Source organism: Eschrichtius robustus, chromosome 13, assembly GCF_028021215.1.
Source record: "Eschrichtius robustus isolate mEscRob2 chromosome 13, mEscRob2.pri, whole genome shotgun sequence".
Taxonomy (NCBI): Eukaryota; Metazoa; Chordata; class Mammalia; order Artiodactyla; family Eschrichtiidae; genus Eschrichtius; species Eschrichtius robustus.
Window position 1 is genome coordinate 26,351,073 of NC_090836.1, and position 144,179 is coordinate 26,495,251.

General features: G+C 36.9%; 2 protein-coding genes and 1 pseudogene across 15 annotated transcripts; 1 reads left to right on the forward strand and 2 right to left on the reverse strand.

The window, feature by feature from the left end:
- Positions 1-23,200: 23,200 nt before the first annotated feature.
- On the reverse strand, positions 23,201-91,989 carry IPO8 (importin 8). Of its 3 annotated transcripts, none has more exons than XM_068562099.1 (25): positions 91,716-91,988; positions 86,531-86,612; positions 81,533-81,689; positions 78,815-78,973; positions 77,668-77,824; positions 72,819-72,908; positions 71,201-71,295; positions 70,673-70,757; positions 68,264-68,398; positions 66,503-66,602; positions 64,148-64,224; positions 63,739-63,855; positions 62,483-62,572; positions 61,006-61,171; positions 59,798-59,958; positions 58,844-58,969; positions 56,836-56,902; positions 53,505-53,630; positions 52,807-52,904; positions 47,536-47,631; positions 37,602-37,822; positions 35,106-35,311; positions 28,663-28,866; positions 26,297-26,413; positions 23,201-25,204 (listed from the first exon to the last, which is right to left on the reverse strand). In XM_068562099.1, the coding sequence occupies exons 1-25, from the start codon at positions 91,797-91,799 to the stop codon at positions 25,107-25,109; spliced, it is 3,114 nt and encodes a 1,037-aa protein (XP_068418200.1). In that variant the 5' UTR covers positions 91,800-91,988; the 3' UTR covers positions 23,201-25,106. The 3 variants fall into 3 exon arrangements, with proteins under 3 accessions (XP_068418200.1, XP_068418201.1, XP_068418203.1); XM_068562100.1 differs by having other exon boundaries at positions 86,531-86,583; positions 91,716-91,818; XM_068562102.1 differs by lacking the exon at positions 78,815-78,973 and having other exon boundaries at positions 91,716-91,989.
- Positions 91,990-100,997: 9,008 nt separating this feature from the next.
- CAPRIN2 (caprin family member 2) lies at positions 100,998-142,264 on the reverse strand. Of its 12 annotated transcripts, XM_068562089.1 has the most exons (20): positions 142,074-142,264; positions 140,680-140,945; positions 138,640-138,702; positions 131,298-131,384; positions 128,770-128,844; positions 127,246-127,484; positions 125,912-125,994; positions 123,703-123,870; positions 122,744-122,787; positions 121,156-121,833; positions 118,539-118,661; positions 116,663-116,744; positions 115,567-115,622; positions 112,666-112,770; positions 111,214-111,360; positions 107,322-107,490; positions 105,775-105,954; positions 104,967-105,067; positions 103,053-103,116; positions 100,998-101,912 (listed from the first exon to the last, which is right to left on the reverse strand). In XM_068562089.1, the coding sequence occupies exons 2-20, from the start codon at positions 140,929-140,931 to the stop codon at positions 101,344-101,346; spliced, it is 3,285 nt and encodes a 1,094-aa protein (XP_068418190.1). In that variant the 5' UTR covers positions 140,932-140,945; positions 142,074-142,264; the 3' UTR covers positions 100,998-101,343. The 12 variants fall into 12 exon arrangements, with proteins under 12 accessions (XP_068418190.1, XP_068418193.1, XP_068418191.1 ...); XM_068562092.1 differs by lacking the exon at positions 128,770-128,844 and having other exon boundaries at positions 105,775-105,897; XM_068562090.1 differs by lacking the exon at positions 128,770-128,844.
- LOC137776048 (U6 spliceosomal RNA) lies at positions 114,462-114,574 on the forward strand (annotated as a pseudogene).
- Positions 142,265-144,179: the final 1,915 nt, after the last annotated feature.

Consider the following 144,179-nt stretch of genomic DNA (forward strand, 5'->3'; position numbering starts at 1 on the left):
TGATTCACAATAGCCAAGGTTCACAAATAACCTAAATTTCCAACTACAGATGAATGGATAAAGAAAGTGTGGTATATACATACAGTGGACAATTATCCAGTCTTAAAATGGAATGAATTCTGACACATGCTACAACATGGAAGAACCTTGAAAACATCACGCTAAGTGAAATAAGCCAGATACAAAAAGACAAATATTGCACGATCTCCCTTTTATGAGGTACCTAGAAGAGGCAAATTCATAGAGGCAGAGAGGAGACTATGGGTTACCAGGGCTTGGCGGGGAGGTGATGAGAATGTCGAGTTGGTGTTTTGAGTGTCAGCTGGGGAAGATGAAGAGGCTCTGGAGATGGGTGGTGGGGATGGCTGCTCAACATTGTGAATGGAGTTAATGCCATTGAACTGTATACTTAAAAAAATCACCAAAATGGTAAGTTTTATGTCATATGTATTTTACCACAATAAAAACATTTTTCAAAATTGTTCCAAGTTTCTCTCTAACAATTTCTGCCTCACTATAGTCTTTCATTTGACAAGTCAGGCAACGTGGGTAATTTTTTTTTTAAGTAAAAGAAGAGATGCGATCTCCTTTTATCGATGCCTACTGTGGACAAGGTGGTGCCTTCCAGACCCTGCCTTCCTTGGCATTTTGAGATAGAAGTCAACAAATGAACACCAATAACAGCGAGGACTCTATAAAAGGACCCCGAACTTGCAGATGAAACATCGCAGCTTCGTGAAACAAAACAGGGGCTCCATCGAGTCCTCGCAGCTTGGCGGCCCTGAGCACAGCCGGTGGATCCCGGGCAGCAGCAGGGAGTAACCGGTGGATCGAGACAGCGCAGACGCACACGTGGGGGGACCACGGGGGCCTTAGGGGAGGAGGGGACGACAGGAGGCCAGCAGTTGGCTGGATCCAGATCCTGACGGGGTCTTATGGCCTCAGGGGTGGGCAGGAGGAGCCACTGAAGACTCCAAAGGGGGACAGCACAGCAAAGCCACAGATGCCTGCAGGTGGGGAAGGGGAGTGGGCGGAGCGTCCGGCTCCTGGTTGGGGAAAAGCAGAAGCAGAAGGAAGGATGGAGATGCCGTCTATTGGGAGCTCTAGTCTGAAATGAGCTTATGTTGGGATAAAGAATTTCAGGCTAATTTCTAAGCATAAGGAAAGTCTCATCTGTACACTCCAACATCTGCCTGGGGAGGGATACCAAGCGGGAATTTTTATGTTAAGGCTGTGATTATGGAAAAACTCCTTAAAGCAGACAATTATATCAACGTATTTTTCTAGTTTGTATTTTAAATTGTGCAAGTGTTCCCAGAGGCCTTGTGACAGACACAGCTTTTATAAATATAAAAAAGTCAGTCTGGGGCTTCCCTGGTGACGCAGTGGTTGAGAATCTGCCTGCCAATGCAGGGGACACGGGTTCGAGCCCTGGTCTGGGAAGATCCCACATGCCGCGGAGCGACTAGGCCCGTGAGCCACAATTACTGAGCCTGCGCGTCTGGAGCCTGTGCTCCGCAACAAGAGAGGCCACGATAGTGAGAGGCCCGCACACCGTGATGAGGAGTGGCCCCCACTTGCCGCAACTAGAGAAAGCCCTCGCACAGAAACGAAGACCCAACACAACCATAAATAAATAAATAAATAAATAAATAATTCTTTTTTAAAAAGTCAGTCTGCCTGCAACTGCCAGTCTGCTAAAGATTCCCACCCCCTTCCAGGTTTAACCCGTCAGATTTGTTAAAGACCATTGCGTTTTGAAATATTAAACACGCAGCTAATCAGTCTAAGGGAAATGAGAGTTTACTCCAATAACACTGCAAAGGAGGATTTCCCCCAACTCTTGTTTCCTCAGCGTTAAAACCCTTTCCTTGACATCAGTGTTGGCAAAGCTGTTCACATCACCAAGGCTGTGGAGGAAAACACAGCACACAGGCAGGTGCAAGCAGGCACGGTGCACAGTAATGAAGGGAGTGCGGGGTCTCCAGAGAGGCCCAGGTTCAAGGCCCAGTCTTTTCCCTTCTAAGAGGCATGCCCTTGGCCAAGTTACTTAACCTGCGTCCCACGCAGCAGCTGAGTGTGGCAGGTGGACTTTCCTAGGCTCAAATCCTCCTGTGCCACCTCCTTGCTGGGACTCCTGGCAGTGGGACAGTGATGGCACTGGTGATGGTAATAATGCCATCACCTCATGGCACTATTATGAGGTTATAAATGAGTTAGCTTATGTGAAATACTTGAGAGTACCTGTCATGTAGAGAACGGTATATAAATGCTTGCTATTTTATTATCAGTTTTTTTGAAAAAGCATATACTCTCTCACAGGGCACTTGTGACAATTAGCTGAGATGGGGAGTAGGGCAATATAAGTGGATTCAAATCCTAAAATCCTAGCTCTACCACTTATCAGCTGTACGTCCTAAGACAATTTCCTCTATCTTCCTGTACTTCAATTTTGAGATTGAAAGAGACAATGCACTTACAGAATTTAGCATAAGATCTTGCACATAGTGAGTGGACGGACAGTAGTTGTGGGCTGCTGTCAGGTCATATCCACAACAAGTGTTACCTTCTGCTGTCTTGATCATTCTTATTACAAGATTTTTTTCTCCTGAGAGGAAAAGATCCTCTGGTCTGTTGAAGTGAACAGGGTAGTCTCCAGATGAGGGTTGTTATGGGCTGTATTGTGTCCCCCCAAATTCATGTGTTGAAGTCCTAACCCCCACTACCTCAGATTGTAACCATATTTGGAGATAAATATTTTAAAGAGGTAATTCAGTTAAAATGAGGCCATTAGGGTGGGCCCTAATCCAATATGACTGGTGTCCTTATAGAAAGAATAGATTTGGACACAGAGAGACACCAGACACTTGCATATACAGTGGAAAGACCATGTGAGGACACAGCAAAAAGGCGGCCATCTGCAAGCCAAGGAGAGCGGCCTCAGAAGAAAACCTGCTAACACCTTAATCTTGGACTTCTAGCCTCCAAAACTGAGAAAATTAATTTTTGTTGTTTAAGCCACCCAGTCTGTGGTATTTTGTTATGGCAGCCCTAGTGGATTAATACGAGGGTTTAAATCTATTCTGCATACTTTTAAGAAAAAGATATTCCATTTTCCAAAGTTCAAAGTGGGTGTCAATTTATTCAGCAAACACTTCTTGACCACCTGATATGGACAAGGCACTGTTCTAGTGCTGGAGGTGCCACAGTGAAGCGCTGTGTGTCCTCACGGAGCTCACGGTCCAGTGCCACCCTGGACGTGTGGCCTCCAAAGCTGTCACAGCAGGAAAAGAGGAAAAAAGGAGGCAAGTCACAGGCCTCGCATCAATGCCACTCCCAGTAGATTATTGCATGGTCCCAACCTAATCTCAAGAAAGGCTGTAAAACATCAGATAGTGTGTAGAAAAATTGGTGAGTAACTGCCTCAAGTAGATAACTCTATTATATCTCCATTCTGTTAGTGAGGTTAAAGGCATTGCCCAAGGCCACACCACTAATAAGCAGAGGAGCCAGGTATCTTTTCCAATTGCCTGGTTCTAAAACCCACATCTTGGCCACTGCACTGTACTGCACTGATTCTGATTATGAAGAGCTTTTTATTGTAGAGCTTTTTTTTTTTTTTTCCAAATAAAGTCCTTCAATCCGTTCTTTAGTTATTTATTTACTTATGGCTGTGTTGGGTCTTCGTTTCTGTGCGAGGGCTTTCTCTAGTTGCGGCAAGTGGGGGCCACTCTTCATCGCGGTGCGCGGGCCTTACACTATCGCGGCCTCTCTTCTTGCGGAGAACAGGCTCCAGACACGCAGGCTCGGTAATTGTGGCTCACGGGTCCAGTTGCTCTGTGGCATGTGGGATCTTCCCAGACCAGGGCTCGAACCCGTGTCCCCTGCATTAGCAGGCAGATTCTCAACCACTGCGCCACCAGGGAAGCCCTTGTAGAGCTTTTTATTGGCATCATCCTGTAGAAAATGGGGGCTACTGAAGAGTTTTAAGCAGAAGAATGGCATAATCAGATTTTCCTTTTAGGTAGATCACATTCACTGTGGTTTGGATGTTGAATTTGAGAAAGCAAGACTGGAAGAAAGGACACCACTTAGGAAGCTATTGCAATTGCTCAGACAAGAGCTGATGAGGGTCTCAAGGGGGACAATGACAGAAGGAATAGAGTGGAGGGACACAGTGGAGAAGTTTGGGGACAAGGAGAAAATTAGACAGGCTTATTTAGTGTGGGGGTGAGGAAGAGGAACTATTAAAGAAAAACACCTTTTTGTTTGAATGGTGGCCTGGTAGGATGGTATCACCAATGAAAGCAAATTACAGAAGGAAGGGCAGGTTTGCTGGAGAAAATGATGATTTCCATTTTGGAAATGCTGAGTTTGAGGAACTTGGAGAAAACAAGTAGCAATGCGTGTTCAACTGTTTGTGGAACAATTATTCCAAAGCTTGGGGAAGAAGTTGGGGTAGGGAGTCACGAATATGCAGGAGATAGTTGAACAAGAAAGGGAGAGTTGGAATCTTGTGGAAAACAATCGTCAGAAGACCAAGTTCACAAGTGATGATAAAATCATATGCAGTAGAGTCCAGTATAAACAATATCAGTTGGGTTTTGTCATTAAAAGTCATTGATGACCATAGTGGTAAGAGCGTCCATGGAGTGGGAAAGGGTGGGGCAGAAGGCAGATCGCCACACTCCAGAGTGAAAAATGAACGTGAAATGCTACCACTTTTAACCCTCTCAATAAGACAGGTATGATCGTCCCTACTTTATAATGAAACTCCAAGTAGATACCTTGCAATACTGCATAGTGTCTAGAAACTCAGACTCTGGAATGCAGCTATCTCTGGTTGGGTTCCTTGAATTAGACTCTGAGCTAGGTATTTGTATGCAGGCTTGTTAGGGAGCATTTTAAAAACCAACACCTGTAAGTAAATGAGGGAAGCAGGATTGGGCAGAGATGATGAAGTAGTTTCAAAGGACTAGTCTGATCTTGCAGAGAGCTCCTGAGTTGGAAGGGACTTCAAGTTGTCCCTAATGTAGACAAAAAAGTTTTGACCAGGCTTTTGGCCACATATTGACCAGACATTGGATGTGCTCTCCCCAAGAAAGGATGTAACTTGAGTGAGGCAGCTCCCTTTGGTCAAGGACAGCTCCCAGAGAGGGACTCAGCTGAGAACTATCAGGTGCCAACTCTCCCAGCATCTGGGAAAACGAGTGCCTCAGTTGTGACCAGGCGCCTGGGTGGCACACGACAGCATCCATTACACTGCCTGTCAAGGTGCCAATCTCAGTCCAGCCGCTTACTAGCTGTGAGACCTCAGGTGGCTTCTTAATCTCTCTGTGCCTCAGTTTCCTCATCTCTAAGGCAGGAATATCAATAAATGTACCTCATAAGGTTGTTATGAGGATTAAATGAGTTAATAAGACTGCTAGAAAAATGCCTGGCACCTGGTGAGCATTTCATAAGATCAGCTACTATCATTAAAGGTAGAAAAACCACTGCAACCAGGGTCTTCTGATTTCCAGTCCTGTGCTGGTTCTTCAGACCATTCAGCCTCCATTCTTATTATTTCTAGTCTATGCAGTACATAAGCACAGTGGGCTACATGGTGCTACCTATAACCATTTTGCGCTTTACAAAAGTATGTATTAATGTAGTATTACCCAAACAAAGATACTTAACAAATAACCTGGAAACTTCAGTGGCTTGTAGCAGCATGCTGCCGCCTCACACATCTGTGGGCTTGGCTAGGGTGGGCTGGCTTAGCTGGGCCTGACTCCCAGCTGGAGGCCGGGTCCAGGTCGGCTCCATATCTCTCATCCTCCTTAGATGAGCAGTGTCCACATCATGTCCCTCTCATGGTGAAAGTCAAGAGTTTGAGAGAGCAAACCCACATGTGCCAGCACATTTCAAGCCTTTGCTCACATCTGTTGACATCCCATTGCCTAAAGCAATTCAGGTGGCCGAGTCCAGAGTCAAGCACAGCAGGGTGGGAAGGGTAGGCGCAGCACCCACGGAGGTTGGGGAAAGAGAGGGATTGGAAGTTTGTGTAGCAATAATCTTCCATACATCCTGATGAGCCAAGATTTTGTAATAGTAAAGAAGATACTTGTGACCAGAATAATACTTAAAAAAAAAAACCTTTAATTGAAAACCTTGGCTAGATATCACTGGTATATCTGAATATGTCCTTCTAGCCTGTCTCTAAGTTAGTCTCCTCATTTGTAAAACATGATTATAATATCCCCTTCTATTTAACTCACAGAAATGAGATATCATCATCCTCATCCATGTATCATGTGCTTTTTTTGAATGCTGCAGCACTTCTTTTTATAATAAATTGGCATCTTCTGCCATCTAGCACTCTTCTAATTCTTTACTGAGGGTCCCTACATGGGCACTGATGCCCCAAGACTACCTTAAAAAGCCAAGAGAATGTAGGAGTGGTGTCCTTAATAAACACAGTGGCTGGAATCCAGTGCACTGAATATTTCTGAAGCACTGGGTCTTCAACTCATAGGTTTCTACTTATCCTGACAATGCTGAGTATACTGTGAGCCGTCCATAATTTCTAGTTGAATTTCTTGAATTCCCTATGTTTATAAGAAGATAGATTAAATAGAGGTTGGTAACCAAACACTGCTGAGACCTGAGACACAATTCAGCGAGTGGCCTCTGCGAAAAATCTAACACAAGCTCATTGCCTATCTTAGCTACTAAATATCCCACTTAGCACTTTGCTCCTTAATTCCAAAACCTTGGATTTGGTCACTACCTATGAAGAAGCAATGAATTTCCTCAGAATGGAACAAAAGAATGATGGCTTGGCAAACTGCAGCTTCTGGTCCAAAATATATATATTTCCAATTCATTAAATTATAGTGAAACAACTTTTATGACTTCTTAGTTCAGTGAAATTCGTTTTCACAAAGATGAAATCTTCTTCTCTCTGCTTGCCAAAACCAAGGCAGAGTTTCTTTATTCCTGTAAAAACTTTTTTGCTACAAGCATCATCCAGCTCCTTAAACTTGTTCTGAAATCATTCTGAACTCAGGAACTCTCTCATATCTCTGCCAGATTAATCTTACAAAAGTGCTACAGGACCTCTAGGAAAAAAGTAGGAGAAAATCTTAGTGACTATATTAGTTTGCTAGGACTGCTGTAACAAAGTACCACAAACTGAATAGCTGAAACAACAGAAATTTATTATCTCACAACTCTAGAGGTTGATAGTCCAAGGTCAAGGTGTCAGCAAGACTAGTTACTTCTGAGGGCTGCGAGGAAGAATCTGTTCAATGCCTTTCTCTTCTTCTAGTGCTTTGTTAGCATCTTTGGCATCCTTTGGTTTATGGATGCATCAGCCCAATCTCTGGCTTATGGTCACAGGGCATTCTCCCTATGTGTGTGCGTGTGTCTGTGTGTGTGTGTGTGTCTGTCTGTCTGTCCATCTCCAAATTTCCTCTTTTCCTTATAGGACACCAGTCATATTGGATAGGACCCACCCTAATAACCTCATTTTAACTTGATTACCTCTACAGAGACCCTATCGCCATATAAGTTTACATTCCGAGGTAGTCGGGGTTAAGACTTCAACATATTAATTTGGGGCTGGGGGGGGGGTGGGTGAGGGGCGGATGAAATTCAGCCAATAACAGTGACCTTGTGTTAGTTAGGCAAAGATTTCTCACAAACTATAAAAGAAGAAAATTGATAAGCTGGATGCCATCAAAATTAAATACTTCTGCTCTTTAAAAACCACTATTAAGAAAGTGAAAAGACAAATGAGCCATAGAGTGGGTGAAAATATTTGCAAAACATACATTCAATAAAGCACTTGTGTCTAGAATACATACAGAAATTTTACTCAATAAGAAGAATAGGAAAAATACAACTCATAATAAGAAGACAACCCAATTAGAAATGGGCTAAAGATTTGGACAGATATATCATCAAAGAAGATACATAAATGGCCAATAAGCATGTGAAAAGATGCCCAAAGTCACTAATGATCAGGGAAATGAAAATTAAATCCACAAAATACCTCTGCATACCAATACAATGACCACAATCAAAATAATTGACAGTATCAAGTGTCAGCAAGAATGTGGAGCAACTGAAACCCTCATGCAGTCACTTTGGAAACCAGCAGGGCAGTTTCTTGTAAAAGTAATCATACACCTACCATGTAACACATCAATCAAAATCCTAAGTATTTACACACGAGATACAAAAATCTATGTTCACACAGAGGCCCCTATATGAATGTTCATAACAGCTTTATTCATGGTAGCCAAAACCTGGAAACACACAAATGCCCATCAACTGGAGAATGGATAAACAAATTTGATATATATGTACAATGGGATACTACTCAGCAATAAAAAGAAGGAATTATTAATACATGTATAAAAAGACTACATACTCTATCTATATTTCCATTTACATAGCATTCTAGAAAAAGCAGTATTGTAGGGAGAGAAAAATCAACCAGTGGTTGACAGGAGCTGGGGGTAGTGGAAGGCAATTGGCTGAAAAGGAACACAGTGGAACTTCTGGGGGTAATGGCTTTTCTGTATCTTGACTGTGATGATGGTTAGATGACTATACATTTGCCAAAAACTCATTGAACTAGACACTTAAGAAAGTGGACTTATTTTATGTAAATTATGCTTGAATATTTTTTGAGTGCTGCAGAATTTTTCACTTTCTCAAGCATCCATAAAGTTTTCTGGAGAAACACCCCTCCCATTCTCCCGCACCCAGTCATCAATGACTAGGGAGTGTAGCTTTCTCCTTTTGGCTCATCCCTGGAGCCAGCTTCCTAGCAGGAACGTAATAGATACTTGCTGACTTTGTTATTCTCCATCTATGGAATGGGATAAAAACGGTGTTTCCAATCCTTCTTCCTGCCAAATAAATTAGGTTCTGATTCCATCTGCTGCTTAGTTCCTTCCCCCGTCTTCCCCTGAGCAGGATTAAGCAAGATTTGGGTTCTTGGAGGCAGAATTAGGAAAAGGAGTTGAGAATGAAAGGTCTATTCTAGTGAAAACAGGAGCGACAGTAAAAAGGAGCAGCACTTCCCAGGGGAGTCTCACATGTGGAGGTGTGGAGGGCCCAGGGCAATGCTGGGAGGGGTGGGCTAGGGGTGGGTTAGAGAGAGTACTGGGTGGGTCAAGGAGGGTGAGGGAGAGGGTCCTTCTGTGGGGGAACAGTGACGGGCCTGGTAGTTGCAAAGTGCTAGAGAACAGGAGGGAAAGGGGATTTTAGTAAGAGCTGCCTTAGAGTTCTGCATTTGATTTGAGAGTGATTTGAATTCCTGTTTGTTCTGTTCTTTGAACATGGTTCCAGTCCTGAATGAACCACAAGGGTCAGCATTTTAGGATGGTCATACATGCAACAAGCATTTATTAAACACCTTCTGGGGATCCCACATCTTACTGTGGAGCCCAGGGGAGGTGAAATATATAAAAGGAAATATTGAGGATATTTGATGAGCTAAGAGATGAAATATAATCAATAAGATTTTACAACCATTTACAACGTTCAAAAATCTTCATATGTTTGATATGTTATGACTTTATTTAACCCTTGTAAGAACTCTATGTGGTGAAAAAGACAGACCGTATTTGGATTATCTGAACTAAATGATCTGACGGTGGCTGATATTCAGCTCAGTGGCAAGAATCTGAACCCAGGGACTCCAAAGCATGTCCTCTTTGTTCTTTCTGCAACCTCTTGCTCTCTCTGGTCTGGGGAGAAACATGGAATACAGATAGAGACCCTAAAGCAGAAACTTAGTTTCTGGCTTTTCAGGATTACAAGAGACATGCCTGGCCACCTTCAGTGACAAGGGTCTCTCACAAAGATTCAGGAGCATGTTAGGTCTCACAGGTCATCATCTTCTTCTTGGCTGTTCAATCACTCTTGATCCCAAAGACTTGGCTAAACAGCAGGCCCCATGGAGCACCAACCCACATCTCAGCAAACATTGGGACACAGTTTCCGTTTCTGCATGTCTTGTGGAATCCATATTTATCATAAAGAAAGGATCAAATTGATCTGTTTGTCACCATCCCCTATGGAGTTCCTCTATAGAATATGGTTTTGCCCAAAACCCCACAGAGGCATCTGGGCTCCCTCATTTTCATCAGAAAAGGACTATGGGTGTGGTGGGGAAATGAGGGGGAGAGGCTGTGACTTCAAGGCCGATGATACAAGTAACCCTGCTATCATGCTATATTTCCTGAAGTAATAAGTATACAGGCTTGTGTTTTGTGTTGGGGAGGGGTCGGGGGGTGGGGTGGGAGGGGACGGTGTGGCACAGTGTAAACCTACTCCTCCTGTGCTCTCACATTTTTGTTTTAAATCCTTTCAGGCATCACAGGACTTCAGAGCACTTATATTAATTACCCCTGTTTCTCACCCACTCACTATTTCTCCACTATGTTCTCTCAGCTTTGCCACTCAGAGTGTGTTGATCCAGAATTTAGCCAGTGAGGGAAGAGAAACACCCATACTATTTTTTTTTAAATGACTCTGAGCCCATTTCAAGAGCAGCACGCATATGTAGGCATCATTTATCACTAAGGGATTATAAAAGTCCTTGAAATAATCATTTTTAATACTGATACAAATCATCAGTGGATTATATTATTTATTATATTTTAAAGTTTCATAAAAAGTCATGAAATAATCTTGTCTGTAACTCAAAGTTTGAGTGTTTTCAAAATAAAAATTAAATGATTTTTAAATATGAATATATTTTAATATAGTACAGACAAATGAAGAGTCATGCCTGTTGTATTCAGAGTAACTTAATATCATTCCACTCTATTACACTGTCATAAAGAAGGGTTATCAGCTCAGCAGCTGCACTGTAAGTATATCAGTTGCTGTTGTTGGAATTCAGGGGTCTACAAACTAGTCCATCATATTTAACTGAAACAAAGCATATACACAGCAGTTGTTGAATCAATATAGGATTAAGAAAGGATTGTTGACATTACATCACTTTAATCATAGATCTTAATCCCTATAATAAAGTCAACCATTGCAATGTTTGCAAAAAAAAGAATGAGATCGTAGGACCGAACTTTTTACCTGAGATGAAAGAATCCATCTGGAGAGATCACATTACAGCAGCAGCCCTTGCTGCCGCCCTCTTGTATCCCATCCCAGCATTTCACAGTAGGGCCTCCCCATCTTGTCTGGGTGCGTTTATCAGGAGTTATTAGGACTAGCCTCAGCAGCCAAGAATTAGTAAACAACCTGTGATTTGGAGGCTTATGAAAAGGATCCCCTTCCACAAACAGATCTCCTCTACCTTCTATTAGGATATCTGAAACCAAGCTCTTGAAGACTTCCTGATATTTTTGTTGCTAAATAGGTTTGTTTGTTCTTTCTCCAAAGCACAAGACTTGCAGAGTTGACCCTGTCATCTGGTGGATGGTGATGCATACAGCACTAGAAATGCCATGAGTTTGGAATGGATAACTGACACATGATGAGGTTCATAATCCAGTCACTTATGTCTTTTCTGTTAAAATGTGTATTAGCTAAATACACAGTATAACATATATAACAAGACTTAGAATTACATGATACCGCTTTATCAATTGAAACTTGACTTGCTCTTGGTTTACAAACTTAAAATGAAAATTTTCTGAGAATATCACAAGGCTCTCAAACTATGTTTTACAACAAAAACCCATCTGTCCACTTTTATGTGATTGCTTATCTAATCAGAGAAAGAAATCATTTTTTTTTCTATCCTACTCATTAGTCCAAAGCATCATCTCCACTTGCATCTTCTATTGTGTTTGCAAAATTCCATTGCCTTCTCTCTTTCTTTGCATCTCGTTTTTTTCCCAAGATTAATTGAAGAAAACCACCAAGAAACTATAATACTTTCATGTTTGATGTAGGTCCTATTAAGGGGTTTTCCCAAACCTGCTCAAAATTCAACTTAGACATGTAACCAACCTCCTGTAACATCACACTGATCCCCAACCCCCTTGAATGTTGTGCACTGAAGTGAACAAAACAATAGACATAACATCTGACTGAAACTCTGGGCCAACTTTTTTTTTGTCTTGTCTTTCTTCTGAACACTGTAAATAGATTTTGAAAATATGCTTAAAAAATTTTTAACATACTTGGAGGCTATTTGGTATAAATATGGTGGTCGTTTAATGAATCTTCCCATGACTTGTCTTGAAAACCACAGGAAAAAAACACAGAGTTTTTAAAGCCACAAACTCAGTTTTCATGAAACTGGGAAACATAGAAAACCCACTAAGTCTAAATTGAAATGGAAGTGTTTTAAAAAGCAGCTGAGCAGAAGGCAGAAATGAGAGAGCACAGGAGAGCACAGAGGGATGTAGCAGCAATAGACCTCAGAAATCACCAGTGAAAGTATTCTCCCAGAAGGGGAGGACCTCACCTGAATGAGACCTGCTGTGGACAGGACTGACTTTGAATAGTTTTCAAGTGCTGGGTAAGAGAGAGAGAGAAAGATGGAAGGTGCCCAGAGGTATCAAGAGTAGCAAATATCAAAAGCAGCAGCCAAAATGAAGGGATCACCTTCTCAGGTAGGTACAGCATTGGGTGAAGCAACCAGGGGAGCATAAAAACAGGCTGAAGACACCATACTGAACCAGGTGAAGTTCAGAGGGGCATACACAGAGGTGCCGTTTTTAAAGAGAAAAAGGCAGGGGGAGGGGGGCAGAAAAAAAGATTTGAAATAGAAATGACTGATAATTTCCCACATTAGATGAAAAACATTAATCTACAGAGCCAAGAAGCTCAACAAACCCTAAGTAGGATAAATTCAAACAGATCCATACCTAAACACATCATAATCAAACTGTCTAAGGACATAAAGAAATTTTTCAACATAGCAAGAGAAAAGCAATCCACCACAAAGGATCCTCAATAAGATTAACAGCTGACTTCATCAGAAACAATGGAGGCCAGAAGAGAGTGGGATGATAAAGTGCTCAAAGAAAAAGTCAACTAAAAAGTATATATCCAGCAAAACTATCCAAAAATGAAGGTGAAATAAAGACATACCCAGATTTTTAAAAGACTGAGAAAAATTGTTGCTAGCAGATCTGCCCCTACAATAAATTCTAAAAGAAATCCTTCTAGCGGAAAAAAAAAAAAAAAAATGAAACTAGACCTTGAATTCACATGAAGAAATAAAGAACACGGTAAAGATAATTACATAGTGGGTTAGTTTCCTATGGCTGCAGTAACAGATTACCAAAGACTTAGTGGCCTAAAACAAGGCATATATACTATCTCATGAAGTTTAGAAGTGCAAAACATATCTCACTGGGCTAAAATCAAGGTGTCAGCAGGTCTGCATTCTTTTCTGGTAGTTCTAGGGGAAAATCCACTGAATTCCCTCTTTCAGCTTCTATAATGTACCTGCATTCCTTGACTTGTAGTCCTCTTCCTACATCTTCAAAGTCAGAAATGGTGGGTTGAGTCCTTCCCCTATCACTCTGATCTTCTCTCCTGCTTCCCTTTTCCACTTTTAAAAACATTGTGATTACATTGTGTCCCCCTGGCTAATCCAAGATAGCCTCCCCTGTCTTAAAGTCAGCTGCTGAGGAGTCTTAATTCTATCTGGAACCTTAATTCTCCTTTGTCATGTAAACATAATCACAGGACATGAACATCTTTGGGGAAACATTATTCTGTCTACCACACATAGGTAAATGTATAACACAACATAAATGTATTTTTTACTTATTTCTTCTCTTAACTGATTTAAAAGACAACTGTATAAAATAATAATGATACTGCTATATTGACGTACTTCTAACTAGTAAAGATGTAATCACTATGACAATAGTAAAATTATACACAATTAATAATAATGCAAGGGAGGAGGGAGCAAAGGGAGCTATGTTGAAGCAAAATGTATATATGTATGTATGTGTGTATATATATATATATATATATATATATATATATATATATATATATATATATATATATATACCATTGGAATTAAGTTAGTATTATTCTAAATGGTACACCAGAATATCTATTTAACATAAGAGAAGGTGATAAAGGAGGACTGAAAAAAGACATGAGACATGGAGAAAAGAGTCTTTCACTATACCAACAAAGGAGATAACCCTTGTGCCTACTTACCTACACTTCCCTAATCACCCGCCAGAAGCTAGTTCAGGAAAATATAAACTATAAAAATTCTGTACAATAAGAAAATGTGGGAAAGCACAGCAAAACTTTCCTATAAATAAGAAAATCCACCAGAAAGACTTGTCACAGACCAGATAAGAACTGTATTCAAATAAAATCACAATTATGAAGGAAGACAGCAAAGCAGAAATAAAAGAACTAAGAGAAGAAAGGAAGAGGCAATAGATGTTGATGGCATGATCAATAACAGGAAGAAGAGAAAGAGGAGCTGTCAGGACTCAGGAAAGGAAACCAAAATCAAATATAAAGAATAAATTATTAAAAAGCACAAGGGAAAATAGATATTATGGAAAGCACAGTAAGAGATAGGCAGGAAAGAAGTGGAGAAAGCAAGCAAAATTAAACCAAAATAGAGAAAGAAATCAAAGGGATTAGAGACAAAATCATAGATATAGAAGACAAGTAAATTATATCCCACACATGCAGAGAGTCCAAAAGAAGAAAGTCAAAACAGTGGCATAGAATATGTATTTGAAAATATAATTATAGAAAATAGTCCTGAAATACATGATCTAAGCCTACCTATTGAAAAGGCACACTGTATATCAGGGAAATTTGATCCAGCTCCAACAAAACAGACATGTCTTAGTAAAGCCATTGTCTTTAAACAGGCAGAAAATCATTTGGAAATCCAAGCAAAAAGATTATATCATTTGAAAAAGAAAAAAGAAATCAGGATGATGGCAGATGTCTGATTACTCAAAAGCAACATTCAATGCCAGAAGATAGTTTCAACACTTATACTCAAGGACAGTATGAACCAGCCAAGTTTTACTTCTAATATAAAGTTTCAACCTAAGGTGTATAAAATTAGTCAGAATTCTTGGTTCATGACATATCTGCATTCTTAGTCCATACATGTCCTCATTTATGTATCAGTATTATAATGTATATATATTTGATTTATTATAATTTTGTTAATTATTGATTATTAATATAAGCCATTATGTTAAGTAATAACATAAATACCCATGAAACCAACATGAGAACTCAAATAGTAACTTTCATCTACCTTTCCTATCCCATCCATTTAACTTCCCCCACCAGAAGGAATCACCGCCCTGACATTTTTTTATTATTCCCTTGAACATATATAGTATTGTCACATATATGTGTTCATAAATAAAAACTGCTTAGTTTTAGTTGTTTCAGCCTTACACAAAGGGCATCATATTTATGTAATCTTCTGACACTTCATTTTGTCACATGTTATTACCATATGTCATTGAATATAAGGCCCCATCAAATGTAAGATCCAGCATTATTTTATGTAATAAAATAAGAAAAAATAATATCTTCTAATTAAATGATGACATGCCATCAATTGTAAGATATATCACAATTTTACAAGTATTAAAATGACAAAGATGAGAATTAGTAAAATACGGCACATTGCTAAGATTTTGTCTATACTATCGAGTGTAACTATAGATTATTAATTTTGACTGGTGTATAAAGTTTAATTTGAGGCATATACCTTGATTTACTTATCTATCTGTTTTTTGGTAGTCATTCAGTTTTTACTATTATAAACAGTGCTGTTATGAACAGCCCTCTATGTGACTCCTCGTATACCTGTGCATGAGTTGGCCCTGAATAGACATGAAATTTCTGAGTCCTAGAGTAGTGAATGTTTATGAGTTGTGGCAAACCTGCTTTCCAGTGGTTGTACCAATTTATACTCTTGCCAGAAACAGAGCTTTTAGTCACATTCCTTCCAACAGTTAATACTACCAAATTGCTTTGAACATTCCAGAATTCAGGGAATAATGTTTGTGTGAGCTCTTCTCAAGGAAACTACTAGAGGAGAAACTGTAACCCGTCAAGGGATGACTGAGGAAGCCTCAGTAAAAAGACTTCTCATGGGCGGCAAATATATCTACCCATAGATATACGATCAAAAAAAGAGAAAAATAAGGGTGACAGAATAGAATACATGCGGTATGTGATCTGACAACTTAAAAAAGATAAACTAAAAAAATGGAAAGATAAGAGGGAAAGTGGAAAAAAGAATAAGCTCACTGACTGCTTCATCTATAATACCGAGAAACCAAGAGACATTTTAAGTTGAACAATTAAGTTTTAGAAGTAAAACATACTTGACAGTACAAAAGTCAACACTAAGAAAGATGACATTATTTACCAAAATTGTGGGATGGAGGGGAAGGGATGAAGGGGAAGAAGAGAATACAAGCAATTTTAATGCTGCTTATATTAGGAAAATTCTAGATATTATTCTAAAGAAAAAAGAGAATAAAGGTATTAAAGATATAATTATGTAGTCACTATCAGAAAGAAAGAGACTACATAGAAGAGACTTTAAAAATGTTACACAGGGACTTCCCTGGTGGTCCAGTGGCTAAGACTCTGTGCTCCCAATGCCAGGGGCCCAGGTTCGATCCCTGGTCAGGGAACTAGATCCCACATGCCACAACTAAAGATCCCGCATGCAGCAGTGAAGATCCCACATGCCACAAAAAAGACCCGGCTCAGCCAAATAAATAAATAAATATAAAAAATAAAAAAGGAGGAGCTGTGCATTTAAAAACAATAATAAAATGTTACACATATCATAGATCTAAAATTAACCAATAAATGTAGGTTTAATTTACCTAATAAAAGAAAAAGATTGATTTTCAGATTGACTCACAAATCTAGGTCACAAACCCAATTCCTAGGCTATATATAAGAGTAACACTGAAAACAAAATTATTCAGAAAAGTTAAAAAAAAAAAGATGAACAAAGACATACCAGGAGAAAGCAAAACAAAAAGAAAGTGGCTGTTGTAATAAAATATTAGAGAAGGTAGAAATCAGGCCAAAAAGCAATAATAAAGGCACTTTATAGTGTCAAAGCATACAAACCAAAATGAAGATGTAACAGCTCTGAATACCTCTGTACTAAACAATGTAGCAACAATATTGATAAAAGCAGAAATTATAGGAGGCACAAGGAGAAACAGGTGGAAACAGTAGTGGAAGACTTTACTTCATTTCTCTCAGTCAAGGTCAGACCAAATGGACAAAAAAAAAAAAAGGTATATTTCTGCTTCTGGATATGATGGAATTCATGGCATGAAAATGCTCCCACTGAGAACTACAAAATCCAGATAAACTTTTTAAATCGTGTTTACTAAGGTATCAGAGAGCTGCAAAAGCAAACTACTAGAGGGACTAAAATTCCAGAGACTGAGAGACAGAACATTCGTAAAGTTGCTGAGAATTGGCAGTTGACTATTCCAAGAGGTATTTGCCGGTTCTGAGCATGGGCTGAAGACTGAGGATCTGAGCGAGGTCCAGACAGAAGGTCTCTGCTGGGCAGACAGAGAAACAGAGCTCTGGGTGGGCATTCAGGACTAGAATGCCAAAGTTGGAGACCTGAGATCTGGTCTCCCCCATCAAGGCATTCAGCTAATTCTAAAGATGTGCATGGTGGGAGATGAGAGAGCCAAGCTGAAAACCACTGAAAAGCAGGGCAGAAATTCCCATAGTTCTTGGCACTAAGGAGACCCAGACCTACTGATCTCTTAACTGAAACTCTGAAGAGCCAAGCCCTAGGTACAGGGCAAACAGGCAGTAGACTGCATCTTACCCAAACTGCAATCTAACCTCAACCCAGACCAGTCTCTGATTGTATTACAATGAGTTCCTCCTTCTTCCACTCTGTTATCTTAAAGAAAATTTTGAACTTTCTCCATTGAAAGGCATCATCATATGGAGGCTCTTTTTTTTTTCTTTTTCCTTTTTTTTTTTTTTTGGCCTTGCGGGATCTTAGTTCCCTGACCAGGGATCAAACCGTGCCCCTTGCAGTGGAAGCATGGAGTCTTAACCACTGGACCGCCAGGGAATTCCCGGGCCTCTATTTTTTTTTTTTTTTTTACACAATTTCCAGTATTAAATAAGAATTACTCAGCATGCAAAGATAAGAACCATATGACTAATTATCAGGAGAAACAAACAAATACATAGAGGGGCTAGGTAAGGAAAAGATCTATACAGAGTTTTCCCTAAGTGCATCTTAGAACTAGGAGCAGAGGAAACAACCAGGCTCCCCCATCCCAACCTCCCAGCTGCCATCCTGCAACCATATGAATTTCCCGGAGTTCTGGCAACTTTTAGCTTCCCCCCTCTCTCAGGGGCAAGGACCACTTGCCCTTCAAAATTCCTTTCTCTCTTCATAGCCTAGCAGAAGGGGGGAAAAATTATATTCACAACAAGAGGTGATAGAGGTTTAGGAACATAAAAACCTAATCAAAAATCACAGTAATGGCCACCTCCACCCCCAGAACCAGTCAGCAGCTTCTCAGTTAACTACTTTCAAAATTTCAACTTGTTTTTGCTCCTTAAAGAGGCATCTACTAAGTGTCTTGTCTTTTAGCTCCTCTATGATTGTAGTTTCCTGAAATGTTTATAGCGTGATATGAGACACAGCTGTACTATTTTTCAAGAACCATATTACCTTTGAAGAATATAGCATTTTTGCAAATAGAAAACAACATAACTTGGTTTTAAAAATGAAGTATAAAATAATTTCTGCATAATTCCCTCTTTTTTCTTTGTTTCTCATTCTGAATTACAAGGTAAAAAAAAATTTTTTTTAACTAAGAATAGAGACAATTCTCCTTTTATAAAATATCAGACTCATGTTATGAGGACAAAATTCCCCAAGGCAGCCAGGCCTCCCTCTACCCTGTTCTACAGATAAAGAAACTCCTAACAGGCCAGTGTGAAAATCAGGAGCTAAATGCAGAGACTCAGATTTTCTAAACTTACGTTGTGTAAAAAATTATCCTTCTCCTGCCTGAGCAACTTTGGCTATCAATTAATTAGTAATATCTAATAATAATAATAATACTTACAACAATAAATATTCTGTAAAACAAATTATTTTGTTAATAGCTAAGTCCATTAACAAATGGGGAATGTGAAACTGTTCTTTGATGAGATATTACTATGACACTTTGGCATAATTTCTAAAACCAAAAATATAGTCATTTACTGTTCCTCCTTTTACTTTGATTTTCATAAAAATCAAAACAGAAATTGGCAGTCTTCTGAGAGTCCCAGGCCACAAAGTTCATCTGCAATTTTGGAAACAAAAATAAAGATAACCAAATGATTGGTATTTCCAAGTTGTTCTTGAACTGCTATCAAGCTTTCAGCTTCCAAAGGAAGAAACACTTCTAATACTTTTGTTCCCTAAAATATTAAAAATTTTAAAATCCAAGTCATCCTGCAGCAGTTCTTCTAGCAGGCTCATTTCATGAGTTTGGTAGAGCTGACCCACTGAGTCAGTGTAACTCAAGATAATGCCTGAATATGTCAAAAATTAATTCAGCCATGGTTTCAAGTGGTGCTTTATGACAATTAAAATATAGCCTATAAATTACACCATGCCTTTTCATTTATAGAAAGTTTTGCATGTTAAAAAATAAGGCTGACTAAAAATTAAGATAAATGGTAATACTTGAGAACAAATGCCTAACATCTATAAACACGATGTAAACTGAATCTGAGCTACAGATTTTGTCATATCTGTTTTTAGATATAGCTTAGTTTGAAAGTAGAAAATCTAGACTATTTTAGGGAAATTTGGGTATCATAGGCAGTCTTCAGTTTCAACCTATTGTAGAATCTTGGGGTGGGGAGAAATCTTGGAGATTACCTAGTTCTGCCTCGTATCAGATGTCAGCATTCTATTTCCTGGCAATCCAGGGTATATTATTTATTCATAGTACAAAGTATAGGAGAGTTTTTGTAAATAGTGTGTTAGTTATCTACAGCACCATAACAAATTGTCACCAGACTTAGCAGCTAAAAACAACAACTGTTTATTGTCTCACAGTTTCTGAGAGTCAGGAATCCAGGAGTGGCTTACTTGGATGATTATGATTTAGGGTCCCTCATGAGGTTATAGTCAAGCTGCCAGCTAGGCCTGTGGCCTCGGAAGACTTGACAAATTTGAAGCATCTGCTTCCTAATTTACGCATGTGTCTCCTGGCAGGAGGCTTCAGTTCCTCACCATGTGGTCCTCACCATTGGGCTGCTCATGACATGGTTCCCACCAGAGCACATGGAGAGAGGAGGAGGGAGAGAGAAAACACACCCAAGATGTAAGTCACAGATTTTCATAACCTAATCTTGGAAGTGACATACCATAACTCCTACATGCTATTGCTCTCACAGTCTAACCATGGGACAGTGTGAGAAGGAACAACCCAAGGGATATCAAAGTTCATTGGGGGTCATCACGCAGGCTGGCTACCACAAGCAAAGAAGAAGAATCCAACTGGAGTCACACAACTCTAGATCCAAAGTTTAGGCTGTACCATGTTCTTCAAATCTTGGTTGAAAAGAGAGGTTGAAGGCCTGTCAGATGCAGGCACAATGAGAGAGTAAACAATCTGCTTATTTAAGTTGTCTCTGCCTTCAGAGAATCTCTGGCGATAGTGCCCAACCACAACCCCACGAAGGGGCTGGCCAGAGGGAGTGGCCTGGAGCACCCGCTGTAAGGAGGGCTGAAACCTCACTGGGACACACGGGAAACATGGTGCCAGGCAATGAACCTTTCCATACAACTCCTCCTTTAACTATGAAATGAACACTAGTCTCGTTCCCACCAAAGTAGACAACACCCTCATTAAAAAAATAAATACTTCTTGCTGGCATCTACCAATGTCGAACATTCTAATTTATGTGAAAAAGCCCCCAATCCTGGCACCACCTAGCTGAGGGTTGTCCGACATCAGCAGCTGCGGGGAGCTAAAAATTAGGAAATTGAATTTGTAGTTTTGGTTATTGGGAATGACCAATATTGGGCTATCTGGCTTGGAAAACTGTAATAAATGCATAAAGTTTCTTATTTTGAAAACAGAAGTATACGATTTTTATTAATAAAAAATCGGTTTCTCCCCAACTCCACCAAATAAATAGAGCAAATACTTAACAAAGTATTTAAATAAAGTACTTAAATACTTAAAGGGGAGATCAAATTATTGGCCTCCTTTAAATATTTGTTTGACTGTAGCCAGGCAAGTAACTAATTAGATTTTAGGTGGGATATATTGAGTCCTCCTGAGTTCTCCAATGTAGCTATTACCAGAGTCTTCTTTGGGGGGACCTGGTACCAATGATAAACCCACTGCAAGCAAAACACTGTGCTCGGTGCTGGGGTTTCAGTAGTGAGGAGGACACAGCCTTGGCTCAGACAGCTTATATTGTACATTATTTGATTATAAGTGGGAGACATGATTCAAAGTTGACTTAGGGGCCCTTGGAGCAGAAAGGCTTCTATAAGGAAGTAATATTTATGTTCCAAAGTGAAGATGAAGAGGAATTTATCAGGTAAAGGACAGAGGGGAAGAGAAGAAAAGAGCATCAGTGAGCCTGGAGGGAGAAGAACCCAGTGAATTGGAGGCAGAAGGCAGCGAGAAAAGGATGAGAGAGTTGAGGTAGGGCCAATCACTCAGGGGCTTTGGGGCCACGTTAATGATTTTATCTGCATCCTAAAAGCCGCTGAGAGGTCTTCATCTCTCAGGTTAGTGATACAACCAAGATTTGCATTTTGAAAAATCATTCTGCCTATCTTGTGACTAGGTAAGGCAGTGAGGTGGGCGTAAGAGTGGAGGTAAGGGATGAGGGTCAAGCTGCAGCAGGAGACAATGACTGCAAAGGGGGAGAAGTGAGGGGACTGTCCTCACTCACTAGGCAGTGAGAATTGTGTGTCACTCCTAACTAAGAGCTCTGTGGGGGACACAGGTGCCCAGGAGGTCTTGCTGGGTAGTTCTCATCCTCCCCAGGTTTTCCCTTCATGCCCAAGTAAGTCTTTTGGAAAAAAGTCTCCATAAGGTCACTCCTGCCTGACTTGCTCTCAGCTCCAGGCATATTCCAAACACTCTGGGAAGCCGCCAACTCCTAGCTCTTGGGAGGCCCCCGTGTACTTGTGAAATCTTTTTTTCAAATTAGGTGACCTCCAAGGTGAACTTCCTCTCAGATACCCTGCAGGGAGCATGTGCATTCGCTCACCTCCCCACTTGATGTCAGAGCCTTGTACACCTCTCCTCCCTCTGCCAGCACTGCTGTCTGCCCCAGACTCTCCTACTGCCCAGCCACTCAAAGTTCTGTTGCATACACACCTCTACAGGATCAGCCACAGTTGCGCCGTTTATGCTTCTTCCTAAAAACATAGTCCAACCTCTTTTTCATTGATTGTGTGGTCTTACTCACTCGTGGACTGTCTGAGAAGTTTCCAACCCACTAGTACACTGATCTCGATGGAGAGAGTGAAACGGGGACAGGAAGGGTTACCATTTAAGGCTTATCTGAAATGATTTTTTTTATAGATAAAACACGTGCCTACACACATGTATACATACATACAAATGCTGGTGGTCTCTGATCACATGGCCAAGTTCTCCTTGATTTCCTCCATAAATTTATTACAATTTTCAGTCTCCCCTGCTGAATAGAAAACTGGACTATAATTCACTATATTAAATAAATGACATAATTTCATTGTTTTCTTTCTTTAGAATTTTCACTGATTTAACAATTTACCGGTTCAGTGTGGTCTTAACATAAATTAGAGGTGGGGAGGAGGAGCTTATTGTCATGCTAGGTAAACATTTGAGAATCAAAAGGCCAGCACTTACCATTCCACTCCTAATTTGATGGCAGCCCATCAGAAAATGGCTCCACCTCAGGCATTTTCTCCTTTCCTTCAAGGTCCTGATGTGGTTGAATGACCTTGCTTTTTCAGAGCTTCTGCAGCTCTTATTTGGATAACTTGGTTTATGAGACGGGCTCTAGCCCCCAACCACTCCCCAGTCTTTAGCTGTTCCTGATGAGCCCTTGTTACCCTCCCAGACCTTGCTCCAGGTCCCCAGGAGTCAGGAAAACACACACTGATGGGTTTTTATCACCTGCATAAAGCACCTCCACATTTCAGAAAACATTTCACACAGAGGAGTTCAGGATCCTGGGAATCAGTCCGCATTTTATTTTACAGTACATTCATATGAGTTCCTGCCTTTCCAAGGTAATCATATCACATTCAGGTTAGCACTGCTGGTAACAAAACTGTACAACTACCCTGGCTTCAAAAACAAGATAGGATGATACACATTAACACTTTTTTCCCTTTAATACTGCAGAAGACAATACATCACAAAAAAAAAATCACATGCCTTTTACAGTCCAGTGTGAAGGCATGTTACTTATGTTAAAATTAAACCATTTGGGACATGAGGAGAAAAAGAAGAGCTTCAAAGCTTAAGATGTCTACAATCTCCCCCACGCCATCTTTCTCTTCTAACCGCCAGCTGGCACATTCAGCATCAATGCCTTGGGAAGAGGGGGCAGAAGAAAGCAGAGGATCATTTAACTCTGAAACTCATGGCTTCTTGGGCTACTTCTGTAAAAAACTACTTAAATAACCTAAAATTCTAAAAAGAGTTCATATTAACAAGGGATGGTAATATAGAAAGCACCTGGAGAAAATTCCTCCAGTGACTTATGGAAAATATAAGCTGCAAACATTTCACAAAAACGGACAACTGTTATCATATCCGGAAATATATTAAATTCTGAAAATCCACTTTCACTTTACTGAATGAAAACACTGTGACCCATGTTCTGGTGTTGAATCAGTTCAGAAAAACAGCTGTAACCTCCATCTGCAATATTTATCATGGGCTATCTTGCATCATTACCATGTCAGAGTGCAGCTGACTGATATCCCCAGCCCTTGAAAAATATAAGAAGCCAAAATGAGCTATAATAAAAACTAGGACAGATTAGATAGGAGAAAATTCAGATGTGTGAGAAAGCAAGAAGTTAGATTTACTTGGGTCTTTTTCCTAGATAAAAAATATTGTTACAAAATGTTTTGGACCCGGGTCCAACACAGCTGGAATGATAAGTTACTGAAAATGCAAGCCCCCATCCAGAAAGACAGTGTGCTTATGTAGCACCTTTCTCATAGAAGTCCACTGTGCTTTAGTATAACTGTCAATTAATTGCATAATTAAGTACATGATTCAGAATATACTTGGACTGATTGTTAATTCCAGTGACGAAAGAGTCCCTGCCATTTGCTGCCAAGAAATTTTTGAGTCCTGAACTTATTAGGTTATGAATGAAATCGATATTCATATAGGCTGACTCAAAAGAAGTACCACCCCTTTCAGGGCTGAAAAATATGATGGAAGAGAGAATAAGACACTTCTTAGGAAAGCCACATCTTTAGGAAAAAACACCTTATGAAAAACCAGAGCCAGTGCATATTGTACAACCCCTGAAGAAAGCCCCCAGCAGCAGTGGGGAGCAAGGGGAGCAGTGATGATTTTGAAACCAGAGTGACTTGTAGCTAACTTCCTAACAGTAAATTCACATAGTGAAATGCAGAATAAGTCAACATATAGCCAAGGTTTACATTTATCTAGAAATATGTTTTATGCCTTAAAAAAAATTGCAATGCACTCCAAAAAAATTTTTTCAGATAATTCATGTACAACAGAAGGCACTGTTATTCGCATAAATCCATTGATTCTGCATGGCAAAACCTGAGACGTGCAATTCCATCCAATCCTCTAAAACCACCTTGGTCATTCATCCTTTGGAGCATATGCTTTGTCCTTTGCAGTCCAATGATTTTGTTGTTCTTTAATTTCATACATTACAGTAGCTGCTTAAAATATATATTTCAGGGTGAGAAAGGTCAAAGGGGATGCAGGGGTGGAGAAAGGTGCTGCCGGACGCCAGGCAGTAACTGGCACAGCAGGTGGCACAAAAAGCAGCCCCGGCTCCCCTTGACCCTCTCCTTCCGGCTGACGTACCATGTAGCGATGACATTTGGTCGGTTGATCTTCCTTCTTTCAGTTGTTGGTGGGCATAGTCCCAAAGTTAAATGCAGAGAGGACTCCTTTGTTTTCAAAGGTGAAGCCTCCCTGTTGTTCAATCTTCTTCTTTGCCTCTAGCATTTGCCAAGAGAAAGGGGTGAAAAGAGAAGAGTATTTAAGGTGACAAAGTTGGAAATAACCTCAAAGGAGCCAGATTCTTTAGAGTTAGTACTGTGAAGGAATGCGAATCGTGGTATTAATTATTCTGCCCAACTGAACATTAGCCTTTAATAAACCCGTGTCAGTAAGTACCATCGTCTTGGTGTCTGGGGATGCGGAACCAGCAGATATGGAACACACGGATACAGAGGGCCCACTGCACCACACCATTTTAACAGGGGACACGAGCATCCTCAGATTTTGGTATCCAAGGCAGGTCAGGGAAACAATCCCCCCCCACAGATACCGAAGGAAGACTGTAGTTATATTTTCTATCTTGGAAAGACTATTTGCTAAAACTGAGCAAAATAAAAACAAGGCTCAAAGCTAGTGTCTATTGCTGAAAGGGCACACTGACTTCTCACATCAGGAGGGCCGATACAGAATCTGTACAGGACTTAAAGCCTAAATCCAAGCAGAAGAACATGGGTTCTAAACTCTAGATTCCTACTCCATGATGTTCCCCACTAAAATACTTTTGTAATTACAAAATCTTCCATTAATTTTCTAGGAGTGACCATAATAACGTCTGTGTAAAATAATTTCTCCAGCTCAAAAACTGAAAATCAATGAGAATCACCAACACATAAAGCCCAACAAATAGAAATGGAGAGTATTTCATTTCTAGGAATACAAGCTCCCTGCAAGAACTCATAAAATGCTTTTGACCCATCTGTTGTTTAGATGTTTAGGTCGGTGACCCAACTGATCATCTCTCCCTCAGCAAGATTCATCCCAACCTTTACATCTTACCTTTGGCTCCGAAATAGGATAAGGGTGTGAATAAGAACACCACTAAAGACACATTAACACATGGTGTTTCACAGAGCTAAGATATCACGAATGATTAAAAAGATCATACAATAATGATAATTCCTTATTATCTTGAAAGGTTGGCCTCTAACAATTTTTAGAACAGTATTTAGGTGCCACCAGGCTCGTAAAACAAAAGCTGACTACTGGCACTCTGACACATGCACTCCGATCTAGAAATCATGCTGGCTGACCTGCTACCGTCCTTCGGTGCTCGGCCAGTGTGTACACCTCCTGTAGCGCCCTCCTCTGATCCTCACTGAGCGGTGCCATCAGCAGTTGGTACCAGGCAGCATCCCGATTCTGCACAGCTGTTGTATTTTGGGGGTGTGTTGAGGGAGAAGGAAAAATAAAGGAGTCCAATGACAATTATTATTTCAGAGAATAACTAATAACACAATCAAATTACAATGCAATGATCACAGACAATAGGTGATAAAACTTATTCCAACAAAGGATTACTCCTGAGTACTCACTTTAGTACTCGACCTACGTGGGGCTATAAAGGAAGGTTGGGACATCACAAATCTCTGCTTTGCCTAGTTCTCTGCCTCCCTCCCCATATCCTCTTCTTCCTGGGTTTTTATGAACTATGAATGCTGCCTAAAATCCAGATCTTGGGAAACACCTTACTCACTTGTTACCATTATCCTCAGGAATTCTCATGCTACATGCTCCTTCAGCATCACTTCTATACCAAAAACTCAAATTTGTACCTTTAGGCAAAATTGTTCCCTAAGCCTCCTGGACTTTTACTTTGGATAGCTCACCTCAAACTCAGTACAACTGTAACCAAATTTAACATTTTACCTCCCAAACCCTCCTTATCTCCCCATTTCCATCACTAGTTCTATCAGTCTCCTAGTCAACCACTGCAAATGCCTAACATCTTTAATCATGCTCTCTCCACATCCAATTCTGTGCTGCTTTCTTGATGTCTTTCACTGATACGCTTTTTCCCATCAAATGTCATCCTCCCACTCCAGGGCCCTATTACTCCTAAATCAATAAAGTAATTTCCTAACACTTGGTTCCCGAGTCTAGCCCCCTTTAGTTCTTTTTGGACATCATCATCAGATAATACCCCTGAAGGAAACTACCATATCCCCAAGGTCACCTCTTTATAGAAAAACATTCAAAAACACTCTAATGGGCAATGGGATAAAGACAATCTCAGTCCAGAATTCAAGACTGGGGGACTTCCCTGGCGGTCCAGTGGTTAAGACCCCTGCTTCCATTGCAGGGGGCATAGGTTCGATCCCTGGTCAGGGAACTAAGATCCCGCATGCTGCACGGCCAAAAAGAAAAAGGAAAAAAAAACCCACCAGATTTCAAGGCTGGTACAATTTTACTACTTCACAGAGACTTTAAGCAGTGGTGCCTATATGCTGACTGAGCCAAAGCTGGCTGCCTATCTCTTGAGGAGCATTTTCAAAATACATATCCTGAGATCCCACCCAAGACCTAAGAGCTTCTTTGTTGCCTATGATGCACACCCAGGTCTGGAAGTAACTGCCTTAGAGCGTACCCTCCGCATTCCAGTCTCCACATTTATACTCTTCTCTTCCTCAAGCTTTGGAATATCATTCCCTGTACTCTCTACCTCTTGCTCCTGCTGAATTTCAGTAAATCATAGAGGTGGTTCATTAATGGTATTTGTAACAACCAATACATTGGCATACTAAATAATGCCAATATATTACACTACCATTGCCTTGTTAGTAACAATATTTTATACACAAGGATGTTCAATTTAATATTGCTTGTAAAAAAAAAAAAACCCTGGGAATATCTTATATGTCCATCAGTGGAAATAAGCCAGATTATGGTACTACCATAGAAATATGATGTAACTATAACCTACAACCTATTTAGGGGAATTTTTTCATTATAATTTGTTTATAATAATTTTCTAAATGCTTTCATTTGCTTATTATTTATTTTTAATTCTATAAGTTTTCCATTTATATCTTTCATTCTTCTACTGGGTTATTGGTCTTATTCATTTATAGAAGGCCTTTGTAATCTGTGGGTCTTAAGCCTATGACATGTACATGACAAATATTTCCTCCCAATCTTTGAGTACTTTAACTGTATTTCTAGTGTCCTTTGCTGTACAAAATTGGTAAATTGCTTATGTAGTAAAAATCTACTCTCTAATGGACTCTGTTCGTTCACATGGGGATTGTGAATTGCTAATAAGTTTATGGCCACAATTTTTAAGCAACATATGTGAGATACTTCATTCTGCAAAAATCCTTATCCATTTATACCTAGAGGATGAACAATATACGCAGATACTCTTGCCTGTAATTACTTTTGTGAGGATACCCTGCAGCCTCACCCTGCCACTTTACAGTGATTATGGTTGCTGGGATTGGATGATGGATGTTTCATTATGCTATTTGCTCTCATTTTGTGTATGTTCGGGGATTTCTGTAATTAAAAATAAATTAAAAATTTAAAGGGAATCTAAACCAATTTGGGGGACGATCCCAAAACAACTTCTAATAGATGGAAATGAAAAATATATCTGAAGACTCAGGGAGTAACAACATACTCAGCAGGGCTTGTGTAAAAAATTGATATTCATCCACACTATTGTCAAGGTCCAGTGGAGTGCTGAATCCCTCAAGGGCAGTTTCTTCCAATACTTCTTCATCCCAGTCATCATCATCTTCCTCCTCATCTTCACCTCTTCCATTATTTGACTGCATTGCTTGAGCAGTTACATTCGTCTCCTCTTCATCACTTGAAATCTCTTCTGTGAATCCATTATTTATTTAAAAGGAATCAAACCACATAAGGACAAAATATAAATTCCATAACGAAAATAAAAATTATAAATGACATTCTAGAAATGGAAAAACTACCAAATAATTTTACGTAAAATTATAAAAATAAACCTTATCTTTACTGTAGTTGACTCTTTTTACTTTACTAAACTGAAAATGACTCTATCCTCCTCACTCAAAACAATTTCTAACTATCTCTAAAGACGAACATTATTACTGTTTTACTATGGCTGTTTCACATCCATTAATATAAAATATACTATTTAGCCACAGGTTCCCAAATTAACTTTTTTGTCAAAAAAGACATAAAATGATTACGTATTCAGTGCATGTGTTTTAAATAACAATAACCTCCCACTGAGAATTTGAGTCTCTTAGCAATTAACTAAGTTGATTATGAACTGCTCGGAAATGCTCAAATGAAGAGGTCATTTCTGCTAATAGAAACAGAAAAATATAGAAATACAGAGGAAAAATAATTAGCTATATGTGGGTTAAAAAAATTGAAAGCTGAATTGTATATCCCCATAGATTCAGTTTCTATTTTCAGGGCTGGTCTGTTCCAAGCAGTTAGTCCAGTATTATAAATAACCGGAAGACAGTAAATGCAGAACGAAATCAACCTAAGAGGAGAAACCTGGAGTAAACCCAAACCAGGCAATATTAATCTAAACCTAGTTCTATAAAATGCACCATACTGAAGCAACTGGATTCAACTGCAAGGTAGTTTTAGGGATAATGCAAGAAACCATAGTTTTTTGACCACATACCTGGAAAAAAAAAAAAAAAAAAAAAAAAATATATATATATATATATATATATATATATATGTATAATAAGAAAGACAGCAAGAGAAACCTTCACTGGTTAATCATCCTACACCTCAGTAGGAAATTCAACAAGAAAGTCTGGGAAATTACTAGAAAATTTCCCTCGAGTCATAATAATTATAACCCATTAGAGAGCAAAGCAAGAAATTATAAAGAATGCAATGTACTGAAAAAAAGAATTCTGTGATTGTCTGCATATATTTAGCAAAATAAACAATTACAAGAGACTCACTTCAGAGCTAAAGACATACACAGATTGAAAGTGAGGGGATGGAAAAATATATTTCATGCAATGGAAACAACAAGAAAGAAGGGGTAGCAATACGCATATCAGATAAAGTAGACTTTAAAACAAAGGCTATAACAAAAGACAAAATAGGGCATTATATAATGATAAAAGGATCAATACAAGAAGAGAATATAACATTTGTTAACATATACACATCTAAATATATAAAACAAATATTAACAGACTAAAAGGGAGAAATTGACAATAATACAATAATAGGAGGAAACTTTAACAACCCACTTACATCACTGGACAGACCATCCAGACAGAAAATCAGTAAGGAAATAGTAGTCTTAAATGACACATTAGACCAGTTGGACTTAATAGGTATCTACAGGACATTACATCCCAAAATGGCAGAATACACATTCTTTTCAAGTGCACATGGAACATTCTCCAGGAGACAACACATGCTAGGCCACAAAACAAGTCTCAACAAATTTAAGGGGACAGAAATTATATTAAGCATTTTTTCCAACCACAGCAGTATGAAACTAGAAATCAATTATAGGTAGAAAAATGGGAAAAACATAAACATATGGAGACTAAACAACATGCTACTAAAACACCAATGGATGAATGAAGAAATCAAAGAGGAAATCAGAAAATACCTTGAGACAAACGAAAATAAAAACAGAACTTTCTGAAATCTACAGGACACAGCAAAAGCAGTTCTAATAGGGAAGTTTATAGCAATTCAGGCCTACCTCAAGAAACAAGAGAATCAAAAAAACAAACAACCCAGTCCAAAAATAGGCAGAAGACCTAAACAGACATTTCTCCAAAGAAGATATACAGATTGCCAACAAACACATGAAAGAATGCTCAACATCATTAATCATTAGAGAAATGTAAATCAAAACTACAATGAGGTATCATCTCACACCAGTCAGAATGGCCATCATCAAAAAATCTACAAACAATAAATGCTGGAGAGGGTGTGGAGAAAAGGGATCCCTCTTGCACTGTTGGTGGGAATGTAAATTGATACAGCCACTATGGAGAACAGTATGCAGGTTCCTTAAAAAACTAAAAATAGAACTACCATATGACCCAGCAATCCCACTACTGGGCATATACGCTGAGAAAACCATAATTCAAAAAGAGTCATGTACCAAAATGTTCATTGCAGCTCTATTTACAATAGCCAGGACATGGAAGCAACCTAAGTGTCCATCGACAGATGAATGGATAAAGAAGATGTGGCACATATATACAGTGGAATATTACTCAGCCATAAAACGGAACGAAACTGAGTTATTTGTAATGAGGTGGATGGACCTAGAGACTGTCATTCAGAGTGAAGCAAGTCAAAAAGAGAAAAACAAATACCGTATGCTAACACATATATATGGAATCTAAAAAAAAAAAAAAAGGTCATGAAGAACCTAGGGGCAAGACAGAAATAAAGATGCAGACCTACTAGAGAATGGACTTGAGGATACGGGGAGGGGGAAGGGTAAGCTGGGACAAAGTGAGAGAGTGGCATGGACATACATACAGTACCAAACGTAAAATAGATCGCTAGTGGGAAGCAGCCGCATAGCACAGGGAGATCAGCTCGGTGCTCTGTGACCACGTAGAGGGGTGGGATAGGGAGGGTGGGAGGGAGGGAGACGCAAGAGGGAAGAGATATGGGGACATATGTATATGTATAACTGATTCACTTTGTTATAAAGCAGAAACTAACACACCATTGTTAAGCAATTATACTCCAATAAAGATGTTAAAAAAAATGCAAAAAAAAAAAAAAAAGAAACAAGAGAAATCTCAAATAAACAACCTAACCTACCACCTAAAGGAATTTAAAAAATAAGAACAAAGCCCAAAGTCAGAAGAAGGAAGGAAATTATAAACTTCAGAGAGGGAACAAATAAAATAGAGACCGAAAAAAAGTAGAAAAGATCAAGAGCTATTTTTTTTGAAAAATAAACAAAATTAATAAGCTGTTAGCCAGGCTCATTAAGAAAAAAAGAGAGAGGGCCCAAATAAATAAAACAAGTAATGAAAGAGGAGAAATTACAACTGATATCACAGAGATACCAAAAAATCATAAGTGAATACTACAAATATTTATATGCCAACAAATTAGACAACCTAGAAGGAATGGAAACATTTCTAGAAACATACAATATTCCAAGACCGAATCAGGAAGATATAGACAATCTGAATAAAGAGATCACTAGTAGTGAAACTGAATTCATAATAAAAAGACTCCCAGCAAACAGAAGTCCAGGACTGGATGGTTTAACATGCGAACTCTGCAAAATGTATAAAGAAAAGCTAATACCTATTCTTCTCAAACTATTCCAAAAAACTGAAGAGAACACTCCCAAATTCATTCTATGAGGCCACCAAAAGAAGACAAAGACACTACAAAAAAAGAAAGTTACAGGCCAATATCTCTGATGAATATAGATGCAAAAATCCTGAACAGAATATTAGCAAACCAAACTCAACAATTTATAAAAAGGATCATACACCACGATCCAGTGAGATTTATTCCAGGGATGCAAAGATGATTCAATACCCACAAATCAATCAATGTGATACACCACATTAATAAAAAAAGAAAGAAAGGATAAAAATCACATGATCATCACAAGAGCTACAGAAAAAGCATTTGACAAAATTCAACATCCACTCATGACAAAAACTCTCATCAGAGTGGTTATAGAGGGAACATATCTCAACATAATAAAGGCCATTTATGACAAACCCACAGCTAACATCATACATGACAGTGAAAGCTAAAAGATTTTCCTCTAAAGATAAGGATATGCACTCTCGCCACTTCTATTTAACATACTATTGGAAATTCCAGCCACAGCCATCAGACAAGAAAAAGAAATCAAAGGCACCCAAGTTGGAAGGGAAGTAAAACTGTCACTATTTTCAGATGACAAAATACTATATACAGAAAACCCTAAAGTCTCCACTGAAAAGCTTTTAGAACTAATAAATGAATTCAGTAAAGTTGCAGAAAGAGAAAGCAAGAAAACAATCCTGTTTAAAATTGCATCAAAAAGAATTAAAAACCTAGGAATAAACTTAACCAAGGAGGTGAAAGACCTCTACTCTGAAAATTATAAAACAATGATGAAGGAAATGAAAGATGATACAAAGAAATGGAAAGATATCCCATGTTCATGGATTGGAAGAATTAATATCATTAAAAAAATCCATACTACACAAAGCAATCCATAGATTTAATGCCTATCAAAATACCCATGATATCTTTCACAGAACTAGAACAAATCATCCTAAAATTTATTTGGAACCACAAAAGACCCTGAATTACCAAAGCAATCTTGACAAAAGAGAACAGAGCTGGAGTATCATGCTCCTTGATTTCAGACTATGCTACAAAGCTACAGTAATCAAAACAGTATAGTACTGGCACAAAAACAGACACATAGATCAATGAAACAGAATAGACAGCCCAGAAATAAACTCCTGCGTTTAGGGTTGATTCATCTCTGACAAAGGAGGCAAGACTATACAATGGGGAATATCACTTTCTTCAATAATCAGTGGTGCTGGCAAAACTGGACAGCTACATGCAAAAGAATGAGATTAGAACATTTTCTCACGCCATGTACAAAAATAAACTCAAAATGGATTAAAGACCTAAATGTATAACCAGAAACCATAAAACTCCTAGAAGAAAAAGAGAACACTCTTTGACATAAATTGTAGCAGTATTTTTGGGGGTCTGTCTCCTAAGGCAAAGGACACTAAAGCAAAAATAAACAAATGGGACCTAATTAAATTTAAAAGCTTTTGCACAGCAAAGGAAACCATCAACAAAATGAAAAGACAACCTATAAATGGGAGAAAATATTTGCAAATGATATGCTACAATAAGGGGTTAATATCCAAAATATATAAACAGTTCATACAACTCAATGTCAAAAAACTAAATGACCCAATTAAAAAATGGGCAGAAGACCTGAATAGCCATTTTTCCAAAGAAGACATACAGATGGCCAACAGGCACATGAAAGACGTTCAACATTGCTAATCATTAGAGATATGCAAATCAAAACCACAATGAGATATCATCTCACCCCTCTTAGTAAGAATGGCTATCAACAAATAAATGTTGGCAAGAATATGGAGAAAAGGGAACCCTTGCACACTGTTGGTGGGGATGTAAATTGGTGCAGCCACTATGGAAAACAACATGAAGATTTCTCAAAAAACTAAAAGTATGATCCAGCAATTTCACTGCTAGATATATATCCAAAGAAAACAAAAACACTAATTCAAAATGATACACACATGCCAAAGTTCACAGCAGCATTATTTACAACAACCAAGGTAAGGAAGCAACCCAAATGTTCATCAACAAATGAATGGATAATGAAGATGTGGTGAGATATGTGATGGACTATTACTCAGCCATAAAAAAGAATGAAATTTTGCCATTTGCAACAACATGGATAGACCTGGAGGATATTATGCTTAATGAAGTATGTCAGAGAAAGACAAATACTGTATGTTACACTTATATGTGGAACATAAAAAATAAAAGAAACAAATGAATATAACAAAACAGAAACAGACTCACAGATACAGAGAAAAAACTAGTAGTTACCACTGGGGAGAGGTAAGTGGGGAGGGGCAAAATAGAGTAGAATATTAAGAGGTACAAACTCCTAAGTATAAAATAAATAAGCACAAGGATATATTGTACAGCACACAGAATACAGCCAACATTTTATAATAACTTTAAACACAGTATAATCTATAAAAACAGTGAATCACTATGTATGTTGTACACCTGAAACTAATATAATATTGCAAATCAACTATACTTCAATAATAAATAGATAAATAAAGTTATGAATTGTTTATTCCTAGAATTTCCCATTTAATATTTTTAGACAACTGAAAGCATGAAACCAAAATTGTGGTAAGAAGGGACTACTATAATTAAGTCAACCAAACCCAAAATAGTTGTTAAACGTGTAACAGGCCAAGAAATGTACACCTGTTTAATGTTTCCAAATAGACTAACACTCAAAGAAAACACATACTCAAATCACAACCAATTCTAGCATTCACTGCAATTAGAACACTTTACCATTTTCTTCCATATCAGCTTTCTCTGCTTTTGAGCGATCTTCCCGGTTTACCAGTTGTTTGGTAGCACAGACCTGCTTTAGGCCAAGGAAAAGGAAAAGAATTGAGGGCACAATCTGTCCCACCACAGCATCTACTCCAGGAGGTCGATTTTGCAATTCCAAAAGAATACTCAGTCCTATTATACACATCTTCCGGTCATGATGCCTACAAATTATAAAGGCGAAAAAAAATGTGCACATGAGAAATGAGAACAAATTCTGAAGAAATTACAAAAAGAAATGTCCAAAGGTGTACTCTAAGGTTCATTCACTGGAGTTACACAGAGGTATCTCCATTTTGTACTATATGAAATCCTAAGTAAATCAAGTTTTGTAAACCAATTATCATCATCAAAGACCTATGGGAGTCTGCAATTAATATGGTGAGTCTTGTGTAATATCAATTTATGATAATACAAATGCTGTATCTGGGTCTTAGCATAACAACTTTTATTAAAACAAGAATACCTGTATATGACAGCATAAAATTCCTATCCAATGGAAAAAATGAGGAGTCCCTTAGACTTTGCCTTCATTGGATTGGTGTACAAGGTATCTTGGCACATACACTGTACACTAACCCCAGGTGCCAAAAGCACCTCCAAAATCTCAGCATCTAATAAGCTGAATGTAATAGCTGTAAGTAAATCTATTAAATGTCCTGTTCTATAAAACAGGATAAGGAAAATTTAATTCTGAAGGAAAAATGTTTGACCAATATACGTTACACACATTTTTGTATGAATGTTTCTTCTAAATTGTTTAAAAGTAAAAATATTAAGAATTAAAAGATTTACTATATTAGTATAACACTTAAAATTACAGGCATGAACAAAAAATTCACTGGCAGTGATTCAAAATGAGAGTAATATACAACAAACCCAATGACAAATATATTACTAGCTTCTATTATTCTTCATTATTTCCATTGCTTGATTGACTCAAGTTACTAATGCCAAAGTACAGTATACTGTAACAGGAACTGTGCTTGACCTGATGACTTTCTCATCCACGTAGCCTCTAACTAGTAGTGTACACCAGGTGTCAAATGGATCATAGTACAAAAGATGATTATCGAGTGGGGCTCTGAAGAATCCAAGGGAGCACAATCCAAGCATGCCCAATCTATACAATAGCTGAGATGGATTTTCTACTTTTGGAAAATTACTTACAGATGCTACTAACTACAACTGTGAATGACTAAATCTCTACTCTCTAAATCTTTGTCAGAGATAACTTTAAGCACAATTTCTTTTTAAAGTATGCTCTTCCTTTCAAAACTTTAATAAGAAATCTAAATCAGGGACAAATTCCAGTCTCCTACAAGTAGAAAAATTAGAATACACATAGCAACTTATAAATATGCTCCCCCATTCCTTTTCTACCATCCTAATTCAAGCCCCTCCATCATCTCCCCACCACTTGGCAATGTCCTAACTACTCCTGTTGAAATTATTTTCCCCTCAGTAAATTTTTCTAAATGATATCTTACAAAACTTAAAAAGAACACTAGTTATTTCTAATGTTTTGAACAAATTAATCAGCAACTTAGCTCAAATTCTAGCACAACAGGGTCACTTACATGTGTTGGGTCACTTGAGGTGGGCCTATAACTACTACTTAGGATCTCACTTTTCCTATGTTGGGAAGCTAGGAGAGTGCTTCACACAAAGCGAAACTCTCCTACCAGGGTAGGACCTGGAATACAACTAACAATCTTCTGACCTCACATTTGAAAACGGGCTCCCTTGAAATCTTTATATATTTACCAGACCAGTACTTTCCTTAGAAACACGACTCTATTTAGAATGTTGTTACCCATAGACACTTAATAGTCATGGAACCCAAGTGGACACTTAATTCTTGTTGCCTAGAGATATAACAATACACATAAGTCAAAAACAAGCGGGGAATGGCTATACCTAATTTTCAGAGCCTGTGTTCTTTCCACTAGATTATACTGCTGAAACACATTCTTAATTCTCCAAGAATTTAATATTATGTTAACAATACACTAAAAATAATTCTTAAAGGGCTTCCCTGGTGGCCCAGTGGTTGGGAATCTGCCTGCCAGTGCAGGGGACGCAGGTTCGAGCCCTGGTCCAGGAGGATCCCACGTGCCGCAGAGCAGCTGGACCCGTGCGCCACAACTACTGAGCCTGTGCTCTGGAGCCCACGAGCCATGACTGGTGAGGCCCGCGAGCCTGGAGCCCATGCTCTGCAACGAGAGAGGCCACTGCAACGAGAAGCCTGTGTACTGCCACGAAGAGTAGCCCCCACTTGCCGCAACTAGAGAAAGCCTGCATGCAGCAACGAAGCAGCCAAAAATAAACAAAAAATAATACTAATTCTTAAGATATAAAAATTATCTCTTTATATGCTATTATATGTACATATTAAAAAGTCAACTTTCCAGAATAGAAATGCAGTGTAAAATCGAAAAGACACATACGTACCCAAGAAAACAATCTGTATCATTCATCCACTGATTTATAAACTGTACAGTTACAGGTCCAGGGTTGTGAGGCAACTGAATTCGTTCTAAAGTATGTAGCAGCAAATCAGGGTTGTAGTACAAGGCAGCAATTGCAACCTGAAGACACATAGTACGAAGCTCACTAGTTTTGACCCCTCGGGTTAATCTCTCCAAAACAAGTTGAACAAAGAGCGGAATGCACTAGAGGAAAAAAGAAAAAGAGAAATCAAGTAACTTTTATAGAAAGCTGAATGTTGGTAAAGTGTTATCAATAAATCAGATACTCTTAACGACAGTGAAACTTTTGCTTGTTTAAATCATTTTTAGAATTATTAAACCCAGAGAGCTTAAATGGCCAAAAAGAGGTCCTACCGCAGTGCCAAAACGTCTCCTTCCCTTTTACGCGAAGATTACATTTAGCTGAAGATTGTTCTACAAGAGTCCACACTCAAATGATGGCAATAATCCAAATGTAGACTTAGTCACTTCCATGTTTGAGTTAAAATGACTAGGGTGGAATTTTTCTTTGATAAATCAAATTGGAAATACAGTTGACCCTTGAACAACGCAGGTTTGAACTATATGGATCCACTTAAATGCAGGTTTTTTTCAATAGTGAATACTACAGTACTACACTATCCACAGTTGGTTGAATCCGCGGATAGGGAGAAAATGTGTATACACAGGGCCAACTGTAAGTTATACATGGATTTCTGATTGTGCAGAGGGTCAATGCCTCTAACTCCTGCATTGTTCAAGGGTCAAGTGTAAAAAAAAAAAAAGAGACTAAAAATAAGCATGATGTGATCAGAATTTCTCTTGAGAAAAAAAATTCCTAAAAAAGTCACAGGGATGTAATGAACGACATGGTGACTAAACTTAAGAATACTGTATTGTACATTTGAAAGTTACTAAGAAAGAGTAGACATTAAAAGCTCTCATCACAAGAAAAAAAATTTTTTTAACTATGTATGGTGATGGATGTTAACTAGACTTATTGTCATGATCATTTCACTGTATATAGAAATACTGAATCATGTTGTATACCTGAAATTAAGATAATTTTATATGTCAAATATATCTCAATAAAATTTTTGAAAAAGAAAATTCCTGTTGATATAAGTAAAAGACTGAAGAAAAATGGTGGATTTCATACATTAAAATCCTATGACTCCAATTCTAAAGTGCAATATTGTTTAATTTTATTAGAAATATTTCCTAACAGTTACTTTCAATTAAAAGGGATGGGCTAACTGTGGAAAACAGATGGAGATTTCTCCAAAAACTAAAAATACTACTACCATATGACCCAGCAATTCCACACTTGGGTATATATCCAAAAAAACAAAAACAAAAACACTAATTCCAAAAGATACATGCACCCCAATATTCACAGCAGCATTATTTACAATTGCCAAGATATGAAATCAACCTACGTGTCCATCAACATGATGAATGGATAAAGAAGATGTGGTATATATACACAATGAAATACTACTCAGCCATAATAAAGAATGAAATTTTGCCATTTGCAGCAACATGGATGGACTTGGAGGGCATTATGCTAAGTGAAATCAGTCAGACAGAGAAAGATAAAAACTGTATGATATCACTTATATGTGGAACCTAAAAAATACAACAAACTAGTGAATATAACAAAAAAGAGGTAGACTCACAGATATAGAGAACAAACTAGGGGTTACCAGCAGGGAGAGGGAAGGGGGAGGTGCAATATAGGGGCAGAGGAGTAGGAGGTACAAATTATTAGGTATAAAATAAGCTACAAGGATATATTGTACAACATGGGAAATATAACCAATATTTTATAATAACTACAAATGGAGTATAACCTTTAAAAATTGTGAATCGCTATATTGCACACCTGTGACTTATACAATATTGTACAGCAACTACAGTTCAATTTTTAGAAAGGGATGGGCTAAAATGATTTGTGTAAAATAAAATTCTGAGGTCTTAATATAAGTTCATTTTTAAATTAAACTTTAAAAAATCAAAGTTTCAGGGGAGAATGGGATGAATAGGTGGAATACAGAGGGTTTTTAGGGCAGTGTAGTGAAACTAGTCTGCATGATACTATAATGGTAGACACATGTCATTATACATTTGTCCAAACCTATAAAGTGTGCACACCAAGAGTACACCCTAGTGTAAACTGCGGTCTCTGGGTGATAATGATGTGTCAGTAGGTTCATCAGTTATAACCAATGTACCACCCTGGCAGAGATGTTGATAATGGGGAAGGCTATGCATGTGTGGGGTAAGGGGTACAGGAGAAACCTCTGTATCTTCTGCTCAATTTCTCTGAGAGCCTATAACTACTCTGAAAAATAAAATCTATTAAAAAATAATCAGGGCTTCCCTGGTGGCGCAGTGGTTGAGAATCTGCCTGCCAATGCAGGGGACACGGGTTCGAGCCCTGGTCTGGGAGGATCCCACATGTCGCGGAGCAACTGGGCCCGTGAGCCACAACTACTGAGCCTCAGCGTCTGGAGCCTCTGCTCCGCAACAGGAGAGGCCGCGATAGTGAGAGGCCCGCACACCGCGATGAAGAGTGGCCCCCACTCGCCGCAACTGGAGAAAGCCCTCGCACAGAAACGAAGACCCAACACAGTCAAAAATAAACATAATAAATAAATAATAAATAAAAATTAATAATAATAATAATAATCAGAGTTTCATGTAAAAATTTAAGACAAATTCAATATGTTTCCTTTAGTAAGCCAAACTGTAAGTACATTAGTATCAGAAGAATACTAGACTTGTTTAGGATGATATATAATATCAAAACACATGACTACATGTGGTACTTTTAAGATTGAGATTTTTATAAAGAAATGACTAGTCTGATTAACTCTATTGATTTTGTCTCATATTCTGATATAGAGCATATATAGGACATAGGCTCTATTAAAACTTATTACTACAGTTAAATAATTATTGTGAATCAATGAAGCCAAAAGATAATGTAAACTAAGTTTGAAAAACTCTTTTTGATATGTTTTAATAACAAAGCTTCATTTTAACAAATATCTACTATTACATGCAACGCCATTAAGAATACAAAGAGGGCTTCCCTGGTGGTGCAGTGGTTGAGAGTCTGCCTGCTAATGCAGAGGACACGGGTTCGAGCCCTGGTCTGGGAGGATCCCGCATGCCGCGGAGCAACTGGGCCCGTGGGCCACAACTACTGAGCCTGCGCGTCTGGAGCCTGTGCTCCGCAACAAGAGAGGCCGCGATAGTGAGAGGCCCGCGCACCACGATGAGGGGTGGCCCCCGCTTGCCTTAACTAGAGAAAGCCCTCGCACAGAAATGAAGACCCAACACAGCCAAAAATAAATAAATTAATTAATTAATTTTAAAAAAAAAAGAATACAAAGAAACTGTGAGGTTTCAAAATTAGTAAAACTAAAATGATCCGTTTATATTAAAATAAAGTCAATTATGGGGATTGATTATGCAAAATACCTCCATATACTACTATGGAGTGATCTGCAAGATATATTATTAAGTGAAGAAGGCAAGATGGAAAAAAAATTTGTTTAGTATGCTACCGTTTAAGAAGGTGAGGAGAGAACGATGTAACTATTTGCTTATTTTTTAAAATGAAAGGATGAACTAAAAACTGGGGGGTGGGGGGAGGGTAGAAATGGGGAAAGAAAGTAATGGTAGAGGGGACAGGAATGGAAGCTAGATTTCCCTGAATATACCTTGTTTTGTAAATTAGACTTTAGACTATGCATATGTTTTATTTATTCACAAAAAATTTAAGCAATCCCTAAAAGTTAAAATAAAATGAAATAAATAATCAAACAAACAGGGATTATGTTAAATTACTTTAAAACTTATGATTTGACTTGTTTGGCTATAAATATCCCTAGCATATGAATATACCCTTGAGATAGAAAGAGCTACTAAAAAATCTTAAACTGTTAATAGTAATCATATGTTGGTGATAATATATACATATTAGTGGGGTAAAGTAAGTGAGTAATTATGATGAGAACCAGGATTTTGGGTGTGGGAGATACTGATTAGGATCAATTAGGTTAAGTAAAAATAATGTAGTCCTAAATTTGAACTGGAAATATCTGTGTCTACTAATGATGCATTAATCTTAAAATAATATAATATGTATTTCCTGGTTCTCTTTTGTGGAAATGAAGACCAACTCAATAGCAAGGAATATCTCTTGTGCAGTCTTGGAATACCATTTCCCAGGGTAGGGCAGGAAATGTACAAGATGAACCTGGAACATCTAATCACACCAGATAGCAGAAAACTTCCAAACACTATGAGAGTCAGGTCAAGAGCACTCATATGGCAAACTCAGGAGGCTCCCACTGGCCTAAGTTTAAAGAACTTTGTATACCTGAAATACACTGAATATATTTGATGTGTATCAAATAAATTTGAATCTATAAGTTCAAATAATACTAAAAAGCCAAAAAAAAAAAAAAAAACCATAAAAAACACCTCACTGGTCATCTTTGGAGGGTGCTCCAAAGATGGAGCATAAGGAAACAAACTTATTGTCTCAATCATGACAAATAAAGGCAAATACTCAAACTATTCCTCAGAGTAATCTAGTAATTGATGAGAAAACACTTCTCTTCATAGAAGTATTTCCACTCATAAATGAAGAAGGAATGACAGAATTAGAATATCATCACCAACAGCACTAAGATCATAAGACGAGAGACAACCATTCTGTCCCTAGTAGAAATACACAACACCACCTATGAAGTACTCTTGCCAAAAAGTCACAACTGAATCCAACCAAATCTCTAGATCTAACTACCAATTTACAGGAAATATTGAGGAATTTAATTCTAAGGCATTACAATCCTTCAGCACAGTAATGGTAACCTCACTAACATTAGACAGTGAGTTAACTCACTTAACTTTCTGACATAGAAATGCTCGGGTACCAACTTTCCAATCCCTCTAAAAACCCAGTTTTAGGAGTAGAAACCCACTGTACATACATTACATATGAAATTCTTACTTACTAACTTCAAATGAGTCTATCCAGCTAAAAGCAATTCTTTTATTCAACTCTTCTTTACTACTTACTAGACTCCTCCAAACTGAAATTTCAACTTTTTTCATTTTCTACAACTCTTCCTATTTAACTGCGAAAATAAAGCCATTGGACTTAAGCTTCCACATCCCTTATTTCTACCTCAAGACAGATCCTATATCAGCATTATCTAAACGGCACTCTCACAACAGTTAATAGATGTTCCTTGGGTTTGGAAAACAAAAAGATTCCACTGTTAAATTAATTGGGAAAATACAGAATACTAATCACTCCCTTAGGCACATTTCCAGATAAAGGCACTAAGAATTCAAGCAATAATGAAATGAATTTTGTTTTATCCAGTTTTTCCCAGACCATTGAATACACTTTTTTATGAACACCTACTGACACCATTAGATGGTCACCATTTGAGTAATATCACTCTATTCCCATCTCCTGGTATCTACACTTTCTGTTTCTGTGAAAAAGATCATCTATTTTCCAAGGTAAACCTGTGCTCACAGGTTTCTCCCTGCCCTCCTCATCTTATGTCTTGTTTTTTCTGGTGTTTTCCATGCAATGTCTGCAATGACTCTCACTATGAATCTTGTTCTAATCTTCTACTCCCAATGCTACTTGCTTAGAACAGAACTAATACCTTCAGACCTCAACCTCACTGAAGATGAAATAAAGACATTCTCAGAAAAAAAAAAAAAAAAACAGAATTAATTGCTAGCAGACCTATCCTACAAGAAATACTAAAGGAAGTTCTTCAGGCTGAAAGCAAGTGACCTAGAGGGTAATTCAAAGACAAAGAAAGACACACACACGCTCCAGTAAAGGTAATTATGTAATTATAAAAAATAGTAAAAATAGTATTTCTTTCACTTTCTAAACTGTTTTAAAAAGCAATCACATAAAATAACATGTTATAATTATACTGTTGAAACTATAAAATGTAACATATTCAACATTAACAATACAAAGGATGTAGAAGCAAGATTCTACTGGAATAAGGAAATGACACCAGATGGTAACTTCAACCCACAGCAAACAAATAGAGAGAACTGAGAAATGGTAAATAAGAAGGCTAATATAACAAACTCTGTAGATATATACTTGGTTGCCTTTTCTCTTAGCTTCTTTGAAATAAAATAAAATTACAAATAGAAATAATTACAAACAGTGTATTGTTGGGTTTATAACATATATAGATGCAATATATATGACAGGAGCAGTACAAAAAGGGGGAAGAGGGAATAGAGCTATATAAGAGTAATGCATCTATATCTCACTAAAAATTAGGTTAATCTCAATCTGAAGTATATTCTGATAAGGTAAGATATATGGTAAGCCCTAGAGCAACCACTAAGAAAAATGTTTAAAATAGTGGAAAAAAAATTAAAGGAATTAAAATGTGACATTAGAAAATATGTACTTAATTCAAAAGAAAGCAGTAAAGAAAGAATAGGGGAACAACAACAACAAAACATGAGACATATAAATAAAAAATAAAATGACAGATTGAATCTATGTGTAACAGTAACAACAGTAAATGTGAATGGGTCAATTCAAAGATACAAATAGGTTGAAAGTAAAAGAATGGAAAAAGATATATCATGCAAACAGCAACCATAAGAAAGCTGAAATGGATATACTAATATTAGACAAAAACAACATCAAAACAAACCAAAAGGGACTTCCCTGGTGGCGCAGTGGTTGAGAATCTGCCTGCCGATGCAGGGGACACAGGTTTGAGCCCTGGTCCGGGAAGATCCCACATGCCACGGAGCAACTAGGCCCGTGAGCCACAACTACTGAGCCTGCGCGTCTGGAGCCTGTGCTCCTCAACAAGAGAGGCCGCGATAGTGAGAGGCCCGTGCACCGCAATGAAGAGTGGCCCACGCACCGCGATGGAGAGTGGCCCCCACTTGCTGCAACTAGAGAAAGCCCTCGCACAGAAACGAAGACCCAACACAGCCAAAAATAAATAAATTAATTAATTTTAAAAAAACAAAACAGAAGTGTTACTAGAGATAAAGAGAGACAATTTTAATGATAAAAGGGTCAATTCATCAGGAAGATAAAACCATTATAAACATACATACACCTAACAGACCCCCAAAATACATGAAACAACAACTAACAGAAACAAAGGGAGAACTAGATAATTCAACAACAGTTGGAGAATTTAATACTTCACTTTTGATAACAAATAGAACAATTAGGTAGAAGATCAGCAAAAAATAAAAGACTTAATCAACATTATAAACCAACTAGATCTAACAAACACCTATAGAACACTCAGCCCAATAACAGCAAAGTACATATTATTCTCAAGTGCACATGGAACAATCTCCAGTACAGACTATATGCAGGGCCATAAAATAAGCCTCAATAAATTTAAAAGAAATGAAATCACACAAAGTATGTTCTCCAATTACAATGGAGTAAAATTAGAAATCATTAACAGAAAGAATTCTGGTAAATTCACAAACACATGGAAATTAAACAACACACTCCTAAATAACCAGTGGGTCCAGAATAAATCACAAGGGAAATAAGGACATATTTTGAGATGAATGAATATGAACACATGCCAAAACTTACGAATGTAGCTAAAGCAGTGGTTAGAGGGAAATTTATAGCTATCAATCTCTATATTAAAAAAGAAGAACTATCTCAATCTAATAACCTAAAGTTCCACCTCAAGACTCTGGCAAAAGAGCAAGCTAAACTCAAAGCAAGTAGAAGAGAATAAATTATGAGGATTAGAGCAAAAACTAATGAAATAGCAAACAAAAAAAAAAACAGACAACAAAATCGTAAATTGGTTCCTTGAAAAGATGAACGAAATTGACAAACCTCTACCTCAACTAACAAAAGGGGGAAAAAAGAGAGCGAGAGAAAGAGAAGATAATAATTACTAGAATCAGGAACAAAACAGGGTCATTATTACCAACCTACAAAAACAAAAAGAAACATAATGAAATATTATGAACTGCATGCCAACTAATTAGTTAATTTAGATGAAATGGACAACTTCCTAGGAAGACGCAAACTCCTACATTAACTCAAAAAGAAATAGAAATACAAGTAGACCTATAACAAATAATGAGATTGAATTGGTAATTTTAAAACTACCCGCAAAAAAAGCTCAGGCAAAGATGGCTTCACTGCTAAATTCTAACATTTAAAAAACACCAACCTTCAGAAACTCTTCCAAAAAATAGAAGAGGAGGGAGCACTTCCCAACTCATTCCACGAGGCCAGCATAACTCTGATTCCAAAGCCAGACAAAGATACCACAAGAAAAAAAAAAAAATTACAGATCAATATCTCTTATAAATACAAGTACAAAAATAGTTTTAAAAAAATACCTAACTGAATCTAGAAATATATAAAAAGGATCATACTCCATGATCAAGAAGGATTTACACGAGGAATTCAAGGTTGATTTAACATCTGAAAATCAATTAATGCAAAATGCCGTATCAACAGAATAAAGGACAAAACCCACATGATCATCTCAATAGATGCAGAAAAAGCATTTGATAAAATTCAACACGCCTTCATGATCAAAACATTCAAAAAACCACGAATAAACCAGAACACACTCAATCTGATAAAAGACATCTATGAAAAACCCACAGCTAACATCAGACTTAATGGTGAAAGGAATGCTTCCCCCCCTAAGATCAGGAACAAGACAAAATGTCTCCTCTCGCCACATCCATTCAACATTGCACTGAAGGTTCTAGCCAAGGCAATTAGGCAAGAAAAATAAAATAAAAAGCACCCAAGTTGGAAAGGTAAAACTCTATCTGCAGATGAGATGACCTTGTGTACAGAAAATCCTAAGAAATTCTCTGAAACTCTATTAAAACTAATAAACAAATTTGGCAAGCTTGCAAGAAACAAGATAAATATAGAAAAAATGCATTTCTAAACACAGGCAATAAAAAACTTGAAAATAAAATTAAGAAAACAATACCATTTACAACATCATTAAAAAGGATAAAATATTTTAGTGAGATTTTAACGAAAGAAACTTGTACTTGAAAACTACAAAACATTTTTGAAAAAAATTAAAGATGACCTAAATAAAAGGAAAGACATCTCATGTTCAGGGATTGAAAGACTAAATATTCCCAAAGTGACAATACTTCCCAAAGTGATCTACAGATTTAGCACAATGCCTATCACAATCCCAGTTGGCTTCTTTGCTCAAATTGACAAGCTGATCCTAAAATTCATATGGAAATTCAAGGGACCAGAATAGCTAAAACAATCTTAGGAACAAAATTTGTTCTTAGGAACAAAATTGGAGGACACAAACTTCCTAATTTCAAAATTTACTACAAAGCTACAGTAATAAAGGTACTGCAGTCCTGGATTAAGCACAAAAAAATTCATCAAATCTGAATGAGAATCCAGAAATATATCCTCACATTTACAGTCAATTGATTTCACAAAGTGTGCCAAGATAATTCAATGGGGAAAGAATAGTTTTTTTCCAACAAATGGTGCTGAGACAACTTGATATCCACATGCAAAATAATGAATTTGTACCCCTTCCGCAAACCATATTCAAAAACTAACTCAAAATGAATTAAAGACCTAAATGTTAGAGCTAAAACCATAAAACTCTTAGACGAAAACAGAGGAAAATCTTTGTGAACGTGAATTTAGCAATGGTTTCTTAAATATGATGCCAAATTGCATTGGGTATTTTTGTCATAGGATCTGTACCAGTAAACACAAACTATAGGCTATCTTTATAATTTTCCATCACAATATAAACAAAACATCAATCAGACATGCACATTTTAAATGTAAACATCAAGTACGATGTTTTCTATACATATATTACCTGATCAATTCCCCTTCCTTTGCACTGAAGAATGATGACTTCAAGAAGTTTGGCTGCATGACATTCTGCATCTTCTCCTGCATCTCCACATAGTACCTGCAGTAATTAAAATTTCACTCAGCAATTGTAAAACATTTAATCAAGTCTACATGAAGTAAATATCACATAAAAATTCAGCCACTAGAATCTCAGCGTTGCTTGCATCATAAGTTTACCTTGCCAACCCAAAGAAGGAAGTTCAAAATGAAGTTCATCTATCTACTTTATCTACTCTGATTCCTTATAAGGTGTAATAATTCACTTATTTAACTTTGGATTAATAAAATAGGCTATATGAGTTAACTGTCTAGACAAATGAAGCTTCCCTTTAGGGAATGCATCAAAACAGTAAAATACAATGAAATCAAAAGAAAACAAAATAACCTTCTCCTTAAACAATTAAATAAACCCTGTGTTTTTCTGTTCCTTTTGAATTCTTGTCTATATGCACCCATTTTTTCATAATGAAACCATAAATTTAATATTACACATCTTTTAATTTCCTCATTTGGACTTCATAATTTGAAGTACTTTCCATAGACATTATAACCATTTAGGACTATACAGTATTACAGAAGATGAGCATAACAAAGCTTACCAGCCTGTTCCCCTAATGTCAATTCTGTATTTTCACTGATATGAACAATTATACAGTGCACATGTTCATACACCAAATACAGCAGCCTTATAATAAGGTTCCCAGAAGAGAGATTTAGAGTAGAGGCATGGTTATATTAGAAATAAAGAAATACGGAAAAATTAATAAGGGTTCAAACACAAGACATAAGAAAAAGAACAGACTTAACCCAGAGAATAAAAGTAAGATAGAAATTAGGAATATAAACAAAAAGAGGTAAAACAAAGAGAAATCAAAAATAGATTCATTAAAAAAAAACTTAATGAAGTAGACTTTTGCCAAAATTATTTTTAAAAAGCAAAGAAAGCAAAATTTTAAAACATTATGAAAGACATAAATACAGATAAAGGAAAGATTAAAAATGAGAATACTATGAAGAATATTATATTCCTTATATATTTGAAAACTTAGATGAACTGGATAATTTCCTAGACAAATACAATATAAGAAAACTGAATTTAAAAGATATTCCAGATAAAGATGACAGATTGAACATCCCCATTCAATTTTATCCCTTCCCAAAGGCCATTAAAATAAAGGTAAAGATATTTTAGAGGCATATATCCACAAAGACAGAGAAAAAGAAAAAACAGACAGCTATAAAATTGTAGAAGCTGGAAAACAGATGGATCAGTGAGCTGAAACATAAGCAGGTAGCTAGCAAAACCAAGAACCAACCCTATTTACATAAACTTAAAATTCTACCCCTAGAGCAGTGTTTCTAGATCTAGATTCTAAACATGTGGGCTCTGGAACCAGAATGCCTTGGTCTAAATCCTAGCTCTACCATTTATGAGCTGTGTTTTTAGAAAAGCTACTGGGTGGGCCAAAAAGTGCCTTCAGTTTTTTAAGTAAAAATAAAAGACACATTTTTCATTTTCACCAAGAACTTTACTGAACAACGTATTCACCCTTTTGTTCCACTACCTTCTGCCATTTTTCAGGCAACCTCATAATTCCATCTTCCCAAAACTTTTTATCTTTTTGAGCCAAGAACTATTCCAGGTGCCTTTTACAGTTTTCCAGGGAATTGAAATTTTTTCCATTAAGAGATTTTGTAAATACCAAAATAAATGGAAATCCAAAGGTGCAAAGTCTGGTGAATACAGCAGATGAATCGGAACTTCCCAGCCAAGCTGTAAGTTTTTGCCGGGTCATCAAAGAAACATGTGCTCTTGCGTTATCCTGATGGAAGATTATGTGTTTTCTGTTGACTAATTCTGGACTCTTTTCATTGAGGGCTGCTTTCAGTTGGTCTAACTGGGAGCAGTACTTGTTGCGATTAATGGTTTGGTTTTCTGGAAGGAGCTCATAATAGAGCAGGGGTCCCCAAACCCCAGGCCACGGACCAGTAGCGGTCCACTGGTCCCATCGCTCCCCATCGCTCGCATTACCGTCTGAACTCTGCCTCCTGTCAGATCAGCGGTGGCATTAGATTCTCATAGGACCGTGAACCCTACTGTGAACTGCGCATGCAAGGGATCTAGGTTGCGTGCTCCTTATGAGAATCTAATGCCTCATGATCTGAGGGGGAGCTGAGGCGGTGATGCTAGCGCTGGGGAGTGGCTGCAGATACAGATTATCATCAGCAGAGAGGTCTGCCCGCACAGAGACCACAATAAATCAGTTGCTTGCAGACTCATATCAGAACCCTATCCGTGAGTGGCAAGTGAAAACAAGCTCAGGGCTCCCACTGATTCTGCATTATGGTAAGTTGTATAATTATTTCATTATCAATTACAATGTAATAACAACAGAAATAAAGTGCGCAATAAATATAATGCGCTTGAATCATCCCAAAACCATTCCCCCACCCCACCCCCGGTCCGTGGAAAAACTGTCTTCCACGAAACCGGTCCCTGGTGCCAAAAATGTTGGGGAGAGCTGTAATAGAGGACTCCCTTCCAATCCCACCATATACACAACATCACCTCCCTTGGATGAAGACCAGCCTTTGGTGCCGTTGGTGGTGGTTCATTTTGCTTGCCCCACGATCTCTTCCGTTCCACATTGTTGTACAGTATGCACTTTTCATTGCCCATCACAATTTGTTTTAAAAACAGAACGTTTTCATTACATTTCAGGAGAGAATCGCATGCAGAAATATGGTCAAGAAGGTTTTTTTCACTTAACTTACGTGGAACCCAAACATCAAAGCAATTCACATAACCAAGCTAGTGCAAATGATTTTCAACGCTTGATTTGGATATTTTGAGTATGTCGGCTATTTCCCACGTGGTATAATGTTGATTGTTCTCAATTATTGTTTCGATTTGATCGTTATCAACTTCAACTGGTCTACCTGACTGTGGTGCATCAGCCAGCAAGAAATCTCCTGCACGGAACTTCGCAAACCACTTTTGACACGTTTGGTCAGTCACAGCACCTTCTCCAAACACTGCACAAATCTTTTTGTGCATTTCAGTTGCGTTTTTACCTTTCTTGAAATAATAAAGTTTAATATGCCAAAAATGTTGCTTTTTTTCTTCCATCTTCAATATTAAAATGGCTACACAAAAATTCACCAATTTTGATAAGTCTTTTTTTAAACTCACAGTGATATGACAGCTGTCACATACAATCTTAACAAAATTGTTTCAAATGAAGTTAAAGACAACTAAATGCTACTAGAGCCATCTTACGGAAAAAACCAAACGCACCTTTTGGCCCACCCAATATTTAACCTCTGTACCTCAGTCCCCATCTGTAAAAAGGAATACAGTAATATACTTATGTCATAGGATTATATGATACAGAAAGAAAAAAATCAGCCCCTTTTCCCCAAATTGCATTTACGTGGTTTCTTTGTTTGCTGGTTTTGTTGGTTTGAGGTTTTGTCCCAAAAGGACAAAAGGAAGAGAAACAAAACATAGTACAGTAGCTTAAAAAATGGGCTCTGGAGCCAGATTACCAGGATTCAAATCCGGATCCAACACATAACAGCTACGTGACTAGGTCAGTTTTCTAAACCTCAGGCACAATGCAAAATGCCTGTCTCCTCTTTGACAAAAGGTGATATAATGTTGTAAAGATTAAATAAATTCATGTGTATAAAGTGCTTAGGAAATACCAGTGTACAGTAAGAGTTCAATAATAAGACCAGAAATACGAAATATATTTAACTACTCAACAAGTAGAAGGACATCACTGTGAATGTCACTTTTACTATATCTGCTATAATACAGAGCAACTGTGAGTTATAAAGGACCATGTAGGATTGCTATGTTTTCTACCTTTGCTTTCTCTTCGCCTTTCCCTCACTAGCAGCTGTCTCTATAACTTAGGAAAAAACTGAAGACAGCCAGGCGATTACGACTTAACAAGCTGGGTTATTACAGAGCTATATGAATCTTCAAAAATCGTGATTCTACTCCTGCTGTTTACATGTGATGAAACTTAGTGACTTCCCAAAATCTCTCAGGCTCTTTATAGCTGAACTGAGACCTCCATCAGATAAACTGATTATCAGTTCAGCGCTTTTTTTTTTTTTTTAAATTATTTATTTATTTATTTATTTATTTTTGGCTGTGTTGGGTCTTCGTTTCTGTGCGAGGGCTTTCTCTAGTTGCGGCAAGTGGGGGCCACTCCTCATTGCGGTGCGCGGGCCTCTCATTATCACGGCCTCTCTTGTTGCGGAGCACAGGCTCCAGACGCGCAGGCTCAGTAATTGTGGCTCACGGGGCTAGTTGCTCCGCGGCATGTGGGATCTTCCCAGACCAGGGCTCGAACCCATGTCCCCTGCATTGGCAGGCAGATTCCCAACCACTGCGCCACCGGGGAAGCCCAGTTCAGCGCTTTTAACAGAGTCTGGTACACATCTCTTCTAGGGAGGAAAATAGGTTGTACACTAGCTATCTTACTCCCAACTCCAAGGCCAAACTTAGGTTTCTGGCTATTTGAGCTTTCTAAAATCTGTCATCTCTATGCAATACAGTTTTATATTTATGTATATATTGATACATATATTCACCTAAAAGAGGAGGAAAGCATTACTCATCAATGATTACCAGATATAACCAAGAGGGCCAAATCTAACTTGTGACAAAGAGAACATAGTAGACAATCATGTTTGTGCATAAATACAACAGTAGCCATTATGTGGCTTACCAATTATCTTGTATTGAGCTAAATGATGCTGTTTTTCCAACTATTCCAATTTTTTGTCTTATGTTATTTATGTTCAAATTACCTATATCTAGTGTCTTCTAATATATACATTCAATTAAAAGAAAAATCAATAATTGACAAACTGTGTGGTATTTTTCTAGCACTCTTTTTTAATCAAGGAGCAAGTCTGCATTTTTGAAAGAAAAAACACAAAGAAAATTATTTACCTAAGCATTATAAAGTACACAGCTATAAAAGTAGCAAACATTCTTAAGTATAACACACAATATGAAATTTTCAGATTATAATTCCAAACTCCATTTGAAAATACAAAATGACAAATATATGTTGATGAGAGCAATACAGAACTAAATGTATAAGAAACAAATTGAGAGAGTACCTGAAGTAAAATACAACATTAGTAAGTAAACATTAGTAAGTAAACCATTAGTAAGAATCACTATGACAAATGATTAGGACATGCTTACCTTTCTACACATTGTAAAAAGTATTTCTAAATGCTTTGGATTTGATAGTAAAGTATTTGTATCTATTGTCACATAATTATGCAGAAGAGGCATCATGTCTGGAAAAAAATTCAAAATCCCAGTGAGACTTGAGTAAGAGAAGTAGAAATAAATTATTACCACTGAAAGCATATTTCTGTAGCACCCACACATTACTATCTTCCCTTGCAACCACAAAATGCTAGAAATGAAAGTGTTAAATCCACCTTTTTTATAAATGAGGAAAATGTGGATCAGAAAGACTAAAATGCTCATCATTTATTATAGTGATTGTTATTAATTTTCTTCTTTCTTTCCATAGCACTCATCACCATCAGACATACTGTATATTTGCTTACTTGGCTGTGTGTTTCCTACCCTCTCCCTCCCCCCACTAGAATGGAAGTGTCAAAAGGGCAAGGGCTGTCTATTTTGTTCACTGATGTATTGCTGAGCTTAGAACAATACTTGGAATATAGTCGATATTCAGAAAATATTAATAAATATATGGATATATACTCTGACTGCAAAGTAATTCAAGATACAGTAGGCAATATGGTCTCCCTCCTACTACCTCTATTCCTAGGGCTGAAAAACACTCCTATGATAGCACCATCCTTTACTCGAAAATATCTATTTAGACACAGAAAAGCAAAAATGTTACATGGTCAAAGTCATACCTGTAAAATATTCAAAACAATCCTGCTGAAAAATCTCATATAATATACCTAGAAGTTGCCACATTTGAGGAGAAATACCATGGCAGGTTAAACTATATGCCAGTGAAAGAATTTCTTCATAGAATTCTAAAAAGAAGAAAATCTCTAGTTAGAATCCCAGGAAATAGCAAAAATTAAACACAAAGACCACTCAGAAGAGGATTTAGGCTGTACACTCACACGTGTTTTATATCTAACGTACTTTTGAGCATCTGTTTCTCAGCATTCACATCTTCAGCTACATCTATTTGCCACCTCCCGTTTCTTACCAAGATCTGCCCCCTACTCAATAAGACAAGCCAAAGATCTGTTTTTACTAAACTTACTTATAATACTGAAAAATTATATTTTTTATATTTTGTAATATAGAAAGTATAGTTTATATATATATGTATAAAACTATATTAGAAATGGATACAAGAAGGAACAGATTATTGTATGTGGCTCCTACACAGGATTTTAAATTCACAAATAATTAATATTCTTCAGAGAGCTTAATTAATCTAGGTGAAAATATCTGTCTGTCTCACATATTTTTACAAACTATATACTGGACAGTATTTCGTCAATTTACAAAGCTTGTAAAATTTGTACAGTATTTCTTAATTTACCTCAAGACAATTATACTCAAAGTAGAAGAGTCCAAACGGAATGTTCTTGCATTTGTACACATATTTATTATTATTACCCTCACTCAAAAGCAAATTATATCTAAACATACAATCAGAAAACACAAACCTCAATACAAAAATTTCAAATAACTCCTACCATGTCACTGAACAAAAAAGTCTAACTTCAAAGTTTATTATTTTTTTCCCTTCTTATTAAAAGGAACTAATATTCACCCTGGAAGTTTGAACAAATTTTTTTTGTAACATTATTTAAAACAATACATTCAAAAGCTAGTAATACAGATATATGCCTTACCAAAAGCAAAATAAGACGGAAATCATAGATATTGGGAAATAATTTGTTATGTAAGACAATCATTTGAAATACAACTAATTGTCTGAATATAAAATTTCTGAGAGTTCTGTTCAGGAAAGCAAATGCCTCTTCCTAAAGTGAAGCCTAAAAGAAATATTTCCTTTCACATTCGTGACAGCTACGGCATGTGTGCATTACCTGGCTACGCAGATGCTCAAGACCAGGACTCTGAATCTTGAAGGAGAAACTAGAAGGCACAAAGCTGTTCCAGTTTTGGGGGGCAGCAGGTGGGGGGGACAGGGTCTGTGTTGGAGTCTGGACTATGGTAGCAGCCTAGGACCCAGTGTTGACAAAGGCAGCACTGGCCTTCTAAGCAGACCACTTTTACGGCAGAATCCTGGCTGGCTCTGGCCAACTCCAGCCTTCCCACTGCTTTGGTGTGCTATGACTATCCTTCCACTAAGTTCCATTTCTGCTCAAATTGACCAGAAGTTTTTTCATTTTTTCTCAACCAAGAAGATTGACTATTAGGGTAGGATGGTTTTACTAACTTTGACTTACTGCATAAGATAGAACAGTTAAATCAGTAACAGCTAAGCCTGGCTTCTAATAATAAATCAACTTCATGAGTAAATTAGCAATGAAAACAGGCAAAGGAGGGAGGGAGAAGTGGGACAATAGAAAGAGACTGGACCATGGACATAACACGGTCAGACTGCTGTGGCGGGGGTCCTGGATTAACAGATTCAGCCCATGACATCTTCCAGAACAAGTTTGGTTGTTGTTTTTTTTTAATCTGAGATCTTGCATAGCCAAGTATTGGTTCAAAAAAGGGCCACTAACATTATGTGCATCACAGCTGAAAACATAAGAGAGATCAGCTATCACCCTGGGACTAGGGATGAGATTAGAGGAGACAGGCAGCTGAAACCATTGCTTTCTCCTCTGCCCACAGCACCCAAGAAATAGGCCCCTTTCCTTTTTTTAACATCCTGATGTTGTAATTGCTCAAATTAAATATTTGGTGTAGGCAGATTACAGAAGGTTGGTATAAACTACTTTCCTTTACTTTACCGTTTTTTCCTCAAGATTACTTTACTTTAAATTTAAATGGAGATTACATCCTTGTAACTTATTTATTTTATACCTAGTAATCTGTATCTCTTAATCCCCTTCACCTGAAATAAATAAATTACAAGCATGTAATGCACAGCACAGGGAATACAGTCAATATTTTATAACTTTGTATGTAGCATATTCTATAAAAATATCAAATTACTACATTGTAAACCTGAAACTAATATAATATTGTAAATCAATTTTAAAAATTCACGTTTGAAGTCCTTAAAAAAATTTTTTAATGGAGAATTTTCAGTTACAATCTCTTCCATGAATAAGGACATAAGTGAATATACTCTTTTTGAGTGTATCAGAATCTCTTGAATTATGGTCCAGGAATCTTCATTTTAACTAGATCCTCAGGGATTCTTATGCACAGCGAAGTCTTAGAACTACTGCTTTATAGCAACTATTTCAAAAGTAAGGAGTACCCTCGGCAGGGTGCAGGATAATCCACTGAGATGGGAGAAGAATGCTATTAGAACATTTAGTGGATATATACATATATATTTATATTTAATCTCATGTTTTTACATTTCTATTTTTATGTATGTAAATGTAGTATAGTAACATGTATATTGCCTATAAATAGGTAGTCAAATATTATTCACATATATTAGAAGTACATGCTCAATTTTTTACTAATGGTGTGAATGATAAAAAGTTTGGGGACAACTGCTCTTAGGCAGTAACATGCTTTTGTTCCATCTTTCTATCTATACACTATACAGGCTGCATTTCCCTCATGCCCACAAGATTTGGGGCTGGCATCTTCAAAATGCTTGGATACTATGAAAAAGTTGCCTCCTCTACAAATTCCAATCAGTGTATAACATCCAGCATTAGCTACTGATTCTACTCAGCATAGTCAGGCACCATAACAGATAACATAACAACAATTAATGCACACTTCTGATAGGATATATGTCTATCATTTCACATTTTTCAATCCCAGATTAAAGTAACCTCACCTGAACCTCATCCCAGTTCCTCCTTTCTAAAAAACTTTAAATTCTCTGTTCTTTGAAAACTCCAAGACCAAAAATTCTTAACTGGATATGTTAAGCTTACCTCTAAATGAAAATCTGGATGCCTATTATCAGAAAGCATATCTAAAAATTGAACAGAATGCAAGCCTCTCTCTCTCAAAACTGTCCATCTTGTTGAATCTGAAGGGCTAAAATGCATTTTTCATCAAATTTAAAAATAGTCCCAATTTACCTTTTTATTCTACCTTTGAACTTACCAATTACATGTTTCTGTAAAACAAGATCAATGATCCGTAGACAGATATTCTCTAACTGCTGAGTAACCTAAAGACATATTTTAAACATTTAGTTTAAAATTCATCATAACTCTTAATTTAATCTATAACTTTAATATTATCTCAATAAAAATACCAACAGGACTTTTCTGAGACGAGAAATTGAGAATTCTAAACTTCATGTGAAAAATTAAACATGCAAGAATAACCAGGAAATTCTGAAAAGTAGACTAATGATAGAAGTGGCAGTTAAATTCGTAGTAAAATTACAAATTAAATTACTTCCTTATCTCATATTTTATACCAAAATTAATTCCTAATATATCTAGGATTTCAATGTGAAGACTTAAGCCATAAAAATACTAAGCATCTGTTCCAGATTTCTAATTCTGCTCTTCATACATTAAGTATTTGTACACGTGTAAATACTCCTTTTAAGGAAATCTTGTTTTCAAAGTTTGCTTTTAGTAAGTCAAAGTTCAAAATCATAAGACTGGTAGTCAGGAGACCAAGATTCCAGTCCTTGTTTTGCCTCTAGTTACCTATGACCTTGGTAAAGCCATTTAGCTGAAGGCTTTAAGTTTTTTCATCTGTAGGTTAAGGAAGCTGGATTTGATTAGTGCATCTCAATTTTAACCCATGCCTCCCTTGATAATCACAATAAGGTCACATGCTCCTTTAACTTTACTTGAAATTCAAAATAAAGTTAATATCAAGAATTTAAAAATTAAAACAAAAAGATAAAATGCTGTTTTGTCTTCAAACTAATCCCGCTGCTCATTCTACTACTGCCCATCCTCCATACACACACATTTGGGAAAACTTGACAAGGCGATGTCTAAGTTCTCTTCAAATTTAAAATATAAGTTCTACATATAAGGTGAAAGAATAATCCTTAAGTAGACACGTAACTTAACTTGGAAATCTCACTTTTACCGATAGGCCCATACTGTTTCAACAAGGACACGACAATACAATAATGAATACGGAAATAAAAATTCACACTAAGCCTTTTAGGCAAAGGAAGCCCTGCCCAGGAGAAGAAAACTGAACCATTTTTAAGAACCTGGTAAGTGTCCATTGGTATGTGATAAACACAGGATAAGTCAACAGCCACAGGGTTTAACAATGCTATTTAAAGAACCAGCACCTGCTTCCTAAGTCCCACTGTACAAAATGAGAGCTGCCATCATTGCCAAACAAGTCAACCGTGCTCACAGAAGTAATGAACACAAATCTAATTTGAGTTAAGTAGAGGCTATATAATATATAATACTTGGGGAAGAGAGCAGCAGGTTTTAGGTAGGGATTAACTGACATATTATCAGGATATATCAATTGACTGCAACCCCAAATCTACAACTTTCTAGCTCTGTCAACATGATTCAGACTCTTGATACTACCTGAACCTTGTTTTCCACTTCTGCAAAAGGACACTACCATTACCTGCTCTATGGCAGGGTGACATAGTAACATTCTGTCAGCTAACGGATATGAGAGCACTTAACAAATGTTTGCACAAATTCTTATCCCAATATTGTTCTGGAACTCAGTTTAGGAAAGATGATGTTTTAAGCTCTTCTTCCCTTCCATTCTCAGACATTTGTTACATCAGCATTTTGTTCCATTATTTAAAATTTGCCACCGTGATTGAATGGCAGTCGCTCTCTGCCAAGAAGGCCAGACTATGGATTCCAAAATGCAGGGCTCATGTCTTATTCAATGTGATATCCCCCTAAACCTAGCCTGGCACATAGCAGATGTGATGAACTGAACTAAGCTTAGCACAAAGAGATATACTATATACTTTAAAACCACATGTAATATTTCCCTTCAATCATTTTAACACTTTTCTTTAAAATTTGAGGGTAATTTTTAAAATCCAGCAACATAAATAGCAATTTAAAGGTTAAGACTTTAAAATTCATCACCAGTGATCATATAAATTTCAGTTACTATAATGACATAATAAAACACAAAGAAATCCTACCTCTTTATGATCTTCTACAACTGTCAAGATAGTATCAATTGTATGTAAAATTCCCATAGCCATTACGGTTTTGTCTTCAACTTCTTCGTATTCATCACTTTGAAGAACTTTGCCAAATATCTCAGCCTATGAAAATAGCAAACACATTCAACAATTAATACTGCTATACCCACCCTTCTCTATAAGTTAGCAAAAGGGCAGTGTTGGGCTTCCCTGGTGGTGTAGTGGTTAAGAATCCACCTGCCAATACAGGGGACACAGGTTCGAGCTCTGGTCCAGGAAGACCCCACCTGCCGCAAAGCAACTAAGCCCGTGCACCACAACTACTGAGCCTGAGCTCTAGAGCCCCCGAGCCACAACTACTGAGTCCCGTGTGCCACAACTACTGAAGCCTGCGCACCTAGAGCCCATGCTCCGCAACAAGAGAAGCTACTGCAATGAGAAGCCCGTGCACTGCAATGAAGAGTAGACCCCACTCGCTGCAGCTAGAGAAAGCCCACGCGCAGCAATGAAGACCCAACACAGCCAAAAATAAATAATAAATAAATAAATACATAAATTCTTTAAAAAAAAAAGGGCAGTGTCACACATCCAAATGTCAGCATTGCTCGAACTTTAAGATATGCACTTTGCCAAGTGAATCAATGATAGAATCTGTCATGTTTTCAACATAGCCATTTTTCCCTTATCTCGTCACTAAAGTGGAATATATATTAGCTATTATAATCAGATAGCAAACAATTAACTTCTGGTTGTCATTAAATAAATAAATCCAAAATCTAGGAAAACTGAAAAGTATATATAGAAATTATTAACTGTCAGAATTATTAGAGCAAATATTTTTATATTAGCATTTCAATTACATGTAAACTCAACTCCAGATTTTGGAGTTTAATTGATTTAGATTATTCAAAGCCTTTATACCAACTAACATAAAACTTTGCCCAGTCTTACCAAGTGTTGAGTCATATCAACAGCAATTGAGGCTACCTCTTGACTGTATTCACATATCATCTTCTGGATAACATTAGTAACATCATCATTTTCTGTCTCTCTAACAATGTGCAACAGCTCCTGCATAATAGGCCTCACGTGTGGCTTCATATATTCCTTAGCTAATGCAATAAAAAACAAACTCAGTAAAAAAATTAGCCATTGACAAGTGGTGAAGGAAAGTAACTTGGTCACAAGGCAAATAACACAGGGTAATAGGTTCTAGATAACATATTTGCTTCACAGTGAGTAAGTTACAAAGCTGTACCAAAATAATGTTCACCAATGTATCAATTTTCCCATGAGTAACATAGGGATAATCAGTTCAGCACAGTAAAGAACTGTCCTGCCCAAAATGCCAATAGTACCCACTGAGAAATTCTAATTACACACATGCTCTGTCATCAGCACGACTTACCAAACATGAATATGCCATCAAGATACAAGTATAAAAAATCATGTACATAAAGACTATGCCCAACACTGATGTGCCTGTTCCCTCCCCCACCCCATCTCTCACCACCCTTCTCCCACATGTGCTTATGTAATACTGTCCTTCCATTAGAACATTGTTGAATAGAGGTAAAGGTGCACATTCTTCACAAAGCCCAATTTACTTTCAAAGGTTTATTTGAATTTTGAACAGAACATTCTTCTAAACAAACAAATGAGATATGTGTTATCACTCACTAGAAATGCTACTTGCTACTTTCAGAACTAGCAGAATCATAGAATCCTAGAGCTGAAAGGAATCTTAAAGCCATCTAGTCCAATCCCCCTAAATTTAAACATACGGCATCTAAGTCTTGACAGATCATGTGCCTTGCCCAAGTCTACATGGCAAGGTAGTAGCACAATCAAAACTAGACCCCCAGGTCTCTTGATTCCCCATCTACTAATCACCAACTTCTTTTCTAATCTAAAATTTTTCTGGAAACCACAGTCAATAGACACTCCTAAAAGTGGCAAGAATAAACTCCTATAAAACTGAGGGGGCAAAAGCTCAAAAATCCAAACCCTGAACCTTAAGACTTAGGGACTCATCTTTGTTAGGGAAGGAAGTGAACAAAACTCCTTGAGAACACCATGTCAAAAAAATAAATTAAATACACCCTCTAAAAGGTGTGTTTTTATTTTAAATTTTTTAAATTTAAAAATTTTGTCTTTACCTTGTGTCTGGTTAGAAATTAATGACTGAAGAGCAAGGGCAGCTTCAACCTTGACAGGCATCTCCTTATCTTCAATCAGGCTCTTCTTTGCTAGATCAACTGCATTTCTTAGGTTGAGCTCATTATGAAATTTCAAAGAACTGAATGCATGAAGTACCCAACAGGACTATGTTATAAGAAAAAAGTTAGTAGGAAACTATTAGGATTATGGCATTATGTAATAATGCCACACATATAAGAACTTCTTACTAAGTAAAATATCATTAAGTCTACCAAGTGCTATTTGTTTATTTATTTGTTTTTGGAGAGAAGCATATTAGCCTTAGTGGCTAACTTCTGGATTTCCCAGACTTCTTATAATAAAGGCAGTTTTATTACTTCTAAATTACCTTTATGCAATATCATTATTCACAGGAAAAAGAAAACAGAGCCAAATTTAAGCGTCTCTGAAAAAAGAAATCCTGTCAATGCTTTTAATAAATACTACGATTCATAACTTATTTATTATTTATATGCAAAAGCACTATGAACCAAACAATGCTGATATTCATTTACTGGTCTTCACAACAAATGAATGAAATATTATTTTCCCTTACACTAACTGGCTTAACAAACTTGATTTTTCCACTCACACAAGACACGAAGAAATTTAACTTTGCATAAATTACCAAAGTTTAAACTATTAAACCACAGAATCAATTATTTTTTAAAATTCTCTATGTGCATAAAACACAACTGACAGTAATTAATTTGAATGGCTAAAGACTTAACAAGAGAAATACAATTCACAGAGTCTGCAGAAATAACAGCCTACTTATAAAAATACTTGTGTGCCCTCCACATCGCTAATCTACATTCACACAAATATTTCCTTAGTGACTATTATCTTCTGTTTATAAAATACTTTAGAGTGTACAAGGCATTTTAACATATATTGGTTTTTAGCAAGACATTTTGTCGGGTTGATACAGTTATAAAAATTAAGTACTAGGCTCTTAGTGTTCTATTTTTATTTCTCCATAAAATATATTATTTCTATAAATAATATACACTTAGAACACAAATAAATTTACATGGATTATTATTTTCTCTATTTTATTAAGGCATATCTATTATACTGGAAATCATAATCAAGTTTTTAGCCAAAATATAATTTCCATGCTGTTTTGGACACTAAAAATTAATCAACTTATGAATCTACATTGTACCATTGCTGTAACATCATCCCTCTCACTGAATGTTTTGCATATGCAGCAAGTGAGGCTAGGGGAAAAAACAGCTGGAATTAAAATCTATAAATTCCTTTATTCACCAGTTTGCTCTTTATTCAGCTTATGTGACCATAAAAGACATTCTAATTGCCTTCATTTCGCCTCAATATGTGGTAAAAGGTCAACTTACCTAAAAATATTTAGTTCAATAATTAACTTACAAATGAAGATTCCGAGATACTATAATGGAAATATGGAAAACTTACTCTGGCTCGAAGGTATCCCAGGTTAGACAATAATAATGGAAATACGTGATTCTGCAACAATAATTCCATTTGGTCCTTGAATAAACTCTTCTGTTAGGAGACAGAAATTAAGTTTAACTTACCAATGTCTTTTTCATATGTAAAAATCACTTCCTAATAAAATACATTTGTTATGACTTACATTTAATATACTTCTATTTACAATTCTGTAAAATTATTTTACCTACATATTGCATGTTTTAAAGCAAGACAGAAATAGTACTTTAGATATAATTTGATATTGATTGATCTTTCTAGAAATAAATAACACTAAAGTCATTTTGTATCATTTTTTTTACACAGCAACATTTTCATACTGAAAAAGTGATGAATAAAAAGTCATTTTTTTCGAACTACCATATGACACAGCAATCTCACTACTGGGCATATACCCTGAGAAAACCATAATTCAAAAAGAAACATGTACCACAATGTTCACTGCAGCACTATTTACAATAGCCAGGACATGGAAGCAACCTAAGTGTCCATCGACAGATGAATGGATAAAGAAGATGTGGCACATATATACAATGGAATATTACTCAGCCATAAAAAGAAATGAAATTGAGTTATTTGTAGTGAGGTGGATGGACCTAGAGTCTGTCATACAGAGTGAAGTAAGTCAGAAAGAGGAAAACAAATACCACATGCTAACACATATATATGGAATCTAAAAACAAAAAAATGGTTCTTAAGAACCTAGGGCCAGGACAGGAATAAAGACGCAGATGTAGAGAATGGACTTGAGGACACAGGGAGGGGGAAGGGTAAGCTGAGAAAAAGTGAGAGAGTAGCACTGACATATATACACTACCAAATGTAAAACAGATAGCTAGTGGGAAGCAGCCGCATAGCACAGGGAGATCAGCTCGGTGCTCTGTGACCTCCTAGAGGGGTGGGATAGGGAGGGTGGGAGGGAGATGCAAGAGGGAGGGGATATGGGGATATATGTATACATATAGCTGATTTACTTTGTTATACAGCAGAAACTAACACAACATTGTGAAGCAATTATACGTCAATAAAGATGTTAAAAAATAAATAAATAAAAATGGAACTATCGAAAAAAGTCATTTTTTTAATTAATGAAAGAAAAATATTTAGTCAATTCAATTATGCAGAAAGTCACCAGTTTTAAATTATCCTTAACTTTCATATTCTCTCATTTGCCTGTGCTACACAGTGTTATTAAGTAAATTAAATTTGAGTAGCTTAACCTTCAATAAAATATCAGCTAGGGAACCGATCACATGCAGGGCTCCATCCTTCTTCCTAGGGTCAAAGTTCGGGTCTGTTAGGATTTGATAACAGAATGCCATCATTTTTGGCAACACCTAAAGAAACAGAAGAAACCATTTTAGTCTACATGAACTTTTACTGCCTTACTATTGTATTAAATATGATGTACAAATTTTCAAAAATAAAGCCATTTTATTGTGTTCTATCAAGCAATTATAATTAAGAAAACAAAATATTCCTTTTCCCTTAACAAGGACAGAAAAATATTTTTAAAGTAACAGATTGTAACAACTAACATAATTTTTCAAATACTAGGGGCATTCATTAGAGTGTCAAATCAACACAGGCCACCTTTCAGTTTTGTATTTAAAAAGAATAACTATATACCTCTTTTCTTTTCTTTGCAGCAGTATATAAGAGAGTCTGGGCTGCTGTGGTGGGAGAAGCATAATCTTCGAAAATATCTAAGATTTTAAAAGTTTAAACCATGTTAGCAAAAATACAACTACTTATTATAGATTTTAAACCTGATTGACCACTATTCCAAAACCAAGAAATAAAACAGTCCACATATAACATTGGTTTACAGCATAAAAAAGCTAAAGATATATCATCACTGCTCTCATGCACAACAATATTTATCAAATATTTATTTTAATCGTTTTTAAAATATTTTAAATAGTTATTAAATATTTAAATTAAATGTTATTTATCAAAATAAACACATATTTAAATATGTGTTTATTTTAATAAATATTAAATGTTTATTAAAATATTTAAATAGTTATTTAAAAGGTTGACCTTTTAAATAATCATATTAAAACAAACAATACATATTAGGCATATCTGTTTCACTGAGGATAGGAAAAATGCTTTACCTCTATCAAAAAACAATAAAAATTTATTTAGTGCTTACTATATGCCAGGCACTGTTCTAGGCTCTGGGGATACAAATATCAAACAAAAAAGGTTCTCATGGAGCTTACGTAGTAAGAGAAAGAAACAAACTGATAATACACATATAGACACTCATACACACACAAGATATTATAGCTGAAGACACTCCATCTCAGAGAGGTTAAGTAATTTGCCCACAGTCACACAGTGAGTAAGCGACCAGGCCAGCATTCACATCCAGGCTGTCTTAACATGAAGGCCTGAGCTCCTTCAGTTTTTACCAAATCTAAAAACACCATTATTAATATCAGTCAATACACTTAGACAGGAGTATTTTGTTAATTAAATAACTGCACCTGACAAAAATATAAAAAGAAAACTAATAACGTAATTGTTCTCCCCAGTGGTTATCTAAAAGTAAAATACACATATCAAGTAATACCCACTGCATTCTACAGAAGGAAATGATTAAGGAAAAAAGGCACATTAGCTAGTCTTGAATTATCCATATTCTCTTTTAATCAATAAAATGTAAATTCTATCAATCAACACACACAGCTCTTAACTATTATATTTTCTAAAAACTGAGATACTTTCTTATTTGATATGAAGAATAAATAAAATAATGGTAGCCTTCTGAAAGTTAAACAAATACACTGCACATTATAAAAACAGGTATCATAGAAAAGCTAGACACTAAAAAATGCCTTACAAAAGAAGGAAGACCAGTTAACCATTCTGCTCTGTCAAAGCAAACTAGGAAAACAAAAGCATTAGGAAGGGGAATTAATAAATCATGCACATGTACAATGATTTTCAAATAGAAATGATACAATGGAAGGATAAAGCAGTGGTAAATATTGTTTCTCATTCACTTGCTTTTCCTGTACTTTGTCTCCAAAGGAAAGAGGCACTTCCTCACTTACTGAATCAAAGAACCTAAACACAAAGCACTGTGAAAACATCATAGCGCAATAATCTAGCACCTATACTAGTAGGCTTAACTCAAGTAACTAGAGACATATGGCCCAACAAGGGGAAGCACTGTGGTCACAGCACCTTCAGCATGCCTTGGTCAGTGCTAGTCTTATCAATTCTTTGTTTCAACATTCACTGAAGGCAGACTAGGGCCAAGAACTTGCAGAGGAATGTAGTGGTGTAGAAGGGATGGAGAATGCAAATTAAAGCAAGTAAGATAAAGTCCCTGCCCTCAGATAGCTTCTTCACCGTGGGAGGAACACAGGTACACAAATAACATCTTCCTATGCTAAGCGCCTGAGTACTCCAGGAAGTGCTTAATTCAAACTGGTGACAAAAGGGAATGAACTTAGGCAACCTACACAATTCAACAGCTTCCTGGAAGATCCAAGGCTAAAAGGACCCACAGAGAACTGGGCCACACAGTGGGGTCATCAGAAGTAATCTCATTCCCCTGTGGAATACTCAGTCCCTAGGTTAAGGATGCAAACTAAATTTGGGTGCTCCTAAAATATGCAGAAATGCAAAGGATCTCCCAGACTGAGAACAACCCAATCTACAAACAGGTATCCCAAAAGGCACAGAAAGGAATGGTCCCTGCAGATCAGCATCACAACAGAAAGAGTTATACATAGATGGCTCCACGACTGCTTCAGCACCCATGAGAGGGATGGACAAATAACGCAGCTTTTCATCTCAAGTCCGTCGGGTCAACAGAACATCAAACTCTCACGAGTTTCAGAGTTTATCATGCAGAGCAGAACTCTGGGAATTTAACAAAGTAGTAAAATCTGCTTAAAAGTATAAATTTAGTTCTACTACTTTACAGAGCCAGGAACTGATGAGGACTAAAATCATCTCCATTACCAAATTTCATCCTTATATACTCATATGGATCTTCCTGCCACAGCTCTTCATCTTCATCTTTATAACACATCACAGAAAAAATCACATCTTCAGAGATATTCTAACAAGAGAAAAAAACAAAACAACAAATGGGTATAGACTATTCACATTTGGCGAACACCAAGAATGAAAGCCTTCATGAAGTTAGTTTTCCAAACTGTTATATTAATCTTTCTGTTAAGCTTGCATTGGCTAAGGTGAAAGCAGGAAAGCAGAAGCCTTGGGGGTAAGGGGTGGGGGGCAGAAGAAGTTAAACATAAGATTGTTTTTAAACAACAACTGATTAAAGGTACAGAGAAAGAGATGAATGTTATTCTTTGAAGCAAGAGCGGGGATAATAAAGTTTTACTATCAATATTAAACATACCTAAACATACCTTGATTCTTTAAGGAAGAGAAATAAATATCAAACCAAGGTTATATTTACTATTACATTACTTATTGTGAACATTTTTACATTTCCATTTTGATCCTAAATGTCAATATTTCAACAACATTAACATTTTCTTCTCTTTTTCCATTTTCAACAACTTAATTTCCTACCCTACAAATGCAGGCTTCAGTGGGGGGAAAAAAAATCACATCTAATAGCCTCTATGTTCACTACCGCTAATGCTCTACCAAGCCCTTCCGTGCTCTAACAATTACATATGTAAGAACAAAATTAGCTCTTATCACTTCTTCCAAATTAAGTAATTCTAAGAGAAAAAAATTCAGCCTAATAATCAGAGTTTTCTTACTCCTACATTACAGCCATGTAAAAATAAGGCCAAAGGCATCAAGTAGAAAAAAATGCTATCACAGTTCACCCTTACTTTACAGGCACACAGTAAATAAAATGAAATCTGTATCTTTATTAATTGCAAAGAACCAATCACTATTTGATCAAGGGAATTAGGCAAACATTATTAAAATGTCCACGGAAAACAATGCGAAAGATCTAATATCTGTAAGACCTATAATAAGATAACACTAAACAAATTCTATCCTAGACACCAAAGACAAAGTAAAAGAATTGCTTTACTTTTTAGATACCAACTTAGAGATTACAGAATTTAAGAATTCATAGTTTGAGAGGAAAAAATTCCGTTCCTAACATCTTTGAATTACCCAAAATTATCTGTATGTAAATATTAATTTATTTATTAATGGTCCATAATTTTTCATTCTGATTTATTCTTTAATAACAATGCTGATTCTACCTTTAAGTACACAATTGATATAAAAACCGAAAACTTCAACTTCTTTTATAGAATTTAACAATCCAAAAAGAGAAGTAAAAACCTTGTTTGCTCATACCTACAAAAGAAAATGGTCATGTATCAGGCTGCATTTCCTGCAAAATAACACTACCTTAGTAGAGCCCTGGTGACTGTTTTCAAAATGCTATCATACAAAATACCTCATTTGATCCTAGCAACCTTTAGGTAAGAAGGGTAGAAAAATATTATCTGACCTAACAGAGGAGAAACAGAGGCTAAATGAGATTCCAAGCAAGATTAACTAAATCCAAGCCTTCCAACTCATACAACTTGAAAACTTCACTCTTCTCAAATACCTAAATTTCCAAGCCCTTCATATCAGATATAAGACTGCATTCATTTGAAATTATTAATGGAAACAAAAACATATTAAATATAAAATATGGGATTAGTTAACACTTACCCTGTCCAGAAAATTTAACCAGAGAATGATTTCCGAGAGCTGCTCCCTGACACTAACCTGTATGTGCGGCTTCATCTGCTTCCAGGTTACAGAATGAACAACGCCTTGGTTGAGATAGTTGAATGCTTGCTGAAGAACACGGGGAGCTACATACTCTTTCTGCCTATATTGGTCTAAAATTTTTAGTAGTACCTACAGGAAAATAGGAAGAGAAAACATAGGAAAACATAAACAATTTTAAAGTTAACAGGATGGGCATTTTAGGCATGACATAAAACCAATGCAGAAGTCATAGAGATAAAAATTCACAGATTTTTAGAGAAGTAAATATTTTGTGAGAAAGCACACGAGCTGTTTTAATTCTTAGATAGGTCTTTGTGATATTGAACTGAAGGGTGTCTCACTGTGATTTCCAGCCATTTATCCTACTTCTAACCTGTGGAACTACTCAAAATAAGTCGATACACTATTCCACATACTAGCTCTTCAAATAAATTAAGACTCCTGTCAAATATTAACAGACTTGACTAAGTGAACACTGAAAACATCCATATAGCAAGAGACGCCATAAACATATTTTAATATTTGATAAAGGTGCATTTCAACTGGAAGAGAAATGGTAAGTTATCCAAAAAACAGTATTGGGACAGCTGACTAGCCCTCTGAAAAAAATTAAGGTGGCTCCCTAACTAAACTTCACACCTAAATAAATTCCAGATAGGGAAATATTTCAACAGCAACAAAAAATGACACCACAGAGTAATTAAAAAAGAGTGTGCAAAAATTTTATTTTATAATCTCAGACCCCGGAAAGTCTTTGTAGAAATACCACAAAACTGAGAAGTTATTTTTTTAAATATTGATTTTTAAAAAAAGATTATTTCTAAGGAAAGAACCATGCCCAAAGCAGCTGTGAGGACCCAAGGACATGCAGTCAGAGGCTGCACTACAACACGGTCCAAGTCTTCCAATTCCTGATCTCCAGAGCCCTTCACTACAGCAAGCTTATCACTGAACTGCTGAATAAATAAAAGGGGTTCTTTTAAAACATGCACAGAATTTATAAATTCAGAACATGAATTCAGTTCAAGTTAGACAAAGTTCAGGTTTATAAAATTCGTCAGAAGTCCTACTACCACCTAGAAACTCCTTCTGCAATGCAGGCTAAAAATGGATGCTACTAAACACAGTTCTTCCTAATACAGTTGCTGTTCACACAAAGTGGAGGTGGTCGCAGATGAGACACAATAGTAAAGAAGAGAACAGTTTTTGATTAAAAAAAAAAAACTTTTTAAAATATCAGGAATATATACCTTAAATGACCAATGTTCAAACAGTTTATGCAACAGCATGAAATTTAAATGTGTGTGTACATACATGTTTATGTGACACTGGAAAACCTCTACTGAACACACTAGAAGAGGGCATCAACTTTAGGATGCTTACTGGGGTTTAACAGCAGTGGCAAGAGCAGAAGACAGAGCTAACCAGCTCCCTGATTATCCTAGTATCTAAAATGAATGGCTGAATATATAATTTTATTCATCACTCACCAATTTTCCCTACAGACTTTCTCATGGGCCAACAAAATAATCTGTGAGAAAATTATAGCCATAGCTTTCCTGAATTGTTGCAAGGTAATTTTTAGAAATGATAATCCATAAAAGGAAGTATTCCATCTAAGATGACAGGTTTGAACTTTCTATCATTGACAGTAAAGAAGACTAATCTGCATAGATTTATAAAAATCTACAAACACCCTTTGTATCATGAAAGCCTTTTACTATGTCTGATTAATCTTTGCTTCCTTAATATAGCCCTGACACAGCCAATGCTCAATCATTACTGAATTTCATTTGTTGAAACAGAAACAAAAATTTCATGATTCAAATGGCCATACAGATAGTCTTCATGCCCATCTATCCTTTGTAGTTTGTAAATATTAATATGAACTTGGATTATTTCTCAAGAACTCCTAATTTTCACTGTACAGAATGGTTCCCAAACTTCCACAAAAATGTGTAAGTTCTCAGCTGAAAGTCTTAACTTCTGAGCTCAACTCCTCTTGAAATAGATCAATTCCTATTACCTAAATCTTCTGACATAAAAGCTTAGAACAAAGAGGTGGGGCTCCAAGAAATAGAGGGTAAGAAACTCATGCGAGGTCAGGAAGTTAACTGAAGAACCTGATCTAATACTGGCGACTGCTACACAAGTATCAATCAACAGACTTGAAAGGTTTCAGTCCAGCATCTAGGAGTCTAGAAGGGAAATTCTTGCAGTAGCTACCCTAGGACATTTGGTTCTAAAACAGACTGCACTGCATTAGATTCCCAGAGCTGCCATTTCATCCCCTATAAACATGTATTAATTAACATGTTTGTAAACTACTTTTAAATGGATAGAAGTGACTTAACTACTTTCAGCAGTAACCATCCTTCTATTTTAAAAATATAAGTTTATTACCTGCTGAATTCCCACTGCATAAGTTTTCAAAAAGAATTCAGAAAATTCAAAGTATTCTTTTGTGACATTTCCTGGGCTTCCATATCTTAAAATACAAAGAGAAAATGTTTAAATACTGCAAATTTTAGAAACAAAGCATGCTCACCAGTTTAAATACTTGTTGAAAGATGTATTCTATTGGGACAGAAAACTAACATTTTACCTTTTTTTCACAAGCCCCAAAATGAAATTATGATAAGCTGTACTCAGACTCCAGGCCATACTTAAAATTTCAGACAGAAATATCATTTCTTGATCCTTTTTACAGAGAACAGAAAGATCCAGAGAAGACTGTTCACCTCACTATGATCTCAAAGCCAATGATCACAGTTAAGCCTGCTTTAAATCAAAGCAGAGGGTGACTTTTTGCCCTCTGCTGCTCTAAAGAAAAATAATCATATACTGTAGAGCATCAAGGGACTATTCAATTTTATTATATCCAATATTGAGGTACTAACCATAGATTGTAAATCTAATAACCAGAATTACCGTTCAAAGAGACGAGCTACAATGTGTAATGCCCACTTCTTACACTTCCACCAGACTAATTCTGGTCTATCATCCTCATCAATCTGCAGAGTCTCCTAGGAGGACAAAAACACCCAGATAAAATTCCCACATAATGAAAAGGTTTGTGTGACTAACAAAGGCAGAATAAATATTGATACAAATTAAGTAATATTAAATGTGAATTCAGACTGCCATACAAATGCAAATTCTTACTTTATAGATTGCTAGGTAGGAATTAAACAAGCAAAGCAAATTTCAACCAACCAGTGCTGTTGTTTTATCTTCTATCTTTAAAAGGCCCAAATAAGTAGAAAACAAAACACAAAATACCATATCCCTCAAGGAAACTCTCTGAGATGCCAGAAAAGTTCTATATCTTGATCTGGGTGATGGTAACACAAGTGTATGTTTGTCAGAATTCACTGAACTGTTCACTAAGTTCTGGCATTTATGTGTATAAACTAAACCTCAACATAATTTGTCCCAAGATATGGACAAAGGAAGGAATACTGCACATTTGGAGACAAGCTCAAAATTTTAAATATTTGATATATTTTAATTTAGTTAATTTGATTAATTATTTGAGTTAATTTGATAGATGAAATATAGTATCACTGTTACTACAGATAAAAATGAGACACCATCTTTCACCTATCAAACCGGCAAACTTAGAATTTAACAAAACAGACATTCTCAGTCACTGCTTATTAAAGTATAAACCAGTGCACTGTTTCTGGAAAGCCGTTTGCAAGATCTGTAAAAGTCTTGCACAGGGAATCATAGCCAGTACCTTCTAATAACTTTTAATGGAGTATAACCTATAAAAATACTGAATTACTACGCTGTACACCTGAAACTAATATAATATTGTATATCAACTATACTTCAATTAATTGATTAACTAATTAATTAATTAAAGATCTGTCAAAGCCTTAAACACTGCTAAGAGGTTATCCAAACAAAATAATCATGTATGTGCATAAAAATTTAACTACATCCTTATAGTCAAAACACTAAAAAACTAAAACAACCTAAAAATCCAGCAAATGAAGCATTCAACAAAAATGGCACAATGTAAAAAAATTCATAATCATACAAAATATTTACAATAGATTTTAAGTGAAAAGTGAACTTCAAAACAGTACCTATCTATACCATTTTTACCAATAAAATATGATTGCTCCTCCTGACAAATTTCATTAATGCTCCTTTTTCTGTATACCCTTTTAAGTTACTTTTTAGTAAGATTTTGTCAGCATACCCTTTTTAATCACTTCTTCCTATAAAGATTCTGTAATATTTTTTGTAGAAAGAAAAAATATATGGTTGTATATAAATGCAGAGAAAAAAAGACAAGAGGAATAAATACCAAGTTTTAAAAATGGTTATCATTTTTAGTAGGATTAAACAGTTATTATTTTATTAATTCTGTTTATCTGAACTTTCTAAAAATGAGTATGTATCATTAATTACTTTTATTACAGTAGTAGTTTTTTTTTTTTTCTAAATAGCAGGCTGGTATAATAAATCAATCTACCACAAATAACCCAAATCCAAGTTTTCCCCATTATTCTTAGGAACAGAAGCCCTTTCTTACAGGTGGAACAGTCCTGTCAATAATAGTTCGGAAGATCTCCATCCACGCCGTCATGGTTTGGTTATTCACCAGCTGAAGAGGCAATGCATACTGAAAACAAAGGACAACAACGTCAGACAATAATTCCGCCCCTCTAAAAAATCAGCAATTTATCTATATTGAAAGGTTGAAATATATGCAACGGTTAACACCTGACCATGAAATTAGTAATTTCAGATGGTTCAACCTAAAATTTAACTTAAAACAGCTCTATAAACATATGTATGTAAATTACATTTTTTTAATCTAGAAAATATACATGCCATGAATTATTTCTCTAGGCTCTTTTTTTTTTGGCCGCACTGTGAGGCACAAGGGGTCTTAGTTCCCTGACCAGGGATCGAACCTGTGCCCCCTGCATTCAGAGCACAGAGTCTTAACCACTGGACTACCATGGAAGTCCCAAAGCTACTTTTTTAAGTAAAAAATAAATAATAATGCAGTAAGGCATCATTTGTTCAACATGAGATTCTAGATAAGTGATTTTTTACCATTTACCCCTTTGTGTGTCAAACTTTTCATTTTTCCAGCTTTATTGAGATATAATTGATATATAATACTATGTATGTTTAAGGTATACAACAGGATGATTTGATACACATATACATTATGAAATTACTATCACAATAATGTTAGTCAATACCTCCATTACCTCATAAAATTATCTTTTTATTTTTGAAGTATAGTTCATTTAAAATATTATATTAGTTTCAGGTATATGAGTGATTCAGTATTTTTATAGACTATACTCCATTTAAAGTTATTACAAAATAATGGCTATACTTCCCTGTGCTGTACAATACATCCTTGTTACTTATTTATTTTAGACATAGTAGTTAGTATCTCCTAATCCCATACCCCTATCTCGACCCTCCCCACCTCCCTCTCCTCACTGTTAACCACTAGTTTGTTCTTTATAACTGTAAATCTGTTTCTGTTTTGTTATATACATTCGTTTGTTTTATTTTTTTAGATTGCACATCTAAGTGATAAGAGTATTTGTCTTTCTTTGTCTGACTTATTTCACTAAGTCCATCCACATTGTTGCAAATGGCAGAATTTCATTCTTTTTTATGGCTGAGTAATATTCCATTGTGTGTATGTAGATACACACACCACCTCTTTATCTATTCATCTATTGATGGACACTTAGGTTGCTCCCATATTTTGTCTACTGTAAATAATACTGCTATGAACATTGGGGTGCATGTATCTTTTCAAATTAGTGTTTTCATTTTTTTCCAGATATATACCCAGCAGTAGAATTGCTGGATCATGTGGTGGTTCTGTTTTTAGTTTTTTCAGGAACCTCCATACTGCTTTCCATAATGGCTGTACCAATTTACATTCCCACCAACATGTACGAGGATTCCCTTTTCTCCACATCCTTGCCAACATTTGTTATTTGTAGACTTTTTGATGATAGCTATTCTGACCAGTATGAGGTGGTATCTAGTGGTTTTGATTTGCATTTCTCTGATAATTAGTGATGTTCAGCATCTTTTCATGTGCCTGTTGGCCACCTGTATGTCTTCTCTGGATAAATGTCTATTCAGGTCTCCTGCCCATTTTTAATTGGGTTGTTTTTTTGATATTGAGTTGTATGAGCTGTTTATATATTTTGGATATTAACCCCTTATTGGTCATATCCTTTGCAAATATTTTCTCCCATTTAGTAGGTTGTCTTTTGTTTTGTCAATGATTTCCTCTGCTGTGCAAAAGCTTTTAAGTTTAATTAGGTCCCACTTGTTTATTTCTGCTTTTATTTCCTTGCCTTAGGAGACAGATCAAAAAAAAAATTGCTATGATTTATGTCAAAGAGTTTTCTCCCTATTTTCTCTTCTAGGAGTTTTATGGTTTCCAAGTCTTAATCCACTTTGAGTTTATTTTTGTACATGGTGTGAGGAAATGTTCTAATCTCATTCATTTACATGTAGCTGTCCAGTTTTCCCAGCACCACTTACTGAAGAGACTGTCTTTTCTCCATTGTATATTCTTGCCTCCTTTGTCATGGATTAATCGACCATAGGTGCATGGGTGTATTTCTGAGCTCTCTGTTCTGTTCCATTGATCTATATGCTTGTTTTTGTGCCAGTACCATGCTGTTTTGATTACTGTGTCTCCGCAGTATAGTCTGCAGTCAGGGAGCCTGATACCTCCAGGTTTGTTCTTTTTTCTCAAGATTGCTTTGGCAAATCAGGGCCTTTTGTAAATTATTTGTTCTAGTTCTATGAAAAATGTCATCAGTATTTTGATAGAGATTTGCATTAAATCTATAGATTGCTTTAGGTAGTATGGACATTTTTACAATATTAATTATTCTAATCCAAGAACACAGAATATCTTTCCATTTCTTTGTATTGTTTTTAAATTCCTTCATCAATGTTTTATAGTTTTCAGAGGATAGGTTTTTTACCTCCTTGGTTAAGTTTATCCCTAGGTATTTCACTCTTTTTGATGCAATTGTAAATAGAGGTGTTTCCTTAATTTCTCCTCCCATAATTATCTTTTTTTGTGGTGGAAACTCATTCTAATGACTTTAATGAAAATCTTTATGTCATGAAACATTCAAGAAACATTTTTTCAATTCCTTTCCTCTACACTGTGGCATGAAATCACAGTCCACTGTATTACAGTGTGCAACCCCACCCCTGCTACACCTTGAGCTACAGGAGATGAGGCATAGCACCTCTGCATCCATGCATTCCAAAACCTACTACACACTAAGGACATAATGTTAAGTAAAGCTCACAGTCTAGTTGGGGCAGAGGGGGAACACATTTAAACAAGGAATTACAATATGGTATGATAAACAGTACAGATAAAAGCAGTATAATGTTGATAAGGGCACCCATGAGGACCACCTAATGCAGCCTGCTACTATCAGAGACAACTTCCTGGAAGAAGTGATATGCAAGCCAAGACCTGGAGGAGCACAAGTTGACCAGGGCATAAAGGGGAAGGAGAATGCTCCAGGCAGAAACACAGTGCCTTAAAGGCTCAGAAGTGACAGAGGACATGATCTGCTCATGAAGCTGAAAGAATTTCCATATGGCTGGAGTGTAAAGAACAAAGCTAAAGCTAAGTATGGTATAAGATGAGGCAAGAGATGAAGGGTTTTATAGGCCATGGGAAAAAGTCAACACTTTGTTCTAAATGCAGTGGGGACTCAGTTGGCTGTACGATGGGGAACATAGGAGGAGCAGGCTAAGGGCTGGGGGAAAGTAACAATGAGTTCACTTCTGGACAAACAAGTTCTGAAATATGTACGGAATATTCAACAGCCCTGTACACAATATTTAATAAATGCTTAGACAAAATCAATTTCATTGTATCATACTTTTTAAAACATAAACTTTTCTGCCTCTTCCCAAATTGTCAATCACTTTTTACTTACATAAACACTGTAACTGTGCCTCTTAAAGCCTTCTAAATTTTTGCTTCCAGGATTTCCCACTAAAGAATATTACTGTATTAGCATATAATAGATTACTAAAATGGTTTCAAATGATGAGGTTTTTTTTCTGGTTTTTTAGGTTTTTAGCACATACATGTTGAGGAAAAAAAATTTAGATTTTTGTTCTCTTAGCAAACCAAGTAGAAGTAGAGGCTTTAAGAAAACTATTTCATCAGCCTCTGTCTTACTTACTGATTCCTGGCTATGCTTCTCCCAATAGGAAAGGAAAGTCTGGCTCAGAATAAATGGGATATTACTATATCTAACGGCAAAACATCTCACTGAATAAAAAATATTTGCCACAAAGTGATTCTCCTGAGAAAGATTTCTGAACAGAAGAACAAAAACAAAAGCACCGTACATCTTCCTACCTTATTACATTTAAAAAAAGAAAAAACAAAATAGAGGGTGAAGGAATATGTTTTCCTAGTAGTCCAGTTTCTTCTCTTTTCTCAGATGTGCCTCCTTTCCCCTTCTCTCTTCCCCAAAAAAGGCTAAGCTGAAAAAAAAGGAAAATCTGCCTTGGACTGTCTCTATTAAAAGTTTAAAAGATGAGGCTAAAAATATAAATCTTTATTCAAGTGAAATATTCTAGAACAGTACAAAAGTACTTACGTCAGATAGAAGCCAAGAACAAAACCAAACTATCTTGGCTCTCTAGCCTGATGAAACTACCCTCTTGCCGTGACTAATTTAACTAGAAAGCATGAAATAAAGCCTTAATCCATTCATCATCACACAGTTTAAACTGACAACAATTATTCTTTCTCCACCCAGATCGAAATAACTTACCCAAGTCTTTTGAGGATTAAATTTTAAATATTTTTATATTTAAAACATTCCATATTAATGTTCTTTATAGCTTTCAGGTAAGAAAAAGGAAGCATTTTAAATGAAGGTAAATGAGGCACTCAATCTTGTTTGTTAGCTTTAAATGGGTCAAATGCAAAGAAACTACCATCAATATGATTTCCCAATTAAAAAAAGCAGCTCTCTTCTTTTCCTTCCTCTCCTCCTATAATCATAACTAATCTACAGGCAGAATGCTATGGACAGATTAGTCAAATTATCGGGTTTCAGGGACGTTAACTACCTTGTTTCTTCCTTACCCAGACTTCAGACACTGCGGGTGAAAGGCATATGGACACTGAATCTCAGCTCTGCCACTCAGATAACCTTGGACAATTAAGTTGACCTCTCAAAGTCTGTTTGCTCATAAGGATTTTTTTAAGGAAATACATGTGAGAATATACAATATGTAATTTTTAACAATAACTGACACTTACTGAGCACTTTCTATGTATCAGGCAGAAATACAAGGCTCCGTATTTGTCTTCTGCTATAGAAACTTACCTGCACAAGTGCATAAAAGATTTTCAGGATCTGCTTCTGTATTAATACAGAATAATGTGAGGAATCAGGAAGGAGCTGCATGATTTGTTGCTGAATACGAGGCAGAAATATTTGCATTGCTGCTATAAGAGGTTCTCTTTCCTCTGCTTTCTTATATCTACATAAGCAAAGACAAAAAGAGAGAACAATAATTTCTCCCCCACAAAAGAGCTATAAACAATGAATGAAAAACAGTATTTTTAAACTATATAAAGCTAAACAATAACATTCCAAACACTAGCTTACATTTTCTGTTTGGATTGTTAGAATAAACTTGAAAGGAACTTTGAAAGAGCATATCCCTGTCTTGGGCAGAATACCTAAAATCTTTCTAGAAAGAGACTAGTTCAAAAAAATCCAAGATAGTTTTGCAACTTTCCTACATGAATTTTTCTAGTACTTAAATTAATTTTCACATACCACAATTCTTGCTATAAAATACAAGTTGATAAACAGTTCAAATAGACACTCCTATCATATAACAAATAATGTGGTGGAAAAAACATTTCTCCGTCTACCACCCTACTTTGAGAAGTTAAAACAGTTTACAAATTTAGGTGCTCTTAGACCACTTTAACACGTATAAATCTAAAATATCCTCTAAAAATTATTTTAGAAGGAAGACTACAGGATTTTGCATGCAGGAGCAGCAATCCCCTTAGAAGCTAGAAAGCACTGCTATTAAATGCGACACTAGTCCCACACCTCCCAAGCAACTTTTATAGAAAAGAAAGTCACTAGCAAAGAAACTTGAACATTTTCTACCTTGCATCCAAAAAGGTAAATGTTTGGTTTACTTAATGATGTGCTTACTTAAAGACAAATGTTAAGGTACCTCTCTCCATCAAAATTTCCAAGGAAAGCTGTTAATAAACAGTCCTCTGAAACTAACAATAAGTTTGAAAAGCACTAACTTAGAGATTAGTACATTAGCAGATTAAAGATTCCTTGAAAAATTGTAGTAAATAAACATGTTTAACTGTGTTTAATCCAACATTTCCCAAACTAACCTGATTCTGTAGAACACCCATAGCAGACCCCTCTATGCAATGCAATTCTTTCTAAGTAACAGGAGGCTGGTATCTTCAGCCAATAGAAATCAACTTACTCATATGTCTTCACCAGTTGATACAGACATAATAAACTGCCAAGCCAGCTTCCACTGCTCTGTGATTGCAAGTAATAGTCTATCTTGTCGACTACCGCTGGCCAGTGACCAGGGAAATCGTATTTAATGATGGCACGGAGACACATTGTTAACTGGACTCTATAAAGTGGGGGAAAAAAGTCCAAAATCTAAGTAGTTATAAATATCAGGCTTCAAAGACCTCTAATATTGTACATAAAAACACTCTGATTTCTATTTACCTACATTATATAGATATTTATCTGGGGTGGAGGGAAAAAGAGCAGTCCTATAAAGAAAAACCTATAAAGTCCTATAAAGAATTTAAAAATAAATTCAGGGACTTCCCTGGTGGTCCAGTGGTTAAGACTTCGCCTTCCAATGCAGGGGGTGTGGGTTTGATCCCTGGTCGGGGAGCTAAGATCCCACATGCCCTGTGGCCAAAAAACCAAAACGTAACAGAGGCAATATTGTAACAAATTCAATAAACACTTTAAAAATGGTCCACACCAAAAAAAAAAAAAAAAAAAAAAAAAAAACTTAAAATAAATTCATTAAAAATTTTCCAAAAAAAAGACAATGAATCCACCCCAGCTCTGTAAAATTTCCCAGCTTGTTATATTTTGTATTTTGGTTATCATATCCTAAGGGGGAAACAAACCAAAAAAGTATTTTATCATTTCAACTGGACAAACTTAGCCTAAAAATGGTCAAAGTAAGTAAAATGGAGGCCTACATAACAGTGGGAAACATCTCTGTGAGCCAAAACCTGGAACCATTCATCATCAGTTCCAAGTCACACAGTATTTTGCACCTATCACTGCTTCCTGAGATCCTAATTTTTGTATGAAGTAACAAGCATTAGCTGGCAATTCCTGAAGAGGAATGCTAAGAGCTATTTCCAAAGAAATAAAGAAAAAAGCAACAGGAAAGACATAAAAAAAAAAAAAAAGAAATCTCTTTAATGAAACCACAAAGTGAAGCTATGAAAGATGTGATCTCGTAACACTTAGGTCAGTAATCATTTCCTCAATTGGATCCAACTGTAATTGGGATTGACAAGAAAGTGAGGGGAAAAAAATTTCTCTTCTACCAACTATTAGTATGTCCTTACATGGTCACTTGCAAATGGTTGGAGAGTGAATCTAGCTAAATTAGGATTCCACAGCGCCAAGACAGCCAATAACTCGATTTCACTGAAATGAAACAAACAAATAATGCCTTTCCCTCGCAAAGGATCTTTTCCAAATCTAATTGCAAAAGATCCTTTGCAATACTCTTAAATAAACTTTGAGAATATTTCTTTAAGAGTAGTTACAGTTAAGCCTTCAGGACATAAAAGAAGCAAAGCCACAAAGAACTGTCTCATAATAAAGATAACCTCTTGTGCCACCAGCAGCTGTTCCTAAACAACAAATAGGTCATATTTGTATTCAATAAAACTGAAACTTTTCATTTTTTTTAATTTCATCTTCAGGTTGACCCTCTTAATCCTTTCTCAATTCCAAGCCAAGCAAAGGATGTTTATGAACAGCCATCCTTTCATATATTAATGTGTAGAAGCATTGCTTGCAAGATTCAGAGAGATTTGAAAATGTAAAGATTTTGACAAGAAGTGGACACATGATGGTACCACAGGGAAGCCAGTACCAGATGGCATTTGGGCAACCAATGAGAATGATGATTTTCTTTCATCAATACCCCTATTTTCTCCTCTTACCCAAACAACTGCACAAAGAGGTGTTCAATGTTTGTCCACCTTCCTCACTGTTATCCTCACACCTTCTTCCCTTTCTTCTGCTTATGCCGATGTACATTATACACTCAGGGATAAGGTTACATCTAATCTCTTGAAGTTAAATAATTTCATTCCCCTACCTCAATTTCATCTATTTCCCTCCCACATGTTCAAAAGAAACCTAATCACTTGCTCATGGTGAAAAGAATTTGTTTCTCCTGTTTTAAGACTGCATTATTTTTTTGACCTACACCTCTGCTGTCCACTAAGGGCAGGTACCAGCTACATGCACACACTGTAATTTAATCAAAATTAAATTAAAAATTCGGTTCCTCAGTTACACTAGCCACATTTCAAGTACTCAGTTGGCTTCTACGCCACATGGCTAAATATCAGACAGTGTGGATATAAAAGATTTCCATCACTGCAGAAAGTTCTATTGGACAGTGCTGCTTTATAGCATCTAATCTAAATTTGAAAAACCAGAGACAATTCTTCTAGTTTATATTTTCTCTATCCTGTCTTCTTCAAAAGAAAAGAAGCTCAGTTCATAAAAATGAACAAAAAGATACGTAAAGTGCTACAAAAACTGGTAGGTTAAAACCCCCATAAGTCAATTTCCCTGTATCAGGGAAAAGAAAAGCAGATAGTAAAAAGTCAAGAGCTCGTAACTAAGAACACAGGTTATTCACATAGCAAGGATCTAAACAACAATTTTAGTTAGATTTTTGCCTCAACTCTTTTTGTGGCAACTTATAGAAACTAAATTTTTTTTTCCAAAATATTTTGAGGCAAAGAATTACAAATGCAAAAACAAATAACTAAAACTGTACTCTTTGAGTGCCCATCTTCATTACTTTATCTCTTTTAAAAAACAAACTTGAGGCTGATGATTAAATCCAACCTCCCCCATTCATATATTTTGGGCTTCCTACTAAGCATACAGAAATAGTATAATGTACCTCACTAAATCTGGAGACCGAATTATTCCTTCCACAATATTATCACGTATTTGCTGGCGATCGTTTTCATGAATGTTAAATGGAAATATTGCTTCTCCTGGTGGAGGTTCTCGGTCCGGCCAGTACTGGGTCACCATGTTCTTCAAGTAAATGGCAGCTAAGTCAGAGAAAAAAAATGCTAAAGTAGCAGTATCAAAAAGATGGCTTTCATTCAGCTTTACAGAGCATGAAAGGCTAAACCCTTCAACGCTAAACATGATACCCAGCAAAAATGGAAAATCTTACAGTTATAAATAGCCAAGTGGGGAAGGGAAAATGGATAAGAATTTAAAGTTTCTCTGTAGCTAGTAAAGCAAGCCTAAGCAGGAAACATCTCACTAAATCAAGCTTCCAGAGTTTACATGACAGAAAAATGATCCAGGGACTCAAGTATGCATCCTTAGACTAAATACAAGATGGTCTAAATGAAACTCTACTAAATGTACTTTGAGACTGTAAGAGTCATACTGTTCATAATGCCTAATACTGAACTGACAACACATGAAATTCTACAGTCCTTCATGTAGATTGCTTTTTTTGTTTTTCTTTCACTGGCTATTATCCCGCACTACCGTTTTGAAATACCTATAGTATTGGTAATTTTTATCTAACCCTTTTGAAATATTTGCCACTTGCAAATATAACAATAAAGAAAAGGACATCAGCTTTCAAATATTTTTGGAAAATCTCAGGAAATTTCTTACCTGTTTATTTCTATCAAAATACATAATCAATGATTCTATTCCTATTCTTTTTAATCATCATCAACATTTAACAAAAGACTTCTGAAAGAAGCTAACATACTGCTACAGAATTTTGATAGGGGATGTGAAGTTTTCTAACCATCCCAGCTGAGCACTGAATGTAAATTAATACTTATAGTGTCATATTCTTACATATACATAATATATATGAATAAAGAGAGATGATCCGCAAAGCATTATAACTTTCTTCCCTTAAGTTCCTCCTCTCCCTTCTCCCCCCCACCCAATCCTCCCTTCATCTCAATTTTAACATAAACTAAATTGGCTCGTAAAAGCATTATACCACAGAGAATAAACCAACATGTTCTACATTGGCTATAATACAACAGAAACCCAATGAAATTATAAACCTGACATCCTACAAGCTCCTCTTTCATTAGTTTTGATTCAACACAGGTCTGAAAAAGACAATTTCACCTAGGATTTCCATTTTTTAGGATAAAAACAAAAATTATTTGAGAGAGTGAAAGGGAGGGAGGGAGGGAGGGAGAGAGAGGGAGAAAATGTGTCTATATGTGAGATAGTTTGGGTTTTTGTCTTTTTTTAATTCAGATCACACAGGCTCTGGACTAAGTACCATCGTTTGTCCCAGTATATTTATTTTTTAATATTACAGTCATCAGCAATAAAAATACATAAACTGTTGAAAAAAATGAATAAATGATCTAAGAATATGGTCCAACCTGTCAGCAGTTCAGACTGATTTCATGAGATTAATCTTTGCAAAAAGAAAAATCAAAAAATCAATATATTATACACACCATTTTAATCCCTACAGAACCAGTCTTGAAAATAAAAAACAACTTTCAGAAGCAAAGATACAGACATGGTAAAATCATGGACTTACTCATAATTCAGTCAGTAAATGCTATTAATTTTATAACTAAAAATATTTTTATTATGGGACATCACAAGAGATGGCCTATATAAAAGGCACACTGACAAATTTGTATATGTTGGAATAAATCTGCAATTAGTTAAAATAAAATTGAACTTAATGAATAATTTGAAAAGAGAATATTAATTACTCTCATGGATAATCATGGATTACTAAAGATAATGAAGGAAAAATACCAAAAATAACTGAAACTGTACCAATAATCTAAAAATCTCCCTTTAATCATTTAATTCAAGTATCTAACATTTGCCAGAGCTAAGAAAATACAAATATCTTAATTCCTTCATAAAGAAATTAAGTATTAAAATTTGCTTTTCTGCAGAATCCACTTACAATTTCAAGCGTCTTAAGTTTGAAATTAGTTTTAAAACATACACACGCTTCTCCCCTTCTCAAACACAATGAATCATCACATACGCTCTATCCTCTGGACCCAGAGCCACCACTACACAGATCAACTGGGTTCCATAACCTCAAAGGGGAAAGGATGCCATTAAACTCTGTGAAGCAGAATGCTGTGCTTTTTGAGTTGATGTTTTTAAGCTTTTCCATTTTTCATAGTAATTTGGTAGCCCCTCTCTCCTTCTCTCCCTTGTTATTACTTTAATCTGTTAAAGGCTAGGAAATAAGGTAACAAAGTGTATATATTATATCTAAAACAAGATTAAATAGATTCTGAGTATCCTACAAATAAGACACATTAGTTTTAACAAAAGAGCTTCTTGAAGTGCTTCTGGACTGATCAGAGGCAACTTTCTGTTTATTTCTAGGTTTTGTATTCTGGAACACTGAGGTTAACCTTAATAATGCTATTAAGCTTACCAATCAAAAGGAAAACAGTGAAGCAAACATCCAAATTTATTTTGTTTGGCTTGCCAATATCAAAATATTACATTTATTTCCTATTTCTTCACAGTAAGGTGATAAAGGACATTCACTAATGAGCTTGCTTGATAATAGCAAGAATATTTTAGAATTGCCCACAAACAAAATAATCAAGAACGGAATATTTTGCAGAACTAAGTATTTCCACTTAATATTAGCATAATTTTTTACAGCTTTATACAGGCTGATATTTTTTAATCAAAGATCATATCATTCTTCTTAAAATGTCACGCTAAAATGATAAATTATCTGTCTGGGTGTCACCATCAGATTCTTGGAGCATTTGTATTTTAATAATAGATTAAATAGAACAGAAAATTTATAAATGGCACTTAAATTTAGGTGATAATGTAGAAGTCTACACAGTATATTTCAGACTGTATAACAAAATGGATGCTCTAAAGTAGAAAGCTGTCCTAATAAATTAGGACATGATCAACCACCAAGACAAACCCTGTCATGTGGCTAACAGATTTGAAATCTACATAAACTGTGAAGAAAAAATTGCCTTTAAATGCTATTTACATTTTATATCAAAACTTAATTACCTAAGTTATTAAGATTTAAAGTTGTATACAGTTGGTGAGGACATGGGGAACCCAGCATTCTAATGCACTGTTGATAGAAAAAGCAAGTAAATGCAACTTGGTGATAAGATTCAAAATTCTAAACGTTAATATTGTTAGTAACATTGACCTAGCACTTCCATTTGTTAAAATTTATTCTGTGAAACTATCCGCACGAGCATCCAGAGATATATGTGTCCAAGGATGTTCATTTCAGCATTACCTCTATCAAAAACAACAAAAAGGGACAATAAAGGAAATGTCCACTAATATCAGATTGCTTAAATAAACTATGGCAGTTCTAATTCAAAGAAATATTGAATAATTTTTACAAAGAATGAAGTATATGTACATGCACTGACATGGAATGATCCCCCAACGGTATAAGGTTAAATGAAAAAAAAGGAAATTATAAAATAGCACGTGTAATACAAACAGATTTTTGTTACTTTTTAAAACCAGCTTATCTACAGAAAAAAAAAGAATTAGAGAACCATGCACCAAAGTTGATGGTAGGTATCTTTGGGGGTGTGGGATTAAGAGCAATCTAATAATATAAACTGTATTTTTGTAATGTTTATATGTCATATAAAGAAGACATATTAATTTAATAAATTGCTTTAAGATATTTAAAAATACTGTTTCTACAAAGCTTTATGGGAAATTCACAATGGTGCTATAAACACTTAGGTTATTAAAGTAGGTTCCACTTAGCAAAATGTGGTTTCAAAACAGCCCTATTTTATAAAACAAAGATTAAATTGAGAATTGTGGTTTCAAAAAACTTACATAGAAGTCTTATAAACCTTATTAAAGTAAAAAAATAATTCCACCGTGAATGTTTTTCCATAGGTTTTTCTTAACCACAAATGGATCATTTAGAAAATCATACATATTTTTCCAAAACTTAATGGTTCCCTACTTTTTTATTCTGTTATGTTCAAGTAAAACTAAATACTTTTATCAGCACGTATAGTATATTCCCATTTCTATATTGTTCATCTATCCTTCTACCTGAACACATGCAAAGACTAATGTTCACCCAATGTTAATGATGGTCATTTCTGAGTGATGAATGTCAGGTAATTTTTTTCTACTTTTTTGTTTCTATTTTTCTATATTGCCCAAATTATTTATTAGTACATATCACCTACATAATTCTTTAAGTCTCTTCAATTACATATTTTTTAATTAGCTATTATCATTTTACCCCTTTTATCATGAAATTATTCTCTTTCCAGGACTCATTACACTCCAAGACTTTCTCCATTTTTTAACCTTCTGGGTTCTAATTACCAGTTCATTAAAAAAGCAAAAAGAAGAATAATACACAACATCAGGGAACTACCCTAAGATCCCACAGACTCAAAAGTAAGTTTCATGTTTATAACAAAAGTCCTGCTCCCCAATCATGTGGTTAAGAAGACCTGTGCAAACCTTATCTCCATGATCTGACGCATGAATGGAACCAAATTAATATATACAAATTCATGGCCTTAATCTATGGGCCCAAAGGCAAGGCCACCAGGAAGCATTAAAAATTAGGGAGATAAAGCTATTAAAACTGGGAAAGCTAAGAGGGAAAAATGACAAGGTTATAGAGAAAAGGAACTGTAGCTAGAAGCTAGAAGGGAGAAGAGGAAAGAAAAAGCTATGGGAGATTTAAGAGCTCAGTATGGACCTCTAAATTTCCAGGGAAAAAGAGAGTGGAGTTTTTAAGCCATTAGAAATACTTCATGTGTGTTTCCTATGTTTTCAAAGAAAGCAGATATTTAGAAATGAAATAAAACGCTAGTCCTACTTTTACCCATAAATAAACTTATAAAGGATAAAAAAACCAACTCACCTGCCTGGCGTACTGGGAATTCCACATGGTCAGAGACTATAATCCGAAGTAAACTGGGGGCAAAATTGATAATCTTGTAAGACTGAAATTACAAAGAAATATTTTATAAAAAAATAGGGCAATATAAATGAATAACTGTTAGCACCTGTTCCTGAATGCATTACTGTCCAAATAAAAGAAACACTTTTAAAGTGAGAGAAACTCTCCAAAGCCAAATGAAGATTACTAAAATACTCCAAGTCAGAAAAATTTACTTAGAATAAATTGATGAATAAATGAGTAAGAACACTTTCATGTTTTTTGGACATATATTGTCAAAATGCTCTCCGGAAAGGGTGTAGCAATTTACACTCCCAAGAGTAGAATACGTGTGTGTTCATCTATCTAATATAGGGATTAGCATTATCATTCCTTCAAAACTTTTAAACCTTATTCATATTTTAAATTACATTTATTCTAGCTTGAATTTTTTTTCCTGTTTGTTGGCTATTTGTTTTCTTCTACAAATTCCTTTTTCCCCTCACCCTTTTGTAAGTGGAATATTTGTTTTACTCTTAATAAATTCTAGGAGATATTTTATGAATGTAATCTCAAATTTTTATTTGACTTATACATTGCAAGTGTTTGTTTCCAGCTTATTTGTGCTTCAATTTTGTTTATGGTATTTTTGACAAACAGGAAAACATGGGCTACAGAAAACAAGAGATCCAACACAGAATATGGACAATGGCTGTGCATGAGCTATAGAGAGGAACCAGTCCAGACTGGAACAGTGTGCTTCATTCACAAGACAGTGTTGAGAGCTGTCGTCACCAGCTGCTCTCTGCTGCCAGAGCATCTTTTAAACTTAACAATGCCCAAGTGAGCCTGTGCTGATGAACTGCCTGCTGCCTGGGCCATTTCTCCCCATAGACATGTTCTACTTTGACCTATTCCTGAGTTTGGCCATGGTAACTTTAGAAGCAAAGAAAAATAGAGAGCAGCCTATTCCTTCTGATCATATACCCTCCAGATGTCTAGTACCTGGACCTAGTACCTGTCTAGTACAGGCCTGCCACATTCCCAGAGCTTACACTTGGCCTTGCCCGCTGACATTCCCAGAAAAGACTCATACTCAGTGAGGGTAAAGCCAGACCATGATGCAGAGAGTCTTTTCTGCTTACCTCCTCCCAGGAGCCTGGATCTATGGTGCATCCCTTCCAGTACACCACTAGGTTTATGCATACCACTCCATTTTTTAAATTTATTACCTTTCCTATTATTTGTAATAGTATTTATTAAGACAAATGTTCAGGGACTTCCCTGGTGGCGCAGTGGTTAAGACTCCATGCTCCCAATGCAGGGGGCCGGGGATCGATCCCTGGTCAGAGAATTAGATCCCACATGCATGCCACAACTAAGAGTTCACATGCCACAACTAAGGAGCCTGTGTGCCGCAACTAAGGAGCCCGCCTACCACAACTAAGACCCGGTGCAACCAAATAAATACATATTAAAAATAAATAAATAAATGTTTGACCAACAGTTTGGAGAAAACTGGCATCTTTAAAATATCGCTTCTTTCCATCCAGGAACATTATGCTTTCCAAGTCTTTCCATATCCTTCAGTAAAATTTTAAATTATCTTATAATTGCTCTTCCTTTCATCCTGTATAAATCTCAAAATCTTAAATCTGTTGTGTATAAAGTAAATTGAAACCACCAGAAATTTAAAGTAGTTATTAAGAAAACAGATTTCTTTTAATAGCAGTTTACAGGAGTCAAAATTAAAACAGATTTAGCTCAGTCTCACCTTCTACATTTACATTCTCGTAAAATAACTCATGTTTATAACTTTTGAGATACTGTAAGATCCTGTAGTGAATCAATGATTGAAACATATATATTGTTTAGTTCTAATCTACATAGTTTACTTATTATACATAAGTACAAAATAACCTTTACACTTAGATTAATACTACTTATTTGGAAGTAGTTATAGTGGAGATTTTATTTCAACACTGTTGTCATTGTACACATTTTGGAACGCCTCTTTTTACAACTGTTTGACATTTCAGAGAACCTCTGCAACTTTTTGTCTTCTTTCAGCCTTGATTCAATCAACATTGATTTGATCAGCTAAAACATTCAGTGGTAAATTCAGATATATTCTCATATTACTTTCCTTACAAATATTTATCCAATTTCCTTTTCTACCCTGGGCTTCAAGTTTCTAAAAAATAATAATAATACTATCTCTCAATGATTTCTTGAGGATACTTGGTTCATACCTGTGAAGTTTTCTGAAAATAAACTTTCCTTGCTTAGCTAAATTCTGCATTTTATGAGAATTCATTTAAAGCAAAACACCTGATGTTTTCCCACTCTGCCTCATTGCTCCCTCAACATTAACTTTTCCAGTCCTCCAACACACCAAGTTGAAGGCCTTTACTGAACTTGCTCTTCCCTTTCTTCCTCTCCCAGTTCTTCATCTGGTTCACTTCTTCACAATATCTAGGTCTCTGCTCAATGCCATTCTTCAGAGACTGATCACACTACTTATACATCCCAACACTCTCTCTAGAGCTTTACTCTCTACAGCACTTATAACCTAAAATTGTATTATTTACTTTTCTGTATCCCCCACTAGAATGTAAGGTCCATGAGAGCAGAGTCTTGTAGTAGTGCCTGCAAATAACCCGATAAATATGTTATTCATAGAAGCAAACTCTCTTAAAGGGCAATAAAAATGATACATACAGATGCATGGAAAAGGAGAAATTCCAAAGAGTGGCAATGAAAGTAAATATCTTCCCTTTTGAGGCCATGATTTATTAAAAGAAGACACCTTTCTGGATGAGTTACTGGAAAAAGATATCTACCCATTCCTACTTCCCTATGGTGCTGCTAAAGGGACTGCTGGGTTTAAAGACAATGATGAATGTGTACAGGATCCATTCTTAATATCCTCCAATAAAACTGAAAACACATTTTTTCCAGAGAAACAATATCAGATATAGCAGTCAAGGAGCCAGTCCTTTGGAACACAGGCCGTTATGATTTGAAACTGCCTACTCTTCTAAATGGCAACTGACAAATCAATCAGTACACTGTAGAAACTGCCCCTATTTCCTACGCAGAGAATGTTTATCGTGAGGGGACCTAGACTAAAATATTAAATGAGCTGGACCCTAATCATTTATGGTAGATTACCCACCTGTTTACTCAACAAAAAAGGAGGTTACAGTGGTGGTAAAGGATAAAGCATACAAAATCCGACATTAAAACCATGTTTTATTAAAAGGTTATGTGACATTATAGTTTGGTCTTCTACTTACAATTCAAAAACATACTTAGAGCATATTACAATCCAAAGCATTATACTAAATGTAAATGTTAAATGAGTGACATAGCAATAAGCTACTTTTAGAAGTTGCAGAGGAAATTGTGGTCTGTGATGAGTTGGGTGGATATGGGGCAGGGCAGAGTGAGGTTGGAATGGATTTGGATTGAAATGTCACGAAGAAAAGGGTAGAAATGGATCCTAAATGTCTCTTGTAGTTCTGTAGGCTTTCCTACCTACCTTTTCCACTTCAATAAATTCAACTGCACTTACATACTGATGACTCAGAAACAAAGCAAGGGTGGGCTAACAGAGGCAGGGTAGTACAACATGATAGCAAAGACACGATCCCTGTCAACACTATCAGTATAACATCTGGCCTCATTGTGAAGAGAAACAGGCCAACTCCCCTGTTCATACTGGTAGATTGCAAGTTCAGCTCTTGCTTTGTTCCTCCTAACCAATGCCTGGATTACTACTCTTCTAGCCAAGCAACATATAGTACTTTTGCTCTACAAAGCCTGGGACAGGTACTGACTTTAACTTTCCCCTATTCTGAGTGAGAATCCTTTTCTCTTTGAAGCACCGATGCATTCCCTTTGGGCTTCAGTTCAACTCAACCTTCCCTCCAGAGTCAGTGTTTTCACTCTCCCTTTTATCTCTTGGAAATCCTGGATTCACACTTACTCCACCCAGATTTCCCATTAAAATAATCCCTTTCAGAGATTTACAACGGATATCTGCACTTTAAAGTCAACTACAACCAGGGAAAACCTAAGTGAACTCCTACAGAAACATTTACTTAGGACGGTCGTTCTCACACTTTAGGAAGCACAGAATCACCTAGCTAGCTAATTAAAACATAACTGGGCCCCATCCCCAGAGTTTCTAATTCTTTAAGTCTAGAGTGAAGCCCCATAATCTGCATTTCCAACAAGTTCCCAAACGATGTTGACGGTGCTCATCCTGGGCAACACTTTGAGAGCCACTAATTTAGGTATATTCCTTTACATTTTAAGGATTATTGCAACCTCAAACAGCTGTCACTCTATCCTGGGGGTGGACCTTAATTTGTACTTTTTAGTGAGAGGTCTCTGATTCATTCTTACAGGTGACGAGTAAAATACAAGCTAGGGTTTGGGATCATTAAATTTGTAAATGTCGGCAGTATCGCTGGAACATGGTCAAGGCTAGTTAGTAAGAATAGAGGATGGGGGATGAAAGAAAGTCTCACACATTTTACCGTTTATAAGAAATCCCTACAAACACTTACTACTCGGCGTGTCTTTCGCAAAGCACTACCACCATAAAAATTGCCTGTTCTTCCAGAGCACTCTCCCGACAGCATTTCTCCAACGCTCCAACAAAACTCTGCCAATCAGTGTCTAAACGGTGCTGCCAACCCCACAGAAGCAGGCGATGGGCAGGGTTTCCCACAGCAACACCTAAAAAGGGCTGGGTCTGCAGAAAAGCTGAACTCAGCTTTGAATTTTAAGTGAATTTTCCCACCAAGTCAGCGTACTTAAGGAAAAGAAATCACATTCCTAAAACACTAGCAAAGCTTGCTAAAGCTTCTTTTTGCAGACCAAGCAGGCTGAACAAACTGCACTGGGGAAGGAAAACGACATGAAAAGATGCAAAGGTGGCCAACAGGTGCGTGAGCCGTTGAGAAAAGACCCGGGGAGTGCGGCGCCACTGGACCCCGGGGCGGGGGCTGGGGCGAGGGTGGAACCGGCCGAGAGACGCGTCGGGGTCTGGGGCCCGGGGCCCGGGGCCCGGGGCCCGGGTGGGGGTGGAGATCAGGGGCGCCGAGGAGGGAGAGTCCGGCGAGACGGCGGGGGGCGCCGCAGGCCTGCTCCTTACCTGGTTGAGTTCATTCTCAGCTGCAATCCGCAGCTTCGGGTCGATGGTGCCCTTCAGCGCCTGGATGATCCGGTTGAGGTCCATCTCCCCGGGCGGGGGCTCCGCGGCCCCCGGACCAGTAGGCCAGACCGCAGCTTTAGTTTTTCTTTTGACCCTCTCAGCCGCCTCCTCCGCGACCCTTGCACTACCTCACTCCCCACCCCCCGCCACCGTCGCCACCTGCAGCCACTTGCTGCGCCACTCTGACTCCGCGCCCCCTGTCCTCCCTTTCTACCCCCAACAACTCGCTCTCCATTCACCCTTTTACGACAGCCGGTGGGAGGCGGGAGAAGTAAGAAGAGGAAGCGGCGCCTCCTTTACGGCGGCCTCTTCCCCCCGGGCGTGATGCTATGGCCGCCCCCGCTGGCGGCCACCATGCTACTGTACGGAAAGTAGTCTCGGCTTCTTTCCCGGAGGGAAACCGGTTTCACTAGCTCCGGCAGGCGGCAGTCTTGCTGCCATACGGAAAAGAGCCTCCCGCCTCTTCGCAGATCCGGAAACGAGCTAGCTAGGTCTCTTTACAGCTACATCCAAATTAAGCATATATGGATGGCGTGGCACTTTTTGTTAGTCTGAGCACTCTTTGGGCATTACAACTGAGCCTGTTCCAGGGCAGACTTGTTGGGACCTTGAGATCATCTAGCCCAAAGGAGAACAAGGCTCCCTCAGTCTGTGGGAGCCATCATTCATTCATTCACTCACTCATTCACTGAACGGTTTTGTGTTTTTTTTTTTTCTTATTTATTTATTTATTTTTGGCTGCGTGGGCTCTAGGCACGTGGGCTCTAGAGCTCAGGCTCATTAGTCGTGGCGCTGGGGGCTTAGTTGCTCTGCGGCGTTTGGGATCCTCACGGACCAGGGCTCGAACCTGTGTCCCCTGCATTGGCAGGCGGATTTTTAACCACTGCACCGCCAGGAAAGTCCCTCACAGAACGTTTTTTAAACACGTATTTTTGGGCCAGAGTACTACGATACTTAAGGCACCACATTATAACAAAATGAATTCAATGCAGGTTACTATGAAGGAACTTACAATGTGATAGAAGAGACAAATGTAAACAGAAAAAATATACTTAGAAAGTAACTGTTCCAGATCGGAGAAACTAACTCTATTCCTGAGGGTTTCTGAAATATTTCCAGATCTTCTCAGAAAAGTAGTGAAAGGCAAGAAAGGTTATACTGTCTCCACCCACTGTGGCCATATCTGGCCCCAAAATTTCAATGGCATAAAAATATTAAGGAGCTAGTTGTTCCTGAGGTTAACCCAGAAAAAGAGAGTTTCATTAGATTTGTAAAGAAGATGACTGTGGGCAAAATACGTCTGAAGGGGTGTGATCTTTCCTGGAGCAGGTAATTAAGACAGATTGGTTCAGCTAACTGGGTTCAATCAAGAGGGTAGAAACTTTGTGGTGGAAAACTTAGCTGCCTGAAAGCTCTCCCCTCTACAGGGGCTGTAAATGGGACCACGCCCTTCAGCTGGGTGCAAAAGTGCCTAGCAATATGTCTCCGGTTGCTTACAGTTTTGCCCATTCTCTACAATTCCATCAGAGCAGTGTTTCTTAAAGGTTAATACTGTCATGTCCCTTCCTTGATGATTTCCCATCAACTTCAAGATAAAATACAAACTCCTTAGCACTCCAAATTTTTATGAATCATAGTGCCTTTCATCTTCACACTATTTCCTTATCCCACTCTCTTGGACCACATGAATCTAAAATGCCTTGACCTCTGAAATCTTAACTCCAATATCCTCTTTTCAGTTTAGGACCTTCTCTTCCATCTCTGCCTCCCTCAATAACTCTATACCGGTTTTCCAACTCAGTCACTTTTCAACCCTTCCTTAGTCTATCCATTCATGACTACACATCCTTCTCTGCTAATAAACTCCCAATTTAACTTCTCAAGTCTACCCTTGACCCACGGTGCAAACCGACACCGCTACAAGTGTGTTCTTTCCTTAGGCTCAACAGTCCCATTCCTTTCCTTTGCTCAGCACCACCTTCAGCATCTAATAAGCAACTGTTCCCACCCTCAAGACTCTTCTCAAACTCCCTACCTCTTTCCACAGAGCTCTGCAAAGATGAGCAAAACCACTAGGTTCAAATCACTCAAACACAAATTAATCTGTTTACCCCTCTTTACCTCCTTGCCTCCAATCTGAACCCAATCTTCTCCCATTTCCTCTGGGACCTTGCTCCATAAATCTCTATTCTATATATTTTTCAGTAAAATAAATTTTGAGTCTTATTACACACTTATGGTTGACAATTTGTAAAACTCTTCCCTGTATTTTCAACCTTTCTCTCCACTGATTCAACCTCAGCCTAAAAATATTTCCCCCAGTTAAAAAACAATCTTTTTCAGTAATGCTCTCTAACTAACGTTCATTCTCTTCCAAGGAATGGTCTTCATTCCTTGTCTCTCCTTCCTTACTTCCTATTTGTGCTTCAGTCAGCTATTCCTAGGCTTCTGCCTTCAATTCCCCCACTGAAACTGCCAACAAAAAATGAACACTAATCCCTTAGTTGGTATCTAAGGTATGTGCATTTGGTCTATGCAAGAGACAGTTTTAGTTCTCATCTTAAAACCTCTCTCTGGTATCTGACACTGTAATATATATATATATATATATATATATATATATATATATATAGTGTAGCAAGATGTTACCATTGAAGGAAATTGGATAAAGGGTACACAGGCCCCATCTGTATTATTTCTTACAACTACATGAGAATCTACAATTATCTCAAAAAATAAACTTTAACTTATAAAATATATAATTTAAGAAAGAGATGATGTTCCCATAAAAACTTTGTATGCTTTGAAAAGACTCAGTGAAGACAAGGTACTCAAAAATAATGCTGTCAAATTAGTGATGTCTGAGACAACAGGAAAACAAACAAACAAAAAACCAACCATCTGATTCGCTCAGATTTCTTTGCAAGTGTTTTAAAGTTGCTTTCCCTAAACTATATCTTTAACTTATGAATGGCTCGTTGTTTACGAGTCCCTTTTTTTTTTAACTAATATGCACAATATGAGAGGATGTCTGTATTTACTAACACATTCACCTTGTTTAAGGTAGAATTTGAGCGAGCTGTATTGTCTTGTTGTAGTACCAAGGTTTGCATATGGCTTACCTCTCTGTGCCCGTTTCCTCATCTGCTTCCAAAAGCTACTGTGAAGACTAAATGATATAAGTACATTGCCCATGGTACATGCTCAATATTAACTATTATCATTGTATTCTATTAAGGAGAGAGGAGAGACCTTATTCAACCTTTGATAAATGAGACATAGTGAGACAGTCTCACACTATGCCTGACACATAATAAGCAATTAATAAGTAGTGAATAAATGAATGAATGTGAGAGAGATAAGGGGTCTGAAACAGGATATGCACAGTAGGAATAAAGAAGGTAGGACAGATATGAGACATTTCACAGGCTGAAGCATCAGAAATTTGTGACTGATACACAAAGTAACAAAGGGAAGTCAAAAATGATTCTAGAGTATCAAGCTTTGATGACCTATGAGAAAACGGAAGGAGTACTATATTTTGGAAGGAAGATGAGTTTGTCTTTGGACATGTTGAACTAGAAGTGCTTATGGGTTATACAAGTGGAGATTTCCAGTGACAATCAGAAACTGACTTCTGGCTCTCACAGAAGAGCTAGGTGAGAAGGAGGAAGCTATGGCAGGGTGTTAGAGGAAGGAGAAAGGGATGGAGTTAGAGAACTGTGAGTCATCTGTATATATAGGTTAGTTGACACCATAGAAATGGATGACATTATCCTAGAAATACAGCACAGAGGATAACTGGCATGATTACAGCACAAATTACAGAAAGCAATTTTCACTCCAAGCACTGCCACTGTGGCCTTTTTTGAGATTTAACATTTCAGTCATCTAAATGGAATATCACACAGCTGTCCTCCCCATCTGTTGGCAGCAGCTCAACTGCTGGTCTGTGTTAGCAGGCTTGAATCTAGTCCATACGGTAAAGACAAAATGGGAGTTAAAAGCCAAAGCACAAAAGTCTCTACCTGTAAGTTTAATAATGTATCTCTTAAACCATTTAAATGATCTGTAAGTGAATACAGAACGTTAATTTTGATTAAATGCCTCTACTTCAAAAGGGCCTATATTGGCAGAGCTCTACATCATAGCACCTGAAAAACAGGCAAGAGTACATACATACATCTTATAAATGTAAGGTCTTCAGTATTTTGTTAGTATAATAAAGTCAATGGTATGGTAATCTCCTTTAAACTGTCACATGTAACCAAAAGCCCTGAGTAGAATTTTCTAAAAGAATGACAGACCTCTCAGTTAAAGAATTTTTTAAAAACAAAAATTCAGTATATATAAGTTAAAGTAATAGGGGGTTAGGAAGTTTCTGATCAGAAGCCAGAAACTTCCATCTCCAAGAAACTAAAATGGTAGTAGTGGGCGGGAAGCTAAAGAGAGTGGTATTAACTAAGACTGAAAATGAAATATGTACTTTCAAATCAGTTTTTTCCTCAAAATGTTCTGTTCCTTCATTTCCTCAGGCTTTTCCACATTTCACGTTGGAAAAGGAGTCATCCTGTTCAAATTCAGGACATACAAGAAATGATAACTTATAACAGCCTTAACTGGGTCCAGTTTATCCAGTTCGGTGTCTCTTCTGCTCTAGTAAAGCTGAGTAGTACATCTAAAACATCAGTGTGCAAAACAGCAATGGAAAATACAGTGAAGGCAACCACACCTGAGAACTAAAGAAGAGCAACAAATACGGTAAGAAAGGCCGCGCTTGTATTTGGACTCAAAGCCTGGCTCAGGCACTACTGCTAGTGGTCTTAGAAAGTCAGTCTCCAAGAGTCCCAATTTTCTTATCCCCTAGAAAAGTATCTACCTCACCAGGACCATTGTGAAGATCAAATAAGATTACACAAATGAGAGTACTCGGTAAATTATGAAGTGAAATGCAAATATTAGTGAAAGGTGAAAAGGTTTTTACAGTAACTCTTCCATGTGTTATCCCGGGCTTAATGATAATTAAAGCAGACCCTCAAGCTCTATCCAAGGAAAGACAAAGCAGAGTTAAGTACCATAGCAATCTACCATTTTATCTTTAAAATTTTTAACAAAATGTGATATGTACATTTAAAGTTCTACAGTAATATGCAGAATGAAAAATACCTACTACAACCCCTTTTCCTTAAAGCCAACACTATCAAGTTTTGTACATACTACCAGGAAAAAAAAATAATTCAAGTAATCACATATATGTGCTTTTAGGAATTTTTACACAAATGATATTTTGCACACACTGATCTATATTCTTCTCTTCTGACTTAACCAATTTCCTACTGATGGGTATCTAGGTTGTTTCTCCAGTTTTTGCTGTTACAGTTAATGCTATACACAATATCTCTATGCATGTACCTTGGCATAATTCCAAAACTACTTGTAAATTCCTAGCAGTGGAATTTCTGGGTTAGAAAGCATATACTCTCTCCAAAAAGTACCAATTTTATTACCATCTACAGTATGAGTGCCCCTTTTCCCACATGCTTGCCAAAATACGCACTTTAAAATTTTACATATGCTTACTGATCTTTTTTTTTTTTTTTTTTGCAAGTGCATATGAAAAGTCTCTTCACTTCTGTGGCTTTTTTGGGCCATCTTTTTCTTGATTTTCTCCCACTGCAGGCAGTCATTTGTCTTTTGACATTATTTCCCCTAACAAGCTTTAGGGGAATAAATTCTATGTGTCAAATTTATCCATCTTCTACGGCTTCTGGGTTTTGTGCCCCACTTAGAAAGCTCCTCCCTACTTCCACATTGGTGTTCTCCCCACAAAAATCATGCTACTACAAACCCCAAAATCAACAAGCCCCATCTCTGCATTCAAAGCTTCCAATCGTTTTTAGGTGCCACATTCTTAAATATCAACAGTCAACAAATAACCACAAGATTCTGAGCAAATATAACAATACAGATATGAGACTAGGACAAACGAAGTACAGAAATAGACTACAGAGGGAAGAAAACTTTAAGAAAACCAACTATACTTAGAATTAGACAATAATGCAATCACAAAACAAGAATGGAATACACATGTAAGGAACATTCAAGATAACAGATGTGTACTTATAAATTTTAAACGTAGCAGAAATTTAACTCTGCAAAAAGGTCAGAAGACAAAATCAAGGAAATCTTCCAGAAAGTGAAAACTTAGACACAAGAGAAAAGATGAGATTAAATAACTTGTCCAAGGAGGTTTAGCTTCCGAATAGTAAGATTTCCAGACATAGAACAGAAAAAAACAGAAGTGTGATAGAAATCAGAGAAATAACTCAAAGAGATTTGCTCTCAGCAGATGAAATGGATAAAACTGATATACTTGATGTGTCTGAACATTCATCTTTGTAGCCCCTGAGCCAGGTACAAATCAGATAACCCACCTATTTGGGTTTTATGGTAAATTAAAACCCACCTAAATTAATCATTTATTTCAACATATAAGGCCCTTGAAATAAAATGAATAAAAGAATAATGCTTAAGAAACTTACAATTAGTGAGCCTAAGGCCTCTTGATACTGATAATGGGTAACAATATTTTATCATCTGGCATTCAGTGTCTTGCACTGGTGGCAAGTAAGCTGTACCTATCAGTTTGTCAACACTTGCCCAAAAGCTGAAAAATGAGGACAAAGATATCAGCCTAATCATTAAAGTGGCAATTAAGAATACCCCTGAGATAACATTAGCAAGTGGAGGACCTGGAGAGACAACTCAAAATTTTTTCATCAAAATACAGTGTTTGGCATGGGAGCAGAGTGGAATTCATACGGAAAAACTTTTAACGTCTATATGCCAAAAATTTATTTGGCATATAAAATACTTTATATGCCTTGTAAAGTACATAAAATATCATCCTAGTTATCACAAGGATCACAACAGAACATCAGTCAATAAAGATAAGGAATAAAACTTTGCAAACAGGGAAGACTGAAGTATAAAAACACAGTAGGTGATGTCAAAGCACTGTAAAACTGTAGCTATTATGGAGTTTAGAAAGTTTCAATTTAAAAATGGAATGGTTGATGAGATACTTGGTATGGGAGGCAAGTGAGCAAACCTCTCAAAAATATTTCCTGCTTTAAATACCTGCACTTACTCACTAAATAACTTTACAGGAGGTAAGAGTCAGTTGCTCACAATTCTTAAGGGAGAATTCATTTAACAAAAGACTAAAAGATTTAAAGTGAAAGGAAACTCAGAGGTGAATTTATAGAAAATCTATCTATAGAAAATAGAAAAACTTACTTTATCTCCCCTATCTCCACCTCCAGTAAGACAACTAAGAATTTATATATCCAGAGATATATAGTAATTTTATGGAATGCCTCTCCACTTCAGTCATACCTACAACAAGATCCTCTCAGTAAAATATAAGTTCCTTATACAAGGTCCCTGAATGTGCTTTACTTATCTATGGATCCCCATTACATCTCTTGCAAAGGTATCTAAAATCTGCATGTGTACATCTTTCTGTAAAGACGTCTGGACTTTTACTAAAAGCTTCCAGAAGAACTGTGTCTTCAAAAGTTACACTGCTTCAGAATGAAAGATCTTGTCCATTCATTCCTTAAGTCTAAGAATAATTTTCTAGTTTATTGTCTTTACACTTAGAGAAGTAGTATTTCATTTAAAATACTCTCCTAAAACATGAGTATTATCATGAGGGGATACGCTAGTTAATGAATCTCTTCTTGTTGGACACTTACCTTAAAAAATATGAAGAGTCATTCACAATATTTTTTCAATAAATGTCAATCATGTGCAGGACAAAAGAGTAAGCTGAAGACCCTAATGCAGCAGAAAACAGTGGCTAAAAAAGACTGAGAAAGGCCTCGAACTTGATCAACAACTGTTCTTAAACATTGAGTTTTCCCCTCCAGCATTTAATCACATTTCTGCTTTCCTGCACTTTTCATTTTGTGTTCTGGACATAAAAGCCATGAACTAATTTATTTAACTGGAATACTAATATCCCTAACTCACAAAGTACTTACCATGAATTGAAAAAGTTCTGTTAAATAGTGAATCACATTACATCCTCTATCTTGAGAGCACTGTACTAACACTTAACACCACAGAATTAAACATGGTTCAAGGATTTAATTGCTGAACCCACACCTCGCTCAAAAATATTAACCCTAATAATTTAATGCTCTTACATCTTCCTGAGATTTTTTAACAACACAGAGTGAGCAGAGGATCAAAGCAAGAGCTTTCTGCCTCAGCAAGTGACTTGCTTGGTTGCAGGCTAAGAATGCCCTTTCTCCAACCCTTAATAAACTCTGGAATATTCAATCAAAATGTTTATTTTGAATTAGTATTCTTTAAAGTAATTGAGAAACATATTATTAAGTTCTTAGTAGTAAGAATCATATACAAACTTAAATTGAGACGTGAGGATGTATGTCTAGAATGGATACTAAACTCTGGCACTGCCTGCTACACTGCATACAAGACAGTATATACACACACAGCACCCTGAAGTTTTCCGAATGAGAAAAACACAATTACAGCATCTAACATTTATTAAATGCTTATGTGCCAGGCACTGTGTAAAGTCTTTTAGATAAATTCTTAGTTGAACTTCACAACTGCCCCGAGGCTGATCTATCATGCCCATTTTGCATTTCGGGAAATGGTCTTCAAGAAAATCTTTGAGGTATAATAACTTGCCCAAGATCAGTTACTAAGTGGCAAAATCAGCACTCAAATACAGCATTGCCTGACCACGTACCTATGCTTTTTGATGACTGAATATTTTACCTACTCAAATTAAGAATCCACTAGAAAGCATAAGCCTTGCTGATGGTGAACCAGTAGTGTTGCCCATGTATCGCCTCCTGTGTCTTGTATTATTATTCCTATAGTAGGTACTTGAAGATAGCTAACTGAAGGATAAAACACCCTACTGCAAAACAGCTTCAAGGAGAATATGTGATTTGGCCAGCGGAAAACAGATGAAATCTTTGGATGAATGATATGTATGATAACAGAGAAAAGTCGCTCTAAAAGGAGCTGTTATATACAAAAGGCTTGTTTTAAAATAATAGTATGAACCCATGAATAGATTCCCGTTCAAGAGTTACCAGTGATGAACACTAAAAATTAAACCTTTTACTTCTTAACTAAATGTTTAATCAAGTGAGAACACTGAAGGTGCATGTAACTTTTTTATTGAGGCACAACAAGGCATTGTAACTTGCCTGAACTTGAGGCAGTCAGTTTAGTAAGCTGAACGTTAACACAGGTAAGGATTAAGTGCAAACAACAGAACATTCACAGCTTGACTAGCGAGGCTACACCACAGTTTATAAAGTGCCAGATTAGTGCTAACTGTCATTCAGCTTGACATGTTTCACCATGGGGAGGAAAACAAAAAAGTAAGGACCTCCTCCTTCCTCTAGGAATGAAAACGTTTTCCCAAACCAAGCTGTCACAAGGGCAAGGACTACTTTTCCTTTATTCCCACGAATCAGAACACCATATCCTTTTACTGTCAATTCTGTACTGACTTTCAATCTTGGTAAAGAAGGTAGCCTGAAAACGTAGAATATTTCCAACTACTTCCATAAATCGCTCCTCTGTGCAGACGTAACCATATCTGGTCTCCCTGGAAGAGCTGAAGAATCGCATGATTGCTGGCGGTTTCATGGTCTGGAGCACCATCATTGGCATAGGCGGATACCAAGACCTCTTCATTCTTCATGAGGTTGACATACAGTGGCACATTCACTGCCAGCTTTAGCATGTGAAAAATGAAAACGTAAGTGCCATTCACTGGGCAATTAAATCTACCAAGCTGAAGATCGAAAGTTTCTCCCAAGTTGTTCAGGAGAAGATCAAACACAATAGGTTGGTCTAAAGTTCCGGGGGCAAGATTGGAGGTTCTGGCTGCTGAGAAGGCAACTCGCATCTGCTGAGGCAGGGGATACACGTGTACTGGCAGTATGGTGGCTGCTGGGTTTGTCACTGGCACATCCACAGGGGTCATGCTACGGGAGTCTCCTTGTCCAGAGTCACCACTGTTAAAGGTTTCGTTGTCTCTTTCTGGGCTGCTCACCTGAGAAGAATCACTCCACCCTGCTGTTTTATTAGCAACAGTGAGTTTCTCATAATGAAGCAGTTAGCTTTGAACACAATATTTAACATTAGTCGGCTACTGAAATACAGATAAAAATACATTTTATAGTAAATTTTTTTTAAAAAGCAATAAAGCATAGCTACAGTATACTTTTCTAGATTTCTCTGACAACAGGCTTTTCTACTACTATTCTAAAGCCAGAAAGGACCTGGATGATTTTGTCCAGTAGCCTCATTTTTTTTTTAACATTAAAACAATGAGGCCCCCAAAGGTTGGATAACTCAACAGTAGTTATGGTTAGCAGAGTCTAAAACCCAGGGGTGAACACTCTTTAATTCTTTACCTTTCTCCCATAATTCTGAGTTCTTAATTCCTCAGTGATAAATCCACTAAGTATCTAACGGAGAAGGACTCAAACTCAGATTACATAAAAGTAGCAACTTCTGCAACTACTAGCCTACTAGACATTCAAACATATTTTGTCATGGTACTAAGCCCCATAATAAATGCTTGTCCTTTATTTCTGAGTTAATGTGGTATCATCAAATTTTAATGTTTTCAGTATTGTACAAAAACACTGCTCAGATAGAAGGCAAAGATAATGTGAATAGTGGCTACCTTCTTAAAAGGAAAAGCTTCTCTTTCCTTGTGACAAAGTTAATCTTCAGTAATTCTTGATTTTCCCAGTTACACTGAACCTTTTAATAGTACCTTCACATTTTAAGAAGTATTAAAAGTATCCTGCTTTTGTTCAAGTCATTGTGTCTTAATTGTTGTTTATTCCTTATCTATCAATGTACTAAGGGGCACTAGAGTATCTACAAGTGCCCATTATTCCAAAACCACCATCCTGAAATATCACCTGAAACTATATCAAGTCAGCATAGTGAATATGTATCTAAGGTTAAATTATGCTCTGGTGTCAAGCAAATTTAAAACACACACACACTTAAATTGACAAATGATTTCCACAGCCTTTCTAGTAGTCTAATATCTCCCTAAGATCTTCAGTACAACATCTAAGCAAACTGAAAACCTCAAAAGATAAATGCTAATATACTTTGGGGAGAACTTGACAAAGGATGAAGAAAGATCTAGAGGTATGTTTTGGGCAAATAAACTCCTCAATAAATTATCCTTACCTCTCGAATTTGCCCGAGGACCACCAGATGTTCCTCCTCGCTTGTAACACTGCTGGAAATTATCCTAAAATGAACACATAATATTTACCTTAGCACCAAAAATGCAAAACAGTAATTATTATTGGCAGATAAATTTGTAAGACTAAGTCTTCCTAGCCCTTGATCTAGCCTTCTCCAGCAACCAAAGGGGCTCAGATGACACCAAGAAAAACAAAGCAAGAGTCACAGTAGCAATATTTGCTTCATCTGTTAATTAACCTGACAAATTAGATATGTTAATACTTGCAAAAACAAGAAAGCATTTAGAGAACACTACGTAAAAGACACAATGCTAGGTAATGAGGGAAATTCAGAAATATGTCCTGGACCTCTGTGCCTCATCTCAATATAAAAGGAGATGATAAAGCAAAAATACAGACAATTTCAGTCTTGCTCTATTTATAAACCAAAGTGTGAAGACAATTACAAACTATGTTAGGGTCTTGTTTTGTTTTGACAGGGAAATTGATAAGAATTATAATACATGAACATATTATTGCCTGGGATCTTTAAGAAAAATGTTCAAGAGGCAACATTTCAAACTGACTCCCAAGTATGGTGAAAGTCAGCCCCCATGCAAGTCATGAAAAGAATAATTAATGGTGTAATCAGATTAATATCAATACATGTAATAAAAATTTAAACAGGACAAGAATGTATACAGTAAAAATAATAATTAATTTTCCTACCCCAAACTCCTAATCCTCTTCCCAACAGCACTACTATCATTGATATCTTATGTTTCCTCAGGAAGAAGTTTAAAGCAGCACACAAAAATACTAGAATACTGGTATTAAGAACAGATAGCTCCATTACTGAAAGACCGCATTAATCAAAGTTTTCCCTGCACACACAGCATGTGACAATCAAGTAATAACGGTTAATATTTGCATCCTTGATATATGCAAAGCACTTATGTATATATGCATATATCCTTGATATATGCAAAGCACTTATGTATGTATATGGCTTCATTTAATCCTCAGAATCTCTCACAGAGTAATCAACACTTCAGACTAAGATAAGTAACTCAAACAGATGAGTCGTCACCTAACAGATAAGGAACTAAAGCTCAGAAAGTTTACTAACATGCCCAAGGTCACACAAAGAGGAAACTGGTGAGATCAGGGGTCAAACCCAAGTCATTTGGGTGACCTGGTGTGTTCTCCAAGGTGTGTTCTTCAATATTGCCTCTGTATAGACGTCTATCTTACCTCACGTAACCGTAAGCTCCTTCGTATATTAACAACAGAACTCAGTAAAACACCACATACACACTTAAAGGCTTGTAAAACTTCAAAACTGAAAATGCTAATGTAGTATAAATTCATATCCATATACGACCAATGACAGGGAGTTCCCAAGGGCTGTTCAAGTGGAATGTCTACCATCCTCCTATCAGTCTTTTATCATATATAGTAAAGAAAATCTGCTGAACTAGTCAATCAAGAATAAACCAAAAAAATCAAACTTACAAAAAAGGACTTTCCTATACCTGATATCTAAAAAAGTTAAACTGAAGGCAATATAGTAAAGACCATGGGCTCTGGAGTTAAGAAACTTGCATCTAATCTTAGTTATATCATTTACTTGCTGAGTGACCTTAGATAAGTTACTTGTTTCTGAACCCCAGTTTCTCTTATAGGATGGTAGAGTAAATGAGTTAATGCAAACTTAATAAAGTCCTTAAGACCTCCTAAGTTCCATGTAACAGGCAGTTGTCATGTACCCTACTTGGGTTATTAGAAAAGCTTCCAGATCCACTCTCCATAAGTTACAAGAGTGTCTCTACAAAACGAATTACGACTCTGCTATAGTTTAGTCACCAGCTTCACATCAATTGTACTATTGTTCAGTTATAACAATTATTCTTACCCTTTGGGAATAAGGTGTTCCAGGATACTCTCTAGCTTGGAACTGTAGCTGGCTATAATTTCCATTGGAAATTGAAGGAGGTCCTCTATAGGTATCAAAACCTAATAAATAAACAACTTACATAAAATTATGGGCAAAATTACACTAAACTTTTAAATAGTCTGTTCTATACCACTTAGAAAGTTAAATTGATCCTATAAAGCCATCGTTAGATTTATGCCTTCTTTAAGCAAACTCCATAATACTGTTTCCACAATAAAACACACATTTATAAAAATATCACAGACTTCAAACAAGCCAACTGTAGAAATTTACTATTGCTGGGATGCAGGTGGGGTTGGGAAAGGATGGTGGTTAAGGCCTTGGTCTAGAGTACTTCTGCTAATACCAGCAGTGACTAGAATACTTAGAACCATATCTAACTTAAAAGCGTTATCACTATTATTGTCTCAAAGTTTTCATCTGTGGTATACTCTGATAACTAGGAAATGGGCACTGTCTTAAATATGACATGTTTTGAGCCAGCCAAGTCAATTAAAAGAAGAAAGAAATTATTCAAATATGAAAACCAAAATTCATCCCTGGAAAAAACCAAAATGCTCAACCTTTCACTTCAGTAAGTCACAGGATCGATCTGTTTTTCATTCAAAGAGTTCCTCTGTTATAGACAATAGACATATTAGAAATACCATATTTTGCAAAAATAGGGAAGTCTCTACTACATTATAAATGGAAACCACAAAAAGGAACAAGGTAAAGTAAAAACAGTTTGAGTCAAGTAAACATACAAATTTTATTCAGAGCATACCTTTATAACCACCAGGGGACCGATACGAATTGGTTAGTAATCTCCCACCACGAGTACATCCTCTAACAGATCCCCGGCTATTGACAAATGGTTGAGAGGGTCTGGGAAATACATTCGTCTGTGCTGGGTAAAAGGCAAGGCTACCATTGCTTACTTGAATAGTTCCATCAGGATAACTTGCTGCTTAAGGAAACAGTTTTAGAGTCCAAGAGTTAAATGGTAATAAAAGTTTAATATTCTTTATACTTAGAAGTCAGTGTATATCAAAACCTTTAATACAACTTTCTCCCTTTTTTAAAAAAACAGATGCTATAGATATGTATGTGTATATAGAGAGAGAGACACAGATATCTCTCTCTGTATATATGTTTAAGTAATAAAATATTATTCAGCCTTAGAAAGGAAGAAAATTCTGACACATTCTACAATACAACATGGATGAACCTTGAAGACATTATGGTGTTACAAAAGGACAAATACTGTATGATTCCACTTATATAAGTTACGTATTTAGAGCAGTCAAATTCATAGAGTAGAATGCTGGTTGCCAGGGATTACAGGGAAAGGGAAATGGGGAGTTAGTGTTAAATGGGGAAGATGGAAAATTCCTAGAGGTGAATGGTGGTGATGGCTGCACAACAACCTGGATGTACTTAATGCCATAAAACCTGTACACTTAAAAATGGTTAAAATGATGAATTTTATGTTACGTATATTTTACCACAATTAAAGGAAAAAAACAGGCTAAATATGCCAGATCGAGGAGTAAAAGAAAATGAACTCTTATTAATACTGTAATTGAAAAGGCATATGACAAAAAGTATCCTTTATGTAAATCACCTGCCCTATGTTTTCACAGTACAGGTGAGAACAGAATGAGGTCATTTGTGGCTAGGTCCAGGGATTTACATTTACTACCTCTTGTGATTAACCAAGCAATTCGTTTGCTCCCAGCTTAAGTTTTAGAGAACCCAATAGGGGCCTGAAATACCAACACTAAAAATCTACAAGTGCTTCTTAAATTGGGAAATAACTACAAAGTTGCTATTCTTTCATGTACATATTAGAATAGCATGAACAATCAAAAGGGTCTCCCATCTCTAAGCAAAGAGTAGAATAAGCATACTAAATTATATCTTCACATTAATCAATGCTTTATTACAAGAGGGAAGAAAAAAGGCCAGATAGCCATCTGTCTGTGCTAACATGGAGTTAACAGAATGGTTTCAAAACCTTCATAAAAGCAGCTGAATAGTGCCTTATGCACCTCTACCACTGTTGATGGTAATTAAAGCAATCAGATTTAAAAATAAAAGCCTACTTCAAGGTTAAATCAACCATCTAAGTTCTACCTCTACAAAAGTTAAAAGTAATAAGTGAACTTAACTAAAGAGACGAAAAAGCATTAAGTGTTTCTCAATACGTGAACATGTGAAGAGATAAGGCTTACTAGTCAAGAAAGAACCTCTCAAGTGTCACTACAGACTTGTTTTCCATTTAATTAGCTCTCATCTAAGTCTTCAAAATATGATACACAAAGATCTTACCAGTCTCTTGAGAAAGGACAGTCTGTTCTACGTGTATAGCTGGCAGCTGGCACTGGGGTGGTGTCTGTGTACTTGCTGTAGTAAAACTTTGATTGTAGCCAGGTGAATAAGGGGATTCTTTTATTTCTTGTTCTTTACGTGGAGGCAGAGGTGCATTAACATTAAATACCTTAAGAGACAGGGTACACTGAGTCATTTGTGAAGTTTTACAGAAAACGATTAAAGGTGACATTCAGCAAAACTCTGCAACATTCAAAAACTTCTATTTGATGGGCAAAGGACTTGAATAGACATTTCTTCAAAGAAGATAAATGGCCAATAAGCACATGAAAAGATGCCCAACATCATTAGTCATTAGACAAATGTAAATCAAAACCACAATGAGATTCCACTTCATACCCATTAGGATGGCTATTACTTAAAAAAAAAAAAAAAAAAACCCAGAAAATCTAAGTATTGCTGAGGGTGTGCTACTGTTGCCACCCTCGTGCAGTGCTGGTGGGAACGTAAAATGGTGCAGCCACTGCAGAAAATAGTACAGCGGTTCTTCAAAAAGCTAAATGCAGAATTCCCATTTACCAAGTAGAATTACCAAGCAGAATATGATCCAGCAATTCCACTTCTAGGCATATACCCAAAAGAACTGAAAGCAGAGACTCAAATATTTGTACACCAATGTTCATGGCATTATTCATAATAGCCAAAAGATGGAAACAACCCAAGTGTCCATCAGCAGATGAATGGATAAACAGAATGTGGTACATACATACAATGGAATGTTATTTCACCATAAAAAAGAATGAAATTCTGATCTATGCTACAACATGGATGAACCTTGAAAATTCTACGCTAACTGAAATAAGCCAGATACAAAAGGACAAACACCGTGATTCCACTTATATGAGGTACCTAAGAATAGGTAAATTCATAGAGACAAAGTAGAATAGAGGTTACCAGGGGCTAGGAAGGGGGAGGGGATGATGAAAAAGTTCTGGAAATAGCTAGTGGTGATGGCTGTACAACACTGTGGATGTACTTAATGCCATTGAATTATACATTTAAATACGGTTAAAACAGTAAACTTTATGTTTATGCATATTTTACCGTAGTAAAAAAACCGAATTTCTATTTGATTTTTTTTTTTTTTTTTTTTTTTTTTTTTTTTATTTTTGGCTGTGTTGGGTCTTCGTTTCTGTGCAAGGGCTTTCTCTAGTTGCGGCGAGCGGGGGCCACTCTTCATCGCGGTGCACAGGCCTCTCATGTCGCGGCCTCTCTTGTTGCGGAGCACAGGCTCCAGATGCGCAGGCTCAGCAGTTGTGGCTCATGGGCCTAGTTGCTCCGCAGCATGTGGGATCTTCCCAGACCAGGGCTCGAACCCGTGTCCCCTGCATTGGCAGGCAGATTCTCAACCACTGTGCCACCAGGGAGGCCCCTCTATTTGATTTCTGACAGAAGTTAAACTAAGTACAAAAATTAACTCTCCTGCTATTACATTATAATAATGCTTACTGAGAATGAAAGCTATATAGGGGAAAAGGGTACTTTTTCAGAAATTGAAAACAAATGAAAAAATCTGCCATTTACTGATTTCTACCATGTAGCAGGCAATGATCTGTCCAGACTCGTCATCATCTATAATATAGCACTTCTGCTACTCTCTAGCCCTCTTATCCTGCTCCATTTTTCCTCACAACACATAGCATCTGATATAATATATATATGAATATTTTTCTCTCTAGCCCTCCCACCTCCATAATAAAGTATAAGCTTCTTAAGCACAAAGACCTGTCTATTCTCCATTGTTACAACCCCTAAGAACAGTGCCTGGCTTCATAACTACCTGTTTATTGAATAAATGAGTAAGCAAACAAATAAGAACCAGTTTGTACTGGATAGAATCCAAACAGGTAGAGAAGACAGACCGGCATGAACAAAAAGGTATTGTGATGCAATGTGGCATCCTGCATGGGATCCTGGAAAAGAAAAAGAACACTGGTGGAAAAACTAGGGAAATCCAGATAAAGTCTGAAGTTTCACTTAAAAAAACATAAAAATAAAGTAGGATAAGTGCTATTAAAAATTTCCAAGATACAATGAGAAGACACACCAGGAGCAACTAATCAGGAAACAAAGATTTCAAAGCAGAATACAAATCTGGATGTAATTTTTTCACTGAAAAACCCAAGGTACCTGCCTCTAGAAACAGGCAATTATTCTAAAGGTTAACTGACTTGTTTTATTGTTGCTTTTGTTATTATCATTTATCATTTTTGTCTCTCCCTTGCTACACACACACACACACACACACACACACACACACACACACACTAGAATGTAAGCTTCATGGTAAAGGGGACAAATCTGTATTATTCATTTCCTTACCCCCAGTATCTAGAACAATGCCTGGCATACAGTAAAACAATGCCTGCCTCGAAAAATATATACGGTGAGTGAATGAATGAGCCATAGAATTGGAAATACCATAATTTACTCAATCATTTCCCAGTTAACAGATGTTCAGATGGTCTCCAATTCAGATTGGTTTTGTTGCGATTGCCTTCTAGTGCCGTTATATACAACATATCTTCAGCTACTGAAGCATATCCTTAGCTACTAATCCCTTTGTTCCTGTAGTATGGATTCCTCAAGGTGAAACTTCTGTCACGGCTTTATGCCCCCTTTTTAAAAAATTTTAACAGGAAATGCCTTTCCTAAAAGGTTGTGATGATTTAGTGTCACATCAGCAGTGTATAAAACTTTCTGATTTCTTTCCCCATTCTAGATAATGTCAATTGTTTTAATATTTTCCAATTTGTTGAATGAATAATTGTATTTCATTTCAAATTAAAATTAAAAATCTTAAAACACACACACACACAAAAAAGGTATTGTGACAAAGAGTGTACAAGGCAAGCCCAGGGGACTAGTCTGGCAAGTTATACCAGACTTCAAAAGTTACTGAGTGTCAGGCAAAGGACTTTCAATTTCATTCTATAATGGACCAATATTTGCTTTTAATTAGGAATAAGAAAAAGTTAGTAAAACCAATGTGGCAATACTGTGTAGGATGGATTGACAGGGATAGAGGGAAAGCAAGGACACAAAGCTGTGCTAGGTGGCCAAGCAGGAAGTAATAAGATTAGTGAATTCAGGGGTGTGAATTCGCCAGACCATCTCCCTGCATTGTGCCTGCTTTCCACTTCCACTCCACTGTCCCCATCCCACCACCATCACACGGAAGTACCTGGGTGGGGCATTAAGCACCATCAGGAAAGGTACTTATCGGCTAAGACTTTTTGCTTTCTTCTAAAGAAAAGTTTTATACTTATTCTACGTTTAGAGAATAAACATCCAAACCTAGTTGAAATATCACCTTAAAAAGTTTTAAACTACAATTTGTAGCGGAATATGTAATTCAAAATACCATAAAAATCTGAACAATTCTCCAAAACCCAGATGAGATGAAGATGAAATCAAATGAAAGTTTCAACAGTGATAGAACACACAAGTGTGTGTCCTGTATTTCAGGTTATTGATGCCATGGAACATTACTACTGTGATATTAGTAATGGTTAGTATTATTAAGCTATTTACAGAAAATTATGTTTCTCACTCACACTTCATTTATTTAATATGGGTCCTCAGCTTTGCCTGCCACTAATTTTCAGAGGGGAAAATGCCCTGATAAAATTTCCATTCAAAATTATTGAGGCTTTGGATTTAATACTCTTCCCACAAAAACAATATTTCCATTGGAGAAATGCAAATTCTACCAGCCCAAAAAAGAGTAATAGAAATGGCAAATTTTTTCACATAGTACCTAATGTAAGAGAAACAATAGCTTTTTAACAGGAATAATGAACTGCAATCATCATTCACGTTTCATACTCACTGTCTGCATGGCTTGAAAGGGTGCTGTGTTAATGGTTACTGAACTACTACTTGCTGGAGGTGACTGGAAGCCCTGTTCAGAGCCCTTTGACATGGGAGGATTTGGAGAAGCTAGTGAAGACGGTTTCTTGCTTGGGGGAACTGCTGCCTAGGGAGGAGAAATGCAATATCAGCCAATCACCTGCCATACAATAAACAGTTAACACTAAACCCCAGACTGGCATAAGTCAGCAAGTCCTACAGGACGACATTTGGACACAGGAATCCAGAAGAATAGCTTTTGCTTACAATTTCAAATCTCAATTGCTGAGGATGCACACGAGCATTTGCTTTTGCACAGCTTGCTGACTAAGTGAGAATCTTACTATTAATCAGTCTAACAGACGAGGGGCTGAACTTTTTATGAGTACCTAGTCCTTTTCAAACCCTGTAATGGTATTTTCCAGTTCAGAATCTAGTATTATTCCAAATTTATACAGAAGAATTAGGCTTAAGAAAAACCTTGGGTTAGTTACTTAGTCAGTGTTAATTTTTCTCTATTTTAAAGTCTTATTAGTGGATTCTTCAAGTCAGCTGCCTAAAAATAGAAAACCAAACCTGAGCTAATCTAAGTAACTCTTAACTAATGGGAATAAGCAAGTCCTTAATATAATAGATTATAAAGCCAAATGCTTTAAAAGATATGAAAACACCAGTACCAATGAGATTATGAAGCAGACAGCTGTGACTCACTAGCTGGCAAACACTTCCTCACCTTAAAATAAGGAACCAAGTAATTTCAATTTAGACCAAGTCAACACCATAAAAACTAATGCTTACCTTTATTTTCTTATACAATGAACACAAATTCTCATATAATAGTTAACTAAAAAATAATAATAAAACCTAAGAATTGCTAAATTAATCCAAAAAATCATCTTATCTTGCTATATCTATCTCAAGGATTTGCTCAAACACAGCGAAAACTTTCACTTGAAAATCAAAAGGAAAAACGTAATACTGTCAAAATGCTTTGACAAAATTAGGCAAAAAGAGAATGTAACTCATTCCAATTGAGTCAGTGCTAATATTAAAACTATAAAGTTATTGAGTCTTCTGTTACATGGATAAAAAGATTTTTCTCCTAAGGAGTCCTTCAATATGAATATAGTGAGAAACTTGAACTAACCTTACCCTTACCTAGAAATTTTCATTTTTTTTTGACACTAGCAATTTGGACATATTTATTGTATCTGAAAAGGCAATACACTATTAAGTCCATTTATAAGGTAAGGTCACAATAAAGTTAAAGTTACCTGTATAAGTTCCAGGACTACAACATCTATAGAAAGCAAACATTAGTAAGGTATAAATGTTAAATCATTAAACTGATTATGCCTGTAATTCATACAATAAGCTGGTTCTGCTATTCTTTAAGACAGAAAAGAAATGAAGACAATTGGTCTCTTATTACCTCAGGAGTCTCTGAGGTCATAAACTCTGTTTCAGATCCCGAAGAGGCCTGATCGGTAGTAACCAAGCAAGCATTTGAGCTACAAGTAACTGGAGAAGAAGCAGCCTAAATACAGGAAGATATAAAACATTGTAAAAGGCACATTTTGTTCACTTTATATTTCTTGGGCCCTGGGCTTCCTAACACATTACTCTCGTTGAGAAATCACTAGTGCCAAATGGTATGCTAAACACTTTTAACACATATTAATATATTTAATCCTAACAATAACCCTGTGCAATAGGTACAACTATTCCCATTTTATTCATAATCAGGGAGAAGCAAAGAAAGTTAAGTAATTTACTCAAGGTCACACTAAAATTAAGCGGAAGAGCTGAGATTCTAACCCAAGCAGTCAGCTACATTGCCTTTCCAGGCCTAGTCACCAGAGCTACACATCTAATCCCATCCTCATTTATCAAGATTCTCGGCCCTGGAAACCTGGGGTCAGATTTTCTATCAGGCTCTCAACAGCAGTTCTGTGGGAGATGAGCCCAGGGTACATTAACGCTCTAGGCACGGGCCTGCCAGGGATCATTACAACTATGCTTTTACTCTACGTGCTCTCAGTGTCTTAAAGAAGTCGGCAGAAATGTAAATAGAAAGGATAAGCTCTACATAAATCACAACAGCACCAATATTTTAAGAAAAATTAAAGCTAATATGTATAAAATACTAAGTGGGAGAAAGCACAGTAGGAACTAATGCTGTGACAACTGTAACCAATTAAAAACTAAGAGAGTAGCTAGGAAGGAATTCTATGGCACAACAGGTACTAGAATATAACAGAGATACATAAAATTCTAGCAATGGCGAGGTCTGAAGTGTCGGTGAATCCACTCCTTTTATCTAAATGTTTCAATGTGGTTCTCAGAAGCCCAAGTAATAATATGGGTTAAATGGAAACTAATTAATGGTAACCAAATATCAGAGCAGTTATGTTTCAGTGACCTTCTAGAAGGGTTCATCATGATATGCCACTTCTTGATAAGGAGATGGGGACCAAGTTTTAAAAAGTCTAATGGAAGACCTTTAAAAGGTCTTATGGAGAAACTTTTGAAATCCTTTAGAGCATTTTATATACCAAAATAAATAGGTATAATTTAGATCTGACCAAACTATTAGAATTAGTATAAAATGGTAGTGTTTCTAAAAGTAGGCCTTTCTTCTGGTCCTCTCATTAAAACAATGAGACAACCACCCAAAATAAGTGAGACTGGCTATTGTGGGGACATTACTAACTCTATTGCCAAAGAAAAATTCAAAGATACTAAGTAAAGGCAACTTGGCCCACTTGATAGTTAAGCTTTAAAAGACTTTGAATTTTAGTTAAAACGTTAACTTAACAAAAAAGATAAAGAAACATTCTTTACATTAGTATTTATTTAGAAGTTACGGCAGTTCTTGCTTCCAAATTATTGCTCTTTAAGAAGACCGGCTGGAGTTCGTTTTAAGTACTGCTGAGTAAGCACGATGTTTGAGGCCAGTGGTTCCAAAAAATGGATGTGCAGATTCACCCAGGGAGCAGATTAAAAATACAGATGACTAGACGACACCCCTGGAAATTCTGACCCTATAGGTCTAACATGGTATCTAACAATACAGTCATCCCTCAGTATCCACAGGGAATTGGTTCCAAGACCCGCTATGGATACCAAAATTCGCAGATGCTCAGGTCCCACAGTTGACCCTTCATGCCCGTGGTTCCGCAACTTCGGATTAAACCAACCTCAGATCCGTAGTACTCTATGTATTTAGTGCTCGCTTCGGCAGCACATATACTAAAATTGGAACGATTCAGAGAAGATTAGCATGGCCCCTGGCGCAAGGATGACACGCAAATTCGTGAAGCGTAGCACTCTACGTATTTAGTGGAAAAAACCCACGTATAAGTGGACCCGAGCAGTTCAAATGCATACTGTTCAAGGGTCAACTGTATGTACTTTTATTAAAGTGACCAAGTGATTCTGATGCAGCCATCCCACAGGCATGCCCTGAGAACTACCAGACTATTGGTTTATCAAAAAAAATCTTAACTTGTCACTTGAAAGCCTCATATAGAACCTAATAGCTAGACCAGATAACATGGAATTCTTCAGTTAAAGCAGTGACTGGGGTGAGGGACCCTGCTTAACAAACACATTTTGAAAACCGAGCCACATCTTAAACTAAATATAAACCACTGTAAACAAATGGTATTTACTCGTAAGGTTTTGGAAGGGAAGGCAACTGCTGAACCACCTGATCAAAATATTTAACCGACTGGCAAAGCAGTTGCTGTCTAGAAAACTGCCATAAGGTTTTCAGAAGGATCCTGAGAAAAAAAAATTTTTTTTAAGTAATGACCAGAAAACTAGCAAATCTTGAACTTACTATTGATGGAAATGCAATGTGGCATTTACAGATCTCAATGATCTGGTCCCTTTATAACTCTAAGTGTGTTCTGTGAAAATTAGTTCATCAGAATGTTAGATATATGTGTGCGGGTAGGACTGGCTAACCACGAGTTAAGCAAAATTAGTTTCTTTCTTTATACCCGTTACTCTGCCAATATACTAAGTGACTTAGGTAGCTCAACAGCAAAGTAAGATTCCCAAAGTACCTCTGAGTTCTTCAGGCTTACTCTTTCCTTACTAACATCAGCTAACCTTCTCTATTATAACAGATGACTTCCCCATGTTTATTAGGGAATCTTTTGAGAACCAGCTGTACTTAATCTAAAAAACTAGATATCCTTAGAACATTTTCAATAATTTCATTAGGTATATTAGAATCAGCGAGTCTGATCATTCTTGCCAAAGCAAGAGTTTCCTCCCTGAATAGCAAAGAAGAGTAAATGAAAGATCAGTCTGGTAAAGTTACCTGTAATGGCTCTTGAAGAAAATCACTTTGATTGGATAGATTTTGTTCTGTAGATGCTGCAGAGAGTGAAATCAACAGTGAACTGAGGGAGGAGAAAAGTTTATGCATACCAACTGGGTGGAAACTAAAGTTTATACTTTATAAAACAAAGCAGTATCTGGAAGAACTAGCTCTCAAGTCCTTTCTACTGTAGTAGAGCTCTAAAAAAGAGTCAGAGAGGATTACAGAAGAAAAGGATACTAGTTCCATCAATGGACAAAAGCAGTATTTCAAGGCTTCCAAAAGAAAAGAACTATGACTTTTAAAAAACTGGTAATTGTAATCTGGATGATAAAACCTGAGCTATCATGAGCAGTAATTAGCTGATACACTTTAAGTTACAAGTGCAGGGGTCATCTGGCTCTTCAGTTTTTTTTTTCTCTTTGATCATGTAAATTAAATATACTTTTCAATTACACAGTGTCAGTGTGGTTTCTTCTTACTAATGTCTATCACTTTTGTTAATTACTCTCTCTTCCTTCTCCTTACCCTACCCAGGAATTACTGGACCAGTCTTCTGGTTGGTGTCTACTGCTCACTGCAACTGAACTATGGCTTTGATTATGTCATTCCACCTCTGAGATAAACTAGTGTAGAACAAAAAGCCTAAAGTCTGAAGCATCAGACCAGATTCAGATCCGGTCTGCATCATTAGTTACTGTGTTAACCTGTGCACTAAATACCACTGATGTAATTTCACTCATAGTTAGGATCCAAAAGCCTCCACACTAGACATACAGAGTTGAAAGAAGTCAAGCAGGTTCTAGTCAGAATACACTCCAAGAAGAATATAAAAAGTGGCAAAGACAACTAACATTGTGTACTTCCATTCACCGATCTGGAGACCTTCTCTAAAATGCAAACGGGTCAGTTAAGTACACTAACATCCTCACGGTAATTTACCCGTATGTAACTCTGATAACATATCTACACATTTAGAAAAAATTAACACACGGACATAGTTTAACCTTAAGATAATCTAGAGTAAAATTATATGCAAAAGAAGTAATTGGAAAAACAGCTGTAGGTCTAACAAGTCTTAAGAATGAGGACATACCTACTGGGCTACCTGGAGTAGCTGAAGGCGGCTGTGATGATGGAATTGCACTTGGAGGTTTGTCAAAATCCAGAATAGATTCCTAAAGACAAGAGTTTAAATAATGAGTGAAAACAAAGATTATCATTTGTTGGTAAAGCTATTACCATTAAATTATTTATGATGTTGTCAACTGCTTATTAGCTATAGGAATCTAGCTAATAACTATCTCAAGATGTTAATAACAGTCTTTATAGGAGAAGAAATTGAGAATTAAAAACGAAATCTAAAGTAACTGTCAAACCTTAAGACTGTGTCAGGGGCTTCCCTGGTGGCACAGTCATTAGGAATCTGCCTACACAGGTTCAAGCCCTGGTCCGGGAAGATCTCACATGCCGTGGAGCAACTAAGCCCATGCACCACAACTACTGAGCCTGCACTCTAGAGCCCGCGAGCCACAACTACTGAGCCTGCATGCTGCAACTACTGAAGCCCACGTGCCTAGAGCCCGTGCTCCACCACAAGAGAAGCCACCACAATGAGAAGCCCACACACCGCAACAAAGAGTAGCCCCCACTTGCCACAACTAGAGAAAGCCCAGGTGCAGCAACAAAGACCCAACACAGCCAAAAATAAATAAATAAAATAAATTTCTTAAAAAAAAAAAAAGACTGTGTCAGGACTTCCCTGGTGGTACAGTGGTTAAGAATCCACCTGCCAATGCAGGGTACACAGGTTCAAGCCCTGGTCCGGGAAGATCCCACATGCCACGGACCAACTAAGCCCGTGCACCACAACTACTGAGCCTGTGTTCTGGAGTCTGTGAGCCACAACTACTGAGCCCACGTGCTGCAACTACTGAAGCCTGAGTGCCTAGAGCCCATGCTCCACAACAAGAGAAGCCACTGCAATGAGAAGCCTGTGCACCGCAACAAAGAGTAGCCCCTGCTCGCCACAACTAGAAAGCCCATGTGCGGCAACGAAGACCCAAAGCAGCCAAAAATTAATTAATTAATTAATTTTTTTAAAAAAGATTGTGTCAAGTATTAAAACTCTAATAGTAATTCTAAGGCCAAGTTAGGAAAAGAAAACTCCTGACTTGAAGTCTTAAACATTAATCCTAGCGTAGACTGAGCCCTCATTTTTATTATAACCAATGAGAGGGTCTAATTATTTTATCTCAACCACTAAACTAACTCATGCCCTTAGAGACTTTCATGACAAGAAGGCATTCTCTTCTCCTATCTGCCTATCCTGGTTATCCTAAAAATATTTCCAACGTTTTGAGTACTTAACTTATATACTTACAGTGATCATTTTAGGTCTTTTATATATCAAATAATCTGAAGAGGTATGCAATTCCCTCACTTTACAAATAAGCAGAAGGTTGGAGGTTAAGTAACTTGCCACAGATTATACAACTGGTAACTGGTAGAAGTGGATTTAAATGCAGGTCTAATTCCAAAGCTCAAAATCTTTTTACTGCACAAAAATCTCTTATTTGCCTACTTCATCCCTCAGTAATACCACACTATTCTGAAATTCTGTAAGAGTCTGTATGACACAATTTAGCATGTGTCATAATGAATGTCTTATGATTATCTACACACAACAGCAGCAATATCATTTGAGCACTTTAAGCTTCTTACATGTTTAATTCATTGTATTACTCACAACAAACAGGAATAGGAACTATTATCATTTTTTCCAAAAAGAAACTGAGGAAGAGAGTTAAGTAACTTGCCTAAATTCTCAGAGCTAGGAAGTGGCAGAACCAAGATTTGTACTCATTCTGGACACCAGAATCTATGCTCTTAACAACTTCATTTAATGCTTCAGATCAGAAGCTAGTAGCCCCATGACCATCATTTAAGATTCACTTAATAATGACTCATACTTGCATAAAGTTACAAGTTCCTTGAATCTGGGTCATCAGATCCTGCAGTTTTTCTTTCCTCAACACTGGATCCTTTGGAAGGGTAGAAGAAGAACCTACAGGCTGATGCATAGGCTTAGGCACCTACAACATAAACCCATAATGTATAAGAGTGAAATTCAAATTCAAAAGCCTAGTTCAGGAAACTAAGCTTATCACTACATCTTAATGTAATCAAAACACATAGCAGTGCTCATTTATAGATTTATCTCAGGTAAAGAATTTCCACATAAATGCATTTTCTAAGTAATTTAAGCAAACTTTACATGTTTCCTCCTTCAGAACAACTTTAATGGGAAAGGTTTCTAAACATCATCTTTTTAAAGGGAAGGCCCAGAGCAACAGAACTTCCTTGATAGAAGTTCTCTCATTATGGACGTCAGTTACCCTGTGTCCTCTATGATAAGATGCCACTGACTATAAATATAAAACACATCAATGATTTTTTTCCCCAGGGAAAAAAATTACTACTACCACATTAAATATACATCCCATTTTTAACACATATCTGATTTCAGAAACAGTAAGATGTAAAAACATATACATATATATCCTAGAGTTGAGGAAATATACTACTATATTCTGTCACACAGTAAGTATACTTTGGGGGAGAGGGGGCTACTGATGCTTAGAAGGTGGCTCGCCCTCCTGCTAAATTTCTTAAGATTGCTGAATACCCTGGAATAGACCTCATGCTTATGGTTGTTTCTTACATGTATCAGCAAGCCTGTCCCTACCAGCTCCTCTTCTCCACCTTCTAAACTCACTGGGAAGTCACACAGCTAAGCTTGTCAACAGTGTCATAAAATAACTGTTAATAGACCCTAAGGGAATATATGAAAGGCTCTTTTAGGAGAAATGTATGAACTTTAGTGATTTATTTCATGTTATCTAGTCTTTTGGCTTTGAACTCTATTTTGCCCTTGACAGTACTTAGTCATGTTCCAAACAGCTGAGATTTCAATACAGATAGAGGCAAATACTCTATTATACAGAGAAGCGTCCTCTCAGTCCCTGAGAGACCCTGTAACTTCAATATAATGATGTCTGTGCCATAAAGCACATTAAATGAGTTTTGACCTTTCCAATTAAACACCCTTAATTTTAAATACTATTCAGCAAACAGCATGGTATCAATATTCTGGTACGGTCAAGGTTCAACACTGCTATACCTAGTGGAATTTTTAATTGCGGTTTTTTAAACAGCTTTATTGAGGTATTAAATTGGGTTTTTAGATATAAATCTCTCAAAGTAGTTGCTATATTACAATTAGTGTCATATGATATCTAGTTAATGAAAAAGGCTATCAATCTTCTGCAGGGTCAGGAAGAAGCTAAAATTATATTACCACTTAAAGAGGAAGAAAGGAAAATAAAAGGAGACAAATAATTCTAAAATTCTCTTCCCATAAGGTAGAATTGAGGCGGGGTAATTTATAAAATGCAATGCTTTGAATTCCCTAAGCGAAATCTTTTTCTCCCCCAACCTTTTTTAATTGAAGTATAGTTGATTTACAATATCGTGTTAATTTCAGGTGTACATGACAGTGATTCAGTTTTATGTGTGTGTGTGTATTCTTTTTCAGAGTTTTTTCCCTTATAGGTTATTACAAAATATTTAGTATAGTTCCCTGTGCAATACAGTAGGTCCTTAGCAAAATGTTTTTCAAACTGTTAGAGGACCAAAGATTTACGGGCAAGCCTTTGGCTAAAATGGCGTGGAAGTGCAGGGAACACTACTAGATGTATATGGAGAACACTGGGAGGGTAGCAAGTTCACATCTCTTAGCAAACAAGGGGGTAACAAGTCTTCAACAAGTCTGCAATGAAACAGTGGTAAATAACTTATACTTTAATAAAAGACAACACTAACTAGCATCGTATCCAAGGATTATTCATTATAAAGCTTCTTATCTTATTGACATGGGTTATTTATCATTAGCAGAATGAGGCCTTATATTTGAACTAAATCTCATACTCCAAAACCTAATTACAGAATATTTAATGCCTATACTTTTCATCTGCAGAAAATTCTTTTGAAACAGAAATAGAGAACTAATTCAGATCCTTCCCCAACTACTGCTTCTTCTGAAACAGGACATGAAAGATTACTGTTTCTTCTCCTGACCATCTGTACCTTCTTCAAAGAGGACAGGCTAATTTGAGTGACTATAAATGAAAGAGAAGGAAGAGAATACAGAAAAATGTAACTTCTGTCAGAAAAAGGTCTCCTGCCTTTTGACATGCACTTACATTTCTCACTTCTTCAACATTATGGTCTTTTCTGAACTATCCACTATTTTGATGTCATATCATGTCATTAAAATTTGAGCATTAAAACAATATTTTCTAATTGTGGAAATTTCACTTCAGGTTAGGCGCAAATGACAGATTAAATCTGCTTCCAATTTTCTAGGGAAAACAAATTATGCATTAAAGAGTTAAGTGAAATATTTTATACATTAATTAAACATGGGTTTTACTGATCTTTTCCTAAAGAGAACTTTTAAATTATCACTACCACAAATCTCTATTTATGCCTACATTGACAGGAACAAACTGATACAAATCAACTCACATCTTTGGGTTCTGTATTAAACTTCCTGGGCAGCAGCTGGTCATTTGGTATGAGGCTTGCTGTAGCTACCCCCCAGGACTTTGGAGAAATCTGTGACTGTGGTGTTAAAGGGTGTTTTTGACTCTCAACATTGTTTTCCCAGGATTTTGGAGTCTCTGGCTGTCTTGAATCCTGTTCTTCACACATGGGAGTGGCCCATGACTTGGTGATGTCCTGTTCACTCTGCACAGAAGGTGTCCAAGACTTTGGAGTTTGCTTCTTTGGATCCTGTTCTTTCTGCAGCTGAACTGGCCAAGGCTTTGGTGTCTCCTGCTTCTTCTGTTCCTCCTGAATGTACCCCACTTTGGACTTAAGAGCTTCTGGCTTCCACTGGCTGGGAGCTGACTTGGTTTTCGAGACATCCTGCTTCTTCTGCTCTTCCTGCAGAGTGGACCTGAGTTTTGGAATCTCTTGTTTCCTCTGTTCTAAGGAAACTGCGGGCTTTGATACCTCCTGGTGCTTAACAGAAGACTCCCAGGACTTGAAGGATTCCTGTTTCTTCTCCTGACCATCTGGTTCGGTAAGCACATCCCAACATTTGGGGAGATTTGGTTTTCTAGCATAATCTGCTTCCCAAGATTGCTCTTCATCTTGTTTACTTGAATAATCTACTTCTGTCATGTAGCGTCTGTTAAGAAACTAAACCACAGGGAAAATGTGCTCAAGTCACAGTCTGTAGAAGACCTTGAAGAGAATACTGAACTCCTATGTCCACTGGTCTGAGCCACTGTGCTAACAGGAAACTTCTGACCTTATCCTACTTGAAAAGAGTAGTATCCTACTTTTATGTCCATTCCTTTCCCCTCAATTAACAGAAAGACAAACTTCAAAAGTATACTTCAAAAGTAGCAACCTATATTTGATTCACCTAAGACTGGTAAGCAGTGCACACCGTGGTGCCACATTTGCTTGACTCAGGCTCTCTTACCAAGGTTACTCTGCCTCTGCCAGCCTTAGGACCACCTGACTCCCTTCAAGTTAAGGCAGAGGGTAGTTCAACTACACAAAGTCCTACTTTTTACACTGAAGTCTTATGTTTCCTGAATTACCAGCCTTTTCTTTATTCCCATTATATATCAATCATACTGTGATTTTGCTTCTTCCATTCTTTTCGGTTTCCATGAATTCCGATGTCACTTCAGAAAGAGGACAAATGTCCTCTTCTATTACCAATATGAGTAAATTCTGGAAAGAGCAAAATCCCACCCATCTTCAAATTCCAATACAGGGACCAAAACCACCACCACCAACACCAGCTAACACTTGAGCCGTTCTGCGTGCCAGGCCAAATTGTAAGTAATTCAGATTTAACTCCTTCAAACCTCACAATAACCATATGAGGCAGGCATTGTTATTATCCCCATTTTAGGTAGGAGGCTAACAGACACAGCTGAGCTACATATCTTGCCCAAAGTCATTAAGCTAATAAGCTGCAGAGCCGGGATTCAAGCTTAGGCAGTCTAGCTCCAAAGCCTCAGCTCCTAACCACAACACTATACAAAAGTCTCAAAAACCACAACTGACTGCAAATTACCTTTCGGTACCTTACCTCTTGTGGTTGTATCTCTGGCTGTGCAAGTTCCACAAGAGACTCTGAGAAGATAAAAGGAATATTAAATAAGTACTAGGTAAACTATAAGCTTTTAGACTGATTACACTGTAATTCATTCTAGCAACAAATTTCAGAATAGTAACAGATAAAGGATAGTGCAATTAAGTGTATTCATGGCAGGAGTAATTCTCACTATTGGGTGCTGGTCAAAAGCATGTGGTCTGAGGCTAGTTGAAGCTAGTAGCTCTGCTTACATAAGACACTTTTCTGAAGTCAGGTTGTAGTTAAAAATTGATTTCTGATTGAAAATAGGACTATCTCCTCTTACCCACAAACACAGCTTCTTTCAAGTTGGATTTATAGCTCTGGTGCCATGGGGTAAACAAGAAATACTCGAATCTTGCTAGTGGCTACCAGAAGGCTGCTTGGACTACCTCCTTAGACGTAATATTTCTTAAATAAATCCAGCCTCAACAATAAATAGCAAAGGTGCCATTTACTCAAAGTATTTCTTCCTCAAGAAAAGTGGAATATTGAAAAACATTATTTCTTTTACTGATTTTGGCAATTTTTTTCCTAAATCAATATGTTAACCTTAGATTATTTACATTCTTGTTCTACTACAGTATTGGAATGTACTATAACTCACATTTTAAACAACGGTTTTAAATGGAATGATCCTAATAGTTTAACAAAGAATTCAAATTCCATAAATGCCTCATTTTAACAGTGTACTCTCTTGTAACAAAGTATAACCTAATGTTTCTATTAAGGTTGACTCTGCAAATCATGGTAGTAAAGCCTAGAGATGTGTCCTAAACCTAGGCTTATCCTGGGGCAAGTAAAGATTTCCATGCATGTAGAAAATAAAATAATCATTTTACAGTGATTTGACTCATTTTGGTTAAGTGTTAAAAATGCAACCACTATAAAGAATTTCAGAGATCACAACAAACCTGACTCTTTGACAGATTCAGTCTTCGATAATTGTTTTTTCTTCTCTGATTTTATTAGCATTTCTTCCTCCAGTGATACCTCTTTCTCCTTAGCATTTTTTGGAACTGGGATACTTTCAAAATAGCCTGAGTTCAGCAATTTAGATAGTAGATCTTTCATGTGTTTGTCTAAGAAAGAGTGATTAAGACTTAGTTATCACATAGCCTAATAGTTCATGGAAAATTATTTGGACTAGAAATCCTTATATAGTTTTATCCTAGTTGTAGTATGTCATTATAACAGTCTACACTGGGGGTATTCAAAGAACTGGTTGTACCATGAAAAGGAAATATGCAGTCCATCGTTACGTCATGCTGAAGCAATATAAATTTTAAAAATCAGAATCCCAAAGTTTAGCAAGTCACTTAAGTTTTCCTGGGCCTCCATTTCCACCATTTGAAAAATGGCTAAAAATCAGAGACTCCAATCAAGGACTCTATCTAGTATGTTATAAAAGCACACATCTATTCCCTGAGCTGGGAGAAAAGTGATTTCTCCCATCTGCCCCCAAGACATGACAAAAAGCAATTATTCTACCTTCCCCAAGTAATTAAGGCTTTAAGAGAAATAAACAACACAGTTCCTCAAACATAAACTTCAGAAAAACCTATTTTGGACAACCTCTAAAGAATTTTTAAAGTATAAAATTCCATGATTAAGATTTTACTCTTGAGTTATGCTATATTTCACTGCTAGCACATCACCATTTGATGATCAAGAAAAATCTTAAAATGATGTTATTAAAGTCACTGCACCATAAATAGGTCTGAAGTCTATTTTATTTTTAATATCCACTAAAAACATAATTCCCAGATTAAGCAGAGCTCTCATACTTGATTTGGGTCTACTATTCCTTTCACAGGAATACTATGACACAGATGACCTTTTTTTTTTTTTTTAAATCAAATTTGAGGTATAATTTACAAAATTCACATTTTAAGTGCACAGTTTTAACAGATGTTAACAGTCATGTTACTTCCACCATAACCATGATACAGAACATCTTAAACAACTCAGAAAGTTCCCTTATGCCCCTTTTATAATCAATCTCCTCCCCCTACTCCCTGGCAACCACTGACCTACTATCGTTCTAGTTATGTCTTTTCTAGAATTTCATATAAATGGAATCATACAATATGTACTCATTTTTTGTCTGGCTTCTTTCACTCAGCATAATTATTTTGAGATTCATACATGCTGTTGCAGTATCAATAGTTCATTCCTTTTTTCATTGCTGAGTAGATTCCATTGCATGAATATATCACATTTTGTTTATTAATTATCAGTTGGTGTACATCCGGGCTGTGTTCAATTTGGGACTATTATGAATAAGCTGGTATGAACATTCATGTACAAGTACTCATGTGAATGTATGTTTTCAATTCTCTCGGGTACTAGAAGTGTAATAGCTTGGTTACATAGTAAGTGCATGCTTAATTTTATAAGAAACTAACAAACTAGTTTCCAAAGTATTTGTATCATTTTGCATTCTAGCCAAGCAATAAATTTCTGTGGTTTAAACTTGAAAGTACTTAGAAATTGAGATAGTTATTCATACTTAAATATTTTTTAAAAGGAAGCAATCACTAGTAACAAAAATGTTTACCAGCTTCCAATGAGTCTTCATTACCCTAAACTAGTACACAAAACTGTGTACTTCACGTCCAAACATTTGTACTTGGTCATTTGGCCAAAGCCTATCTAGGAAGCCAAAAGGACTCTTTCTCTCCAGATCATTTCCAGACCAATAGACAACAATGTTTCAATAGACTATGTAGCCAAGTCATTCTTATTTTCTTAAGCAGATCTGGTAGATAAGCCTTGATATTAACAATATGTGGATTTAAGATTTGTAAATAGAACAGGTACTACCACTCACAATAGAGAACTGAACCCCAAAACGGTCAAGCACTAGTCCCTAGCTCTTGTTCCCAAATCACAGTGACTCGTCACCTCAAAACTCTCCCTAGGCTCCATTTTAGTGAGTACAATTATACAACAGCTGCTTTTAACAGAACTAAACAAAGATATCATTCTGCCAATGAATCTAGTATTGTCAGACATGTAAGTTCTGATGGACTGACACAGTTTTGGCCCTCAATATCATACTAAACTCCTAGACATAAAGTTTAGTATTTACTGCATAAGTCCAGAGTAGAGAAAACTCACATGTCGTTCCTACCACTGCTTTCTCACTACCTTCCAAAAGGTCCCAAAAGTACAAGGATGACTGCTCCATCTGGTCTTCAACACTGACAAGGAAAAGCAGCAGCAGAACAAAGTGGCTTTAGAGGCACATATATTTATATACGGAGCAGTACAATTTATACAATATAATCCATCAACAATTAAGACATTCAATGTTAATTATGTGGTTTTTTACTCTTTGGAAATGAAAAATTGAAATTTTATAAAAGATGACTAAATACCCATTTATGGATTTCAAATGTAAGCATTTTTCCTTAAAACTAAAATAAAGATTTTACCAAATACAGCTATCAAGGAATAGACCAAAAAGAGTTTAAAGCAATCAGTGTGGTATCCTTCATTATCAAGTGTATGTCCTAGATTTTAAAAAACCGTGGAATGGAAATATTAAGAGCCGCATTTGTCTTTAAAGAGAGCAGCTCATTTTTCAAATTGTTTCACTTATATTTCACATATTAAAGTAAGCTACATTCCTTAGATCTACCAAAGTGAAGCCAGAGAAGGAAGCATCCAAATAGGTAATGATGATGGAATAGACTATTGGGATGGGAATAAATATATATATATGGCTATATATAGGTAATTAAGAGTTTTATCAGGTTTCTTCCTGCACTGATAGGGCTAATTTCTAAAGCAGTTGAAATCTAACTGCTTTTGCATGGCTAACAGACACAGCATTGAAACAACCTGTATCTAACAAACCAAAAGCATAGAGCTTCTGCTCATTAGCTGATTCACTCCATCTAAGCAAAAACAGTAAATAGACACTGTAGGAGAAAAAAATTGGGTTGCCTCAATTTGCTGGTTTTATATTTTAAATTATCAGATTGGTTTCTCAGTATTTACTCACAGCCTAAAAAGAACACTAAATAATTCTTACTTTGACAGTTTAGTGATACTAATCAAGTTAAATTTTATTCACCTCCACTTAAGTACAGCAGTAGTAAGGAGGCAAAGACTCTCAGGTAACACAACAGCCTGATATAATTACAAAAAAATTTTTAAGAATATACATAATTAGTATTATGGTTAATACCTATGTAAGGTTAAAACTTGATCAGACATTTTAAAAATCAGTGTTACAATAAATAAGCAGGTTAATGAGATCATTCAAATTCACTTTCTTACTAGACAGGCTATCAACCTCGTGAGAGTCTGAGCAGGCCAACGTCTCCAAAGCTGAATATATATATATATATATACACATACACACATACATATACATATATACATGCTGAAAAGCTAGACTAAAGTGTCATATGTCCTGTTTCAGGAAAATATTTTCATTAACTTACCTCAGACTTTCATTTCTTTCAGGACAGGTCAATTTTGAAAATTTAATGAGGTAGTCAAGTTCTTTTAAAGGCAAATACACTGCACCATTCAAGCCCCCTTTGAAGTCTTTCTGTACATGTTCCTGCATCAAGTTCTGTAATACATACTGAACTTGAAGTATAGTGCGAAGCTTCTTCTTCTCAGCCTCAAGTTTTAGCATGTGCTCCCTTCTCTGGGCTTTCTTCTGCGCTTTAAGCAGCTGTTAAAACAAACGCTAATTAAGGCTGACAACTCTCCACAACCCATACTAGCAATCCATTAGTCTACAAAAGTCTAATCCCAAAGAGTTGAGATCAGATGATAAATCTCAAATATATAACACTGACTGTGAAACTGACAAGGTCATTTAACCGCCTGCTTGCTTTTTGAGCTAAAGAAGTCACCGAGTACTTAGCTGGTTTGTCTCAGCTAACCAAAGCTAAAGAAGTCCAAATATGTGACTCTCAACCCCAGGCTGAATCTAGTACCTCTACTATCACCATGATGAGAAGCAAAGTACCTATCATTAATGTCCATATTAATCACAAGGTTTTACTTTTCCATATTATGTATACCAAGCCTTTTTAGGCTAAATATTTTAAGAAAATGCTTCAGTTTAGTTTGGGTTTTTTTTTAAATCTTATGTTCCAGGGGAAGAGTATTCAAAATGGTTGATTTTCAACCAACCAAAGAAGACTGCTTAAAGCATAAGGAATTGAAAACCAAACAGAAATAAAATGTCTTACAAATGTAATGCCAAAAAAACAGCCACAGCAAACAGGGGTTTTTTTAAGCAAAATTGAGAGAGATTTTCATAATAGTTTGTCATGGAAACACACATGGAAAATTAGTGGAATATAAGTTTTCCCTCAGATGAGTGTGTGTGTGTGTGTGTGTGTGTGTGTACACTGAGCAGCTCCGAGTCTACTCTAAAGCTTACAACTGTAATACCTTAAAGTCTGATATAATACGTGGGTCCCAAAAGTGGCTTCTCATTTGTAAAATACCAATAACAAAAAGTACCATCTATTTCCACTGAGAAACCCAAAAGGTCTTTTCTCCCCATAGGTGCTTTTCTGTTTGTAATGTTTACATCATACTGGATATTTTCCAAGGTATGAAAATCAAGATAACAAAAAAAAAACAAAACAACTTTTTGATTTTTCCTATAGATGAGTTAAAGTACTTTGATTCAGCATCAACATTTAAAACTCTAAGAGACGTTCATAAATCCTAATCAAGACGGGGGTTAAAAAAAAAAAAAAACCTCAGGAAAAAGATTCATTAGGCATTATTAATTCCTTTCTACAGGGTATGAAAGCAACTTAATCAATATGACTTGTGCTACTACCAGGGACAAGAGACAATGGCTGAAGATAAAATTTTAAGAGTGAGAAATGGACTGGTTGGGGGTTACGTGGGCAAGGGTATTTTCTTCAGGATGGCAAAGGCTCAGAAAAGCTTTTTCCAAGACCTTAATATGGACTTACACCAATAACACTTACCAAACTCAGCTTCTGCTTGAGAGGAGGAAAGACGATAGAGGTGGCAATTCTAGCTCTCCAAGACAGTGGGATTCCCTTGGACACAGATTCATGATGGTATAAGAAAAGGCAATTGGTGCTGAGGACATCTTCAGGACTATATCACATGATTACCTCAGCTCTCTCTTTGGCCACCTCCCAGGGCTGGATTAGGTGTTCTTAAGGGCTCAGGTCACTCTGAACTTCCCCTATCAAAGTATCTATTACATGAAATGCTTATCTTTTTCTTTAGCTGCATCCCCCTTACGCTTCAGCTCCATGATGACAGGGACCATATCTCTGTTGTTCACCAGTATATCACTAGTACCCAGCATAGAGTCTGACACATGACAGGACCTCAAATATTTATTGATTCTATCAGGTATCAAGCAAGAAACATGCTGTCTCCTAGGTCATAATCAGATGTCATGAAAACCACTGACAGCAGCCTATTCTTATTTATGTGGAAACTAAGGAATCAGGTTACTTCTCTTCTTTCAGTTGAAAACTGATTTAGAAAGAAGAAGATATGAAGTAAACTGCTGTCAACCAATAGCACCCAACCATAAAATTTATTTTCTGAACCATGACTTAGAATGATAAATCCCCAAAGGACAAAGCTCATATCATGAAGATAAAGAGAGATGTGGTGGGCTGAAGGCTTCCAACTTTAGTTTGAAGGGAAAGAAGAAGATGTTACACAAACTGCAAAACAGGCTATCATAGAAGAGGTCTGACAAAAGAAAGAGTTTAGCGAGAAAAAAAAAAGCCCCCAAATTCCTAGGCTGGAAGGTACTTCGCTATAAAAATAGTGAACCTTGGACTTCCCTGGTGGTGCAGTGGTTAAGAATCTGCCTGCCAATGCAGGGGACACGGGTTCGAGCACCAGTCCGGGAAGATCGCGCATGCCACAGAGCAACTAAGCCCGTGCGCCACAACTACTGAACCTCTGCTCTATAGCCCACACGCCACAACTACTGAAGCCCGGGCACCTAGAGCCCATGCTCCGCCACAAGAGAAGCCACAATGAGTAGCCCCCGCTCGCCACAACTAGAGAAAGCCCGCACACAGCAACGAAGACCCAACGCAGCCAAAAATTAAATAAATAAATAAATAAATCTATTAAAAAAAAAAAAATAGTGAACCTCCATAGGTGCCTGGCACATGGATGGTGTTTAAAAAAAGATTTAAATCTAAAAAGAACATCATACATTGAAAAAACAACACCTGAGTGGAAAATGAAAATTTGATAGGGTAACTCAGAAAAGAGAGTTAATGGAAATTTTTAAGTATTATAAAAATACACTTCAAACCTCCAACCAGAAGGCAGATATAAAAGATCTTTTTTTTAGCACAATGGACCAAAACTAACTAAACTTAACATATGGGGGGTGGGGGGGCGGGGAATCAATCACACAAGAAAAAAAATAACTTAGAAGTATTGTATCTAAAACAGCCTAGGAGTATTTAACAACTGTGAAACTAACAGAAAGTATTATAATTAAGTGATGAATAAGTAAACACGAGTTAAAGTGTGCTATGGATAACAAAGCTAATATCATCATAGACTTGCATTAACAGAATTATCCAGAAAACAGAAGAAAGTATCTCTATACTACACTATTTTAGGTTTCACAATACCTTTTAAAAGTTAATTAAGTCAGACATCCAGAAGAGAGCAACTCAGAACTATATTTTACAAGGATTAAGATGGCAGCTGTCTTCAGCTTCAGAATGATGTTTTGGGGTTTTTATTTTTTTATTTGTTCTTTTTTGATGCCACAGGAATGGAGAAGAGAATTTTAATTTGCCAAACAAGAAAATATCCAAAAACTGGAAAAGACTATGAGGCATGCTCCCCATCTCAGAAATGAATTCACCAAATTATTTCCTCAACTGGTAGAACATGATCTTTAAAGGGCCATCTAACACTAAGATTCTAAAACAATGAAGAATACTTCATTAATGAATGCTTAAGACTTGACTATTAATTACTGATTAAATCTGTGGAAGAGAAAAGTTTGAGTTGCCAACACAGAGCAATTGAAACAAGCAGTGGGACCAGACTTAACACTATTTAAATTTAAGATGAACCGTAAATTTTCCTGGTAATAACTACCACGCTCTCAAGAAGAGTCTACCAATAATGCTAAACTTACAAGCCTATATAAATTTTCAAGCCTATATTCTAAAATGTCTTTAATAAATGTATCTGTCAAAATAGTTTTCATTCCCCTTCTCAATGATTACCATAATTCCAGAGTGAAATAATACACATTAGATAACTAACACTTTATTCACAATACCTCATATTCAAATAACATTTGTGTTGAGACTCTAGAAATCTGAAAACACTAGTTCTTCAGAAACTATACTCCACCCCACCTCCTCCAATAAAACATAAGCAGGAATTAGATGAACAATAACCAAGCACCATTATCAGACACTGATATTTTCTTCAAGATCAGTGGTTAAATTCGTTTTAGGAAAAGCAAAGAAAACATACTCACATCTTGGCTCAGTCCAGAAAAGGTTTTCTGAAGCTCCTTGGCAAATTCTAAGTTATGCAGCACTTCTTCATATTTCTCAACTGCTTCCTACCGAATAGGATAAAAAAAATCAATTCTGTGAACTTCTAAGTACAAATATCTCAAAATAAGTTCCTTAATAACAGCAGAGGAGATTTAAGACTTTAGGAACTAGCCATTTACTATACATACTCAAAAAAAGTAAGGAGAAAGTATTTAATAGAAGTTACATAAAGTTAAATTTAAAAATTCAATTGTTTATGCTAGAAATCTGAACCGTAATAATAATAATAATAATAATAATAATAATAAAGCTATCTATAAAGTCTAAGGTCAGAGAGGCCTGTGGGTTTTAAGAGCACTGAGCCAATAGGATTCCTCTGTCAATATTCATTCACTACACAAATATATTACACAAGTAGCAGAGTAAGAATCACACAGATGAAAGCAACCTCAAGAAATTTATACTATGGTAGGAAAGACTTGTAAATAATTACTTATAACAGACAAATTAAGTATTGTGACAGAAATATTGTAAATTTTTTTTGGTTTTTTTTGGCCACAACGTGCGGCTTGCGGGATCATAGTTCCCCAACCAGGGATTAAACCCGAGCCCTCAGCAGTGAAAGTGCAGAGTCCTAACCACTGGACTTCCATGGAATTCCCTGTAAATTTAAAGAGGGAAATTTTTCTTTGAGATTTCACAGATGAACAAAGTTGATAATTAGAGAAGGGGTAGGTTTTTTTTTTTTTAATTGGGGTATAGTTGTTTTCCAATGTTGTGTTAGTTTCTACTGTACAGTGAAGTAGAATTCCCTGTGCTATACAGCAGGTTCTCATTAGTTATCTATTTTTTTTTATGGGACTTTACATCAAAGGGCCATTATGAAACAGAACAAGATGGGGAACTTGTCCAATCAGACAAAGGCATATTACAAAGCCTCCATGGTTAAAATAATATAATATTCCACTCTGGGTATCTACCCAAAAGAAATTAAAACATATGCCCACTTAAAGACTTGTAAGTAAATTTATATAGTACATTATTCATTATAGCCCAAAATAAAAACAATCCAAATATTCAGCAACTGGTAAATGGATAAGCAAAATGTGTTATAACCATACAAAGGAATTCTAGTTAGCAATAAAAATAAATGAATTACTGATACATGCTATAACATGGATGAACCTCAAAAACATAATGGTAAGTCAAAAAAGCCGGATGCAAGACTTTATTTTATATGAAATATCCAGAAAAGCCAAATTTATAGATAGAAAGCAAATAAGGGCACAAAAGAGAACTTGAAAGGGTTATAGAAATGTTCTAAAACACAATTGTTGTGATAGCTGCATAACTCTACAAATTTACTATAAATTATTGAATTGTATACTTACAATGGGTTAATGTTATATTTATGATACCTCAATAAAGCTGTTTTTAAAATAATCTGATAGTACTATGTCTTTACAAAGGTACAGAACAATAGGAACTCCTGTGTACTACTTGTCTTAGCATAAATTGGTACAATAATTTTGGAAAATTGTTTAACATTTTTACTATGAAGTTAACTATGGGTATACCCTACAACCCAATGATAGGTATACACCCTGAAGAAATCTTACACCTGTATCTCAATAACACATATAAGACCAATCAAAGTAGAATGCCAAAAAATAAACAACTCAAACATCCATCTATTTACAGATTACTACTAAGTAGAGAAAAGCAAAGGAAATATAGCTACTTGCATCAATATAAAAATCCTGAACATAATGAGCAAAAAAGATAAACTGAAGAATATACAGTATAACATTTATCATAAGTTTCAAAAAAGCAACCCTAACAGATTTAAGAACAACAAATAAGTTCTGTCAAAACAAAAGGAAGGGAATGAGGGGGAAAAAGTTCAAGGTCAGGTTACAGGAAAGAGAGCTCTGTGAAGGAGCTTCAGTGTTGTTGGTAATATACTATTTGGGTTGAGTAGTGGGTTCTGACACTTGCTTTATTATGCATTGTAACTTACATGCAATACTTTGTTTGGACTACATATTTCTTAATAAAACAGGTAGAGAGGCCTTCCAAATACAGAACCAAGAATGCACAGATAACATAACCATATTACACAGTCCTCAAAGGGATGTAAAACTAAAAAGGAATACCACTTCATATCTACTCCCAAATGGTATTAACTTTGACTCAAGAAAAGCAAAATCAAATGGGAACTACCTCGACTTCCCATCATCAAATGTGGATCCATCCTTTCTTTCTCTCTTTCTTTATATAGTGGAGGAGATGTCCTTCCACCTGTGCCCTGGATCCTATTCATTTCTGCCTTCATGGGAGATCTTACTCTGATTCCCTCTTTAATGTCTTGAGCCTCTCCCTCTCTGTTGATGCTGAAACCAGCATTTAACAAGTTCAAGTCTCCCCCAACCTATATAAGAAAAATAAAAAGTGCCGTTCTGGCAACCACATCCTTCCAGTCTCAGACATGCATCAAAAATGCCTACACAGTTTCCATTTCCTCCTCAGCCCTTATCAACCCGGATTGTTTCCACCATTCCACCAGAACTGTCCTGGCTAAAGTCAGCCATGTCAATCCCATCCTTTAAACCTATGGATCTTGTATAGCTCTCATTTCGGTTAACTTCTCAGAAGACTTCAACATAAAGTCATCCTCCTGCTCTACTAAGATCCCTTGTTTTTTTATAACACTAACTTCCCATTTCTCCAGCTTTTTATTTACCGGCAATTTTTCCATTAACTATTCTCACCTCAGTTTTTAAGCACGTATGAAGATAATAGGACCTACATCACAGAGATGTGCAATTTAAATGATTTCATGTTTATAAATCACTCAGAATGATGCCTGGCCCAAAAGTAAGTTCACTATCAATATTTTTAGCCATTATTATCCAAACATGAAATGTCAGATTTCTTTAGCATTCTGTCTTAATGCTTCTTTTCTGCTTTCTACACTCTCACCCGTGATAGTCTCATCTTTTCTCATGGCTTCAATTAGCAGCCATACAGGTGATAGATCTGTAGACTAAACTTCTCTATGCTCCAGACCTTCTCATAAATACTTACTAGATATCTCACCCTTTAATGTTTCACAGTCACATTAAAATCAATGGTCCAAAATTGAGCTCTTTATCCCATCCTCCCAAAATATTCTTCTCTCCCAGTGTTTCCAAGCCCAATAAATGGTTTTGCCATCCACCCAACTGTTCAAGCCAGAAACCTGGAAACCACTCTTGGTTCTTCTCTCTATTCCTACACAGTACCAAGCTATGTAGATTTTACCTCTCAAATCCAACTACTTTATTCAAACCCCTCTGCCACTATCTTGGTACCAGCTCCCAAAAGCTCTGACTTAGACTACAGGTGTAGCAGCTGAAAGCATCAAGTACCCTTGCCTTTTGCTCAAGCACTCACTTGAGTCTCGTTTCTCCGTTTCAAATCCAGACCTGAATCAAAATAGATATTAAAGTTACAAATGGGACTCTAAAAAACTTCATTAAGACACTTTTCTTACTATTTTAAAGCAGAAATCTAAGTTTATGTTAGCAATAGTGAAATCTTAGAAGTCTATAGCTTATTCTCAACAGGTACTTAAGAGTTACTGCCAAAAGAGGTTACATTAGCTAAGCACATATAATCACGCAGATCACAGAAAGCTTTATTTACAGTATTACAAATATCTGTTGGGTTAAAGAAGAAATACAAACTGAATTACAAAATTTCTAGCCAATAATACCAAAAACAGTATCAAATCAAATCTATAGTATCAGCTAAAGCAGTGCTTGAAGTAATAGTCACAGCTTTAAATACATATAGGTTGGGGCGGGGGGGAGGAAACAAATTAAGCACTCAGCTTAAAGATAGAAAATGAAGCAAATAAACCAAAGGAAAGCAAAAAGATAAAAGGCGTAGGAGAGAAAAAATAAAGGTGGCTTTAAGAAAGAATTTTTTTAAGATACTCACTAACTTAATTAATTGAGTAAACGAGGAAATACAACCACACAGTTAGAAATAAACAAAGTAATACAGAAATAGGCTTTTATAAATAATTACTTTGTCCCAATCTTTGCAAATAATTTTTTTAAACTGGATGAAATATTAGTGATTTTCAAGGAAAGGTTTTAAAAAGTTGACTCCAAAAACAATAAAAATCTAAACAGATCAATTTTCAAAGAAAAAATGGAGAATATTTTCAAAGCACTCCCACCCAAAAAAGAACCAGGCTGATAGTTTGAGAACATTTCAACCAAACTTTAAAGTACTATGGAAACACTGACACCATATTAATAAAGGATGAACAGCCAGAGCCCAGATGTTTAGGGCAGTGAAACTATTCTGTATGTTACTATAACAGTGGATACATGCCATTACGTATTTGTCAAAACCCAGAGAATGAGTTGAACCCTAATGTAAGCTATGGACTTTGATGATGATGTGTCAATGTAGATTCAATTGTAACAAATGTACCACTCTGGTAAGGACCGTTGACAGCTAAGAAGGCTGTGCATGTGTGGTGGGGTCAAGGGGTACACAGGAACTCTCTCTACTGTCAGCTCAATTTTACTGTGAATCTAAAGCTGCCCAAAAAATAAAGTACACTAAGAAAAAAAAAAAGAAGCAAAAATAAAGGCTCCAAAAGTATCTATATTAAGCCAAACTGTATACAGGCTTAAAGAAACTATGGACAAATATAAAGTAATCTATTAGAATCATTATTTTGTAAGATGAGAACTGAACAGAGGAAGGACAGGGTGAAAGAAAAACTGTATCTTTTTTAATATTTCCTGATTTCTAAACTATGTGAATTACTTCCAACTTTAAAAACTAAACTTAGAGCTTTTAAATTAAGTACTATACTACTGACAACAGTTCTCCGAGGGGTCAGATTATAGATTTTTTTTCTTCTGACTCATCTGCATTTTCTAAATTTCTACCTTAAGTATATATTCCCTGCATGAGGAGATGTTATTTCTCAAAAGTACCACTAACTATATACTCAATCACACCTAAAAACCTAATATTCAATCATTTTATATTTAGTAAATCTATATGTAATAAATATTTAAATGCCTACCATATGCTATAAACCATTCTAAGTACTAGGAAAACAACAGTGAACAGACAAAATCTCTACTTTAATGGAACTTACAGTGTAAGGGAAGGAGAGATAAAACTTTACAGTTTGTTGGAGAAGCACTTTTATTAAGAAAATTAAAGCAAGGAAAGGAGCAAAGGAATGTGAATGGGGGAATGGAGGTATGGTATTGTCAGGACATATGTTACCAAGATGACCTTCAAATAAAAAGCTGAAGGAGGTTGGGAATGGAGCCATTTAGACATCTGGGGGAAAAAAGCATCCCAGGCAGTAAGAACAGCACATGCAAAAGCCCCGAAGTAGAAGTGTGGCTGGGATGTTTGAGGACCAGCGAGAAGGCCAGTGTTGCTGGGATGAAGCCAGCAAGAGAGAGAAGTGCAGGAAATGCAATAAAGATGTAAAAGGAAGTGGCGAGCATATTTCGTAGGGCCTTATAGGACATTTTGCCACCATGATGGGAACCAATAGGGAGGGACTTTTGAGCAGAGGAATAACCATCTGACTTGTATTTGAAAAGAATTACTGAGGCTACTATGTTAAGAATAGACTTGGAGAGAGAGCAGAAATAGAAAAACCTGTGAGGAAGCTGTCACAGTAATGCAGATGAAAGGTGATGTGGTGTGGAACAGGAAGGCAGAAGCAGAATTTATGAGAATGGTCTGTTTCTGGATTTATTTTGAAGGCAGAATTGACCAGACTTGCTGATGGGCTAGATATGAGGTATGAGGAGAAAAATGAGAAATTCTCCAAGGTTTTGGGCAACTCCATCCTTCTAATTCATCAAGCCATTAACTGACATAGTGAAGGTTAAAGGAGGAACAGGTTCTGGGAAGCAGAATGAAGTCAAAGATGTCAAAGACAACTGGACATAAGAATCCAGAGTTCAGAGGACTGATCTATCGGCAATATAAATTTGGCATTTGTCAGGATATTACTTAAGAAATCAAAGTTAATACTATAGAAGCAACATGTAGTTGTGAAGGAAGTAATGAAATGCTGAGATTAAAGTTCACCTGGCTGGAGCTCTGAAATATAGCGTATCCTCGACATTTCTTACAGAGCTATCATGAGAACCACCAACCTCCCCACTCCCATCCCCTATGTTTCCCCAAAGTCAAAAACACTACTGTAACAGAACATTTCCTCCAAGGGTATTTACACAAAGGGACGTTTCATCACTTTAAAAGTTATTGAATATACCATGACTACTTAAAAACAAAGCCATGTTGAAACGCTGAATGTCCAGCTAAGTCCTTTCACCAGCTATCTAAGCACATCATTCTCGGAGCTCAGACAATTCAAATCTGTGCCTCAGCAAAACTGTAATTTACTACATCACAAAAATTCGAGGTCAGTGAAGAAGGGCCAATATGGCAAGGGAAAAGCCCTTGAATACCAGGACCTATGATTCACAACCAAAAATTTTAGTTAAAAAAGATAAAAGACAATAGATCTACAAGCTAGATCGCATAAGTTTTAGATTAATTTTGTCCCCATCTTAGCCAGGAGATGTGATCAGGTCAAAATGGCAAACATCAACAAAGCATTTTTTAAATTTTCCATATTGCAAAAACTCTCCTTCACCACATTAGATAAAATTTGCAATTACCAGGTATACCATGGGCAAGGTAAACAGTATTTTTAAATGTGGTAAATAGTAAATGTTTATAGTAAGATTTTTTTTAAAAAAAGGCCCAATATCTATCTATCAGATAAACATGCCTCCTGAGAAGGAACATGGCAATTCAGGATAGAAAAGCAGGGAGAAACCATCAAAGGAATTAGGGGGAAGCAACTAGAGAAAACCAAGGCAAGCTATAGTAAATATTCTTTTATATTTTAGAGCAGAGAGATGTTAGGTTTAGAAAAGTAGAAAGCTAGATGATTCCCTGCTCTTCTCCTTTAGTCCACTCTAGTGAAAGGTTAATTTAAATCCATACGTCAACTCTTAGTGATAGTCTACATTTTCCCTCTTATTTGACAACACACACCCCCATCTGTACACCATCTACTAGTGCAAAAGATACTTCTTTAAGTCAAAGCTATGAGATCTAATAGGTGAAGACAAAGTCTTTTGAAAAATCCAGTGGATTCTCACTCTTCTTTTTTAGCCTATCAAATCTTTGGTCTCCCCCAAACTCATCTAGAGTTTTACTAAGAAAAGAAAATCAGTAGGTCTGGCCAAAGGATCATAAACCACTTACCAACTGGTCTGGATTAAGTTGCTCTCCATTTTTCAGGCGATCCTTGTAATCTTCCAGTTTGAGCTACAAAAGAGAAACTTGGTATCTACTACAACCTGATATAAAATTCTGAAACAAACTACATACCAGACTGTTCCTTATGAAAACAAAGTTCTTGAAGTTAGCTATCAATCTGTAAGAATAACATTTTACTACGAGGCAAGCAGCAATTGTAGATGAGTTCCAGTCAGGCAAAAAAATATTACCCACAATCAACATTAGTCTGGAATTACAAAAGTTAAGCAGTAATAAAACCCTTTTCTCTTAATGGCCTCTATAATTAGACTACGTGACACACAGGGATTTAATCAATCATATGCTCCTAACCCAGTGGTGCTCAATCAGGGACAATTTTGTCCCCCAAGGATAGACGACAATGTCTGGAGATATTTTTGGTTATCACAACTTGGGGGATGGGAGGGAGGAAGAAGGTGCTACTGGCGTCTTGTGGGTAGAGGCCAGGGATGCTGCTGAACATCCTACAGTGCAAAGGACAGCCCCCCACAACCAAGAATTATCCAGCCCAAAATGTTAATAGTGTTGAGGCTGAGAAGTCCTACTCTAACCTCACACTGAAACTGTTACCTGTTGAATTATGTAGGCATTTGTTCAATAGGAAACTTTCTAATAGAAGTACAGAAATGTAAAATACTTCTTTTCTAGAATTATAGTAGCCTCGACTTGAAGCTATTTTTCATATAAAATTTCTCATAAAGTAAACAGATGACAAATTAATTGCATTTATTGTCCACATAATAATGACATGACCCTTTATGGTATTCTAAAAGCAATGTTTAGGCTCCTTCCATATTGGCTTGATAGCTTTAAAATGCTTTTCCAGAAGCTTGAAACAAATGTGTAAGTACTGACCAGATTGGTATTCAAAATTAAAGAGGCATTATAGTCAAGCTGAAGAGCATAATTATACATATATATGTAGTTCCTCCACCTGAGGTAAGACATTAGTGAGTCTATCAATAGATCCTGCTTTGACTAATTTCCCACAGTGGCAGGGAATTTGTGCTGACCCAGGCACACTCACCTTATCACACTTGTGATCAACTGCATGCATTCAAAAGACAACTGGTGAGAGCTAGGGCTACAGAGAAGCTACTAGGAACTGGCTCGTCTTCACTACCTTCCTAGTGTGTGTGTTAGTGGGGGGAGGGGTCCTGAGGGAGGGGAGAAGGGGAAGGAAAAAAGAGTCAACCGGACTCTTAAAAATCTCTTCACCTTCCTCCATTAAAAGCAACTTTCCTAAGGTTTAACTAGGTCTTGGCATAATAATATTTAAGAGTTCCTAGGTCCAGATAGTTATTAACTCACCTTACTATCACAAGCAAAAGAGGATCATGACACAACAAAGCTACGTGCAGTACCGTTTCACAGGCTACATGACTCAGGAAATGAAGAATGATTTGGATCTTTACATCAGCATTTACTGTAACGTTAGGCTGATTATAACCCTGAGTATCTTCACAAGGCTCTCTACAATGCTTTCACCTACCAATCTTAAACGATCGCCTAGCAACACAAAAATTAGTGCTAAAACATTTTCTGGCTCTACCATCATTAAAGCTTCCAAAGACTGCAGCAGCTATACTGCAATATCAACTGCTGCAGAAAGTCACAAGGAAAACAAGCTAAAAAATTCAGACTACTACTCATTTATGAAAAGAAACATTAATACTACACTCAAGGAATTAATCTGACATAAAGTAGCCAGCCCTTCAAGTATTTCAACAGTAGCATGTATAATAATTTTACTATGAAGAATATTTTTATTCATTCTGACAAATCAAACAGAAAATGTTTAATACAGCCAATATTTAGCCCACTTGTACATTTTAGCCAGCTAAATCTCAAGGTTACTTAAATCTTTAGGAAAAATATCTTTAGGAAGAATACCTATGAGCCCTGATAGAAAGCAAAAATGCCAGTTCCTTAACCCTTATTTAAGATGGTGCATATACAGGGCTGGGAGAAAAAAAAAATAGTTACCTTCTTTTTCTCGATGTTTCTGATTTTGTGTTTAAGGCATATGAGTCCATTATCAATATATGTCTCATATGCTTGGGAAGGAGAGGCAGCAGAACTGAGAGCAGGCTGCAAGGGGCTCATGGCCCGCTGGCTTTCCCCATGCTGACTGTGGTTCACTTGGGGCCTGGCTGACTTCATATTCCCCTCTTTTCCCTCCTCCGAATGGCCTGAAGGTGACTGGTAACCAAAAGGAGATGAAGAGAGTTGCACCATTGAAACAGATGAGGCTGAAAGAGAGAAGAAAAAAAATAAGTTAAGTATAAAAGTAAATTACGACTAGAGGCTTTAAATTCCCTGAAAAGTCTAGACCCACGCCCTCAAAATTCTCTTCCACAGAAGTGAGCTCAAAACCTAATGATGCTTTAAATACCACACTTCCATTTCACTACCTTGAAGGCAATTAGTGCCACGCACTGGCGCCTTTACGTAGGCAAAAATCTACAATATGGGGGACGTTTCCAGAAATTCAATTTCCCACATAGGGAGGAAGAGCCGCTAATCAATCAGTGGCTTCAGAGCTGAGGGCAATCCACATATTGAATAATTTCTATGGTCAAGTGATGACACACAAAAAATAAGCCTTCCCCATCGGGACAAGGCAGCCATTCGAAACTCTCTACATTATCCCTCACCACGAGCCCCGACCCCAATCACTAACAACGACTTTTAAAAGAAAATCCCGAACACACACACAATTCTTTTAGAGCTCTCATTCACTAAGTGAAGAGAAACTTCTTGAACAAGAATGCTAACTTCCCTTTGATTGCTCTGGGGCCTATAAAGCAAGTCCGTCACTACTGGACATTTGGAGCCAGGTACTCTCTGAAACTGCGACCGCCCCGAGTTGGTGTTCAGTTTTGTTTAGACTAACCGATAACCACTCACATCCAACCGGTTTAAGGGCTCATCCTGGCGAGTCTTACACCGCCCCGACCGTGGCCCTAGCTCCCCCTCCACCACCGCGCATCGGCGCTATTCCCCCCACTCCCCTTGAGGAGCATCCCCAAAGCAAGGGCACAACAGGCCCCAGGCAGCCGGCGCGGATCCCAAGCCCCTGCAGGGCCCGGGCGAGAGGCGCTTCTACGCGGCGGGCCCTCGGAGCCCCGAAGGCAGCGACCCCCGCCCTCCCCACAGTCCTCCGGACGCCGAAGCACACGGCCGGGGCCACTTCTGCAGGTGCCTCTAGGAGGCCGACCTGCAGTAAGACGCACGGGCCACCTGCCCTCCAGGGCCCCGCCCCGAGGATGCCAAGCCGCCCCTGCACTCACGGCGGCGGCCGCCCAACCCTGCCCACCCACGCCGGCCGGCCACCTGCCCCCGCGCCGCCGACCCAGGCCGCGGCAGCCAGGCTTCACCTCCGCAAGACGCCGAGGCCGCTGCCGCCGCCGCTGCCGCAGCACGGGCCCGCCTTCGAAAGCCGGCGGGAGCCAGGAGAGCTGCGGAGGTGGACCGGCGCCACCCCGCACTCGCGTCTCCTCCTCCTGTCTCCTCCCTCTCCCTTCCCAGTCCTCGCAGGCGGCGTCTGCGGCGCCGGACGCCCAGCCGACTTAGCCGCTCTCACCTAGGCCCGCCCTCAACCCCGCACGGGGCTTATATAGGCGCGCCCCTCCCCCACCCGCTCTCCCAGCCTCGGGCCGCCGCTGCCTCCTCCTTCCGGTTCCCCGGCCCTGCAGCCGCCGGCCTCCGCCCGGGGGGCGTTTGCGCCAGGCCCAGCTGCGGCGCGAAGTCGGTCGCGAGAGGGCGCGTTCTCCCAGCGATTGCGCAGATTGCGGGGCACCAGGTGGGCCTGCTGAGTCGCCGGGAGCTGGCGGGCCGCAGACCCGGCAGCCCTACCCGACCTTGCTGATTGCATCCAGTAACAATTGGATGTGCGACCTTGAGCAGGTGATTTCGATCACTCGAAAAGCGCAGTGAGCCCTTTGTGGAATTGCCAGTTAAACCGAGCTTGAGCCTCTGGTGGTTTAGGTGGGCACTCTTGAAATGCAGGGATGCCTTTGCCCCCCAGATTCCATCCTTCACAGTAGGATGGGGAAAAATCACCGTTTCCTCAGAAAGGACAGCATGTAAGAGCAGAATGCTCCAAACCAGCGTTGCCGTAAAAACGGAGTGGGTGACTCCGCAACCTTCAGTAGCAAGATTTTATTTAGGCTGTGTCATTTGTTGCTTTGAAACATTAATTCGTTGTCACTCAGAGAAAAAGCTGATAAAAATCTTGGTAAGGTTGCATCAAATTAAGAGAAAAGGCTGGAAATACATCAGTGTTTCTGAAGGAAGGTATGTGTTTCTCATACCAAAAGAATAAGAGGGGAGGAAAAAAAAAAAAAAAGAACAGGAATACCTACCGTGTGTCCAGCTATTACACCAAATAGAATTGTTTTAGGTCCTGTCCTTGGGGCTCTGATAAAAATTATTTAGACTAGCAAGAGAAGAACAGAGAAAAATCAGAAGTATAATTAAGGAAACCAAAGTCCAGTTTAAAAAGTGTTGGGGAAACCTACACAAAAATTATCATGATTTTTAACATTTCTTGATACAGTATTTTGCCAGTTATTATCTGTGTTCTTTTCAGTCTCTGGTAACCTATTGTACCTTAATGTTGCATTTTAGCTTTGAATCTCTGAATTCCATATGTGACCTTGAGGGTCAGACAAATACTGCACTGTCCATTTGTTTCATTGTTTACAACGAGAGATAGAGCAGAAGCTGCTTAACGTGAGGGGAGGAAGAAAAAAGTGGACAAAGTTAAAAAAAAATGTGAAGGACACACTTGGATCAACGAGCAGACTCAAAGTTACAGCACAGGTTATGCCTGTTGTAGCCTGAACTAATAGTGAACCTCAGAATGGTATTTCAGACATATTAATCGTTAAATGTTTGCCTTCTAATTGACCAATAATAAACTATCCCTTGGGTCATATAGATCTAGCCATAGATCCTAAATATTCCACTAAATGGAATAATTCTGAATAAATCTATACAGTTTTATTTCCAAACATATTTCAGAAAATGAATCAAGAATGCAAAAGCAAACATAATTAAACTTCAAGTCTGGTAAGGTGCCCTCTGTATAAGCACAGCATAACATTTGTAGGAGATTGTACCTTACAGATAATGTTGCAGTGATGTTTTCTGAAAAAAATGAAAAAGGTGATTCAGAAAAAAGCTTTCCTGCTAGAAAAGATCTTTAAAGCCAATGAATCCAGTTTATTTTGAAAGCACGTGCCCCCTCAATTTTTACTTGTTAGGGCTTGTCTTTATTTTCCCCTCCCCCACTCCCTGTTTTCTACACCTTGATTTGCCTTGCCAACAGTGAGGCAGGATTTGTGGATAGCCACCTCTAAGCTTAGCAACGAATTACTATATTTAAAATGTGATTTTAAAAGTTGTTTTCAAATCAATGGGGGAAGAATACCTTCATTCAACAAATATGTTTTGTTATGTTAGTTATATCTCAGTAAAGC

What these genes read in the sequence shown, in the direction of transcription:
- IPO8 (XM_068562099.1), bottom strand. Translation starts at nt 91,799, where the DNA reads ATGGACCTCAACCGGATCATCCAGGCGCTGAAGGGCACCATCGACCCG. An exon ending in GTAGCTCGTCTCTTTGAACG is followed by an intron (nt 70,758 to 71,200) that starts GTAATTCTGGTT and finishes TTGTATTTTAAG; the next exon opens with ATATGGAAGCCCAGGAAATG. An exon ending in TTTTACACAAGCCCTGCTGA is followed by an intron (nt 26,414 to 28,662) that starts GTATGTTGTTAC and finishes AAAATACAACAG; the next exon opens with CTGTGCAGAATCGGGATGCT.
- CAPRIN2 (XM_068562089.1), bottom strand. Translation starts at nt 140,931, where the DNA reads ATGGTGCAACTCTCTTCATCTCCTTTTGGTTACCAGTCACCTTCAGGC. An exon ending in GAAAGAAATGAAAGTCTGAG is followed by an intron (nt 125,995 to 127,245) that starts GTAAGTTAATGA and finishes TTTCCTTGTCAG; the next exon opens with TGTTGAAGACCAGATGGAGC. An exon ending in TACTCCAGGTAGCCCAGTAG is followed by an intron (nt 115,623 to 116,662) that starts GTATGTCCTCAT and finishes CACTCTCTGCAG; the next exon opens with CATCTACAGAACAAAATCTA.